Consider the following 123,574-nt stretch of genomic DNA (forward strand, 5'->3'; position numbering starts at 1 on the left):
CATCAACCTGCTTAGTGTGGTCGTTTAATGTGCTCTCGCTGTTCCTCAGCATTTTCCTGGTCATCAGAGTGTAAAAGATTGCGGTCCAAGCCAGCGGCATGCAGAAGTAGAAGCCAAAAAGCCACCAGTCCTTCACAGACTTGTAAAACTGTTGATGAGATGTGACAGAAGTCCACTGTCAGTCCTTTTTGGAGCAGAATATCAAATCCAGCCGACCAAAACCACAAGTTTACATTAAATAAAGTTATACAGGTCGTTCAAGGACACAGATTTGAGTCAATATTACAGGGACAGACCTAACATATTCATTCAAAAGTCTTTTTCCACCACATATTGATGAATTAAATCACCACAAATATTCCTTTCAGATATATTTTTGTTTATTTTTTAAGTACCATTTTTATTAAATAAAATAATGAGTCAGAGTTTATAAATGTTATGTATTTTAATAATTGTATAATAACTATATCTCCCCAAATAACATCTTTCTTCATATTTTTTGAGCAAACCACTGAGAAAATTGATTTTATTAGTTGTTTTTTTTGTTTTGTTTTTTAACACACCTTGAAAAACACACAAATGTTTTGTTTTATCAGGTTTAGCTAGCAATGCTAAATATAGCAGAAATGCTATTTGCTCATCCATCAAAGATTTAATGCTAAAAGTTCTGGCTCTTACAATGACACTGTCTCTATAAACGGCATCACCAAGTGACATCAATCAAACTCTTACTGGAGCCAAGGTCTCAAGCAGATAGTGATTCATTTATCTTATGTGGTACATGTTGGATAGAAAGTGTTACAACATTTTTTTTATTGTAATGTAATTTATATTGAATGCTATACTTCAATCAGTGCTTGTTGCGATGAGTTGATTTTGACCAGGTAATACTTTGTATGAAACATTTTAACTGTGTAAAAATACCATAAAGTAACTAAATATAATTTCTACTATCACATTTTTATGACAGAACAAATATGTATTTTAGTTCATTTACAAATTATGCTCATCGTATCTGTTGCAGGGTTGTAAAAATGAAAAACAACACCTGCCCACAACAAGATAACGTGATAAAAAATGAGTTGGCGACATATGTGTTTACCCAATGAAACGTTTTCTAAACAGCTTGTCAGAGAAAAGTTTCAATTTACGGCAAACTGAAAATGAATCTTTTTGTGACCCGTGTACAAATGTTTTCCGGATATTTGCGGCTCACCTGCATGAAATCCGTCTGCTGATTCGGGTGGAGGAGACATATTCTCAAATCCTTGTCTTTATACCTCAGACTTATCAAATCAAAGCCAACAATTTCAGGCACAGCAAGCAGGATGGAAATAACCCAGATGAGAGTGATTTCAATCGCCGTCCACATGGAAACGCCGATGCCTTTGATTTGTCTCCAAGATACGATCGCACGGTACCTGAGAAATCAATGAGAGGATGTAGCAACTTAAGAGGACTTTTGCTTGCAGAATATCCACTTTAAGAACATCTCCAGGGCTCGTGTTCAACACATCCTGCTTCTTAATGAAACGATGAATCCATCTTTAAACCGTTAATTCAGACCAGCCTTGAACATAAAGCGGTTTTAGAAAAGCGACAATGAAAGTTATTTCAGAGGAAACTCAGTTGTTTGTATCAGAAACATAATTACAAGTAAATTCTTAAATGGAGTATGTTTAGTAGTAACTAATCAAAAGTACATAGTGTTAAAAGTACAGTTTAGCGGTAGCACAACTGTACTTAGTTATAAAGTACTCTGTACAAGCAGTAGTTGTATTGTTATTTATAGCAACAGTGTAGGAAGTCGTAGAACTACTCATAGTAATGGTTGTTGTATCATTGTTTGTCGGTTAATAGTAAATTGATTATCAACGAAAGTATAAGCCGTATCAAAAGTAATTATCATTCAAGTAGTACAAACAGTAGAAACATTTGCTTCAGCTGTACATGAGTTATCAAAGTAGTTGTAGTGTATGTCAAAGTTCCAGTGGTAAATGTGGAAGTACTATGAACGGCTGTAGTTGGAATAACCATAGTAACAGTTGTAACAGTAGTTTTACATAAAATAACTTGAAGATAACTTTAATAGCATTTGCTGTAGAAGTACCAGCAGTATAATGGAAAATCACACAAAGGAAGTTTCTTTAATTGTATCAAATACTTTAGTCGGAGTAAAAGTGGCTGTAGTAATAGATGTAAATATAGCTGCAGCAGTATTAGTTGTAGTTAGTAGTATCTATAGTAGCATTTATAATCATAGCCATGGTTGTAATTTTAGAGCTAGATGTCAAAATAATACTGCATGATTTGTAAAAGTAATGTGACAAGCAAACATTAAAGTAGTTGTGTAGCTGTACATTGTAATTGCTCATCATTTCTAACCTTTAAAAAAATATATAATTGGTCATAAAAACGAACTGAAAAACTCTTCTTGAGCGGATTTAACTGTAATTTATTAGTTTAAAAAATCCAAAGTATAAATCATTGATTGATGAGTACAAAATTGTCTGAGGACAAAGTACACACAGATAGTGTAGCAGGTAGTTATGCAACAGCGAAGATTTATGCTCTTGACATACCTGTCAACACTCAGCGCGCACAAGCTCAACACTGTAATTCCGACTGAGGTCTTCTGAATAAACGGGACAAGTTTGCACAGCACCAGCCCGAAAGGCCAATCTTCTGCGATGAGCTGCGGAAAAAACATCCTCGACATCAATGAAGTTCCGTGTCAATTTTATAACAGAATGTGTATCCCTCTTCACTTTTGATAGAGAACTCCTGCATAGTAAAAAAAAAAATCCTTGTATAGGGCATTATTTGAAAAACACAAGGCACGGGGGCTTAATCCGTCCCCTGAATAATATGACGCGACCAGCAAGACCTGTTAATACATATAGTAGATCAACATTTAATTTAAAGTGCATTAGACTAGGATCCCCTCTAATGCATGTTGCTATATGACCCACAAAGATCTCCTCACACAAGTAGTCTCAAATGTCAACAGTTAATGGACGAAAGTGAAACAGATGGAGGGAAAATCATGTCCTTACCATCCAGCCATAAGTCGTTTAATACAACAAAATCTTGACCTGTGTTTAAATTTTTCACCCATACGATGATAGGACTTGATTTAAACTAGGATTAGCATCTGGTCCAATACTGAAACTTTTTCAGATATCTGGGAAAACAGATTTCTGATAAAGCTCTAGTTTTAAATTCAGTTCAAGATCAAAATGGCCAAACAAATCAAGTAAAGGGCGTAGATATATTCAAGTTGTACTGAAGCCATGAAATCAGTATTTGACATGGAAAAGTGGAATTTAGCAAGAATCTGTATTAGCCTCCACAAGGTATTCATACAGAATTTGGAATACAAACTGGAGCACTGGTTCATGAGATTCTTCTCACCCTGTAAGTGTTGATCGGGAGGTCTATCACAATGTGGATCAGGTCCCCCAAAGCCAGACTTGCGATCAGGATGTTTGGCCCACTTCTCATGCATTTGTTAGCGTAGATTATCCTCAGCAGGACCGAGTTCCCCACGATCCCGACTACAAAAACAACAACTGAAACGAAGGTATTGACATATTTGAAGGCAGCTCTGATCCCGGCCGGCTCGGAGCACATCGGTGGTGGGGGCGGCGGCGCCGCTGGATTGGGTCCTGCTGCTCCGGGAGGAGAAATTGAGCTGTTGGATTTCTGTTTTGCCAGAATTAAGAAAGCGGGGGCCTCCGTTTCTCTGCGTTCAATTACAGAGGATGGCGATGAATGCTGATCGCCGGCCTCTCCGCCGACGAGAACGAACCCCGAGCACAGAAGGAGAACCTTGGTCCACATTGTCGACGGCTTCTTCAAAAACACGCTTGATGCTTTGTTTTTGGATTGGAAGGGAGAGTGGAAAATAATTAGCGCGACACCTTAGCCTTGAGATTTAAAGCATTCAGGTGAGGTGCAGGATTAACCCAGTTTGGTGATCAAAAGGCAGCGAACAAATGGCATGAATTATTCCGGCTTACCTTCAGATGTCGGCATACAGTCTGAAATTCAATATGGGCTCAGTGTGTAACGCAGCATCTGTAATCCTTCTGAGAGAGATCTGGCTTTTATAGACACAGGTATTGTCAGCGTTACTCATCAATCTGTCACTAGTGACTGTAATTACCTCCCCTGATGTATCACCTCGATGAAAGGACAGATCGGAACACTGCTGTCTGCTGTCAAACTGTGAGGTCATTTCATTGGCATTGGAAAAAGAAAATGTCTTTGTTTTTTCCTAAATCCTGTTGCTAATCTGAAGAGCAAAGGATTCTAGATATTTAGCAGTCGTCGTTGGTGTTGTCAGCGAGGAAGAAAAAACTGTCTTCTATAATTGCTCGACTTTTCTTGGATGTGCTCGGCGCACAGCACTGTCAGGGAGCTGCACTTTAACAATACTGAGAGGTACTGATAGAACCGTGTAACACGCCGTGAATACCCTCCAGAGATTTTGCCTCATTTGACGTCTACTTTTTTAAAAAAAACTAGTCAGTCTAGGAGAGAGGGAGAAAGAAAGAGAGAGTCGCGGAATCTCCAGAGAGTCCCAAAGAAGGTGACTTACTACCACAGATTCATGACAACCTGAAGAGCCTGGAGGAACACACGTCGACCAGAAGCCTCACGCTGTTCACCGCTCTCCTTTGAACACTTGAAAATGTGCGCTCCGCTCGCAACGGCTGACCTTGGCAAAGAACATGCCAGCGTGTTTCCACAAGAGCAACCGATTAAGCGTAAGCTAGTTGTGTTGGCTATAAAAGGAGAGAAAATAACTCAGTCAGGCTGTCCTGAAAACTATTGCCTCTCTTCTTTCCTCTCCATATAGGTCACAAGAGAAGATGCTTCAGCACATGGCCTAAAAAAAGAAGCTGTAAGCAACATTTATAATTAACAGGAGCCTGTTTGAAGGAGATATAAACATTTGGATTCCTACAAAAAAGGCCTTAAGGTATTCTTTTCAGACTTCTATAAGGAGCTGTGGTACATGATTGACCTGTGTCCTGGCCTTTATTCCTGCTCCTTTCAATATCTGTGGTTCACTTTAAAGTATAAACTGTTCAGTAACAAGCCATTAGTTTCAAGGCCAGAAAGAAACTTGAAATGTGCAGGCGACACAATATAAAGTCTAGATTTTATATAATAGAAGAACGCTGCTCGTTGAAAACAAAGACATCTCTGCCTTTTTCATAATATCAAAAAGTACTTCACATTCCAACAAATATCATTCGATCTATTTGTGAACAAATGAATCAGTTAGGTTCATGAGGTTTTGTTTTTGACTGAGATAAGGTAAAAGATTGACAGAAGTGCCTTAGAGGATTCCATAATGGTCTGTCATGTTAAAGAAAGAGCTGAGCAAAAATACAGACGTCTCAATTTAGCGGTCGACATTCTATTCTCACCAGTGCTCTGGGGATTTGGTAGTAACGCAGCGGACAAGATTGCAGATACAAGACTTTTCTCTACAGGGTGTCTGGACGCTCTCTTCCCCCTTGATTTTCGACAAAAACCTGCCATTCGATTTTTTTTTTTTTACTGCTTGGAAACTTCTACAAATTACAGTAGAGCGGGTCGTTTAGACAGGAAGTCAGTGATCCAAAAGCAAAGTGAATCATCAATATAAGGTAATTGCCATCGGCAAAACTTTAAACCTTTTCGGTGCAACTTTAACAGTTTTTACTCCACATGTGAGAGAATGGTAGAATCCAGCTGTGGCAGGATCACTGCTATAGTAGGACAGGGTGCGAGATGGTACACTGAAGAAGCTACAATGCTTTGGGGATAAGATGCAAACAATTTGGTGGAAAACTAGGTCAGAAGATGATCCTTTAAAGAACCACTGATCCTCCAGAGAATCCAGTTGGGGTGGACCTTTTCAGCTGAACTATTGAAGTAAGATGCGGACGTTACAAGATGGTTTGACTTTTGGGGTGGCTTTTTCACCTATAAGGATGATTATTTGTACATATAATTTGGCGTGTCCAAGTAGAACACAGTTTGTATTTACAGTTCTCAGTGTATATCCCAAGAAAAGTGAGGTCAGGGGAAGAAGATTTGGGGTTTTCCCCACTAAAAGAGAAGTGGAAATGCCGAATACTTCCATCAAAACTCTCACATGTATTTCTGTGTCTCAGTGCTAAATTTCACTGCGCTCAAATCTCTGAGCGCTCTCTGGGTGAGTTCTCGTGCGTAGCGACGCAGCATGCTGCTGGCGTGAGCGCTGGTGCGTCCATGTGCTTAGATTGTACAGTTGTCATGTTTGAATTCATTCGTGACAAAAATTTGCTTTGATTTGTCCATGTTTTTCTCACTCAAAATGGTTCGTCCAATTTTCTGTGCTGAAGTAAGTCGCTCTTTCATCTCTCCAACGGACGCTTAACGCACTCACTGGGCAGGTACTGAAGTCGCTATTTGGGTCATTTATAATACCATGTATAGAGAACTCCAGCGTCACTTAGATATATCTGGGACATGTTAGCAACACAGAACAATAAATTATCAACGATATTCCATTCCATTCCATTATGTTCTGATCTGTTATGGACACTGATGCTCCGGCTGTGCATTGAATCATGACACAGTTACACAATGTACCTGCTAGAAATCCCACCACGAGGATCTCCAGAGTCCAACACAATAGGGAAAGTCCCTTGAAAGCACAAAGCTTCTTCCATAGCTCCTGACCCAGTTTCCATTGTCCAGCCTGCAGGTGGTCTATTTACCAGCGCCCCCTGGCTGCTTACAGACTGTAACAAAGCACTTTCAGTACATAGATTGTACAACCATTGAGTCACTAGTTCATTGTTCGCTTTTAATGAGTGATAATGGTTTCCATGGCTAAATACGAGAGGGGTTCAACTCGGCCTACAGAAGAGCGAGACTTTATCAAGTCCGAAGACCAAGACCAAGACCAAAACCAACACCAAGCCGGTCCAGATTAAAACATCATGCTTTAAGACCAGACGAGAAGAATAGAACCGGAGAAAGAGACTGAGACAAAAACAGAGACAAGACCAAAACCCAGTCCAAGACCAAGACCAACTTGGTCCACAACTTAGATTGCAAAGGGATTTTAGCCCCTTCGTGATTAAGTTTGACACCCCCACCAGAGACCATCGAGACCTAGACAAGCCAGAGACCTTTTCAAACACAGTCAAGATGGTTACTAGCTGCTAAGGATACAATGTGGCAGCAGTCATAGACGGAGGGACATCAAATAGTGTTGAAAAAACTCTGTCTATGAGTTTCAGAGCCTATACTGAGAAAGAAAGTTAGTCTGATAGTGTTTAGTTCGTAAGCGTTATCGTTAGTAGTTCAGTGTTGTTCCACATGTTACCGATCTAAAGCACAAGAATGAAAAGGATTACAATTTAAATGTTCTTGCTCAAACCCTCATAAAGATCATTATATATATTCAGATGTCTTTGATTATATAATCAGTATATTTTTAAATAAATATCTGTATTAATATAAAACAATATAATTCATTTTTGACCACTGGTTCGTATAACACTCCCAGGGTTAGGGAAAGTTATTTGCTCTTTTTAAAACTTTTTGTGTGTTTCAAGATGATATTTTTGTTCAAAAACATAGCTAAACATCAAAAGATGAATCTTTTTTCTCAGCAGTTTTTCAGGCAATTTATACTCCCTTTATCCGATGCCAGCTGTGAAAGAGCTTTTTATCAGTGGTGTTACCACAGAGGTGAAGTCTTGAATATCCCAGAATGATGCATGTCCTTGAAGTGTTCTATATTTTTGACATTTTAATCTAAGCTCCTTTTGTGCGCAATCCAAACTCTATTAAAGCCTGAAATTGAAGGTATGTCAGTCTGATCTGTGTATTTTGTTATTTTTTTCTATACTGACATTTTGACTCTAACCTGTTCGACCCCGAGCCTTAATTTAGCAATCAAAGTGTATTTTTTAATCTAATTATTTGTTTTAAAATCCAATATACTTGTCCTGAGGTTATTTAGTTTGGTTAAATGTTTCTTTATCACTCTTTTTAAAACTAATTTTTTCATGCCTCCCTTCAAAGTGTACGAAGAATATTTTTTCTTCTCCAGGGCCGTCAACATGATTAGCAGACAGAAAGAAGGAAAAGAGCATTAACATAATAACAAAAGGAATCGTAGAAGTAGTAAAAACGATAAAGTAAATGTTATTTAATTCAATATTTTTTTATGTTTTATACATTTTAATCAGAAATTTCTACATGTAAAGGATATATAAAAAACTATGGTCAAACGATTAAATTAATAATGGTGGTAACACTTTAGAATGCGCATGCATTTTAACCATTAAGTAGCTAATTATTCATATGTGTAATGTGTAAAATGTTTAAAGCATGATATAAAGGAATTTACTCTGAACAACACCTCAATAACTGACTAAAAATAAAGAAGAAATTAGAGATACATTTTTGATGGTGATTGTTGGTGTATCATGAGAAAAGTCATAAAAGTATTAACAGCATCCTAGTTATTGTAAATATTATTTATGAGGATGCAATCAATTCTGGTATATGTTTTGCTTTTTTACTTAAAAATAGTAAGTAAGTAAGTAAGTAATATTTATTTATATAGCGCTTTTCGAGACCAGGGTCACAAAGCGCTTAGACAATCAAAACAATACTCAAAAAAGTACATACTTTAAAGTGTGGATTACTTCTCTTATGGTATACTTAGGCATAATAAAGAGTAAATAGCTGATCTTTAATTATTTTTTCATGTAAATAAACTATATATATATATACTATATAATGGTGAATAAGTGGATATTTTGCTAAAATGATTAATACACACATGAATAAGTAGCTGATTGAAAGTTTATAGATGTTTCCCATAGTTTAGTCCTACTAAAAAAGTATTTTAATGTGTAATTATCATATTATAATAACATCTAAAATATAGTAATTTTATACACTTTTGGAGGCGTGTAGAATTTTTCATCAAAAGTCAAAAATAGAATGAAAATAGTATTATCTAAAACAACTTATCTTTAAACTAACTTCACATTAGATATGACTGTTAATAGAAAAAATAAGTTATAAGCCAAAAGGTTATAAGCCTTAACCTTTTTCACACACTCTGAACCCTGTGGCTCAGACTTTTTTAAGGGTTAATGGCTTCCAGGAATTGAATATCAGAAGGTCAAAGGCAAAACAGAAGTAAGGAAGAGATAATGCACAGAGAAAGATGATAGTTTTCCAAAAATATGGTGAAAAGGATGCTCCAAATGCTGGGGTAACCACCATTAAAGAAGAAGAAAAAAACTACAGAGTGATGAGGATTCCAACAGTCAGACTTGGAAAACACACTGATAAATGCATTTCATGTAGCTTTTGAAGTTGAAGGTTGAAGGAAATAGAAACGCTGCAAATAAATTCATCTTGTCAACAATGAGTCGATGGTGAGAAATTGGAGACGGCAGCGTAAAGCACTGACTAGATGCAAAAAAGGCAACAACAATTTTCTGAGAGACGTGTACATTTTTATCCAGACGTTTTACTGCCGTGTTACAACCACTGTTCTGAAAACTGATTCCTTTAATAAAATACTTAGTAAATTGACTTACTTTGTTTATAATTCTTACAATAGAGAGCTAGAATAAAAATAAAGAATGGCTTTTCTTTTCCACTTTGAAGTTTACTTTTTGGAACTGCCGATTTTCAAATATAAAAGAAATCGACAGCTTTCTCTTCTGTCTCAGCTCAGCATCTTCAGTCACAGTTCCCATGACAGAAATCTTCCATCCTTCTCTCAATCACCAGCAAGACCCTGTGAACTTGAACTCCTTAAGGTAGAGCAGGATCTACTCTCAAGTATGGACAGAATGTTCTATTCTTCCCTTGAAAATAATTTATAGGAGCTAAGTCTGATATATCCAGAGAGTACACAGAGCTTATAGCCTGTCATCATCTGGAAAACTCGGAGCGAGTCAAATAAAAATAATGTCGCATTGCAACAGCTCAAGGTTGTTCAACCTCAGGAAAAGCATTGTTTTCTTGTCGTGTTTGCATTAGCTGTCCGTCAATATTCAGAGTTGGTTATTGCTGCTGCATGCTGATGCAGGTAAATCCTGAGCCAGTCACACTCCAGCCTCCCCCGGTCTGCGGTTTTAAACCCTCAGATATTACCAGCAATGTCAATATTTTCCTAACAGTTTCCTTGTGTCGTTGCGTCTTGTAAGTAAACGCAGGTCGGCGGTCATACAATAGCCAGCCGATGATTAAATCGATGGAGAGCAAAGCAGAATGAAAACAACGGTATTGAATTACTATAATGAAGGTCTCTGTCATTACTTTTGTTTAGCCGGTAACACATGACTGACTTGAAGCTCATCAGCTGTGTGCACAATTGATTTGTCCCCCGCTTGTATAAACAATGTGCACAAACATTTAAGGTTAAACGTGATTTATTGAGATTGTGTTGGGAAGGTGAGGCGACTGTAATGGATGGAGCTCCCAATCAGCCGCGAGTGCTGAGCGGAGCACACACTTGCTCATTGAATGGGGCGGATTTGTTTCTAGAGTGACTGATTGGATGTTTATAGCAAATTAGGAGGAAACCTCTTTCACATCACACCTCCTCTGTTCGGCCTCTTCTGGGTCGTTAGAGCCACGATAACATCCCGCCGCTGATTTAAAGTCTCACATGCGTCAGGAACAAACATGTCGGTTCATTTCGACGGTCTTCCGTGTTACTCGAGGTCACCATAGGCAACAGAAAATTGCATTTCAACAGCAAACACTAAAGTTAATGGTCATTAAGCCTCCGCGGCAACCTAATTAAAATGGATTAGTTAATTAAAAAAAACTGTAAGCACACTGTCAATTTAACCATTAGAGTCCAGCAGGCAGATCCAAAGTCATAAAGTTCATCAAAGACCTTTGATGAGAAAATTAGGCTTTAAATACGCTTAAAAAAAAGTTTTCTGACTGTAAAAGGATCATGGTGTGATAAAGAAAATGTGTATTGTTATAAGGAGATACTTGTGCACATGTAAGAATTATATTGTATAAAATAAAATTATTATAATCAAAGGAAAAACATTCATAACATATGTTCGGAATTAATTACATATATTTAATATTTTACCTTCAGATTTTTTTTCTCTATTTTTGTAATTTCTTTGTTTTAATCCATATGTCTTTCTTTTTTTTCATTAAACTGTGGATTATAGGACTTTTTTTCAATTGTGGAGTAGAAAAGAGTTGAAGTGGATGATAAATGTATCTGTAGGAATGAAATCTGTCTAAATATGAATGGACTAGAAGTTTGGTGTAAATATGTATGGCATTAAAAGAGCTGAATTATTCAAACTACTATCATCATACACTCATTCGCTAATGTAGAAATCCTGTTTCTGATGCAAGTCATAACATAGTTGAATCATATTGTATTTATTATTAATTGAAAACCAATTTAATATTGACACATATTGAGTTTATTTTAATGTATTAATGGTGTTTTTCTGCAGAGTAAATGAACTGAAAGGTGATACTAAGTTTAACAACAATGATGCAACAATCTCAGATTAGATCATGAGCAAGGAAGGGATCCGCCATGAGGAACGGAGGAAGGATGGATGGGTGGATGGATAAATACAAAGATGTATGTGTAGACTGATAAAGGGATGGATGGATGGATGAATCGATGGATGGATGGATGGATGGATGGATGGATGGATGGATGGATGGATGGATGGATGGATGGATGGATGGATGGATGGATGGATGGATGGATGGATGGATGGATGGATGGATGGATGGATGGATGGATGGATGGATGATGGATAGATGGATGGATGGATGGATGGATGGATGGATGGATGGATGGATGGATGGATGGATGGATGGATGGATGGATGGATGGATGGATGGATGGATGGATGGATGGATGGATGGATGGATGGATGGATGGATGGATGGATGGATGGATGGATGGATGGATGGATGGATGGATGGATGGATGGACAGATAGATGGAAGACACATGGTGACACTAACTTAATAAAGTTTAATTCTATCATATATATGATGTGACTTAATCATAAATATACTATAATATTATATCATAGACAATTGATGGCCGTGGTAACATAGCAACAGGTCATATTGATCCATGATCGAGTGGATTTTTGTAGCTCTTATGAAACACTAAACCAGGCAGGTTGAGGTAGAGAAGTGGGGTTCACCGGCCCCTAGTACTTGTGTTCTGTAGAGTGGAGCTGCTTCAGGGTTCATGGGAGATTTATGACTTTGGTGTTCGCTCAGACTCAGACAGATTGGGAGTGGGTGGAGCAGAGCCTCTCTGTCAGCTGTCACGCATTGCTCTGTCATCACTTTGCGTATGGTGGGGTCACTCGCTCCTGCCCCCTTCTGCCTCCTATGACTTCGACATCTGTCAAACTCTTAATTATTACTCTGGTGCGGAGGACATGCAAGATGTAGCGCTCGGAGGTGGGAGCGGTGGGAGCGGTGGGGCCCGATCCCCTGCCAGAAGGACGCTGTTGAACACAGTCAGGTTGGACGGGAATAGAAAACACGTCTGAGCTCAAGTTATAAAGAAGAACGTTCTGTTCTTCTCCAGATATGCACAAGTCTCAGAGATATGTACATTAATAACAAGGATTGTTCTTCAAGAAAAACCTTCAAAAACACATGAATTAAGTTCTGGTGTTCCTCAGGGCTCATTTATTGGGACACTTTGTTTTACATTACATATTAAAGTGGAGACAAACATTATCACATCGTTATTATTGTCTTAAAATGGGTTTGACTCTTCGCACATATTTTCTTAAACAATTATTACGGCTATGAAAGTAAACACTTATATAAACTTTAGGTCATAATAGGGTGAAATTTAAAGTGATGATCAAACTTTTCAGCTTCCTACCCGTTAAATAATATTTTTCTTCTTTTTAAAGTGTTTATTTTGTTATCAAACTACCCAGACTGTTTCTTTAATCTTTGCTTAAGTGCATTTCTCTTTGAATTCCTAATTGTTGTTTTATTGTAATGCTTAATCTTGCTTTGTTTGGATTGACACATTGACATTTATTTAAAATGATTGAAATTAATTCACTTACAAAAAATATATTCAACTTGATATAATCATTTATCTTGAGTAGCTTTATGTTCTGATAACATGTTCCAACTGTCGATGCAATTTTTTTATGTTTTTTTAAATGGCTCAAACTGCCTACAAGATCATAAAAAAAGATGAATTGATGGAGTGATTGAACTAGAAGTGCATAATAAGCTTCAGTGCTTTGAGACGAAATTAGCAGGAAACGAACAGAAACCTGTCTTTACCTTGAAGGGGGTGTATTATTAATTAATGTACTGAAATGCAGTTCATTCATTCATATCATATTAAAGCTGTGGAGACAACTAATGAATCTGACCCTGTCAGCGCGCCTGTGAAAATTAACAAGGATGTGAACATTGCTTTGCTTAATTATTATTTCACGAGATGCACACAAGTTTAGTTAGTCGCTCAGAATAGAGGGAAGTTCAAAAGGTGCGACGCGAACATGCTGTCATGTGGTCAGGTGAGTTAGAGAAGAGCTGTGATGGAAACATGTGAATTTATGAAGCAGCTGAGGACGAAGCAGCTGAAATCAACTTTAACAATTGAGTCTGGTTTGAAGAAAAAAAGGAAAGAAAAACAGATATCACTTAAAACATTGTTTAAATCCAAACACTGGCTAATACAGCTAATTATTTAACTTCCAAATATTGATGAGAGAGTTAACCTTCTTCATCGCTTAATCTATATCCTTTTTTTTTTTTGTATTTTGTGTTTTGTGTTGAGTTGCCTCGGGCGAAATATTACACCCCTACTGCACATCTGCCAGTGAAGTCTGGGACAAAATCCAACTCTCTACACCAGCACCAGTCCGTAAGGCATTTGTTACCAGGCCGCACTGAAAGAATAACAATTTGTATTATTGATTGTTACTGTATTACATCTTTTCTTTTGACAAAAAGATTGTATTTTCTTCAAAGTAAAATGAGCTTGTGGCTCTTGTCGCGTAAAGATGCTTATTTAAGTTAAGTTTATTTTAAAAATAAACCTGTAAACCAATGAAAATGAGAGAAACACAAATTCTTTACAATTTACTTTTAATGTTTTATATGAAGGTTGGCATATTAGTGGTCCGTGGTGCAAAAAACATTAGGGACCACTGCTCTACAAGATTTCTGTGTAAACAGCTCAAAACTTAAGCAAAACTAACTTTGACCATTTACACAAACTTATTCCTCTTCACCAACTACTCTAGTAGTGTGGCCTGGGGGCCATATGGGGCCCTCTGACTCAACTTATGTGGGTGGAGTAAGGACAAAAATAATAATATAAAACTGACCATGTTGAGAAGTTTTTAAACATTTTAAAATGTGTTCAACTCTACACATAACTAATTTATGAAGATATTTGTTTGAAGATTTTTTTGCTAGTATTTTATCTTTCTTTACTTTCTTCTTTTAGAAGGGCTTTCATATCACAAAAAAAATGAATGGTAAATCAAATATTACACATTTGTTCTTCGTAAAAAAAAAACAACCTAATAGCACTCGTGTGTAACAATACTTGATTTATTTTATTTTCTATACAAAACATATTTTATGAGATATAAAATAAATTGAAGAAATTAAATGATATACAATCAAGTCAATTTTTGAAAGTTATTTTATTTATCAAAGCTTTTTATCCCTTTCATTTAGTTTGACGGCCCCTTAAATTGATCACGGTATATATGTGGCCCCTAAAGAAATTTAACTGGCATCCCTAAACTACTCAGTGTTTTTATTTCAGTACAAATGTTTTTCAAACATATTCGGTTGCTTTTATCCCTTATAGAGTTTCTCCACAATAGCAGGGCTGTGACCTCGACAGTCATGGATGAGGTCGAGGTTTCTAAAGCAGCGCTAGATTCATGTGATACAGCCCGGAAAAAGTATTTAGAGTCTGAATCCTGATTCATACATTTCGCCTTTTTAACGAAGCAAACAAACTCCCAGAGTTGAATTACACCTTTGACTTTGTCCACTATCTCCATATTGCCTGCAGTAGACGGAAATGACAGATGTGGCCTTTTCATTTTCCCTCTCCACCATCAGTGTGTGTGCGGACTTTAATATCGGGAGCAAAGAGGTGATTGCGAATCTCCTTCTGCAGCTCTATAGGCTCCGGAGGTTGTATCTAAACAAGATGTGCATCTTGCTGTGTGTGATTACCGCCGGCAGCCCTGTCAGCTCGTCCTGCTCACACATCTGCAGCAGGATGAAACCATGATCCTGTTTACCTGCAGCAGGTAGATTGAAAAATAATACATTAAACAGTGCCGTGCAGATATGCAGACCTTTGGCAAAAAGGTGCTCCACACATTTCATGAGAAATAGATGAAGATGTCCATTTCTGTACCCTGATTTTAATGCATTCCTTCTCAGCTTCCCCTTCACCCAAGTCTCATGAAAATCAGCCGGCTACTTTTTATTTATTTATTTATTATTTTCGTCACCTTCGCTCCCCTGGACTGAGCGAGTAATGACGGTGTGCACAACATTCCCCACAATATTTTTTTTTCTCCAGTTAAAATGAAGTACACCTGCTACGAAGCTGTTTTTTCCCCTCGATCGTCGTCTCGGTTGTGTGCAAACCGCAAAACAATAAATCCTTTTGGAGGAGCGCAAATTGGCACAGGAGGAGTCTGATAGACAGATTGATGTGAACCGCCGTGCACCTGTCGAGAGTGAGCGCGGCAGCTAAAGAGCGGGAGGGGAGGATGAGGAGGGAGGGTGGAGAGGAAGAGCATTTTCTCCCTCTAGGAAAGATTTGAAAGATGTCTCTACATTTTTAAAAAATGTATTGTGAGGGAGCCACTTATGTTGCACTTGACTAATTATACTTCATTATAAATTTGCTATGCCAAGGAGGCCCTTTAATGTACGTCTAAAGAATCACAACTTAAATGCAGCGACATCTAGTGGTACACCAAATTAAATCCATTTCTGTAACAAATATGCAGAAATTATACACATCTTAACTCAAATAAAACCTCACTTCATCTCTAAATGTCTTAAAAACCTATTGCCCCTCCAATAGTGTAGCTACAACCAGATTTCCCATCATGCACCATGTTCCACCAGGAAGGTTCTCTGCATGACAGTCTAATAGATTTGGTTTCTTGAGTTCAAGTAAAAAATCCTAGTTGGTTTTCGAGTGAGCTTTCTCCCTGTTTCCATGACCTTGACTTTTACACGGTGATTCTGTTGCCAGCTGTCGAGCCTCTGACCTTTTCTTCTTTGAACTTGCACGGCTTGCATTTGGATTCCACTGCTTGTTGTTTGGACTTCACAAGCTGTGGAGCAGACACGTTCTGATCAGTGCTGAAGATGTTGACTGCCTCCCTCGAGGAGATTATGTGATTGTCACATCTGTCTGTGTGCTCGAATCCTGACTGAAGGGAAAGAAAAAATCAAAATATTGACAGAGAAACAGATAATTCACTTTTGGTGCAGCTCCATCTGGATCTGGAAAGATTTTAAAGGAATCGTCCTTCAAAGGATGGAGACTCAAGAGTAGCAGTTTTATTTCTATTTAAGTGACTTAAATGTGTTAAAAATGCATGATAGTTGTCCACTTCTGTCAGGTTATATAAGGAAAAACAGTTTTTTTAATTACTCACTTCTATACTTCTGTACTGTGTTGCACTTGTTATAAGGTTGGTTGTTGTATTTTGCAATTCATTGATAAACATGTAGTGAGGTTTATTATAATTATTCAGTTTTTTATTATTATTTTGTAATTAATCCTTTTTATGCCCAGCGTTTGTGTATTTATGTCTTTTCCTATTTCCTACGTCTCAAATTTCATCAATGTGGGAAAAAACAAGTAGAATCTTTTCTTTTATCTTATTCGCTTCTTACTCCCTCCTATCCAAGCTCTGCCCAGAGAAAGTAATAATTTTTAAAAACTGGTAAAAGATGACTTCATAAAAACATAGCGTGCAATAAAATCAATAATATAAATCATCATCAAGGTGACTGACGGGATGTAGGTATTTTTATAGACTGCAAGTTTAAGGGTTACTGAGTAAGATGCGTTTGCTACTCAAAGATAATTTGTGGTCTAGCAGTTAAATGACACATTTTTCCGAACGAAGAATCAAGTGGTTAAGGAATAATTGACTGTCATCTTAGCCATCTAGACTGGAAATTCAGAATTGTTGGTTTACTGATTACATTGTGTGCTCTGTATTCATCCAGTCATGCTTCTTGACAGAAGTATGCTCTGCCTCAGTGCTTTCATAGTGTTCCCACTGTGAGGCAAAGACAAAAAATGGTTGTGTTGTTGAATCAGAAAAACCTTTATTGCCAGTGATGTCAAAACAAAACAGTTAAGTAATATAAAAATGGGAATTTATAGTCGTAAAGTGAAAAAAGCAAGATAATCACAGAGGCAGCCAATTTTGGCACAAAATGTCAGGTGATGTGTGTACAAAGGCTAATGGTTAAGAGTTATTTCTACCGCTATCAATGTTAAAGAGTACATTTTTCCATCCATCCATCCATCCATCCATCCATCCATCCATCCATCCATCCATCCATCCATCCATCCATCCATCCATCCATCCATCCATCCATCCATCCATCCATCCATCCATCCATCCATCCATCCATCCATCTTCTTAAATAATAAAGACACACATGAGAAAATGGTGGTTCACTTTAATAACTTGGTGTTCTATGATGACTATGACATGATTTAGTTTATAGTGATGGGTTTATGAGGCCTTGCAACACATCGTCAGTAGGATCATGATACAGTGTCTTCTTTTTGAAAGCTCTTTGCTTCATAACATTTTGCTCTCATCATAATCAACTGAAACTTGTAGTTATTTTCACTGAGAGTGCCATCTAGTGGCCTTTCAAACTGTATCATGATACAGCATCATCTGCCTCATGACGCCTCATCCACCCATCACTATTATTGTATGTTTTTATTTGTTTGGTAATAAATGTATTAACGTCAGGACACCCGGCGTGGAACAGCAACTGAGCAACTTCAGCATACGCAACGTTTATTAAGACTCTTGTGACTCCTCTTAACGCAACACGTATAAAGAACGTCCGGCTGAATTTTGGACAAACAATGAAGCTAATAAACATGCAGCCTTGGCTTCTGCTCGCTGTCAAAACATCAATGGAATATTCAGCTTTTGTCTGCACAGAAAGATGAGATCAAACATAAGATCTCCTGCAGTCTGTGGAGAGAGATTTCCCACCTCCCGGATGAGAGCAACACTCTGCGATGTGAAAAATACCTCGGAAACGTTTTCAAGACGAGGCAGATGGTGAACAGAGGTGACTTCTAAAGCGAGTGATGTATCACTTCTGTAATTACCACAAAATCTAATGAATAACTTGACTCCCATGTGTCCCACTTCAAGAACACAATTAACAAGTCCGGCAGACGCAGATGATGTTCCCTTTTAAAACGTCAGGGAAAAATAGCTCATGTTTCTTCTCCTTTTAAAGAAAAGGCAGAGGACGAGGTGAAGGTGTGCTGGTTTGATGAGAGGGTAAATGTTGGCGGGCTTTGATAAAAGCTTTGTGGGATGTTAGCGATTCTTAATAGACAGTCGTCCTCCCGGAAAATAGCCATTAGCGCGCCCTTGCCTCGGCAGCGACTTCCAAATCTTGGAGGACATCAAAGCTTTCCCTCTAATAAGATGAAATGAGTCACCGTCCCACCAAAAGATGCCTATTGTGGCATTGTTGAAAAAAAAAAGAAAAACATGTTTGATTTATAAAGCATTTAGGAGACATTCATATTTAAAAGTATATCGGCCTACTTCACAGCGGCCTCACCTCAAGACACAATCTCATCTTCTTTACTCCGACTGCATTCAGGGCTTCACTGGTTTGATGTAGGGATGGTACCCACATTACTTCATAATTGCACCGGTTATGATTGTGGTAACCAGACCAAGAGACAACACAGATTTCAGTGCCTTATTTTTGGTTTCTATTTCCAGGATAAAATGTTGAAATGCAAACATTTAACATGAATTTGAAAATAGATTAATGGCAGCGATTTGAAGCACTTTCCTACTCTAAGTATTTTCAGGCACCATTTAAGGCACTGATTGAAATGTAGCCGTTTGACACCGGTAACAGACAAACCCATACTGATATTTATCCTTCATTTCAAGATCACTTTGGTTAATAAAGTACAGGTACAGGTATAGTATAGTGCAGGCCAAAGGTTTGGACTCACTCATTCAATGTGTTTTCTTTATTTTCATGAATATTTAGATTTTAAATGATCACTAAACACCTCAAAACTATTAATGAATACACATGGAATTATTTACACAAATAACACATTTGAAACAACATAAATAAAACAAAAAATGTATTATAGTCTAGTTGGTTCAAAGTAGCCACTTTCTTTGTAATTACTTATTTTTTCTTGATCAATTCAAGAGGTCATCATTTTAACTTCTTTACTTTTTAAAGGATTTGGACCATCGTTGTGCAGAAGTAGATTGAAACACTTATTGTCAACTGTTAGAATTTATATTATGACAAGAACCAGTCAGCTTAATAAAGAGAAAGACAGACCGGAAAAAAAAAAAGACTAACACAATAAAACATAGATTTCTCAATAAACTTCTGTATGTTTTTAGACTTTTTGAGCTTTTGAAACTGGAGTACCAGGAGTAGGACACGCCGCTAACTTGCGACCTTTCTGTGTGGAGTTTGTATGTTCTTCTTGTGTTGGTTGGGTTTACTCCGGGCACTCTTGTTTCCTCCCACAGTCCAAAAACATACAGATGTTGATTGAAAACCTGGGCAAATTGAGTGTGTCTGTGTAAAGTTGTGTGTCTTTGTGTGTCCTGCAACAGACTAGCGTCTTCTTCAGGGTGTCCTCCACCTCTCTCCCAAAGTACCAGGGAAAGCAGGGTTGCTTCTAGTTGAACACAAACTAGCTAACCACTGTAACACTAAGATAATTTTATTAAAATGCATCAAATTTCTTTGAATCAGATTGAAAAGTAATAAATGTTTTTTTGAAGTAACTTATCCAACAATGTTTCATGGCAGAGTTGAGATTAAACCTCACTCACAGGTACTTCAACACTTAGAAAATCCTTATTTTAAGATTATAATAGCATGAAGTCAAGCTGGGTTTTGGGTAATTTTTTCTTTAAGTGTGTGTGATTGCTGCCTCTGACTGTGATAATGGCGGAAAGTAGAAAATGTGAGGTTGCGGATAATCAGAAAAAAAAAGGCTTTTGAAAATTGTCTCCACTTGGAAAAAAAACTCAAGATTATCTTAAGAGGGCTGTTGGGTTGTTGTTTTTTAGGTTGAAACTTTGCCCCTCCCGCAGCAGGATGCTCGGCAGAGAAACAAAAGCAACACATGGAAGAAGGATCAACGCTCGGTCTTTCGAAGTTAAAAGTTAAATCCCCCTCTGGCTTCGTCAGTGACTTCTTGACCAGATATGTTGGCTGTAACTGTAGCTTTGCCTCTCCAGGCCACTATGTGTGTGTGTGTGTGTGTGTGTGTGTGTGTGTGTGTGTGTGTGTGTGTGTGTGTGTGTGTGTGTGTGTGTGTGTGTGTGTGTGTGTGTGTGTGTGTGTATGTATGTATGTGTGTGTGTGTGTGTGCTGCTAATCTCAGTTGTGTGTCTGCAGGCTGTGCGTGACCTTTGTCAGCATTGACCCAAACGTCATCGACCCTTCTCTGTAAGCTCCTCGCTTTTGACCTGATCACACGGAGGCCAACAGAATCACAGCGATGCACACGTGCCACACTTTTTCTCTCCAATAAGCGGGACTGGTTCTGAGTCTGGAAACAAGGATTGAAAAGTATCAGCTACTCACGAACACGACTGAGGCAAAGTATAGATTGATTGTAATTCACAGGTGAACATAGAAGTTCAATTTCTAAAAGAGAAAGATGGCAAAGGTATAGGGTTCAATGTATTTCCAGCATTTGTGAGGGTCAGTTGGGGTTCTTTTGACTTTCCACTAACTTTGAACTAGTGATGGTCTGATGAAGCTTCATGAAGCAGTGTCATTATTTTTAGAGTCCACTAGATGGCAGTCTCTGCACTATTTTCTTTGTTTTGAACAACTGTTCTAATGAAACATCACATCATTTTTAAACTGATGGCGCCACCTACTGACCTCTTTATGACATGATACTGTTTCATGAAGCTTCATCAGACCAACACTACTTTAGACCTTCTCCAAAGAGCTTAACCTATTTTTGTCTTTTTGGTTTTTGTATCTTTTTAGTTTTTCTTTTATTAAAAAAAAAAATGTATAAACAGTCTATTGTTTAAGAATTTTATAACCAATTTTTTAACCGTGTGTAACTCATTCCATTCTTTACTGGCTATTATTATGTCTGGAGTTTTTCCCAATAGGGGCCGCTACGCCTGGGACACAATCTTGGACCAGGAGAGTGTGCATTCTAAAGGTGCTCTACCCGCACAATACAACCCAAATCTGGCTCTGTACACAGTAAATATCATAAAAGGGTTCCTTATTTCAAATATGTTGGGTATGGATGTGAGGCTTGTTCTGTGTGACCTGTTGCAACTGCTTCCTGCATGACTGTAGGAAAAGTGTTGTATAAAGTTTATTCACTCGATGTCTTTCCAACATATCGATCAATTTTCTTTTTCTTGCATCCTGGTTATATTGTTACCCTCAAACTTCATTTAACGCTCCACACGTCTGAATCCTGAAGGCCTTCTTTTTCAGGCTAGAAGTTGTTTTTTATAAGCACACAATTAAAGAAGAAGCAGGATAGAAGAAATCCGTGTGTTCACCTCACACCTGCTGCCTCACACAGTTCTTACTGTAGATCAATCAGAAAAATCTTTAGTGACCCTGGGGTCAGTGTTTCTGAATTGAAACCAGCAGCACCAGACAAGAAGGCCACACAAAAACAACCCTCCCTTAATAAGGCCAGAAAAATAGTCAGAGAAAAAGAATCAAACAAATGTATTTTACCACATTTAATAGAAGTAAAAACTGAACTGCACTTTGATAAAGTTGTTACACTTCATTGCCAATTACTTGTTGAATGGCATCTTCTTCTTTGTCGTGTTCTTTTTTTTGTGTTCTTTGTCTTGTTCTCTCTACGTCGTCTTTGTCACTAGTTGTCTCTTCGTTGTTATATCTTTGTCATTTTCTTCTGCTTCTTGCCTGTTCTAGTTATTTGTCATTTTACCTTCTTCTTCTTTCCCAACCCAGTTGTGCTCTTTTTCATTGCTGTCTATTCCTTCACCTCTTTCATCTTCATTGTCTCATGTGTCTCCATCATCTTCTTCTTTGGAAGCGTTTTTCTCTTTTTATTTGTCGACCTAACTTTTCGGCTTCTTCTTTGTCAGTGTCTTTTTTGTTTGCATTGCTCATCATCTTCTGCGCCTTGTGTGACTTCGCTTTGCCTAAGAGTCTAAACCCACAACCTAACCCTCCTACTTAAATCAACTATTGTGTTGATTTAAGTGTGTCTTAAATAGATCTTGGACTCATTTGTATCATCAGTTTGTTTCTGTTTGTACAAAACTCTCTTTCATTTACATTATAAAATGATCTCAAGCCCCGCCCACTGCACACTTCCATTTCTGAAGATCAAATCTAGTTTATCATTACCACACCCACTTTGTTTTGATTGGTCAAACGTCAAGGTTTGTCACCACACGTCATCGATCACAGAGGTTAACACCTCCAAGGGCTCGTTGTGCAAACAAAGCGGGCGTGATTACAGCAGGCTGGAGGAGGAGTGAAGACCATTATAACGTCATAATCGACTCCACTCTCGTAACCTCTTGTTCGCCAAGATTTACGACGGGGGAGAACTTTATAAAGTAATAAGTTCAAAACATGGTCATGATGAGAGACTTACTGCATCTTGGAGAGGAAGACATCAACATTTGAAACATGTGAGTTAGTCAGGAGATTTGTGTTTTCACATTAGTTGCCCTTTAAACAGCATTGTTGCTATTTAGTCAGCAACAATGTCAGCTTACTTACTCAGTGCTCCCCACACCTCCTCCAGGAGCCCATGGAGAGAATTTACCAAATCCCTAACCCAGTCCTGAACCGCTCCCTGAGGCTCCAAGAACAGCGGAAAATTAAAATAGCAAGTTATAAGTATATAAGTGTTGACAGAGTAGAGAGCAACTTTTTTTTATAATGAAATGGCTTGTCGAGGATATTTTAATTTTGTAAATTATTCAAGTTATCTGCATATGAAGCTGTTTTAAAGCAAAGAGAGCAGATGTGGCTTTATTTAACCATTAATACACTAGTTTGTTTGTTTTTTACTTAAAAAACTAATTAGACAAGCTTGATGCCAGAGATTTGAAGCGAGTACACTTGCCCTTGCTAGAATATATATTGCTAGGGCGTGTGCCTTTTGGGGGGCTCATGCGTCTGTGTTTCAATATGTGAGAACAAGGTGAAATATATATAGTTTAACAAGAGCAGAATCTTAAATTGTAGCTGCTGCAGCTGCAGTTGGAAGTAATAACCATTCAATCAATGTCTCTCACAATGTACAGGCCCATTTTTCCTGCTGAAATAGTTTTTGCAAGTGTAACAATAGAGCAGAGACTCATTTAGACAAACTGATATAGTTATGAAGGCGAGAACAACTCAAGGTACATTTTAAAGACCTTCGAGCAGCTCCACTCTCTTTGTCCAACTGTTTTTGTGAAGGCATGCAATTACATGGTTGCTATGGCGTTTTATGGTAGATTCTAGTTCTTGACTTTGTCAATGTATTAACGTTTAAGTGTGTTATTGTTTCGCAGGCAAGATTGTGTGATGATCAAGAGTGAGTTGACGGTTCAAAGCTGCTCTTGTTGTAGCAGTCAAATGAATGTTGTTTTCAATGCACTACCATGACCTAGTCACTGGTTCCCAAACCAACACGAAGGAGTGATAGGAAGCCCTAAAGACGTTATGAGAATAAAGCAAGGCATTATAGTAGACACTGGTCTGTAAAAGACAGAATTGTTTTTTTCGTTAATGTGATTCCTGAGGTGTCCTTGAATGCAGCATGGTTGTTTTTCTCTGTGCACAAAAGCAACTCCTACTCAGTTGTTCAAGGAAATAAGTGAGTGGTTCTTTATACATTGTGTTCGTAAAAAGGTTTGTTAGTAATTACCTCGCTTCAGTGTTGAGTATGACGAAGTCAACGTATTGAAGAAATAAATGATGGTCTCATTGATTTTTGGTTTCTCCTTCTTAGAAAAAACATGTACAATAGGGCAGACTTTCTTAAGTATGGATGATGATTTAATGAATTTGACTTGGTACTGCTCCTGGTGAGGTGTCCAGAACCTTAAAGCTTAACAAGCTACATCTGGCAAACCACCCGAGCACCAGTGGATCCCGTGGTCTGTCGCACACACAGAGATCTTGTGGCGCCAGTTTGACAAAGTTGTGGATGCATCCGCGAAGACAGTTAGGATATTACAGCTCCTGCTTGGCAGATTGAATCTCCTCTAGACATGGGCATGGTGCAGCATGGATGATTCAAGATAAGAACAAGAGGACAATGAAGGCAAGAAGCAAAAGGAAAAAGAAGAGACACGAGCAGCCGGGATGATTTGGGAATCGAAAAGCTAATATGCCACCGATTCCAACACTTTTCCTGGCAAATGTCCACACTATAAACAACCAGGTGGATTTAATTTGTGTAAGGCACAGGGTCTATCCTGAGATGTGGGACTGTGCAGTACTGTGTCTCAGGAAAACTTCACCACACAGCAACATACCAGAATCAGCCTATTTTGGATAATCTACAGTTGTTATTTGCGGACTGAAGTCTTTCATGGCTTTTTTTTAAGAGTTCAGGCTCCAGTGGGAGGGTTTTTCAAAGGCGTGGTGAGGCTGAGAAGGCTTTGTCTCCCAATAAAGGTTGGAGTGCTAACTGTAAACCGAGCATCCATTGCTCTTAGGCTACGGAAGTAATGTTGCCTTGCCTTGTCAGTCTACGGAAGTGACTGTCATTGTTAATATACGTCCGGTGGTCCTCGCAACGATTGTCACCATGATAGAATCCGATCCTCATCACTATGCATATCGACAGAAAAGCTCCACTAATGACTCCTACGTCTGTCTACTCTTTATAGGCTTAAAATCTGTGTTCAACGCCAATATCTGAGCCCCCTCCTGTTTACCCTGCCACATATATCTGCTTCCAAAGTGATGGTGGCATCCATCAACAGTGATGGGTAACTACGATAATTCCTTTGTTCAAAACTGTACCACGCTTTGAGACCCGCATTGGTTGATATTTTATTTGCTTTAAGACGATATTGATATTAATACACGATGAAAAATAGACGGAATTTAAGTTATTACTATTTTTCAATAAAATAACAATGAATGCATGGTAAAGACTGGAAGAAAAACAACGTCTGTCAACTTCCTTTTCATCTCTTTGACATCAATGATGCATTCAATCACAATGGGTTGGCTTTGGTGCATTCAAGAACAAATTATATTTTTTAAATTAAACGTTAAACATTATAAATCAACACTGTAACAGTTCAACGAAAGTAGTAATACACATAAACAAATACTTTTTTTCTCTCAGCCGATGAGACAGAAATTCTTATTTTTGTGAACTTACAAAAAAAACTCTCCACAATTAGGAAAAAGTAACTTTTTTAGTGTAAGTTTCTAGGGAGGAAATAAATTCAGTTGTATCAGCCAAAAATACTACAATCGGTGCTTTTAAAGCAACTTTGTAATTTAACTATTTTTGATCATTTTAAAGTAACTTGCCCTACACTTTGCATCACTAACAACGATGAATCTTAATACAAACAGGTGACACAACTGCTTCATGAAGCTTCATCCAGTGATGGTCTGATGAAGCTTCATGAAGCAGTTTCATTATTTTCAGAGTCCACTAGATGTCGGTCTCTGCACCTTTTTTCCTTTCTTTTGAACATCACATCATATTTAAACTGATGGCGCCACCTACTGACCTATAAACAACATGACACTGTGTCACGAAGCTTCATCAGCCCATTACAAATATTGTCCCCTTCGCCACTTCACCACAAAGGAGCAGCACCAGACAATTGTTATTCAAACATATCATCATTAGTGACTAACCTGGTCAGGAACAGCTCACCAGTGGCCGTTCTTACTCAGGAGACTAATTTAATTTTAACAGCTCACTTCTACCAGGCTCCAACAGTGTCAGCTCCTGCATAACTGTGTGGCAGTGCAGCGGTCCTGCAGCAGAGAAGAAAGGTTGAAGGCTGCACAGAGGGTTATCTTGGTCATCTACAACTCAAAAGTTCATCCATTGCAATTATGAAAAACTCCACTTACCCTGCACATGTACATGTTTCTTCTTGAAAGGGGCTTCAGAGAATCAGGAATAGGGCCAGTGAGCACACATTATGATCAACATTAATTGTATTTTTACTTTATTATTATTTATTTCATTATTCGTATTGGTGGTAATTTAGTGATGAGTTCATGAGGCTTCATGAGGTAGCTGATGCTGTATCATGATACACTTTGAAAGACCACTAGATGTCACTCTCTGTGAAAATGAAGTTTCATTGAATTTATATATCTGAGACATATATCATAAAGCAGAGAGTGCCATCTAGTGTCCTTCAAAATTAAGACACTGTATCATGAAACATGATCAACCCATCACATGATTATTATTACTGCTATGTTTTATGGCTATTATTATGAATTATAATCTTGTATCTTTCCCTTAAGTTGTTGTGTCGCTGTCTCACTCGGTCTCAGTATCTAATTTTGTTCCATTCCTACAGTCAATGGATTTACAATAAAAATCCTTGAATGAAAATCAAGACAAAAGGGAGATAGAAAGACCTGCTCTTATCTGAGCTCAGCACATTCTTTAGAGAAGTCTGAAAAAAAGACCCGAAACACCCAGTGACCCTGAGTTCATCACTGAGGACGTTCCAAGCTGAAACAATGAAGGTGTTTAATACAACTGAAAGAACCTCTTTAAACCGCTTTAATTACATTTATCTTTTTTTAAATTGACTCCAGAAATTGAGGTCTAAGGCCGATCATTCTTCTTGATATATACTCACAAATAAACTCTGGGTTTGACTGATAGGATACATCATCACAAATAGTTCCTTTCTGTCAAATATGCTGTTTGTTCACTAAGTATTTGATCAGTGTCTTTGCATTCTCCTTCAAAATATTCCAGGTACCACTATTTTAAAAGCAACTTTTGTGGTTGCCTGGTGTTATGGGGGTTTTCTAAATACAAAGAAATTTTAATTCAATCACTTTACAGTTTAAGTAAGACTATATTGGAGAAAAGAAAAACAGATCCCAGCGAATCAACAATGAGTTCATCAGAGTGGAGAGGAAAAAGCTTCTTTTAGAAAGCAGAAACCTTGAGCAGAGCCAGACTGAGTGTTGACGGCCTCCTGCTGAAGAAAAGAGTGAGGCAAAAGGAGGAGATAATGGAGTGAAGCAACTCTCTGCCATCTGTAATTCACTCAATTAACTTCTTTCATTTCCTTAAGTGAATGGAATCTCGACTGTCTCAACGACATATACACACAAAGAGATAGCCAGCTGTGTTTTGGTAAAATCAACTCTGTGTTATAAATTTATTATTGGAAAATGTTGGCCATTTGTTTACGGAGAAGTAGTTTGACAAGACTGCTCTTAGGAATTCCATCCATTTAGACAGGTGATGGTCTGATGAAGCTTCATGAATCAGTGTTGTTTAGTGGTCAGTAGGTGGCACCATCAGTTTAAAATGATGGAATGTTTTATTAGAACAGTTGTTTGAAACAAAGGGAAATAATCCAGAGACCGCCATCTGGTGGACTCTGAAAATAATGACACTGCTTCATGAAGCTTCATCAGACCATCACTAAATTAGACCCAGTGGTCCCCAACAGTTGGTCTGAGGTGCGGTACGTGTCCGTGAGGCATTTTTTTTACTGTCTAAAATGCGTTATGTTTTCACCAAATATGGTATTTACTCCAAGGTCAAATTAGCTTGAGACTCTTGACACGTCAAGACGCCAGTTAAAGTAAACTTTATTAAAAAATAAACCTGTATACCAGTGAAAATGAGTAAAACACACACTCTATACAATTGATTTAGACTGTTTATTATCTGAAGTTTGATCCATGACAATAATGCTGACAAAATACCGGTCCGTGGTGCAAAAAACATTGACCCCAAGGAGGTCAATCTGCTCGTGGATATAAGTCAAATGGTGAACTGGAGGGTCAGAAACGTAACTTCCTCGAATATGAATAAAAGAAGAAGAAAAAAAGGTTTGAGTGAAAGATCCGTCAAAGGATAGAACCTTCAGATGATCAGCTCATGCTGAGTTTAATTCTTATTTTTCTTTGGGTACGTCACTGTAAAATGAGGGCTCTTTTCTGTTACCAACTTGTCATCAAATCCAGATTTTTTAACATTTGAGTTTGGTGTGAACGCACCTGTAGAACAAACAATTATACGAAGAGGAACTCTTGTGTTGCCGTCTGCACACCTTCATTTCCTTCTGCTGTTAATCACAATTTTGTCTTAATTCATCGATAAGTCCAGACTGAACAGGACAGCAAACTCATTTTCATGAACCGCGGTACGAGTCCTGACAAGTGATGTGAAGATGCTATAATCGCGAAAGTCTTTGTGTTTGATATGTTTCATCTCGGCTGCATATTAAATGCAACTTTTCATAATCTTTTCTCTCCTTGTCAGATGATGTGACATGATATTCCGAGTTTCTTCTGCTTTTGATTTATTCATGAAGTGCGAGCTAAAGAGCTCAAAGAATTTAATAAGTTCTGAAGTGTCTTTGTTTGTCTCCTTGGAGCATTCCTAAAAACACGATGTGTTGAGTGGGAGCTTTATCCCCGGATAATGAAGTGTTGAATTCACTCAGCATGGAGGCTCCAGCAGCCGCAGAGAAGAGAAAGTGAGGCGTCTTTAACTCATCTGGACAAGGAATAAGGAAGGAATTTCACTTTCTAATCTCCTCCTTTCATCGATATGAATATATTTCCCGACCGTACAATGAGCCGGAGCTTGTCTGCTGTCCAAACTGTCAGTGCTGCCGCATCGTAAAAAACCATCGCTTAGACTGTTTTTTTGCAGCTTCCAGAAATCATACTACCCTATATTCCCGCTTGTGTTTATACTTACTAAACATTCAAGTGAAATCCTCGTGCCACTTCAGGGACCATCCTCAATCTCCGAGGTCGATCCTGTAAGATCCGTCTCATCACGGGGGCACGAGAGTGAAACCTCAAGTGACCGGAGATCATAACCGCCCGCAGGAGCTTCAGGGGAGGAAGAGAGGCAGCCCGAGGTGTCGTCATCTATCGTCATCGTGGCAGGCTTCTCAAATATAAATGAGTTTGTACTCCAGGTGCAAAGACGAGCTCGTTGAGGGAAACAAACTACTTTAAACGATTATGTCAAACTCATACAAACTCTACACAAAAGAGCTCCAGGCGGACTCCAAACACAAAACTCAAACCTTAAACCTTTCTTACTCTCTTCAGTTAAGAAAGAAATTACAACACCAACTTCTATTTATCCATAAAGTTATAATGAATATTAAATATATTTGTGATATTTTCTGGTGGGTTTTTCTTTCATTCATAGTATTTTTTTTGTTTCTATTCTGTAATGCCAGAGCAAAAAAAAACCTCTGTTGTGTTTACAACACTGGCGATAAAAGTGTCTGATTCTGATTCTGACACACGAATGTAGCTTATATAGTGTTGAGGTTACGTTGTGTAAACCCCCGCAGTAAACTAAATCCACAAAAACAATGACCACATCGTTTTACACTGTTATAATACAAGTTGAGGCTCCATAACTTAAACCTTTCCCAAACGTCGTTTGACAGTTGACACGTACTTAAACACTATGAACATTTAAAAACCTACATCATCTTTACAAAATAAAATTCTTATTGATTACACTCCACGTGAAATATATAACTCTTCTGCCCCTTTGCTGTAACATCGTTTTCGGCCTTTTTTTATGTACCAAACCAATGATTCATTTCATTGGTTCTGGTTAAAAGAGCAACTAATGTGTAAATGTAAGTGTCTCTTAAATAGATCTTGGACTCTATTGTACTCATCAGTATGTGTCTGTTTGTACAAAACTCTCCTTTCATTGAAATATTTACATTAGAAAATGTGCTTAAGCCCCGCACACTGAGAACCTACAAATTCTTATTTACCATAACCACGGCCACTTGGCTGCTATTGGTCAAGCTTTGAGGTTTGTCACCGCAAATCGTTAATTCTAGAAGTCTCCACCTCCAAGGGAGTCATTGTATAAAGAAAGACGGGCGTGATTACAGCTGGCTGGAGGAGGAGTGAAGTCCATTATTACGTTACAATGGGTTTCGCACTCGTAACCTCTTGTTCGCTGAGATATCAGACAGAGAAGAACTTTATTATCGTCATGATGAGAGACATTAGTTGTCCTTTAAAATCAGAGTTTTACAGAGGTCAGTGAAGGTGTCATGAGACTGAGCGACTGACTGATTTGATGAGTTGGAGGAAGAAATATATATAAATATTCAGTACTATGTGCAAAAAAATGAAAAAAATCTGCAAAACCGCCAAACTGCAAAAGAAGGACCCCTGTATACGCCTTCTTAGGAAATAATTTAGTAATGCCAAACGTTTTAATAAATTCCAATATTTAGCTAAATGATTTTAATTTAGCTTTAGAATATTGCATTTTAATATTTGCCTTGCACAGTATTGATTGAACTAGTATCATCATTGTGTTTTCATACATATATAATCATGTCAAAATATAAAACATCTAAAATCAAGAGTTTCATTTTCACTCGACAGGCCAAAAAGGCTCCTGGCTTAAGAATTAATCAAGATGATCACCAAAAAAAAATGGTTCTAGAGATTTAAATAAAAATAAAAAATCACTGACTGGTCCATGGACATTCCGTTGACGCCTCTGGCTCAACACAGTGCTGGAGACGTCCCTCCTCACTCCATTCTCAGTGGCGGATTTCAGGAAAAAGTAAAATCTGATGCCGAAAACTTGAGGGGGGGGGGGATCCTTCCGAAGCTCCAGTTTCCAGCAGTGAGCACGCCGACTTGTAGAATAGCTCACAGAAGTGGATGTGGGCTGCCAGACAAACTCCCGCCTGCATGCAGCGAGGACTGTTAGTAGGTGGAAATAAAACTGATGTGAAAAGAAGTTGTTGTGTAAACTTTAGTTTTCCCAATTGAGCTGGAGGCATGTAACGAACACACAAAGTATCCAACCATACACTCTATTGCTAGCTGATGGATAAGTCGGGGAAGAATGTGTCTCCCTAGCTCCGTGCACTTTATACAATCCACAGCGGGAGTAATGAGATTCATGTATGCAGATTAAATTCTGCCTGTACATAAAAACATATATGCCAACATGCGACGATTGTCCCAGCCTCCCCCTCAATCTTACTTCCTCTGACCTTTTTCAAATTTAAACGCAGCGCCAGTATGTCTCTGTCACGGCAACAAGCGTCGTGAAAACCATGACTTCAGAATTCCCAAAGGTTTCATTCACCTTCCACATACATATTTATGCTGATGATTGAAGCCGCAAAGGCGAGACCCATCTTTGAATGTCAAGACATCATTTCAGCGTTGGACCCGTTTTTTGTTTTTTTATATCCAGAACAATCTTTTGTTGTTTTCTTGGTTCTCAGTTTTACTGTTATCTTCATTTTATTTTCTCAAAACTACTAATATGTTGCTTTAAGATTCATTCTCTACGAAAGGTTCTGGCTTTCTTCTAGTTTTACACACAGATACCAAAAGTGCAAGTTGTTTTCACATCCATTTATCGACAATGTCCTACAGGAAGGAACCCTTACAGTCTCCTTGTCTTTAGAAAATGCCTGGCATTTTAAAATAAATATCAGAAAATTGCTAACTCATTTGTTCATAGTATATTTAATACTTTTTTCTTAACTGCAACCTGAAGGACTGTCAACTGTCATGAATGCAAAGTCAAAGCCATGTATTTTAGATTTGAGAGAGAGGGGAATTAGACCAATAACCCTATGTAGGCGGAGCCAAAAACAGAGTCCACAACCTTTCTGAAGTCTGACCAACATCACCTCAGAGTGATTAGAGGGGAAGATTTAAATGGCAGCGGACATGGGTGATGCTGTTGACATCTTGTTGGCATTGTCTTTTCACGTTGGCCTTTCGCTTACAAACAAGAAATAACAAAAGCGAAGACCAAACCCAGAATTATTGTTTCGAGAAAAAGGTAAAAGAACTGGACAGGTTTTTCAAAACAGAACATTTTGGTCACAATTCAGTCTGTAAGGCAACTATCTAAACTGCTGTAGATCTTTGCTTTGACAAAACATCCACCTGGGTCAGTAGTGGATTTGACAGCTTTACAAGTCTTTCAAAGTCAACCTACTGATATTAGGATTCTTTAGCCGCAAGCGATGATCGGAGAGTATATTTTCTCAACTTCAAATAGGTAGCCTTGATCTCCAGTTTTCAAAAGTTAATAGTTATGTTTCTTGAGACTAGAGATATAGAGTATGTTTCTTGACCTTAGTTTTTGGCGGTGATGGCTGAGAAAGTTTCAGTAACGCGTAGTTTGTATGTTCTAACCAGGCTTGTGTTGGTTTCCTCCTGCTACTCGCCGTTATTTATTTTTTCTAGAGGTGCAAGTGTTGTCGTCCAACTTCCGCTTCTTGCCCCAAGTAACTTGGAAAGGCTTCAGCCTTCAACCTGATCAGGGATTAAGCCTAGAGCTAGATGGATGTATCAACATTTGGTACCCGCTGCTTAATTCTTAATAGTTAAGTGGTGGGCCTGTAGCCTAGACTGATGTAGGGAAGAATCCCAAAGTGAAATTTGAAAAAGGCAGTGTTTTGTCTTCTGGGTACAGGGAAGTTCTCATTCGGCAACAACTTGATAACATAAAGACATCATATTTGACTCGTTTTTCTTGATAATGATCAGCAAACATTGCATAACATTCACCAGTTGACAAGTTTGACAGAAGGACCACCTGAGAACCTCTGTGGTAGAGTTGTGACACACAGGCACAGTGAGGACGCTCAAGTCTGCAGTAAGTCCCTCATTATGACGATGTTTTGAATTTCTTCCCTCAAAATCTCGGTGAACGAGAGGTTACGAGAGTGAAACTCGTTGGACTATACACCTCCAGCAATAACTCCTCCTGCAATAACGCCCTGCTTTGTTTATACAAAAAGTCCCCTGAAGGTGGAGACTTCTGGAGTTAATGAAGTGTGGTGACAAACGTCAATGTTTGACCAATCACAGCAGACTGGCCGTGGTTATGGTAAGAGATTTTATCTCCAGAAAAAGTAAGCATTCCAGTGGGCGGGGCTAAAGTACATTTTCTAATGTAAATATTACAAGGGAGTTTGGTACAAACGGACATATGCTGATGATACAATAGAGGTCCAAGATAAGTTTAAGACATACTTAAATCATCACATTAGTTGACCTTTAACCCTGAACATTCAATCTTAGAACAATCAGTGGCATAAGGAGGTTGTCCCAGAACAGAACACGTATATCTGGCGCTATAAAGCAGAACGTTGATGATTACAGGCTGAATGAATCTCACAGGTAATAAAAACCCCATCAGAACCATTTCACTTTTATGGCTGTTGAATCTCCTAAACGTTGCTCCGGACCAGGCATGGTTGCACATTCAGTCGGTCGAGGGTCCTGGAAATCTGCTGGAGATTTAATATGGCAGTCAAATTGAAAGTAGGGGATTTTTTGCTTTCAGAAGCTGAATATGATCTGTCGGGGGGAGGGGGGTTTGAAAGTGGACATCAGTGTCCTGTGCCCCCGTCGTGAGCAGGAGAGAGAAAGTCTGTGAAGTATGACCGTTTATGATAACTGCAGCCATGGCTGACTGATAAGAGTTTCCATCTATTGAGCGAGCGACTCTCCTAAACCAAATTCCTGCAGGCTGATGGAGCGCACTGTCCAACTGACTGTATCAAAAGCTTTCTCTGTGTCCAGCAGTGCAGTGATGAAGTTGGGCCCGTAACTTTGAAATATGTTCATTAGCTGGAACAAGGAGCCGGGAATCGTTAGTGAAGAAACATGGGTCGGTGTGAGCGGCTGACGCTGACAGGAGCCCTCAAATCACATTAAAATATAATATCGGCTGCAGCAGGAGACACTATTCTGTCTCTCATAGAGTCTGTTTGGTGGATTAGGAGCTTCATAATTGATTTCATTCTTCTGGCTAATGCTTTGATAATTATTTTTAGTCCAGAATTAATTAAGCGTTTGCCTTCTGCCAGGAGTGCGGGATTGAGGCTAAACTAAACTGTACGTCTTGATGAATGTAAGTCACTTACATTCTGATACAAAAAAAAAATGGACAGGAATTTGTGGCCGCAAGCGTTTATCTAACCCCGCATGGTCTGTGGCGGTAGTTTATCACCGAGAAACCGGTTTTCTGGTGTCATCTTCGTCATCTCCGGGGACGGAAAGTTTAGTTCTGCGGATTGAGGATTTGATTATTGCAGTGAAACATCATCCGTTTCCCATCTAATCTAAAATAAATCTCTTCTGAGCTTTTGTTTCGCTGTTACACCGAGACATGAAAGGTTCGCTCGTTTATCTACGATTGTTTGCTCCAGGTTGATTTGGGTCCGGCCAGACGCATCAGGGCTCATGTCTCGGGGCCACGTCGGCAGAATCAGACAATGTTCCAAATGTACGGTGGATGACTTGAAACGATGTTTTCGACCAATTACCTTCCCTTTTATTAACCAAATCATTCAATATAAATATTTTATCTCAGTGTCACCAATTGTTTTAAACTATTATTATTTGTATACTTAATAATATTAAATTGAAAATATTCACTAAAGGAGGTATTTGATTAGGTTTTTGGAATCATTTTAAGCCTTTGCAGTCACAGAGTCGGCAGCAGTAATAGTACGTATTGTAAGAAGTCGAAGAAGAGAGTGCAGCAGAGGTGGAATGAAATGTCAAAGTTGATAGAGTGAAGAGTTTTTCACTGAGGGAGGACAGATGTTTCTTATATCTAAGAGAAAGACAACAATGAGGTTCACCTTTGACAAGGAGTTATTTTACATGATCCAATAATATAAAAAAAGAACTACCATTAAATATTAAGCATTTACAATATTGCAGTTACACTATTCTGACGGTAGGGGAGCCAAGGGAATTATTTTCAAAACTACATGAAGGGTCTTTAAGATAATAATGTACAGAGAAATAAAAAATAATGTTCATGACTAAACAAGAAGACAATTTATCACCAAAGTCACTTGAAAAAAAATTAAGTGACTTTATTCTGTCTACAAATTTATAAACTTAAGTTTTCCATTAGGTTTTTTGCTAGCTTGATTCCTTGTGGATGTTAATGTATGTTTCAACTAAAGGTACATTTGTTTGGACTAATATAATGATAAGAAGAACAAAACTAAGAGTTTCATATTAGGGACATATCACTTGTCGTTTGATAATAACCAATAGCGACAACATTGTAATGACAAGAAAAGTGTTTTTACGTATTGATGGGTTGAAGAGGCTTCATGGTGCAGCTGATGCTGTTTTGTGATAAAGTTTGAAAGACCACTAGATGGCACCCAGTGAAAATGATGCAAGGCTTCATTGAATTAACTGACCAGAGCCAAATAATATAAAGCAGACAGTGCCATCTAGTGGATTTTAATAATTAAGATACTGTCTCATGATACACTGATGCTGAAACACGAGGCCTCGTAGACTTATCATTACTTTTAGGCATTCCATGTTTTCTTTATTGGTAAACATTTTCATGAAAACAAAAGTGGTCATAATTTTTTTAAATAACTGTATGTTACAATAAAAGATTTTTGTATCTAAAAATTAATTTTTATATTAAATTCCTGGTTATTGTCAAAAAAATATCCAGTCTAAGTGTAATTATAATTATTTTTAAAGGACATTTCTTCAAAGAGAAGGAGAATTAAAGGGGGAAAGAGTCCCAACAATGAAGAATTATGTGGAAGCTTGTCTATTACTAGCACGCGTCATTAAATGTAGCTCAAATTAAATGTTATGCTATTTAACCTGCATCATTTTCTCGCCACGCTGGAGCTCGACGTGTCTTTTTTTTCCCTCCCTCCCATCATCAGCAAACACAGAGCCGTCTGAATTTTTATTAACCTTTACATCAAACATCCTCAACATATTAAAGTAACTTGTCTTTCCTCCTTCCTCATCCTTGTCATGACACTTTCATCTGCGTCTCAGGCCATAAAGAACAAACAGCTGCCACCGCTCACTATCACCCCGCCGCAGCCCACTGCTAAAAACAAAATGTCATTCCCTCAAGGAGAAATGGTGGATTCTCGAAGCAATATTTCTCTCCGAGATGCTGCATAAAAAGTTATTGTCAGGAGGTAAAATGACAGTGACCATTTATTATTTTAACATTCAAAGCAGTAAGCGGCGACGTCCCGAAAGACCGAAAGTGTTTGACTTAGCGGAGGACAACATAAGTCAAATAAATGCCAGGTAAGTTTTAACACCAAATATGTTTTCAAAATGATTGAACTATCATTCATCTGCTTCTTTTGTCAGCATGTTTTTCGGGACTTTGGTGTTTCCTTCGCTGCCATAAATATATGAGTAACATTCTTGACTCGGAGTGGAAATAAAAGAATAAGTCATATTTATGCTATGATTTGAGATTCTTTCACTTCTTTCTTTTCTTCCACTTCAACAATGTCAAAGTAAAGAAATAAAAATATATATATATTTTCTACAGACTAGAATCACCTTGATCTAGACCCCATTGTTGACAAAAACAGTTACAAGGAAGAGGATCTACATATGTGAACGAGAAGGTCACTCAAAGTCACACAAGCACGAGATCTCATTCGAGTTATTTCCACCTGTTGCCACTTTCTCCAACTTTAATTGACGGAATCATCAGGCAGTATCTTCAGCTCTACTCCGAGTCCCTAGCAGTTGAATTAACGCCATAGCCATCGTCATGAATTAAACAAATGTAGTTTGCATCAGAGACCTTGTTTCTTCCACCTTTGTTTCATTGATTTATTGATTAAAAACTGAAGTGCAGCTCTACTCTGAGTCTCTAGATGACTGCGCTTCTAATTCACTCAGGCAACAACTTATCTACATGTTTGTATCCCAGGCCATCTTCTTTTAACTTCATAGGTTTAAGAATTAATTCTGAATGAATCTTCAGCTCAATCCGAGTCTCTAGATGACTGAGCATCATCTACAGCTCTACTCCAAGTCTCTACCAGCTGTGTGAGCTTCACAAGATCACAGCATCTGAGACATTGTCCTTTCAACTTTAGATCATGTAACCACTGTCTCTTCAGCATGGTGAGCCAACAGCTAAAATTAATTTAAATACTTGTACTTTATATATCTTCATTTCCACATTCAACTTCACTGATGAATATAGATTTAACTCAGGATGTTATATTTTTTAATCTAGAAATCAGACTTCAAATGAAAAAAAGCTTAATGTGCAAAATTCTTTTCCACAATTGTGATGATTCATCGGAGGAAGAATGAAATCAAATATAGAAAAAAATCATTAAACTATGGGTTGGATGAGGAACGTGTCTTGAAATTCACAAACCAAAATTAGCTTTATTAGAATGTCTGTGCTGCTGCAGCGAAAAAGCGAGACATGCTTGTGCCGCAATAAGCGTGCCGAGATAAATATCCTCCTCCGGAACATCCAGTCCTGCGATCCCTGGATCAAAAGCCTGCCGGTCCACAGGGGGTCAAGCCCCAGCGAAGCCTGGTGTCACAGAAGGAACGAAGGAGGAAGCCATAGAGGCAGAATGTTCTGGCATCCTCGCGCCATCATTACCTGCTTTGATCAACGCCAAATTAAACTCACCAGTCATTACCATTTTTTTTAATCAGGGTTCATAAATATCACAACTGTACAGATTATTTTACATGAAGCACAAGAAGAGTTGTTAGAAGTAACACTTCCAAGTATAAAAGAAAATATTCAACAGATACTTAAACTCATCACCGAGACCTCACAAAGCAGTTGAAAGAGAAACGCGTTGCATGATTGGAGCTGTTAGAGACCAAAAGTAACCCAAATATATTCTCTTGTGAACGGAGACCCCTCCTTGACTGGCCATTAGCTACCTGAGTGATGAACAGCTCTTCAGTTGGTGTGTTTGCTCAGCCAAAGTGTCTGAACAAGTTTTTTCCGCCGTGGTTAGCTCTTCATTCACGAAGTTGCGTCGACTCAGACGCAATTGTATTCGCGAACCCACTTAAGATGTGCAGATTCCTCCGTAGAAACGGAAGCACTTCTCCGTTATTCAGAGTTTGAGGCTTCGCGGCGCAGACGCCGACTTGGCCGCCCCGAGTCTTTACAATCTTTGGTCTTCTTCAAGAATTTCGATTACCTTGGCAGCCTCCAAATATTCCCGGTTAACTTCAGATTGAGCCAATTTGCAGTTATTTATTCACCGACAGCAGCAGATTAATCTGAAAAAAAAAGAGCCGGAGTTGATGTATAATTTATCACTGATGTTTCTCTGAAGTGGCTTTGATTAAATCTTCCTAATTTACCTGCTCCATCGACGGACAGGCGATGATCTGAAGGTCTTCGCCGCTGAACTCCTCCTGCAGTAACGTGTGTAGCCTTTGAAAGACTTGCTGGATGTTGTTCTGCGGGAGATAATTCTGTTCAGGCTGGGAATGTGAAAATTAATCTCCAATAATATCTCAATCCTGACAGACCACAAACACCCGACAGGCGTGCGGTCGAACAAAATGATGGTGCCGAGTGTGTGTGGAGAGAAATGCATCTCATTGTTTCGGGTTGTTCCATCTCTCCAGATACATAATTCAACAAGTTCTTCTGCCTTCCAATCAATTGACTTTTTTTTTCATGCGATACATACATGCATTTATTAGGCGTCTCACCGAAATAATTACATACAATACTGCAAAGACTGCTAAAATATATTATTTTATGACATCTTCAAATATATTTATCTTTAAGAATAAGGTTTTGTTAAGAAACAACAAAAAGCAACTGCTCAGAATGAACACAAACGTTTTTGACACTTGCATTTTCCTTTTGCAACAATTAAACATGATTGTTTCTTTCTTATCCTTTCAGCTGAAACAGTCAGTGTTCTTTGAGTAAGTCGGGGAAAAGTTTGCCATGGCTTAAAAACAAGAAGGACAAACATGGATAAAGGATTTGATTTAAAATAATGATTTGAAAATAAAGTCTCAAAAACAGTAACAATTGCAGGAAGGAGCTGAAATGATGGAAATAAACTTAGTTAAATCTGAATTAGATGGTTTAAATTTACATGAAATTGGAAATGTCTGCCTCGTCATAAATATGGTTAAAAAGTCTTGAGAATATAATATATATTTAATTAGACCTCAATTGTCTTTATGTGACGAGATTTGTCTATACGTCTATAAGACATTAAGTCCAGGGATAAAAACATAATTCTATTCATTTTCAACACAAATATTTTTCTGTGCTTTTCATCATTTATTTAAAACATTTTCCAAGAAGTAATTATACGGCCTCATTTTTGGTTTCCACTGAATTAAAAGCATCGCTCACCTTCATCTTTGAGAAAGCCGCGGCGGTAAGTAATGTTTGTTAGACCTTCAATTAAATCAATAAAGAGGGCTCCTCCAAAAAGACGGCTTCTGGAACTGCACGTACTTTGTAAGTTAATTGGACTCACATGCTCCGGCTAAAGTTTTTCCATTACCGCGGCGGCTAATCTCAGGGGCTCTTATGACGACGTGATTGGACGCTACACTGCATTCACATGCTAGCCTTGCCCTGTAAAATTCTAAATTAAAGAATTCCGAGTCCCTGACAAGGACTTTGAAAACAGAAATTGACTCATGCTGTGACATCCGAGTGTTGAGACCACCCACCCGAACAGGCTTGAAAAGGATGAACTCCGTGTCTCTATTGGCCAAGTACAAGGACATGCTCTGTAAAGTGCTTGGCAGCTTGCTCTTCATCACACGGTAGGTTGCCATCACTATATCGTTGATCTTTACTGAGGAGAGGAAGAGAAAAGAAGGGGGGGGGAGAAAAACATTGACAAGCCCTCTGGTCAGCTCAGAGCCTCGGTTTGATGAATTGCTGGGCGATGCCAGGACTGAACCTACTTGGTTGTGCCCACGGCTGCTGAGACAGAGAATAAGTCGGACCCCCTTGGACAGCCATAGATTTCAAAGCCGCAACCTGAGCGAGAGAGAGGAGAGTTTTAGGAACCGGAGAATAAACTTGGAGCATTAGCAGCAGCATCAAGAGGCATAAAGACCGTTTAAAAAAGACAATAGCGTCACAAATCAGGCCGGAGACCTCGGACTCACACCTCCAGTAATCACTGAACAAGCAAATTGTTGTTTTCTTTTCCAAGTGGTTCTCATTGTAAAGGCTGAATAACTGAAGGTCAGTATATTCCGTCGATGCCTGGGGCTAAAGTCTGCATCCACTTCAACTGTTACCTTGGTGAGAAACTCTTCAAGGTTTCCTACGAAGATCTGAGTCTGCTGCTGAATGAACTGCTCACAGCTGAACTTCAGGTGCCGGTCCACATCCTTCTTAGAGTCAATGTAGTGCTCCTTTATCTCCGGTGTTCCCTGTGAGCCAAGAGGGGGGAGGAGAAAGGGGGGGGTGAGTGCAATCAGGATGTGGTTCCGTTGGCAGGCGAAAGTTAAGAATTTTTAATGAGAATGCAAAAAAATACCTCCAACAAGAATTCAAGAATAGCATTGTGACTGTTCAGTCGGAAGAATTTGGGGACAGCCTTAGGGTTGAGGATTTTGAAGGCGGCGTCTTAACAAAGAGACAGAGATTAAATGAGGATTGGGATGAAGGATTGCAGTGCCCTCTAGTGCTTCACACGGAGCATGGCCTCGCAGCAGACGGGAGCGGAGGGAGGAGCAGCCTTTTTACCCTGTGAGCCATCGGTTAATGTACATTATGGTGTCGGATTTCACTGTAATTTCCACATTAGTTGCTGCCACTGGTGCATGTGATGGGCACAAGTTGCTTAATGAGCATGAGAATGTAATGAGTGGCTTTATGGAGCCGAACGCCAATGTTCCCTCTACCTTTAATTATCTTACCTCGAGTCCTCTTCAGGTCCAGTGAGATTTCCTTGATGGCAAAATCAGTGTGAAATGGAGCAATCTGTTCTCGCATTATCAGCAGGTGCTTAATCAGGAAGAGTTGCCCGTCTACTTGCGTCTATAGGAAAATGATAACACAGTTAGTCCCGGCGCACAACAACAACACAAGCAGGAGCGCGGAGACGATAGAGAAATATGTCTTATTAATAGCTGATGATTAACCCTAATGGGGAGAATGACATATGACTGTGACAAAGGACGACAGCTGGAAGCATTTATCGCTCAGATAGGGACTCAAACGTGGGAAAGAAAGACATCATCAGCGAGCGAGAGGAGACACGCTCGCACGCTAATGCGTTTGCATTAATTCTAAACGTTTGGGTTGAAATGGGCCAGTTACCGACGATATTAGCGACAAACATAAAATTCAGAAACAACCATAAATAAAAGATGGTCGGCTGAACATTCAGTAGAGCACAATAAAGCTCCCATTAAAATCTACTTTTAATGACAATATCCAGCTGCTTTCGCAAAGTATCCTGCTGCCAGAACAGTTTAATGAAACGCAGCATATTTTAATTAAATATGAACTGATCGCATTTATTATGCTGAAAGAAAAGCACAATTAAAGTCACTTATACGGTCTTATGAGGAAAAGAAGTGTGTGAAGTATCGAGGGCCTCAATTAAAAAGCATTGGCGACCACCTATTAACAGCATATATTAGCGTGCATCTCCAGTAAACGCACGGACAAATCACAATGTGGTCAAGCTCCAGGGCTACAAATTAGCTTCTCTTCTTGTAAAATGATGGCAGTCAGCCGCACACAGCATTACGATCCTATTGCTATTATGCTGTTAAATGGCAGCTTTTATGGGGTGATCAAAGTGTGCCGTGGTTCATATCTGTCACAAGCAGCACAGTGAAAGGATAATCAGCCGGGGCAACAATGTACGTAAAGGATTGCTCGTCTTTGAGAATTCAACAGGTGAGTGAAATTGTTGAAAAAGGTCATTTTAAGGTCACAACACCGAAAAAACAATCACACTTTGTACCGAGTCTACTTTCTTTAGCGACTCCTTTCGACGCGTCTTTCCAGTCGCCACGTTCAAGGATCGTTTTGATCAGAATTGAAGACACTACATACGATGGTGTCTGGATTCAAGTCACGTATTTTGCTGTGTGAATTGAATGCACCTCGCCTAATTATCTTCACAGGAAGTCGTGCTGATGCTGAGAAGCAGCAAAAAAACAAACAAAAAACACTCACTTTAATAAATATATAGTGTGTATAGGATAAGAGTCAATCATATGGGAATTTTGATTATTTTGTATTAATCAGTTAAGGTGTCTGTTGAGGAGAGACTGAACTATGTTTGACATTTAATTAGTTTTGCCATTCACCAAACCTTGTGTGCTACAATAGTGTGATATATTAGCCATCAATGAACATCTGACACACCTACACCTAATTTCCAACAACAATTTACGGTTTTAATTCTGATCTATTGTCTGATAATGTTCAATGTTATTTATATAAAATGGAAACACTGATATCAACACAAGAAGGACTGTAATGTTTCAGCGAGAAATTGTTATTCCAGAAGTAAAAAAAACAGTTATTACTGCCAACCTTGTTCTTTAGGATGATGTCGGAGGCTTTAAGCAAGGACTGAATGCACGCAGATAAGGCTTCTTGTGATAAACCTTGGAAGACGGCTCTCTGGAATATAAATAAAAATCACAAGATAAGGACGGGCAACATTAAAAACTACCCCCAAACTGCTTCCACAAGACCATTAAGAAGAAAATTGAGACTTACATCTATACATCTGTAAAGTTTGGAGAGACAAACAAGCGTTCGTCTAACTGTGGGGTACCACATGCCGTGCAGATCAGCGGGAGATATAGACGTCTGGAGGCGAGACGCTTCAACATTCCCTGTGTTCATTTTAAAAGGGGGCAAGAGCCATCAGGCAAATGACAATAACATCAAACGTAGTAAGGAAGACGCAAGAAAAAAAAAGTTCAAAAAAATGTGCAAACACCAACCAGCGTTACTGTTTCTTCTAGCGCCTGTATCCTCCAGCTGAACATCAGAAAACACGGATTCTTGTGATGTTTGTTTCATCTGCTCTTCCTTCAAGCTCTGAGCAATTCTCTGTTGATGTCAAGAGAAGGAGAGTGTTAGCAGGCAGGCAGTGATAGGTGGTGGAAACACTTTATTGGGAGGTCTCTGGGTTTTTTGGAGGCTAAATTAGGATGAAAACAAAATTTGTGAAGAAAGGCGGGAATATCAGAGTGACTACAAATATTAGGAGAGAAAACATCAGATATTTACTGGCCTGCAGACAAAACTGGTAAGCGTGGGTTTTCATGAATAATAAAAACGCTTAAGGACTTAATACTTGCTTTGCTAAAGCATTAAACCTTGGAAAACAGTTGTACAGGAATGATCATTAATATTTTTCTACATGAGGTTGGTCAGAGCATAGGGGTTCTGATCTTCTTTATTCCCTTTCATGACCATTTCAAGGAAGAAATCGCTGTCAGCTCAAAACACAGCCCCTCACCTCCATCATCTCCAGTTTTTCTGGATACGCCAGATCGCCTGGAGCTGGGTTATAGCCTGTGATGTCGGTCTGGATGTAAATGTGAGTCCTGTAGACCAGCCTCTCCTGGACATCCTCCAGCATCTGCTTCACAACTGCATCAAAGGCTCCCAGCTGACAAGCTACATCCCAGCACACAGTCAGACACACAGTTGTAAAATTATTAACATGAATTACTGCTTCAAACGAACACACGCCACTTCAGACGGGGAATGAAAAAGGGATCTGCACCAATTACAAATGAGGACCTTACAAGGATGGTAGGGCGAACAACTGTTATCCTTTACATCAGTGCTCTCCACCTGGAGGCCCACGGGCCAAGAGTCCAAATGGGGACAGAAGATCTGACTAGAGCTGTTAAAACTCATTAATTGTAAAATTCACACTGACAATGTCTAAATTGCATGGAGATATAACAATAAGATAAAAATGATGCTGTAAAAACCCACATTTTAAACAAATAAGGATACATGACCAAATGTATGATCAGATCATGTTCTGTCAGTGTGGAGAGGAAATGTCTCTTTCAAATCAGTCCTTAATAAACGTTTTTATTCAATTTTTTATATCCATTTTTAATATTAATTATTAGGAGGAGAAAATTCCAAGAAAAACTGTAATGAATCACTAAAACCTGTTCCGCTTTTCTATCTGGTCAAAAATGTCAACTTTAAGGTCTGACAACATATTCCCTATTCATTTAAATTAACCCTTGTGTTATCTCAGGGTCAAGGTGAGCCAAGGGTTTGTTTATCGTGACCCAGAGAAAACACAAGGGATACCAGAAACACATTTGTTTTGGGGCCTTTGGGTCACTTTGACTTGGAGAGAACACAAGGGTTAAAACAATATGCTCACACAACATCAATTATGAGTTTCATTTACTTATTTTGACAAAATAGTTTCTATATTTAACTTCCAATTTACAAATAGATAGAGAAATGCAAACAAACAAGGAACTCTCTGCTTCTTGGATGATCAATGACTCCACATATCAACACAATGTGAACAAAATCCATTTCAATTAATGTGACGAGCACGAATAATCCAAGCTGACTTTAACTTGGTTGTTTAAAAAGCGGCTAAAACTCACCATTGTTATAAACGTGATCCTCTAACATCTCAGTCTTGAGAATGCCACACAGTTCAGAGAGTGTTTCCAAGTGAATGATGTGGATGATCAGAGGTCGAAGGACGTCGTACAAGGACAAACACAACTTCTCTAACAGCTCGCTGCGACACAAAAGGTCAAAGAAAGATTTAGAGCATTTTTTTTTACTACAAATGAAATCATTTTAAATTCCAAGCGTCCCTGTAAAGCTCAAAGTCACTCACTCTAATTTAGCTGTGGGTTTGGTGAAGAATTCATGGAAGAGTTGGTGCTCATCCTGACACACATGAACCATGAAGGCACAGCCGCTGCGGACCTGCGTTGAACACAAATAATCAACACTCGTGCATTTGCTTTGGCGGCGCATTATAAAAATAAACACGTCCTCAATCCGTCGATGACGCGGGCACCCGTTGAAGCCATTCTTAACGAGATGCATAACCTTTCAAGTTTCACAAGGGAAAAAACAGTTTGACAGGTTGCAGCCATTATATCGTTTCATCACATAAAATTCTGACCTTTAATTACAGAATGCCTGTCAAGAAATTAGCGTGTTGGCTTCAAACATAAAACTGCATCAAAATAAATAGCCTGTCCTGGCCCCATAAAATATCTCAAGTATCACGTTAGAGTGAAAATACTTGACTATTAATTAGGCCATTTATAAACTCCCATCGGCACAATAAGTCAGAGATTTATAGATGAAATATGCCTCCGGGTATAAACAGCAGGAAACCAAATGTCTGCCGTACATAATCTCAGGTTACAGCAATTTATCTAGAGATAGGCTTAGTGGCTCTATCAAACGCTGAAGCAAATCTCCCAGAGACTATCTTGGACCTTCTCTGGGAGCCCAAATGTCACCTGATGAGATTTAAAGGGCAGTTGTGCTTTGAAGTCGCCGGGACTCACCAGAGCACAGTGGTCTTTGCTGTTTTGGGTGGTGAGCTCAGTAATGGTGGAGGTGATGCTGGGACTGAGGAGCTGCTCTCGCTGGTCCAGGTAACACTGGTGGATTTCATCGAGGAGCTGATGGTATCTGTTCATGTTTCATCAAGTTAATGACAGTTCATTTTTTTTTCATTTTCAAGCAGATGCAGTATTTATATATTATTATTATTAATATCCAAGATATTACTCACTCTGGTATTTTCTCAGACCGTTGTTCTATCTGTTCGATTAAAGACTGCAATGATAAAAGAAAGTGTTTTAGTGAGGTGTGGCTGGACAAAATCAGAAAGGACACTAATAAACATGTAATTAATGAGACCATGGCAGCCATATTTTAATAATCTCAAGCCATTGTAAAGAGCATAAAAACATGCTTGTCAAAATAAAAGCTTTGCCAATGCTCATTAAACGAGTAGAGACATTTTTTAGTTGTATTTAAAAACACCAAGAATACAAGTACTTCACATGTATTATACATTTTACTGCAGAAAAGGTGTTTCCATTGCACTTCTCTATTAAGGGTCAACTAATGTGAAAACCTAACTCTCCTGACTCACTAACATGTTTCATATGTTGAGGTCTTTCTCTCCAAGATGCAACAGGTCTCTCATCATGACCATGTTTTGAACTTATTACTTTATAATTTTCTCCACCGTCTCAAGTCTCAGCAAACGAGAGGTTACGAGAGCGGAGTCAATTATGACGTATCAACGGCTTCAATCCTCCTCCATCCAACTGTAATTATGCCCCGCCTTGTTAATTGATCACGCACGGTGAAAAACCTTGATAATTGACCAATCACAGCAGAGAGGGTTCGGTTGGAGTAAATGAGATTCATCTCCAAAAAAAGTGTTTTCAGTGGGCGGGGCTTAAACACATTTTCTGATGTAAATATTTTAATTTAAAGAGAGTTTTGTACAAACAGACACATACAGACGAGTACAATAGAGTCCAACATCTATTTAAGACACACTTAAATCAACACATTAGTTGCCTTTAAAGTTAAACATAATTTATCAAACATTGTGAGGTCTTAAGAAATTCAACTGTTTTCATTCACAGTTTTTTTATAAGCAACTCACATTTTGCACATTTCTGACAACTTGGTTAAGACTTAGAATCTGACCACTATGTAATTAAAAGCCTTCAAGCTGAATTTAGAAGAAGTTTTTTAAGGACCAGTAATCAGGGTGAGAAAACATATTTTTCTTGACACAATGAAAAGCAAAAAATTAATCTCAGTTTTAATTGACTCTGATCAGAACAACAGTAATTTATTTGATTGAAATGTTTTTTTTATAAAGCTAAAAAGCCAAGGTTTAAATGATCAACTATAAAAGCCCATTCATGCTTTTGTTGCATCTCTTTGCACAAAATCCTCGATTAAGCAGCAAAGTGTGTCAGAAAAGCTTTCAAATTCCCTGTCAGTTAATTAGGAATTGCTTCAGTGTTTATAAATGATAAATGGAACAATAGCCATTTTACTTTTATATATACATGAGATTGGGGTGAATGTTTATCTACTAGAGTCCACTTCCCGCATCCACAGGTTCTGTTTATGACGGACCTGCAAACGCCGCTTTGATTTCCAAAAGGTTTAATAAAACTTCAATAGTCACATTTATGGATTCAGTATGTAGCAACAAGATGTGGTGAATAAAAGAAAAGGTAGCGTTGCTTAAAGAATGGACAGAAGCCGTCTCGAGTGCATAGCTTCACACGGATCTTGAGGCGGCTCTTAGTTCTTTCATATTTTGATGAGATCACACTCAAGGGTTTAGTACAAAGGGATATTCCACTCACCCATAAAAGTATATCTATTATGTATTCAGTTTCATGAATTGATTCATGAGGTTGAGTAACAAGGGAAGAGAATAGAGGGTGGAATACTCTACATCACATGTGTCAAACTCAAGCCCGGGGGGCTAATTCCGGCCAGCTAGCCATTTTATGTGGCCCGCAGGAGCTTTAAATAAATCAAATTCAGCACCTTTTTAAAGTGGACTGGAATGTCCATAGCATGGCTTGTGAAGATCAGTGTCTAAGCTTTAGCATTATACTGGCTGTTTTGTAGTGAGCAGACTATAAATGTCAATCAACAACATATCTAGATATTTATAAAGATGTAAACTATTTGGTGAATGATGAGAGAACGGATGCTTTTATGTGCCTAAAGGAGAACCGTGTCTGTTATACAGTAGATGCTTAATGGAGAACCACAAAAAATGGAGTCAAATTCTGTTTAGACTTCTAATTTCCCAAAGGTTTTTTTTCCAAGGGATCAATAAAGTCTGTCCATCCATCCATCTTGCGTTTTATAACAATCTCTATAATAATTAGCTTCTGAGTCAAACTCTATAAACAGAGGTCAACAGAAGAACCCATTGTAACCAGACATCAGCGCAATCCCCGCAAAAATCAGCTCAATTCTAAATGATATACAAAATGTACTCACTCTAACTTTAGGTGCTGCTGCCCTGAACTTAACGTAGTATAACGTGAAGGCGTTGTCTGCGTTGGCCAAACCCATCGGATCCTGTGAAGAGGAACAACAAAATGAGCCATTGGTCCATTATGCGAGGCATGTTTAATGTACGATTTTTTTAACTTCTTACCCTTTTTGTTAAATGGCTGGTGAGATTCTGCAACGTGTTGACAATGTGAATCTTCATGAAGTGCATCGCTTTAGAGAGACATTGCTTAAACTTGGACAGATACACTGGATAGTCCTTGAAATTGGGCTGAAACAGAACAAACATTTGATAGATAAATAAATAAAGTCATAAATTTGGTTGAAATAATAATCTTTTCGGTTTTATTAAATGAAATCCAGTTTCTTCTTAGTCAAGTGGACAGCACAGGTTGTATTCATCCTCTTTTAGAAAATACATCTGAAGTTTCTACATTTTATGCTTAATACCCACTGAAGTTTTTTTTTAATTAGTCAAACCATATTTTAATTAAAAAGGTTATCTCAACATATTCCCAAGAACTACTGCTTTCTCTATGGCTTCTTCAGTCTCTTGAAATTCTGGTGATATCCTGCCCTGGTTCCACGATTTGAACCGTGACAGCGATAGTGTCTCTAACAGAAATAGTTTCACTGCAGAAAGAACTGAACAAAGAGTTTGTTTTAACACATTTTGGATGTTTTGGGTAACAACAATCAGAGCGGATACCAACTGATGATGGCTATACAGTATATTGACTCATGCATTTTTATCCATAAAACAGGTATTATAATGTAACAGTATAATTCCATAATCTTTTTTTGAAGAAAAAGGGGATGACTTGAAAAATAGTGTGAAGAAAGATATTTGTTGCAATTTTACAATATTTATGCTTTAATTTTCAAGTGCTTTTATTCTTATCTACCACTGATGGATTTAGAAGCTTCAAAGTTGCATTTTAATTTGTCTAAAATAAAATCTTAATTAAACCTGCCTCCCTCATTCCAATAAAAAGTCAAACTATTCATAAATATTTCAGATTAAATTAGCTTAAGACCATTTTTCTTTCGTTTCATAGGGACCATTTCTTTGAAATTGCCAAAGTGCACTCGTCATGTTTTCCAGGAAATACCTCTTTATTATAGTAAGCGAAGATTAAAACTACCTGGAAGATTTAATTTCAACACGCTACAAACTACGAAAAAATTACAAATAAACAAATGGAAAATCAACATGAATAAAGTAATGCTAAAGACATTGGAAATAATGTACCTGTTCTTTACAATTGTAAAAGCACAAAAATATACTGGGAAAAATATTTACAGAAAGTATTATGTCTGGTTTTGTAATCCTGGATTTCAAATGATGTTTAATGAAAAAAATAAACATGAGAAATAATAATCTTGACAAAAGCTTGCACTCGTAACTCTTTTTATACAAAACTCTACAACCATAAAATACAATAATAGCAGTCATAAAAGTCAGTTGGATGTTATGAATATATTTCCAACAAGGCTCTAAATACACTGTACGTGGTAAACAGGAGCTCCACCTTGTTTTTATTAAAAATGTTTGGGCAGTTTGGTAAACTTTATGTGTCTGCCTTGTTCCGAGGCTAAGAAGCATGCCACGTTGAAGAACATAAATGAGAAGCGTCCTTAGTCACATCACAGAATTGTGTTTTGCAGTTTATCATAAATGTGGCAGCTCCAGATAACAATTCAATTAATTGATAAGAGTCGCGTAGATGTCTTGTACCGCGATAAACACCAGGTTTAATGGTAATTAATTTCTGATCTGTGCCGTTGATCACCTAGCTCGACTCCATTTAAGACTCGCTGGAGAAAATATTGTGCATACGTTTGTCAGGAAAAACCTGATGGACAAGATAAGGGGCATTACATGGTGCCAAAATGAAACATAAATGACAGATCAGTGTTGTGACGAGAACTCATTATGGAAAGGTCAAACTTACATGAGAAGAAACGTATTCAATGCAGTCATCCAGTTTGGAAAGCATGGGTATGAAACCTTCACTATTTACGGACAAGGTAGGCGAGTTAAGTTTCTGTGGAGAGACAAAGAGAACACTGAGCACCGGGTATTTCCTTATATTAAAAAATGCATTATAATCCTTGTGCGGTTGCCATTCATAATAAACTAGGCTTTATACATTTAACAAAGATAGTGCCTGAAGAAATTCTGTGTTTTTCCTTTGAAGATTTTTGCCATAGCTCAAAGGTATCCAACTCAGGTGAGAGAAGGTCTCATGTTCTTTTCAGTTTAATAAGGATATGACTGGAGTGAAAAAAGATTCAAGTTCAACAATTTATGCTACAGTGAGAAACATTGGCATTTATCATTCAGCAATATCCTAGAAAACGGACTTGAAAAGAAAACATTGAACTTCAGAGCTTGGTTAGTTTAAATTATCTATTAAACCCAGGACGGCTGCAGCCCTTCAAATAGGACTCTTCTTTAATTCCAATTGGCATGTTTATCAGAACTTGTTTTTAACAAAGCCTACCGTGTTAATTCTCTCCAACTCATTAAAGTAGGACAGTTTCTGCTGGATGCTCTCTGCCAGGTCAACAAGCTCAGCCTGCAAGGAGAAGAAAAACAGGTTTTCTTACCAAGTTTGACAATTAATTCTAATGAACATAGATCATTTATATCCGTCACTTAATGACATATAAATCATAATTATCATCTAATCTCACAGATACTTATTGCTTGGTAAGTTTGTAATAGTAATTAGTAGCTTCATGAAGCAGTGTTATGTTGTTTAGAGGTCAGTAGGTGGCGCCATCAGTTTGAAAATGATGTGATGTTTCATTAGAACAGCTGTTCAAAATAAAGAATAATAGTGCAGAGACCGCCATCTAGTGGGCTCTGAAAATTATAAAACTGCTTCATGAAGCTTCATCAGACCATCGTTAATAATTAGTATTAATAACTTGTACAAGTTTAATCTCTTCTTGAACACACTGCTATACTCTCGATATCACATTCTTTTTTTTTTGTTATGCATTCAAAATGCGTAGTCGCGAGAAAATAAATCTGGGAATGTGAGAAATTATTGTTGAAGGGAAAAAAAATGTTTGCTCAAAATACAATCAAGTTGAGCAAGCACGTCCAAGCAAAAGTCAATACAATAATTCAGGTGCGTATGTTCAGAGTGAAATGAAAATATTCTTGGGGTAAACAAGAAGCAACCAAAACAAAGAAATATTATGAGTCGGGTTTTGTTTCTTTTTAGCTTATTTATTTGCACCTGACAAAGTAATACTTTTTTTTTCCCATTTACCTTATGACCTCATGCATCAACATTAATGACTGAAAGTTTCAAACCTGACACAGCAAACTATTCCTTTAAATCTTGATACATCAACATGAGATGCATATCATAAATTGCTCAATCCACAGAAATATAACACCATTTTGTGCATCATGTTGCTCTTCTCCTAGCAGACAAATACGGGATCTGATTAATTGTAATGCATCTTCTACAATTGAAAATGTAAAATGCTATTATAAAAAGGCGGATTAATTAAATCCCAATGGGTCAAAGGTATTGAAACAAAATTGTGTGGATAATTAATGAAGACGCAATTTGGTTCTCTATAATTAATTTTTCTAAAATGTATCAATCTTCTTCGAATACAAAAATGAGTGCAGTATGCTCCTAGTGGACAAACTGACGTCTCATTAGTATGGGCAGGAAATTTTTAATTGAAAGGGAAAAGTAGAGAACAGAAAAAAAGGTGTTTATGAAGAGAAAGTTATTTTATTTTTGTAACCAGCTCTGTAGCTTTGGAGATATTTGAAGGGTTCAAGTCAATTTAAAAAAAATTAACATTTATCTTACACACATGCTGTAAAATATACGTTTAATATCATAGGTTTATTTTGAATACAGTAATATCTTCCCAAAAATAACTGTATTATACTGTGCTAAAATTGTAAAATGAAATCATGAGACAGGGATTTCTACCCTTTTAGTGCAAAAACATGTAATCCTTTGGTTATTTACCATTTATTTTGATTTAGATACGATTGTAATCATAACGTATTTTGGAGAGTGACAGACCTTTCTTTTTTTATTGAACCAAATACTGTATACTCCATGGAAACTGTTTTACCTTGTACATGTGTAGTTTGTGTTAGTCCCTGGTTAATAAAATGTGTTATGATGTGCAAAAAACATCAATTAATAAGTAGATCGTCCGCAGAAAGCCTTGACATCCTCTCTGTTCACAAGCGTAGTTTACAAATGCATTTCATTAACTCTGGAAGAACATGGTCACATTCAGACCACTAAACAGAATCATGTGGAATTTTATTCATTTATGGAAAGGGTTTCTTATAAATTAGTGATGATTAAGGAGGATAATTCTCAAGGTAAATATCACATCAATAAATGTAGCATTGCATATATGTGTGTGTATACAGTATACTGCATGCATATTGGGAAAAAAAAGTTGTAAAACAATCTTTTCATTTTAATTGGCTTTACAAGTTTCTACAGTTATTGTTTGGATTTTCTTTTGTGCATAATGTGCTGCTCCTTCTCTCCTAGCTGCCACTAAACTATGTTCTCCCATTACGCCTTATGTCTTCTCAACATCATACTTAGTTGCTGTTGCAACTTAATGTGTTTATTTTTCTTAAATAGCAATTTGAGCCACTGCTGCCTCTCTGTTGAGTCTCGGAAGACGACAACATCGTAAAAACACTAGCGTCTCCCGCCTGCTGCAGCTGCTGTCATTTACGCAATTATTCCTCGAAGATGAGCAGAGAGTATATACTAGAACGTGAAATGAGTTCGACGGTATTGCTTTTTTGCCATGACTGAAATAACAATAATCCAGGATGAAGTTATGGTGTGATGATACCAAGTGTTAAGAGTTAAATCACATCCAGTGATCGACAGCTCAATGTGACTCATGGGAGACAGTAGGGAGAAGCAAACTGAGAGTCACTGGTAAACACCTTTTTTTAACATTGTCAAGGAAGCCTGCTTTTTCACAAAAACACTTCTGCTTTGAAAAGATTATTTATAAGCAGCCTGAAAAAAGATGTTTAAATCGCACCTCTAATAAGGAAAAGGACACAGGTAGAGGACATTACGTAGCAGTAAAAGGGCAGGATATTAAAAAGGCCACCATGAAAGTATCCCTCCATAAACCTTTTACACAGTAAAAAGTTATACTTAACACCTTGGCTCAATGATATATATATTGCAAATAATAAATCATTGTTCTAGCTATTACATTTTTTTGCAAACATAAAAGAATGCCTCAGTGTTATTGTATAACCTTTGTCGCTAAATTGAATCAGTGTTTCCCATGCATTAAAAACACCATGGAAGCCAGAGTCTAATTTCCCCCGCCATGGGCTCCCCTCCCACGCTGGTTCTCAATGGAGATGATGACAAAATAGTTTCAATCAACAAGCCATTATTAGTTGAGATGAAATTGGACGAGGCGCAACGTAAATATGGCGATGAGGAATCAACGGTATTTCAACAAATGTATTGTGAAAATAGCGTAGAACAATAGAAAATCTACTGAATAAAAGATAACAACAACAAAAAAGAACTGGAAAACAGTGTCTGTTCTCGCTGGCAAGAATTGAAACAATCTTCTCTGGAGGAAGGAAGGCTTGTTGTGAGGGGCCAACAATGCAAACTTAAGAAGAAAAAGCATAATACGATCGGAAAATTTAGACACTTAAAACAAAGCTAATTAGGTAAACTAGAAATATAATGTACTAACAATAAAAGGTCAACCAGTTGTCAGAAAAACGTGTTTTATAGCTTTAATCTGACCTCATGAGGGACATGAAAACAGTTAAAGGATCATATGTGGGCCACATGTGATTACTGGAATAAAATAATTATACTGTATTTTTAGTATTTCAAATGGGTTAAAATGAAAAGCATTTCAAACCAAAAATGCCAAGCTTCAGCTTAATCATCATTCACATCCCAGTAACCCTTTTCTAAATTGTCCTACAAAGCACAACACATTAGTTTATACCAGCATAATTATTTTTTCTGATTGAATATTGTAAATCACAAATAAGAATTTAAATTGACAAAACAGAAAAACAGTGTTTTCTGTTTAATAAAGCCCAATACTTCCCTTGATTTAAGGCTTCATTTTTTAACAATTTTTTTTGGAGGCATGTTTTGGAATTTGTTAAATACAAAAATATTCATAATGCTGACTTCCATTTGACCAATTAATGCTTATAAAGGTTAGAATTAGAGATGGGGTAGGTGTTAGTCAAAATGTTGTGACCAGACAACATTTTTCATTTGAAAGTGTTTAAGCACTCAATTTCAGCAATGGAGATATAAAAAATAATTCAACCAATAAAGTAAAAACCAAAAAAAAAACAAAGCTTGCTTCACGTTCTTTGGCATATTAACTTTTTCAGCACTTAAAGTAAAAACAAAGGCCTAAAACATCTCAATGCATCTCAACTTTGGTTATATTCCACATTTACATTGTGCAGGTGTAACAAGAGTTTTTAATTATTAAATTGTTCATCATAAATCCAGATTGGTTATACCATGATAAGACAAAACTGGCGTTTTAATCTACAGATATATTAATTAGTCCGGAACACTTAATTACTTGTGGAGGCTTTTTCGTGTCTTTTAATACTGATCTGTAAAAGTCATCATACCTGTTTTTTCAGCAGTTGTTCACAGGCTTCATGTAATGTTCCCGTCTTGTTTGAAACAAATAAGTATTGTTTTTGAAGCGAATCCAGCTGGTCCAAAGCAGCACAGACGTCTTTTAAAATGGCATCACACTGCTCCTGGTAGCAGTTCAGCTCATCTCTAGTTTGCCTGAAATCAAAACAAACCTGTCACCAGTAGCATCACTTTAATCAACAACACTGACACGTTTTATTTTTTCGTTTTACTTTTAGTCACGTAAAGAGCATGTTGGATTGCAGACTTACACAGAACAACAGAGTAAGATTGGTGTTAAAATGGTGACAAACAGAAATTTAAGCTCTGGTTGGGTGATGTTTTGGTCCATACGAAATCAAAAGCAAGAATATAAAATTGTTCATACCTTTTTACTTTTTCCATTTCATTTTTTGCATATAATATATGATATATTTCTGATTGTGAACACTGAAAATACATTTCTATAAAAGAGTTATAATAATAATTGTCGATTTTATTTGTATTGCACTTAACATATGTTAAGCTTCAACTTGCAGTGGTAGTAAAAGATAATAATCTGCTAAAAACCTGATACAAAGGAAAGCATCGGTTGATGGAGTAGCATGAAAAATGTCATACTATAATTTTTAACAATTCTACATTTACATTTTTTTTTCTTAAATGCCTTCTGTATGGAATAGATCAAAGTGGAAAAATATACCCATAAAACACAATTTTGAAGTCTTTTTTCCATTTGTTTTAGAACCTTCACTTGTATATAACATAACTCAATAAGGTACAGTGAGGATTTTCATAAAATGTAATAATTGATGAGAAGTTAAGTCATTTAAAAGTGACTCAATATTGCTGGTGTTTATCTTTCAACATTATAGCTTGTGTGGCCATTCACACACAAAACCAGAAAAAAAAAAACATATTTCATGTGACTGAAGCGACAAAAAGTGTTGGGTTTGACCTTGTTTTAAGAAAGATTGAATGACTCTGGTTCACTGCAGATGTATTATTGATTACAGCCCGGTTTCGAAGTGTTATTGTTTTGGATTATTGATTTGAGTGAATGCTGATTCATTGTGTTTTATAGTACCATGAATTATGCTTTCTCAGGGCTTTTCTTGTTGAAATGTACAAATGCATTTGTATTGAAACGCCTTCAATGCATTTATTTGTAGAACTATCTAAGAACTGCAAACTTTGATCATCTCTACAATAAAACAACAAGAAATGTAAGACTACCGTCAAATCCACACGCCATCTAACTTTTCTCACCACGAAAAGAGCCAAATAATTAAACTAAACACACATTGGCTTTTGAAAAGCTTTCAAAATATGTTATTATGTTTATTTCAGAACTTCAACTATCAAAACAAAAAGATGACACTCCATTACCTGTATTTTGCATTCTCATCCTGCTCCATATCTGTTTGTAGTCTTGCAAACCAGGTGAAAAACTGCAACAAATGAAGTCATAAAAGTTAGTTCATATATGGTCTGAGCAAAAATACAATCTTAAATCAAAACAATGCAAGTAATTTATATTTATATAGCGCTTTTCCAGACCAGGGTCACAAAGCGCTGAAACAATATTCAATAAAGTATATATTTTAATGTTTTTCCTTTAATAAAGTAGGTATGTGTGTGGTTAATCAGCGCATTTCAAGTTTTATCAACCATTATGAATAGATGCCAAACTGCCGTATAACCCCTTCAACTGTATTCACGTTGTTTTCGTCACCACCACACAACAAAACTGACGACAGAGAACACGTCAGTGTCTATTCTTTTGATAAAATAGACATTTCGTTATGGACCAAGGACCTACGCCACATATCTTTGCCAACAATTTCAAGGTTTTCACTAGACAAAACTCCCTTGAAAACATCCAAGGCAAGTCAAATATTCATTGTAATGGCTATTTCAATATATGTTATACATGATTTATCTGCTGAATATCTCTTAAATGGATCGATTCACATGTTGTTTTTTGGGACCAGGAATTCACTTCCAATGCTAACTTCATGAATTTGATCAATTAAAAATACGCCATAACTGTGCTATATGTTTCCATTACTGTTATTTGTAATTTTATAAAAATTAAAAAAACTTATGGTTTGTTTTTTTTGTAATCTAGACATTTCACGTAGCTCAAGTAGAAGAACTCACATTTTTCCGAGCCTTAAAACTCTTCACTGGCTTCCAGTTTCTTTCAGGATCAACTTTAAAATTCTGGTTCTTACTTTCAGATCTATTCATGGTCAGGCTCCTCCTTACATCAGTGATCTGATCCAGCCTTACAACCCAGCTCGGGCTCTGGGGTCTGTGGATCAGAATCTACTGATGGTTCCTGAACACGGTTCAGGACCAGAGGAGAGAAATCCTTCCAGGCTGTTGCTCCTAAGCTTTGGAACGATCTTCCTCTTTCTTTGCGCTTGATGGAGTCTACTGATCCCTTAAAGAAACATCTTAAGACGTTTTTATTTGTTCAGGCTTTTCCTTGATTTTCTGGAACTCCTGTTGTGTTATCAGTTTTATCTTGACATTTAAAGTATATACTTTATTGAATATTGTTTTGATTGTTTAAGCGCTTTGTGACCCTGGTCTGGAAAAGCGTTATACAAATAAAAATTACTTACTTACTTACTTGTTTTGAAGAGTGCGTCTGTTTTGACTTACTTGTTGTGCTGTTTCGATCCTCTCGTTCTCCATCTCCAGCGATCTGAAGCCCTGAAGCAGGACATCCTCGGTGGAAGCAGGGACGGTGGCTGTGAAGGGAGACTGCAGGGACCGAGAGGACAGGCTGCACAGGTCCTCGATGGGTAACTGTAGTGGGACAGTCCACACTGTGACTTAACAGGACGAGCAAGTCTGGCTTCACTGCAGGACTTTGACGTGGCAGAGCTAAAGCTAACCACTTGTACAACAACAACAACTCCACGCTAAACTAAAATAAATCCTCTAAATGTTATGCTGTTGCAACATAAAACCATGTTAAGTGAACTTGTCACTAAAAGTAAGTTAGCTATCTTCTTAGCTTGCTAGCTTCAGCTCACCTCTGGAGGGATGGATATGTTTTCAGCCGCCGCTCGAATCTCCAGCACCGAGTCCGTTTGTTTCTCCGTGAGAGGCGCCGCCGGGTCGGGCGGACGGTCCCACAGTGACAGCTTCTCCCGGGTCTCTTTATCTGTCAATTCTGGTAGGGACTGATCCGTGGAAGCCATCGTCACTTCGGAGCAGCAACAACGTCACCAGCCGGGACTTCCTGTTTCCGGGATGGTGGGCGTGGTTTGTGACGCAGTACGTTATGATCTCCATTTGTTATTATTAGTAGTAATAGTCGTAGTATAGTTAGAATTACTGTTGAACGTTCATGAAAAAAAATTTTTTTGTCAATTTGAGGGAAAAAAGAGTAGAATATCGGAAAACACAAAAAAACTATTTGAAAATTATTTTAATTATTATTATTATTATTATTATTATTTATTTTTTTTTTGATGATCATTATTGGTATAATTTAAAGCAGGGCTGGGCAATTATAATTCTTAAAGGGCCACATTAAATTCTGTGAATGTTGTTAGGGGCCGTCAAGCAAAAAGAAAGACAAAAAAAGGACATAATTCAGTCACTTTTATTAAACTAAAAAATATGCAAATTGTATTCGTTTATGTATGAGTTTTTTCTAAACATTTCTTCAACTAACTTATTAAAACATGTTTTGAGGGATTAGTTTATACTTGAAAAATTACACATGAATACAAAATACATTTGTTAATGCATTAGAACCATTTATACATGATCATACTTTGACATTACGAGGGCCAAATAAATAGAGTCAAATGAACATGTGGCCCCCGGGCCGCACTTTGCCCAGGTCTGATTTAAAGGGATTTTTCTAAGGTTAAAATCATAATGGTTCTTAAAAAAAATGAAAATATACTACTATATATATATTTTTTTTAATGATAATTAATGAATATAACTATAATTACTATCATTTAATGAGCCAAACGCTAATGAGCCAATATATTATCTTAAAAATAAACATTAAAGCATTGTTTTTGTTTGTGCAGGCTTTTCCTTGATTTTACTTTTAAAGTATATATTTTAACTGTGTACCTTGGTCAAGAAAGGCGCTTTACAAAATACCTTTACTTACTTACTTACTTACTTACTTATTAATGTTACATTAGTAATGATAGCTTAAATATACACAATTGAAAATAAAAACAATAACAGTTGTATGTGAAATATTCATTCATTCATTTTTTTTTTTCTACCGCTTGATCCCTTATGAGAGTCGCAGGGTGGTGGGAGCCTGTCTCAGTTTTATTGAGCAGAGGTGGGGGACACCCTGAAAAGGACGCAAGTCTGTCGTAGGGCACACCAAGACATACAACCATTCACACATACTCATACCTACGGACAATTACCCAAAGGTCCCATTCATCCTCTGTATGTTTTTTGACTGTGGGAGGAAAATGGAGTGAGTAAACCCACGCAAGAAAAGAAAAGACAGTTTTGTACAAACAGACACATACTGATGAGTACAATAGAGGTCCAAGATCATTTTAAGAGACACTCAAATCAACACATTAGTTGCCCTATAAAAGGAAGAAGCTCCATACTTCTCTCTTAAAATTTACATAAAAACCACTTGAGGTTCCATTAATCTTGAGTAACTTGTCCATTCAATGCCATTGTGGATGCCTTTGACAGACACTTAGATTGATTCACCTGCACGGAAACTGAACAAGGTGATTTTTTTTTTGGTGTTAATATTTATATGCAAAACAAAGTCGGATGCTATTATGTTCTCAGAGCAGGAGGGAGCTCCAAAGCTGCACCTTGCTAAAGGGCACCTGTCAAAGCAGCTCAGTGAAAGTGAGTCCATGGAATTAAATCTTAGTTGTCGAGCTGTCTATAAACCCTCATCATACTATCATTATACGGTCAAACAATGGTACTGAAGATGTTGCTTCATCAATTGTAAATTCAATTGTTTGGTCTGAAACTCTCTAAAAGTTAATTCAAAAAATGAAATTATAATATAGTAGTTCAAACCCTGGGGACCCCCCTGACTGAAAAACCCCACTCAGACAGGAGACTGAGATCAATTTCCTTTTATTCATCTATTTTATTTCCTTTTTATTATTACAGTCTTCTGTAATGTAACCATGAAAAAAATCCTGTCTTGTGTTTACGACACTGGCAATAAAACTTTCTGATTCCGATGATGAAACTCCATCCATATATTTTACTTTCTTCCATCAATCCAAGGTCAGGTCTAAAGTAAATAAGATCCAAACTCTCCACTTCACAGAGAGCTCCCTCAGCGCTTCCAGGGGAATCCACAGGTCATCCAAGATATATAATCCCTCTGGTGTGTCCAGGGTCCGCCCCGGGACCTCCTCACATTTGCCCGGGAACTCTCACCAGGGAGGCGACCGGGTCTCTTCCACATGGCGGGGATTTCATCCCTTTCTCTGAGAGAGAGTTCAGACACCTTGCAGAGAAAAACTCATTTCATTCTCTCCAGGAACTTTCAGTCGCTAACACAAAGCACAGGTGAGGGTAGGAACATATATCAACCGGGACATTGAGAGGTTTGCTCTTTGGTTTAGATTTAAATCAAAGGATGTCATTGATGTCAGTTAAAAACACGCAGCCAAACACAACAAGCGTTTATCCATTCATCATAATTTATTAAATCCCATTCCGTAGTTGGAAATTTACAAAAATACAGATTTATTTGGTGGCTGTCCTGTCTGCAGGGCGACTCAAACAGAGGTCACACAGAGTTCTCTTGATTAATGTTTTTCCTCTTGTCGACGAGGAGTCACTGCAGGATTCAAGCCACGTTACATCCGAACAAAAAGACTTGTCAGAGCAAATCTCATCTCCGGTTATATATTGGCTCAGTGAGGGTCGGTGTGTGTCCCGCGGAGCACAGCACACACTTAAAAAAATTGATTTTTAAAGTCGGCGTCGGTCTTTTACAAGTGCGACTCAAAAAGTGTAATCAAAATGTTAAACAACGTGGAGCTCAAAGAATAGTGGAATAAAGGATGAGAGACCGGAGATGGTGAGCCGACGGTGACAGCCTCGTATCAGGAGATCTTTTGAGTGTTGACAGACATGCAGGGCGGACGGTTGTAAAGTCGGTGTGTTGATAGTGTCGACACGATGTGTTGTTTGAGAGGTAAAGCTCGGGTCATGTGTGAGGTCAACTCGAGGAGATGTGGGTCAATTATTGACTTACAAGGCGGAGTCGGGAATGGAATGGTAAGATCCTGTTAACAGACATTACTGGATGAGCTGGATTGTTTAAGTTGTGTAAGTAAGGAATTACTAACTAGAACTAGGTGTGAGCGACAGCAAGTAAAGTAAAAGGTTAACCAAACACTAATAGATATTATTAATGGAAAAGGAAATTCAGAGTGAATATTGACCGACTATCACATTAAACTGCACCTACTACAGTGCTTACACTTAAACTAGTGTAAAAAATCTGAGAAATGAAGTTTTTGCATGTCAAAGCATGTCCAGGAGGAATTTCTTTGAGTAACACTGTATCCGGGTCCATATCATGGTCACCAGACACTTCCCAGTGTGTGTTCCAAAGCTTTCTCTCTGTCCTTAATCAGTCCTTTGTTTCTTTTGACTCATGATAGACCATCACTAGAATGGTCCGCATCAACCTGTTTAAAAATATTTAAAACCGGGATTCACAAATCATCAGGGAATCTGGAGGAGGATATATTAGTCAGATATTACTATATTGACCCCTTGGGACACGTGTGTAGGTTTGTAAGAGTTTCTTGAAGTCCCTGGTAAATTAAAATGGACTGACTTATTTTCATACTTTAATGTCCTGTAATACATATTTCAATAAATAATATAGAAATAATTTGCCCCTGCAGGCGTGGCCTATGTCAACTATGATTGAGTTTGACAGCACTGCCTTCGGGCCACATGTGCCACTTTTGATTGGGTCTTAGACAGTGATAAGGACAACTACAACTTTAAGCCTTCACCAGCTTAAATGCATTGAGTACAGGTTTATTTTTTCTAGAATGTTTTCAATATATCCCTAAAGTCCCCTTGAAAACTTGATTGTCGTTGATTTATGAAATGCTCCAACATAAACATTAAAAACATTTGAAACAGTAAAAACATCGTCCAATAAGTGGCCTGGACACTTTTAGAGAAGACTCGGAACTGTACTGGAAGAAATTGTGAGGAATACCTACCCTTCCTTATTTGGAGACACTTGGATAGCCGTAAGGTGCAAATGTGTCCCTCTCTGTTTACCCTGTGATCACCAGGTAGATTACCTGCCTAGGCTAAAATGTACATTTTGTTGTGACATCATCTGTGCTTCCAAAGTGCTATTTTTAACATGAACAAAAGGGAAACAGGTACTGCACGTAAAACACACAGGAAACAGGAAATGCATGGCAAAACTTAAAATGACTAAAATATTTTCACTTTACGTTTGTCCACTGAGGGCTGGTGTTTAGAGAAAGAATATGATACACACAATTCAAAATATATTCACAACTTTACGTCAATGCTGGCATTAGTCGGAATGTTCACCTGAGCCATAATTGCATATTTTATCCTCTTTTTCCGGTCGGAATGATCACGAAGGTCCTCAGTTGTAATCCGGCAGCTCTAGGTGATCCGGGATGGGGAGCCCGCTGAGAATGGTGACGCATCTGTTCCAGACGTTGAACACGGGACACACGGGGTGAACAAAAGTTATGTCGAAAGTGTGCAAGTGCTGAGAGCCGACGGCGTCGTAGAAGGACAGGAACCCGGCGTCGTAGTCCAACAGGATTCCCAGCCGGCGCAGGTGCGGGGACGGCTCGATGGGCATCTCTTTGCTGTTGTGTCTCACCACCCATGAGTTGTTGCAGCGAGACAAAACCCACGAGGCCGAGTTTTTGCCGACCCATTCGTGCTTTGGCGCGGATTTGTAGGCGATTCCCACTGCGAACCTGAACCAATGGAAATGTCATAGATGTGTCAAAACCAATGTCTAATGTAAATTCAACGTACCATGTGCTGCCTCCGATCAGAGCCTCCCAGTAATGGCGTCCACTGTCGATATAGACGTTTCCTGTCACACCGTAGCTGCTGTGGCTCGTGAAGCGGTCCTGGCTGTGGCTCTTCTTAGATGACGTCTCATCCCTCTCCACTGTTAGGTTGTCGTGGGAGAGTCTCAACTTTCTGTGAGCCGACTTTGGATCCAATTTGAATGGCTGGCCTGAAATAAATTAAAAAATATTCTGTAAATTGTTGTCTAAGACAAGAACAATCAGAACATACTGTTGGTCTTGAGCTTCCCGGGTTCGCTACTTCGAGCTCCAGCCTGGTTGATGGCCTTCACGATGAAAACGTATTTCGTGCCACACTGGAGGCCGTGAACTGTGTAGTGGTTCTGCTTGATATTTGGAACGATCATCCAGCTGTCAGCAGAGTTACACAAACCTGCGTCACACACAAAAAATGTATCACCATACAACATTTAAAATTAAAATAAAACACATTATCACATTCAATCCAAAGAGAACTTCCTTTATTATTCACTTGTTGACAAGTCAGTGTTCAGGTGTTTTTAGCTGCTATGGTAGGATTTAAAAATATCCTAAAACTGGGCCGCACACTGAATAAAACACGCTTTATTTTATGTTGTATTGATCGTTACTGCCCTAAAGGTAGTGATGAAGCTTCATGAAGCAGTGTAATGATTTTCAGAGTCCACTAGATGGTGGTCTCTGCCCTTTTTCCCCCTGTTTTGAACAAATGTTCTAATGAATCATCACATCATTTTTAGACCAATGGCGCCACCTACTGACCTCTAAATAACATGAAACTGCTTCATGAAGCTTCATCAGCCCATCAATACCAAAAAGGTGTATTATTATTGTCTTTAAAGACTAGATTTCCTCTACATTTAAGTCAGCCTGTGACTGAAGGCACTTGTTTGGATCAAGTGCACTTAAAAGAAAAAGGCTGTAAACTAGAGAAAATTTGTAAAACATATGGAGTCCCTACAAACAAACCATGAAGGACTCATAGTTATTTAAGATGACAACTCAGATTGTAAATAAATGGTTAAACTATTTCCATAAATGATTCAATCATACATGCAAAGTTAGTCCTATATATTTTTATTTAGATGTGCACTCAGGGGAGCGTGTGGTAATTTATTTACTCCCATAATAGCTTTTAAATTACCAGAGGACGCCCCAGTGCAGCCATTATTTCAGAGTTAACACATTAAAAGTAAATGGAAACGAGCATTAAATGACCCCTCTGGGTTAATAAAGACATAAAAGATATATTATTCAAAGATACTGAATAGTTGCACAGTTCATTCAAGTTCGTGATTTCACACGGGTTAGTTTCAGACTTTTTGTTTTGATACAGGATCACTCGTCTTCCCGTTTCTACCAGCAGAAACACGACAAATCCATTCATCTCAGACTCACTGACGACGTTGGACTGGTTGGTGAAGATGGCGTATTGAAGCTCATACGAGACGACAGAGAATTCATCATCCGTAGTCCAGTGAACTGTGATGGTGTCATATGAAGCGGTACATAATTCCTCTCGGATTACCGGCGGATCTGGTGCTGCAATCGGTAAACAGAGGACAAATGTTCACAGAGGACGACAGGATTTTGTTACAATCAGCTCTAGATGAACAATGAAGCCACATTGTGGAGCAGATTTACCGTGTGTACAAAACAACAATCTTGTAATCTCCTGACAAAGTCTGTTGTTTGTAATCTGTCAATTGTACGTGAAGGGAAATGTTTTACAAGAATCTATGGACCGTTGTGCTCACTGTAACTTTAGCTGTAAAATCTAGGACAAATCCAGAGGAATGATGTGAAATTGTCGCTTTGATTGAGCAGCAGCTGAAAAAAATGGGAGGAAGACCCGTTTTAGGATGCCCCAGTTGAGGCGGTTACAGTAGTGAATCCAATCAGGTGACACATTTTCTGACTGTGGAATAAAGAGTGACTAGAGAGGAATCACAGCTATAAATGCTTTTATTCTCTGCACATTTACCATCGCATTCTATTCATCTTTTTATCTACGTTGCTCAAGTTGCTCTCACAGCTTCAGTTGTGGATTGAGAATAGTAATAAACTGTGAGGATTTGTCTAATTACCGGCTAACAAAGCTTAAATATGAAAAGTCAAGAAGAGGCCACACAAGAATTGGAAGAACAGATGGCTCTCACTGATATGAAAAACTCTTACCGCTGGCAGAAAATTAAACTAAACGCACTCTTAGACCAACAAAGGCACAATGCTGCTCTGCTGATATACTTTTCTCACAGATGTTTTTATTGTTTAAAAATATTATAATCTGAAATTGCCTAGTACAGACAAACAATTCACTTTAGTTGTTTGTTGGCTTAAAGACAAAGAAACCACTTGAACAGAAAAACTGCAAACAAAGATGTTTTTTATCATTTTTATGACAACATATAATAAAAGACATTCTGGAGTTACCTTTAAATATGTCTGCGAATATAGCCAACACAATTCTTATAACGTGGACTTTGTTTGTTGGGTTGATTGTATCCTGCGTTTCATAAAGTCATATGAAATGACTTGATAAAGGCTCAACTAATTAATTCATGTTTAGTTTCAGAAGATTAGGTTGACTTTAACAGCCTTAAAGTTAAGTCTTAACAATGTATAATGGTTACATAAATAACACTTAACATGGTCGGTTTGAACATCTTTTGAAGACTTAATGAATTAAGCATTAAGTCATATAAAGCCTCATAAAGTAAGTTAATAATTGAGGCTCTACCAGACCATTGTGAACTTTGAGAATAACTGTGATACTGTTTGTTTATTTGACCAAATAAACATATTATAAATAATAATAATAATAAGTTTGAAACATGGCCAATTTAAATTTTTTATTTATTAAACGAGAAGTGCATTAAATTAAATGTATTTTTAAAATACAATATTTTGTGTTCGAATCTCACCTGTAAGATAATCAAGACTCTCCAGCATCTTCTTTTCTCTCGAAAAGTCCAGAGCAAACGTATCAAAGTTGTCATTCAGGTTTATTTCAGGTAACAGTATTTGAGAAGTAGCAGTTGCCATAGAGACCCTGTGAAACAAAATAAAAGAGTTATAATTCCCATTAAGGCTCGGTGATGCCGTTGACTCCTCACCTCTCACATACACTTTTGGCCGACTGAAGGAAGCGGGTCGGGTCTGTCTCCTTCAGGGTTAGGTCGGCCTGAGTGATGAGAGAGGAGGATCTCTCGATGCACTGTTTGCAGCTGGCGATCTGCTGTGCCAGTTTCCTCAGCCTCATGGACTGGACGGAGAAAAGGACACGGTGATAAATATGCTATAAACAGAGCTGGAAGGCACCGACCTACCGGCTGCCGGATTAGATTATCTCTATTTAAAATGCAATTACTAAATCCTTCTGGAGAGAATAAAAGCAAATTTACACCTTTAACAATTAGATTATGTGCTGCTGTAATTCTCACAACACCCTGTGCCGCAACCTGTGTAATAAGCTGGCATTAGAGGTTTTGGGAACTCCAGCAGCTATTCCTCGCGGTTTCCAATGCAATTGGCAACCCTCAGAGCACCATAGGGGGGTGGACAAGTAGGAAATGAAGGTGCTTTGTTCTCTTTACAACTCGCCTTTCATAAATATGATATACTGTGACTCAATTTTATAGAGGTCCATGTTATATGTACCACAAGTTTTATGAGACATTGAAACAACTTAATTGTGACATTTACAATGAAAGAAATGCGTTCATGAAATAATTAAGTTTTATAAAAATTTAAACATATGTATTTAAGCAACATTATTTCAATTTCACATTATTATTATATTTCCATACTTTCTGCAATTAAAGCTTTAATTTAACACTCATGACTCTAGGTGGTAATTATCATAAGGGTCTCATGTATATATTAAATTAGGATCATGCAGAAGACATTATAATTAATTCATATATCTATATAAGATGTAATTACCCTTTATAATCATTTATGACAACTTCTAAAAAGTGTTATAACATATTATAGGTGGTGGATGTTAAGAGCTTTAATGTAATTTTGAATCATATAATATAATATGTGGAAAATATGTTCAAATTGTACACTATAACATGATATTATTTCTAATCTGATGTATTACTTCTCAGAGCATTTCTTTGACTCAAAATATTAAGATAATTATAATTTTACTTTAACTTTAGAAAAAACCTTCATGCACAGATGTCTATCAAACATTATAACAGCTTGATATATTATGCTGTAAGTTAAACACCTGCTATAGGTTGTCATACAAGATTATAAAATGTTATAAACTCCTCTATAAAGGATTATAATTGCATTTTAATGTATTATAGATGTGCTTAATATGTAATATATATGGGACCTTCATAGAAAGTGCAACCAAAATCTCTAGCTTTTACTTTAACAATGAGGTACGTAACCTTGGCAAAAGTATTTTTTAAGGTTACCAGTAAGAAATAGACGCAAGAAGAGACTTTAAAACAGAGAATTACTGATGCATCACTCACAATACTGTAACACAAGGGGAAGCCAAAACATTATTTGAACTACTGATAGGTAACATAGATTATTGTACTTTACAAAATAGATTATTTGAAACTGTTTGACGTTACACTTAAATCCATGACAAGGTAGATACTGTTCCATTCAAAAGCACCGTGGCAGAAGTTACCTTCCCTTCCTTTATCTTGGTGGCCACGATTTGTCTCCGTTGCTGTATGATGTTAACCAAAACGTCGCACTCTTCAAGCAGCTTGTTCTCTTGCCTGGATGCATTTATCTAGTTATGACACAAATAGAAAAAGCATTAATTTGCATGTCTTTTTTTTTTTCAACAAACTGCATGTTTATAAAACCAAATTCGAATGCGTTTGTCTGTCCAGTGTTTGTTTGTTTTACTGTGACATCTAGTTAATTGTCGAGTCACACAACTCTGCATGATGGATATGTGCTTAGCATGTGTCCTTGGTCCGTCAGGGTATCTCCAGCCTCTTGCCGAGAAAGTCTCTATGATCCATTAGTAACGTATGGAAGAAAATTAATGAATGACTAATCGATCCGGACGTTGAAGACAATGGACTCATTATCCAAATGATTAATTCATTGATCATAATTGTAGTCAGTGCATTTAATTGTTCTTCTTTGTCTTTGATCCAAACATTGTTAGGTAAGTGTAAGTATGCTTAGTGGGTTTGTTATCGGAGGGATAAATAAAGTCTATCTAATCTACAATAATATAAACATAGAGAAACTTAGTCCAAAAAACTGCTGCTTGTTTTGAACAAAGTAGAATAGTGCCTTTAACATGTTTTTAAATATGTTTTTAATATATATGAACATTTTCAACAGGAGAAAAGAAACAAAAATTGCATCTTCAGTGTTAATAATAGACAACTGCGTAGTGATATTGGAGGTATTAAGAGCTGGATTAAGTGGGTTTAGTCCCAGAGAGAGCCCACCGATGGCCAGCTCAGCACAACCTGCCACTGGCTTATTCGAGAATATCTCATCTTATTTCGCATTATTCGCTCTTTCTCCCGGTGTGTTTTGCATACTATATGTTTTCCAAACGTACATTTGCAAATTACATTCATTATTGATTCACTGCCTAACGAGAAGTTGATGTTGTTGACATGATGTAAAGTTCCCCTCACGCTCAGGAATCCATCACAGTGTTAATAATCTAATGAGTTATTGCCCGTGAAATGCCACAGAGGAAAAGCCCTCCCCCCCTACATAAACAACCTCACCTCCACATGCTGGCAGGTTTGGATTAGTTTGCCCATCAGCGTTTCCAATTCACTGGTCCTCTTGATTAGATTGCTGAGGTTGGAGTCCAAAGCTTGCTGCAAAATAAAAGTATTTTTTACGACACAGTGCTTTCAGATTTCACTTGCAGCAGCTAAATGAACTTGTTTGGAATAATTAGAAAAGTGTAAAAACAAAGCATAAATCATGAACAAGATACTTCATTTTGGTGTTTTGGTATGATTTTTGGGCGTCTGTGATAAAACAGATGCATCACAGGACAAGCAAGAGGTCCCACAGCTCTGCAGAGCATCTGCTCATAATATGGACAACAACTCTGGCTGTCTTGAGCACTCAGATAAAAACTGAAAATACTTATTTGTATTCATTTTACAAATTAACATGTCACTTTCTTCCTTGCCTTATATTGTTACTCTGCTTTCTGGTCGTGTATCGGGTAGCGATCTTCAATGAACAGTTTTGACTACCGTCAATTCCGGACTACAGAGCGCACCCGATTAAAAGCTGCGTGTTCAAATTTTAGAAAGAAAATCAATTTTGTAATTATACAAGCCGCACCGGATTTTAAGCCGCAGGTTCAAACAGCCAAAAAAATGAACTACCGGTAATTCACGTCCATTTCTTACACTTAAATAAATAAAGCACTGTGTTATTCTTCTTAAGCATTGTTCAGATATTTACAGTCCGAGGAACCAGCGACAAAAGCACGAGGCAGGTGGACAAACTGTCCGTGTCCTTCAACCGGGGAATTATTTCTTCATCACGCCGGCAACACGGATGAGTAGTTTGCTTTTTTCCACCTGATCGTAACGCAGTGATTGCGCAGATAAACGCGACTTCACGGCGGGCCGTCCTGCGTCTCTGCGCCTCACCTAGGATTCACTTAACGCAGCCTTTTTTCTGGACAATAATGGACTTGAACATTGGACACTGATCGCGGGGATTTGACTGTGGGGTGTCGTGGGTGTTCGTTGTTTTGTTCATGTTTGATTGATCCTCCTTTAAGGAGCGCTTTTTGTTAAATGTTATTAAGTAAACATATTTTGATTAACTTCTATAACGGCTTCATGTGTGGTCAGTGTTGTTATAATTAATGCTGTCACTCTGGAGCGTCACCAAGTCCGCACCAGAGCTCCGCCCCATGAAGAATGTGTGTGTGACGATCTCTCGAGGAGTTTTGTCCGTTACAAAACGTCAGAGGTACTTCATCCATATTTATGATTTCATCTGGCCTGATGGAATTCTCCGCTATCTTTGTTTGAGTGAATGTGCGGAATGAAGTAAGTTTCTCCTCGTAGTCGGGAGGGAGCTGCTGACACAAAGTTACTCATTCATTCTATTGGTCTACTGTTGCTGAGCAAAATGTTTTTCCCGCCACGAAAAAAAAATGAATAAGCCGCACCGTAGTATAAACCGCAGTGTTTAAAGTGTAGGAAAAAAGTAGCGGCTTGTAGTCCGGAATTTACGGTATATATGATCAAGCACAACTTATTTTTATAAAGTTATTTTGTGTTGCTCTTATGACAACCGGAGCCATTAAAGAAACCAGTATTGACTTTTACAGCTAGCTGGTTAGTTTTTGTTAAACAAGGCAAGATAGGTAAGGTGTCTTGACTCTTGACTGAGGTCACTATGGCAGCGGAACAGAGCGGAATTCAAACCACCAACCCTTTAATTATTAGACAGGCCTCACATGAGCCAACCCAATGCTGCCCCACAAAAATCACTGTCCCACCTCAGCAACCAGTTAATGAAAGGCTGTCACTAGAGTGACCATTTATTTTGAATCTCGAACATTTACAGTTTTTTTGGTGATGGGTCGAGTGTACTTTGTGCATTATACCTCTTGGAAAACAAAGCTTGTTCTATAAAAAAATATTACTTTATCTTATCAATGAATTTCACAAGAAAATATTTGAAACAAATACAATGTTATATCTGTACATCTAATTGCCTATAATAACCTTGTAAAGTTACAATGCCAAGTGTGGGGTTCCAACTACAGTCCTCAAGATCAAGAATGTTGTGATCCACTAATTAAACTGCCTGGGCTAGTGAGGTAAGTAGATTTTAAGGGATGAAATAAAGAAAGATAGGTGAGAATGGATTATTTAATTAAGCGTAAAATCAATGGTCTGTGATACGATGATAAAGTTCACGCTACACAAACCCTGGACATTTAAGGATTTCATATATTTCCCACAGACGGAAAAAAACAACACGTAACACTAAAAGATGAGAAATGGCCAACCTACGATAACACAATAATGAAACATTTTAGTAGACGGTGGAACATACAATACTATAAAAAATAACTGTCCAATCATTATCATCTAACCATCAAAGTACTAACATGATGCCAACCCTACCCTTATGCCAAACCACAGATTCATAAAAATAATACATAATAAATACATTAACAAAAAAACATTTTTCCACTTGTTAACAGGTTAATTTCTTGAGTAAACTTGACCAAAACGAGCGTCTTGGAGTGTGCAGCCCAGTAACAAATGCCTCACGGACCAGTAATGGCAGATAGACCTTTAATATCTGTTCACTAATGGACCTTCTGGTATCCAAGACTATCCCTGTACATTTGTATTATATAAGGGTTTTGGATCAAATTTTGCTTCTGCTTGTTCACATGTAACAAAACTTAAAAAATTGTGTTTGTATCGTATAAAAATCTGAATTTATTGGACTTAATTTGTGTGTGTGTGATTTGTCCAGATGTGTGACTGAGTAAGTGGTATCCATGTGCCCTGTCATGAGAACCAGTGAAAGAATGATTATTAGTATTATTTATGCTTTTATAAAACAATCCAGTTCAATGATATACTTTACCAGAGGCAACATTTCATGTTTAAAGTGTGGGCAACATGAGAAGGAAGTAATTCCATGGTTATTATCAAAAATGAGAGTATTTTGAAGGCTTTCATTTTTTCTTTCTTTGAAATAAGGTCACAGCAAAGATCACAGTTAACAACTGCTGTTTGTCTGCTGCAGGATGTCTTCAGAGACAACATCAGCAGCCCTTTCATGTTCCCTGGGATTGAAGAAAAGCAGCAGCAGCTTTAAATTTAAAGGAATTATGAAGCGAACATTTGGTATGGCTGTCATGTCAATTTATGAGAAGTTGTACCTTCTCCTGACGGGATTTCTGTGGAGGTTGATCTTCCTTTTTAATCGCTATTTCCGAGAAAAAATGCAATCATTTTAGTGAAGGCGGTTTTGAAATCGCTCGCTTTGAAATTCAAAACACATTCATTTATAGTCAAGGCTGTTTCCCTTTAAGAGATTTCAAATAAATTATGTTTATTAAAAAAACATAAAAATGGTCATTGTCAACTCAATGTGATGCAACCATATTCCTTAGGTCATATAGTTGCTAGACAAGATGTCCAAAGGAAGCCAAAGCAGATAACCACATAAATAGAAGGCCCGTCGCATCCTGTCTCTGGTCTTATTCACCTTCCTGGGCTTACCATAAGATGTACCCCTATACTTCACACATGGTAACAAACGGTGTCGTAAGTGGGATGATTACGTACAATAATGGAAAGTACAGTATAATTAAGGTGGTGGAAAAACAGAAGTATAGAATCCTTGAGTGAGGGAGGCAAAGATATGACAGAATTTTGATTGACAGAAGCACATTGTGCTCATCCAGGGTAGACACCGTACGCTGCCATTTAACTATTTTGAAAATGGGGATCATCTCGTCTTCTTTTCCACTGCTTATTAGCAAGGAAGCCCAGACTTTCCTCTCATAAACAACTTCATCCAGCTCTTCCTGGGGAACCTAGTGCATACCCAGGTGAGCTTAGAGAGTTAGGCTCTCCAGCTTTTACTGGCTTTTCTCTGAGGTCTCCTCCCAGTTGGATATATCCCTATCAACCCACTAGCAAGACATCAAGGAGACATCGTGATCAGATCAATGCACAATGTTTCAGGCCAGTACCCACAGACCGTGGCCATATGTGAGGCTAGCAATATAGAATTATAGGTACACTGAGAGTTTTACCTTTTGGCTCAGCTCCCCTTTTAATATGTATTGCTTTGGTCTAGAAAATGTACTCACTCAACAGTGACCTACATTGTTGACTTCTTGGAGATGGACGTTAAAGAGAAATGTTTAGATTTTAATTTGGTGTATTCCAAAATGCCATAAAATCAAACATCAGTATATGGCACAACTTATTTTCTTCTAAATCACATCTTCATCTGTGTCCAAAAACATTGTTGTACAGTTTGATCTTCACGAAATCTTGCTCAATGGCAGCGTGGCGTGTTGACTCTCTTCCGTAGCCTGGGATGAGTTTCACGGTTTAACAGCCTCTGTCTTTTTCAGTCCCAGAAGGTTTGGGGGAATGGACAGTAGGTCACTGGCTAAGTGTTTCTATTTCCAGTTTCCTCCCTGGTCACAGTCTCAATTTTTAAAAAATACTTTGGATATTTATATTTACAGAGAAGGAGGTCCACTATATGAAAAAGCTGCGTAATCGGCGAAAAAATCCTAATAATGTTTGACATATTTAACTGTCTTTTCTGTAGTTTTGACAGCAAGCTTTAAAGATCCGAAGCTCACATTTGGATTTCATAAGGTGTAGTCAAGTGCCTGTGCCCTAAAATAGCAAAGCCTTTGTTTCATCCACTCAGCGATATTTTATTTATGTAGAAGAGTGGGTGATAAAAGCCATTTGTGATGGTGCACTGCAGGCAAAGGTGAGCCGTGCCCAGAATGGATGCAGGGAAGATGATAAATTGATGAAGTTACTGTTTTGTACAGCTAATGTATCCACTCTTTGTTGTTTGGCAAAGAAAACACAAAAACAGACAGAGTGGCAGACAGCAAAAATATAGAATAAAAGAGAGAACAGCGGGTGTCTTTTCTTCTGCTTTGTTTGATTCCTCAATGTGCCTGAAATATTTCATCCCTCTGAAACTTTAATCCGCTTTTTGTGTTTAGACAGCCGCCTCTATCTTAGCGCTTTTCTTCCCAAAAATCATTAAAAAGCTGATGAGAGGAAAGAATTTTGGCTTCCTTTTGAATGTGAATGCTTCTGGTACCGCACCTTTTGGCTCTGGCTGGACTCTCTTCCTTCCTCTCTGAGCCCTGACAGGTCAGTGGCAGGACCTGGAATTTAATCCTGAGTCCACATGTGAAAACGGCTTCCTTTGTCAAGTCTATCACTTCGGCGCAGATCCTGTTACACAATTGAGAATTTGAAATCCTCGAGGGAAGTTTAACATTCTTTTTAAATAGCAATTGAGCTGCTCCAGTGTGCAAATATCCAGAGTGAATGATAGATAATTGAATTAACGTAATGACTCTCCGAACTAATACACAGAAATATGAAACAAATTCCGTTTTAAATGACATTGAATTAATGATGTCGCTCTGAGAAAAGGCCACGAGACAGACTGCCTGTATGTCTTATGTTCAGATGAATGACCTGGATCCCTGGAGCTTTACGCAACTAAACACTAGTTATGCAATTCCTGAATAGAATAAATCTATTTTGAATATCTCAGTTGGGAGAACCACACATGTAGCTGTGAATCCTGCTTTTGTTCTGAAACCGTTTAGCAATTCCCGGAAGAAACCCGCATCACAAATGAAAAACGAAATAAAGGATTACCGAACTAGATAGTGTTGAAGACAATTTATCAACTTATCTTATCTTAAATGACATAATAACATATTACGAAGTAATACAATAATAATAGTGCCATAATATTGATAAAATACACTGCAGACAAAATAATACAATTTGTAAGTTTAACATGTTTACAAATGCAACAGTACACTCTTGATGAACTTTTACAGTTGACCTCCACTTTGCCTTCTAGCTGCCACTACAAAGTCAATGAAGTTAACCACGCCCCTTATTACGTAAAATTCAGGAAATCAATAGAGGAGACAAATTCTACCCTCGTATAAATCTGTGTCAATAGTTAAATTACTTTGAAAGAACCAAGCTGTTCTTTCAATATACTTTTCACAGCGTAAAAGTATTTTCTTTTTTCCTTGGTTTGTATGCGACTTCACACTACCTCAAGTGGACACTTTAAGAACTGCCGCTTTTTGTGCCTTGTGTCAAACAAGACAACTTTGAAACTTGTGAGATGTTGTTTGTCATTTCAGTTGTTTAGACAACGATGAAGCCTGAAGGTGTAATTCAAGAAAATCACCTGGTCAGCCTCCTGGAGTGAGTGATCACGGCCCACACCGCGGCCCGAAGACCTCTAGACAATGACAGCATCACCACACAAAAAAACAGAATGAGTTAGGGATTTTTGCTGCTACTGCTCACTTGTGAGAAAGAGTTGAGGGAGGCAGCGAGCTGGAAGATCTTCTAGGGAATCTTTCAACAAATGCTTACAACGGACCATGATTTTTTAATTTCATGCAGGATATTTCACACAGCTGTCACAATGCTGGGGATACTCCAAGGACTGTGATGTGCAGGAAGTGTTTTAATATGAAAGATTCTGCTGCTTATAAACATAATAAAATGTTTTGATGGGAGACTTTCTACTAAATACGCTGTATCAAGGGCGGTCTGGTCCTTTCAATAGTCAAGACTTAAGTCTTTACTGTCATTACTCAGCACGTAAAATTGCATGGTAATGAAATTAACATTAGACATTAGAACATCAAAAAAGTGCACAAAACACAAATAAATTAGTCATATAAAGTGCCTTTGTAGTTTGAAAATACTGCCGAGGACATTTTATCTATTAAACAGAACTGTTTTCTTTACATGACTGATGTTCTAAACAATAGACCTTTAGAGTAAAATTGTTTATTGAGAATTAAGCTTCTTATAACCACAACTATATAAGTTTTACTTTATAACATATAATACATTAAATCCTCAAAAGGCAGATACATTTGAACTTTTATTAACATATTATGATATTTGCTATGCACAACTTTCACTTCTGGAGTTTTATTATTTATTTAAAAATTTGAACCAACTAGTCTTCTAACTCAAAATCACTTTCACACTCGCTTTCTAACTCAATAAACTCCATGACTCGCTTTGCAATTGTGTTCCAACACTCTCTTCATCTCACTACCTCTCAGTGAACACAGCAGATTTTTTCCATCATGCAGGTGAACCTGGTTCGTGTTGAGTTGGTCCAAATGACAGGCATACAGGCATCTTACGTCTAATAAAAATCTAACAACCATATAATTCTACTTTCTAAAAGATAACATCCCATATTCCAATTTACATTTGAATGCAGAAATTCCAAAAATCCATCTAAAATCAGTCGTCCCTTAATACTAAATAAAATACTTATTGCTATAATTTAATCACATTTTTGCACAGCAACATGCCAAAAGAAACAAGAACACTGACTTGCTACCATCACTGTTTTATCGATACCATGGCAACTTCCAAGGTGCTACACATGTCAGCAGTCTGAGAAGATAATTATTTCAACTAATGAAATCTGCTCCCTGCTGTCATTTTGTCCTTCACTTCATATTCAGTTATCCTGAGTGAGAAGTTTTAATGATGGCAAAGGACAATTAAAATGTTCAGAATTATAAGGGACTATATATTTCTGAATATATATATCGGGTTTATGAAGTACAATTACATTTAGGAATGATTAAGCATTAAATCTAAAATTCTAACTAAAACATATTTCTCCCATACCTTTAATGTAACCTTTATCAGAAAGATCTTATCCTTTTTTAATTGAATCACTGTGATCACAGAAATATAATCAAAATGATGTATACAAGAGGCCAAGGTATATTTCCCAAAGCAGTTTTTAAACTTAAACTTGAGCTCAAAATATTCGGTACCTTCTTGAAGTTAGTGTGAAACAAGAACAGAGATCTGGTTCCTAATTTATTAAGATAAAAGTTAACTTAAACCAGAAGTTATGTAACTCGACTTTCTGTGGCTGATGCCTTATTTAAAATGGTTTGAAGTTGGAGGTAAGATAAAACTTCCACATTTGCCCTGCAGGAGCAGCCACATTAAAATCTTACACCGACAACAGAAGGTGTGCAGAGGCGTCTGTTAGTGGAGAGCATCTTCTCATTGCTAATTCATGTGAAACCATCTGCTAACATCGAGTAGAAATTTCCTTGAAATCAGCAGAACTGGTTCACGTAATACTATAATTATTGCAATGAGTGAACGTCTGTGTATTTCTGAGAACACGTATTTACAAGCAGAGCAACAGCAAAACAAAAAGTGTGATTATGGAGGCATGAGAATTTCCTGTATGCTAGAACACTGGAGGTTCAACTTGGACAGTGGACAGTGATAAGGAAATAAAAAAAATATTCTTTCCTTTTATTTCCTTTGTGTGGTTGCATGGGTCTGGAGATTTTTCCCAGCTACTAAGGGCAAGAAGTAGGACAGTTTTTGAGTCCGGAATCAATATTCTAGGACTGTGTGAGAAGAATGGAGTGCCCAGAGTAAATCCATGCAAGCAGAGCGAGAAGTTTTTTAAAAAACGACACGTAGAATAGAACAAGCAAGTCACCCCACCAAGAACCACAAATTAGTGCACCACTTAATTTGTATAAAATACATTTAAAAATATATATTCTTTAGGGGTTCTTTCTTTTTTTTTACGTTCAAGGACATTTTAAACGAGAGGAAAAGAAAATGATTACAAGTAAATTCATTTTGGTAATACATTTTTTTCTTAGTGCTCGTGTTATCTTCAGGGTCAAAGTTACCAAAGTCTCGGAAAACAAATGTGTTTCAGGTATCCCTTGTGTGGTCTCCAGGTCGAGGTGAACAACCTCAACCACTGCATATGTATTTATGGAAGCCAGGGAGGTTGTTCATCTTGATCCATCAAAACACAAGGGATACCATATTTGTTTTTTGGCTTCTGGGTCACTTTGACAGTGAGATAACACAAAGGTTAAAAACTAAATCTTGAATTCATTCTTTAATTTTTCTAACGCTAGCCTACTACTTCTACTTGATAACCCAATCCATGAACTATCCAAAAAATATATTTTTCATAATTAAGTTTGGTGTTTATTTATAATCAATAATAACAAGTATAACTATAATTAGATTTAATTTTCATTTCAGTTTCTGTATGACAATTATTATTACTGTTTTTATTATAATTGTATTTTAACTGTTCATTTTTGAGATTCTGGTTGTCATTCACATGGATGAATTGAAGAAGCTTAAAAAAAAACTCTAAAGTCTGAGGAAACTAATATAAGTCCAGGTCATGGATGATTCACAAAACGAACACTTCAACCATTTTTCTTTACAAGGCCATAGGCTGCAAACACAATAAACATGGCTGAGTAAGAGCTTAACAGGAAATGTATGAAATAACAGGCAAATACAATTTTGTTTGAAATTATTTTAGCAGCGGTTTGAAGGTTTGTTTTGGATGTCTTTAATCTTCTATTTCAGACCTGACAATGGCTTACCTTCAGCTTGTCGTAACGGTCACTGAGGGCTGCCACTTGGTGGTCCCGGTGTCGACCCACCAGCTTACACAAAGAGCAGATCAACTGCTCGTCCGTCACACAGTACAAGTTGACCTTCTCCTCCTCGTGCTCCAGACACATGTAGCCGCGCAGATGAGAGTCCAACAGCGGCTCGATCAAACGGTGGCCTGTGAAAGGCTTCTTGTTGGGATGAGTGGCTTTCAGACACTCGTCACAGTAGGACACCTCGCAGGTGACGCACGTCTTCACCGCCTCCTGCGGCGGGTCCTGCTCGCAGAACTGACACTGCACCCTGGTGCTGGGCGACGACATGGCTCTGCTCTCGGGCGCGACTCGCTCTCGCCGGGTCTCGCTGGGAGAGTTGGGTCCACTTAAAGAAGCCTGCTGGTAGCGGTCGATGATGTTCTGAAGAGTAACGTTGCGTTTAAGTCCCTCCAGGCCTCGCTGGTTCAAAGTGATGACATAGCGACACGTCGGACACTGGAAGGCGTTTATGGAGTGGATGGTTTCGCTCGGGGTGCACTGAGAAACCAGGATGCGGTGGGCACAGTTGAAACAAAGGCTGTGAGCACAAGGCAAGAGCAGCGGGTCCTCGAAGAGCTCCAGACAAATAGGACAAGTCAGCTCCGACTCCAGTGTTTCCATCTTCAGGCGAAACTAAATGAGCTTGTCAGCGAAATCCAGGGAAGCTGATCAGCTTTCTGCAAGGATGAGACACACATTAAAAGAATTACTGGAGTGACAAAAATGACACTTCTGTTGACTAAAATCAAACATAACAAGACGTGCACATCCATTGGTCAATCCTTCATCCTGTTATGAACTAGATTATTTTAGTTGAAGTGACAAATAATGCATATATTTTAACAAATAAACCCAATCACTTGTTAGCCAGCTAGCTCTGTGGTTCACTACAGGCATAGTTATCCAACAAATTATTTTGTTAAACACGATCTAACACACATACCATTTAAAAATACAATCTCGGTTTTACCTTTGTTCAATAACAAATACAATTTGGATTTTTTTTTTTTCCCTTAGATAACCTTTTTCTTTTGGCATTATTACAATGAAAAATAAGGACAACTTGTTAGCTAGCTAGCTCTGTATCTTTCAAACAACATCAGCATTGATTAATAATAAAAAAAAAACATTAAACCATAAAAAAAACATTTGATTATTTATTGTTATATATTTTTTTTTTACTTAAGTAGCAATATAGGTTTGTTTCAATGTAATACAAAAGCGAAACAAGATAAACCCATTAATGAAACAAGCACAAATTATTAATTAGTTGTTGAATTTTCAAAGTTAAAGTTTATTTTTATATAGCATTCTTTTGTATGGCATAGATGGACACTATTGTTGGCTGGATCCTGCAAAATGTACACCTGTGTTGCATAATGTGGTTGTACAATTAATAATTCTGATATAAATATATATGTATAAATAGATATATATATATATATATATATTTAATGATAATTAAGAATAAATAAATAGATAACTGAAAAGAAAACACAAGGAAAAGAAAAGTCTAAAGATTATAAATTAAAATGTTAGCAGACCACAACATTAGCATGATGCTAATGAGGTCAAGTTTGCATTTTTGAGTCTTATTTCCTTAATTTAAGATCTGAATCTGCATTTTCAAGCCTAAAAGAATTCCAAATATTCACGTGAATTTAGGCTAAAATAAGTACATAATTGTTTGCACATGTGTGTGTTGATGCTTTAAAAGCAGCATGAGTGTTTCATAAGAACTGTAAGCTATGTATTCATCACATTTACTAAACCTTCCATCGTTCAATACATTCCAAACACAGCATTGACTCTGTTGACCTGCCAAAAAAAAGAGAAGCCGGTCCCATCTCCAGTGGAGTTTTGGGTCGGCCGACACCGGCGAGGACTGACAGCTCAGCCAAGCAGAAGTGTATTGGCCTGCTTGCTGAGGGCTTGGGCTCCACACTATCACACACACTAAGCCTTTGTTCCTGCCCAGACAGACACCCCAGCTGCGAGAGGACACACTGTGTTCACAGCGTCTTCCTATGTGAACTTTCTACCTCCACTCATTACTCGTGAAAGAAGGCAGGAGCTTGTTATGAGAGCTGCTCCTCGCATTTGTGAAGTACAGCAGTTACGCCTGAAACCCACAAACCTGTGGGCTCAGAGCAAACATCCCAGCATCCATCTGTGTCGCGGCAGACAAGAGACAACAGTTTGCACATTCGCTGGTTCAGGTGTCGCCTGAACAATCATCTTGAACAGATCCAACGATGAATCACTGGCATGCGAGTGAATTCAAGCTTTGTCAAGAGAACGATGATGTCACTGCTCAAAATCCCCTCAAGTTACAATGAGCTTGTAAATTAAAACCGTGGCACCGACTTGTCCTCAATCTGAACTTGGAAAAACTGTTTACCCACCGATGGATTTCGCCCCACTTTGCCCTGGCGACACATCTCTGCGGCGGAAAAAGTTTGTACTGGAGTCATGATCATATATTCAGAGAAACAAATGCATCATCCATAGATCCAGATGGCACGTCTGTCCCCGAAGCAGCGGTCCTGCAGTCGAGCTGTCATCGAGCGAGAGTTTGCGAGCACAACAGGAAAAGTTGCCCGACAATTCCAGGAAAGCCAGCTCCACCTACAGTCAGCACCGGCCAGTACTGGAAGAGAACTGGTGTGTGTGTGTGTGTGTCAGGGAGAGTGAGAGTGTGTGTGTGGGAAAGAGAGTGAGACATACTGAAGTAAGTAGTCCAATCCCTTGTCCCGTCCAGATCCTTTCAGCCCGGTCTGTTTAAATATTCAGAACAGGATAGCTATCATCTTTTACAGCGCAATGGATTAGAACTCCTGGGATTTGCTGTCAAGGATTAAAAGTGTGTGTAGGACTACACAAACAGGGTCATCTGGAAGAAGGAAAATACAGCCAGCTGTCCAGGTCCAGTGGGGTCCTTATGTTGGTCTGCACAACAACGCTCAAAATGAGGATTATGTTCTGTTAAATCATCATGAGTCACAGGTCGACCCAGGACATGCCGGACACGTCACATGTCTATTTAACCTCCAGTTGTCAACGGGTTGCACATATGTTGCTGATCCAGAGGAATACCTCTAATTAATATTTGTGTTTTTAAACCTGCGGCTCTGATCCGTCTCTGCGGCGATTTGTTGCAGTGGATACTCAATGATGATATTTTTAGTCAGACCACATATGTATTCATTCAGCGTAGCTTAAGCAAGGGACGTAGTAAAACAAAGTAGCAAATACATGATGAAAAAGTATTTGATTTGCAAACAGTACTTCATATTTAAATGTATTGTATTAAGCCTCAGTCAGGAACGGCAAAGCTACTTGTCTATGTTATAATTTCACTTTGCTAAAACTTTTTCAGAATATTTAAACTGTGTGAGAATGTGGAGAATGTTAATAACATTATAGGAGGGGTTTATAAAAAGTGCAAGGAGGCCCAATCATAGAGATTTGAACTGGCAAGAATCTGGCGATACGTATTACGATACAAGGATATTTTTGTAGTATTGTCGAATACTTGACTCAGGCTTGTAGAATTTACAAAATCGTAACTCGCTTGAAAAATAGTTTTGAAACCAAAATATGTCCAAACATTAGCTTAAAAGCTATTGGAGGCAATTGTATCGCAGGATTTTATTGTTCCTTTCGGGCGGAGGAAGTAATGTTCACTTGTTCACTTGCAAAAGAAGAATGTTTACATGTTAATTGTATGATGTTCTATATATATATATATGTATATATATATATACATATATATATATACATTTGAAATTGAATTAATTTAACTCCCTTTATTCAATTATAAACCATAAAATAACAAATTGTATTTGAAGGGCGAAAAAAAAATGAAGAGGTATTTTCTGACACTGCTACTTTAATGTATTTATATGTTAAAAAATTAAATGGTCACTACTTCATGGGTTTTATTGAATGCAGGAATTTCCAGAGCATAACCCCTGCAACAAACAAGGGACTTCTGTAATAACAACATATTTTGCCACTTGACCACACGAAAAACGGCTTTTGCATCAACAAAAACAAAGCAAACACAACACATAAGTTGTTTGTAAGTAGATGGAAGTTTGGGCTTCTTCTGCTGCCCCCACGACCAGTCCTCAAACCTCAAACCGAGTATCGGCCTCTCTGTTTTGGTGGTTTGTTCGCTCTTGTCTATTTAAATAATTGATCAGCTTTTATTTGTTTTTGTCGAGTGGACGAAATTTTGAAACTTTTCAAGAGTTTATTTTAACTTATGTGACCTGAACGCAAAAGAAAAAAGAGCCAAAGAAGGAAAAATAGACTCTTTTGCACCGTCTTTAATTAACATTGATTTCATCTAATTAATTTTAAACGCCTAACAAAACGCTCCCAGCATCTCATGTGGCCACTTTACTTTATGAAAACCATTTCCTCCAACAATTTGGTATCACCAATTAAACCGCACATTTTAGGACTGAGGGGACACCGTGACAAGAAATAAAAGAAGATGCAAACCACCCAGATAAAGTTTCGAGGACTCTCTTGCCTTCAGGCAGCAGCTACGAGTTGACTTGCTGCGCAGAAATAATGACCACGATTCTTTTTTTAGCCTTTACCTTCAGGTGTCGCCACAGAGGGACATCTGTCCACACACATGCTCTCATCGTGCCCACTGCAACTCCTGCCAAGTGTCCTGTTACCTTTTCTTTCCCATACTGCATCATACTTTATTATTCTCTAAATTCCTCCATGAAGGACAGTGCTACACAATTCTCTCCTCACTGGCCAATGACCGGCTCTAGCCCCCTGCATTGGTTTCTCAAAGGTGTAGACTCGAGAGTGTTACAGAAACTTTATCACATCTTTTTCACACAAAGGTGTGGCTCGACAGATACCAGCTGCATTCATATCCCAGGATCCTCTTTACAGTGGTGTTTTATTACACCGCGGCCCTTTACAAGAGATCGCCCATCCTGGGAATTCTGTTTGGAGTGTGTAAGCTCTTTTTGTGACCCAAACAGTTCCCACACCAACTGATGACTCTCATTTCAATTCAAGAAATATATATATTAATAGTATATTTTTTATTTCACTCTAGTAAATGGACATTTCTGTTCAAAAAAAGTATTTTATTTAAAGAAAACTGTATAACAGTAGTATTAAAAAATTATTTAAATGATCACATGATGCAGGGATAAGCTCAAAATGAGCCTTATTCTGTCGTTTACAGTCATTTTTAATTCGCCAGCAGGTGGTGACAACATACAAAGAACCAAGTCCAAAGACTCGTGACTTGTTGGCTCCTCCCACTTAGTAACCTCGCCCACATATAGGGATACTTGAGACAATAACAGAGGTCAACATTTTTTGGATGTCAGCAAACTGAATGGGGCCCTTTGAATGCATTAACATGGCCCTCATGAGGCCAGAGTAATAAACTGATCATGCAGAAATGCTTGTTAACACTAAACAACTAACTCTCAATACTAAATAAAAATGGTTTTCCGCTCTTTGATTTAGGATATAATTTGTGTGTCCCTAATAAAAACCGTCAAAATATAACTAACCTTAAATACATTTACATCTATGTTCATAAGTTCATTCAAATAAAATGTACCTGAAATGAAAATTCACAAAGATAACTTTATCCCTCTATTTGTATTTCTTGTTACTTAAGTTAACAATATCCTTAATATGATGGGAACACTTTAAAGAAAGTTTCAAGATGTCTTTTTCTCTGTCTGTTCTTTCTTTTGGTGACAGTCACAGTATAAAATGTGGCCCTTTAGGGAGTTTAATTGCCCACTTCTGCCTTTAGAGTGTCACTGGTTAGCTCTCAGTACACAGTCGAGCTAAACATGTCAGGATTTCTCGTCAAAACTCAAATCTGGAACCGTAAGGTCTTCGCCCGGAGTCATTATCAGCTCCTAAAACTGCTCTGATGTAACAGCGCTTGCCTCACAGATTCTAACAAGACATCAGAATCTAATTAAAGCAAAGGTGGAAATCACTGGCTCATTCTACTCCCACCATCCTCTGAAAATTAAAAAAAAAGGAATCTTCGGAGTCAAACGAGACAGAAAATGAAGATGGTAGTTTCACAACATCAGCTCCCAGTTGGCCCTCGTGTGGAAATCACCGAGGTACCATCTGCTTACCATGTGCCTCCATATCCACCCCCCTACCAAGCTTCACTTGAATCCTCCTGTCATTCAGAGGCGTCCCCAGAGTGAGCGTTCTGTCTGAGGATCAGATACACACAGCAATTAAAGTGGCGCTCAAGTTCAGACAAAACGGTGGGTGTGTGCTACATCACTGGGAGACGCATTTGGGAATGCAGCCGCCGAAATTCTTTCCCCCTTCGCTGCAACTCAGAGGGAATTCAGCAGCGACATCTCGACACGGAGAGGTTGGTATATGAGATATTTGAAAGCGGTTAACGTCTCAGCGTTCCTCTGATCATTTCACAGTGGGTCCAAAACAAAGTTTGAAGTTGTGTACATGAATGACTTGTGAGACTTTGTCCTATTTAAATCTCGACAGGAGCAGTTTTGTTTGTGTGTTTATCTGGAGGAACCATGCAGAATCAGTCAGTGCTCGCATGGCAAATTGAAACTCCCAGTCCAGGCTGCAGAGAGCATGTGTCAATCGGGATGAAAAATGACTCAATTTCATTCTCAGGTTCATTCTTCCCTCCTCCAAGCTTCTTTTAGCTTAAACAACCCCTGCCCACTTTCTCAAAACATTAAGCCCACAGACAGAAAACTACAGGTTTTTTCTTTTTGAGTCATCCTTGACTAAGTTTTCTATTTGTCAACTCTAAAGATTTATTAAGAATCACACCAAACAGTCACATTCCTGCCTGGACCACCCCATTACACATGAATACATAGACGTTTTTCCCTACTATTATAGCAACCATTTACATTTGAATGGTTTTCTTTCCTCAATTTCATATTAATTTTTTTATTTTACTTCACTGCAGCTAGCACTGTTATCCACACGCTAAGCTAGCAACTATAGCATTAAGATGCTAAATGCTCCCATTTTTTTGTTTTTTTTGTTTTCAAGAGCATCATTAAAGGGCAACTAATGTGAAGACCAACTCTCCTAACTTACTCAAATATTTCAAATGTTGTGTCTTCCTCTCCAAGATGCAGTAATTCCCTTATCATGACCATGTTTTTGAAGTTATTACTGTATTGTTACTGTGTTCTCCCCTTTCTGAAACTTTGGTGAAATGAGGTTACAAGAACAAGATCCATTATGACGTATTTTTATAGAATGAGTCCCAGTTGTTTGACCAATTACAGCAGAGTGGGTGTGGTTAGTGTAAAAAACATTTAAACTCCAGAAAAGGTGAGCATTTCAGTGGGCGGGGCTTAAGCTCATTTTCTGATGTAAATATTTAAATGAAAAGAGAGTTTTGTACGAACAGACACATACTGATGAGTACAATAGAGTCCAAGATCTATTTAATAGACACTTAAATCAACACATTAGTTGCCCTATAAATAAATGAAATGAATATGTTTTTGGTAAAGAGAATGACAAATGCAACATTTAATTTACATTTGTGAAATATGCTTTTACCTGACATGAAAAGCAGGTGTCGTAGAATGATATTTAATTTTAGTGATCCCAGCAATGACATTCACCAGCTAAGCTGGAAGGTATTCCATTAAGATAGAGCTAAGCAGAACCTGGATTTTCTTTTTGCATACACTTAAACCCAGAAATGGTGCACAAAAATATTTAGATGTATGAATCTGTGCATTAGCATAAATCCAAGCACCTTTCCTTTGTACATCCAACAACGTGGAGTTCAGTTCAGTTGTGTTTATCCCTTCCCATGCCTCCATTTAAATAATTTAATTACATTTAAACAAACCAGAACATGGCTTCTGTGAACAGAAAAATACAAGATGAATTGTTACAAAATTGTTGATCAATGTTGACCGTTAAAGTGTGACAAGTGAGTGCAGACATGGATCTGAGCAGAAACTATGTATACTGAACGTTTTCACGCTCTTTTAATGCTTAATTCATATACAACTGTGTGTGAACCTATTTTGTGTGCTTGCACAAAATAGTCAATGTCTTTGCTAGGATACATTAATGATCGTACTTTTAAAAATGACTCACTTATACAGCTTCTCACCAACTCTTGCACTCTGCATTGTTAGAACAAGAAAAAAACAGAAAACTTGACTCAAGGGCAAAATAACAACTCTGGAGTAAATATGCACACTATATTTTTTATAACCCAAAGTCACAACAGTTACAACCCCAAAACAAAAGTCAGTCTTGCATTATTCATGTCATTATTTAGACATCATAATTTAAGTTTATTCTTTCCTTAAAAATACGGAATTCATATGTTCATGTAGTGAACTCCTTCATGACTAATCTAAATAATTAAACTCCAAATTGTGAGTGTAGCTCCTTGAATAAGCGGCTCCAAACATCATCGACCATAAACTGAGAAATAAAAATGTTTTTTCTTCCCAAACTGCTCCTCGCTAATGCAATATAGTGCTATGGTGTGTTTAAAATGTTCAAACATACATCAAAGTTGTCAGATCAAGGAAAGCGTTGTTCTTCCGTGGGTATTGAACAAGCTGTTAACGATTCTTGGTGAGACATCACGCTGCTGTGAAATACCACTGAAATACAACAGTTTTTTTGAAAGTAATAACAGTTTTTGAAAGTCATCTGTTGACTTTAGTCGCACTAGGGGCGTTGAAACTTTATCAAAGAGGTGAACACATGGAGGCCGACGTTTCTACCTGATGTTCTTTCTTTCTGCTGGATTAATGAACAAATGGCTTTTCATGACTTCAAATGTAGCAAAACTTAAAAGACAAAATACCTGTTGGTCTTATAGCATGATGAAAAGGTTATTGTAGAAAAAACAACTTTAAACTGCTTGTTGAAGCCTTTCATATTTTGTTATGAAAATACAATAGAAAAACTTTTTGTGATCACACATGAGCTCTACAAGCAAGTTAGTAAGTAAGTAAGTAAGTAAGTAAGTAAGTAGGTAAGTAAGTAAGTAAGTAAGTAAGTAAGTAAGTAAGTAAGTAAGTAAGTAAGTAAGTAAGTAAGTAAGTAAGTAAGTAAGTAAGTAAGTAAGTAAGTAAGTAAGTAGGAAAGTAAGTAAGTAAGTAAGTAAGTAAGTAAGTAAGTAAGTAAGTAAGTAAGTAGGTAAGTAAGTAAGTAAGTAAGTAAGTAAGTAAGTAAGTAAGTAGGTAAGTAAGTAAGTAAGTAAGTAAGTAAGTAAGTAAGTAAGTAGGTAAGTAAGTAAGTGAGTAAGTAAGTAAGTAAGTAAGTAAGTAAGTTAGTAAGTAAGTAAGTAAGTAAGTAATAGTTATTCCTAAAGCACTTTAACAATCAAAAACAATACACAGTTAAAATATATACTCTAAAAGGCCAAGACACATAAGACAAACACAGGAGTCCCAGAAAATCAGGGAAAATCCTGCAAAAATAAGAATGTCTTAAGTTGTTTCCTGAGTCAGTAGACTCCATCAAACACAGAGGGAGAGGAAGATCGTTCAAAGCGATTTCTCTCCTCTGGTACAATACAATTTTCCTACAAAATAAAACCATAACATAGAAAGTATATTACAGTTTTAAAAAGCCCAATTTGAGGATCTTTTTTTAAGATTTTTTGTTGCATTTTATTAAGCGAAAAACAGCATCGAACTACCTTTCAGTAGTTGTAAGTTTCTGTCATGTGTTACTATAACTACGTGAACATTTATTTTATTGTTAAATAGATTCCATTTTTTCAGTTGTCGTTATTCGGGTCGTTATAATTTGCAAGAATTCTCTATTTATATGCATATATACTGTATACAGTATTACTAGAAATAAATTAAAAACAAAGCAAGGAAATAAAGTAGAATTGAAGGTACCTAACAACATTAATTCTGCAACCACTTCAAAAATGTAGTGTTTGTTTAAATTAATAGTCAGGACACAAGAAAAAAATGTTGTCTTTGGATAAAATTCAGGGGTGTGAGGAGACGAGGCAGTGATTCTGGTAGAGATGGAGTTAAATCTCAACGCCGATGGCGAGCGGATGTGACAGGTGTAGAAATGCACTTGTTGTAATGATACCTTTGATTGAAACAAAACTGTTCATCCGAGCGTCGTTTAATGGGTCATTCACAGGAGAAACAATTAGAAGGGAGAAGAAAGGAAGACAATTTCTGGTTCAAGCACCTCCTAATCTCTATGGTCGAGGACTTTTATTGTCCTCAATGTCGGCTGTGAACCGTGTACTCTGTGGCAGAGACAGTGTGATTGCTCTGTGTCATCCTTCCTGGAGAAGACACCTAACGTAATTATCTGTAATCCTGTCTTCACTGCAGATCTGTGACCGAGGCGCCCTGAAGCAGTGATGCTGAGCGGCATCCCACTCAGGACTAATGTGATTTAGCAGAAGACAGCTGATTAGACTCCACCTCATCTGCTGCTGCACGCCTTCCTGCGCCCCCCACACCCCTCCATTTATTATTACACTCACATGAGTTTCCAGGCAAGTTCATTATAGATTCAAATATTGGGGTGAATGTGGTTAATACAATTATGTATTCATTTTTTCCATACAATGTACTAATCCCTACGAGGGGAGAATAAATCCAAGTGTTGGTAATTGTTGTCGTTCTGAAAAACCACTATCAAGTCAACACTATCAAGTGTTGTGAAAGGCATCTTTAGAATCATCTATCAATGTCCAGAAAAGTCGGTAAGTAGCTTAATCAAATATTGCTCAAATTCTAAATATTTGGTTTAATGATGCCTTTGATACTGTACTATGTTGTTAAAAAATATAATGTATATTCTTTTGTCTGGCTATCATTTCAACTACTTTCAATAATAATAATAAAGTAAAATAATTATTAATAAGGAATGATTTACAAGGACAATGCTCTAAACCAGTGGTTCCAAACCCCTGGACCAGTACCAGCCGCACATAAAGAAAAAAAAAAGTTATATTTAATATTATTGCCAAGCGTGTGACTCGTGAATAGTGACAAAAAGGAAAACACTTTTGTTTAAAAGTCCTCAATCCATCCAAATAATGTATAAAAATGTTTAAAAGTCTAAAAGCTAAGAGACACACACATACAGAACACCATTGTTGGCATACAATCAAATATACGTAGATGCAAATACACAAACATCTGTTGTTTTCTCAGTGTTGTAACCAGTCCAGAGCTCTTGCTGATTCAACGTTATGGTGAGATTTTTATTCTTTATGAACTTAATTGGGTTTTGTTTTCAGGTCATGTAATTGAATTTTTACTTTTATCATCTGAATGTCGGTCCATGAAAATTACCCTGACATTTAACAAGTCTGTAGTACAAAAAAGGTTGGGGACCCCTGCTCTGAACCATAAAATAACTTAATCAATAAATATGTTTTTATCTTTGATGGTTTATAATCCTTTATATTTGAAAGTGTTTATAAAATAGAGTAGTTTTTTGTTTTCAAATGGCAAAAGTAATTACACCCAACACCGCTAAAGTAAAAATTGAGATCCCAGTTATAACTGTGGACAAGAGGATACAGTTCGGCTTTTAAGGCAGAATTATGGACACATTTTGGTTGTAAAACAAATGAAAGCAGTTGGGAGGTCGCCAAGACGCAGTCTGTAAATTCTGCAACACCAGTCAAGAGACAAGTACTCGGACAATACTACAAATATCTTCTTGAATGGAAATATATCGCACTAAATTGTATTGTTGCATCTGTATCCTGATATGTATTGTATCACACGATTCTTGCCAACACAAACCCCTACTATATATACAGTATCATTTGTTTTTTCTCGAGTTATGTTGGAAAAATTCAATTTTAAATAAATGTATCTCTTGCTAGCTAAGCTAGAGGCTAACATTGTTAGCTGCAGAGAGGTACAATTATCGTATGACTGTGTAGCTAACTTTGTAGCGTTGTATAAATAGAAGATTATAGAATGAAAATGAAATGAAAAATAAATAATATTTCTAGTATTACATGTAGGCATATTTAGGACAGAAAAAAACACTTTAAACAAATCTATTTTTATTCTCAGAGGGAGGAGGTTTTGTCATTGGGTTGATGAAATCATCTTAAACAACACCTGAAGTCGAGTTATGAATTATTCAAGTTTAAACTTAAATGGAAGAACATAGAAACCTTTCTCAAAGTTAGTTTTGACAAATAAGCCACCCTGAACTCACGTGAACCGGCTGAATAGGGAGCTTCTCTTTGTGTGAGAACGTTTTGAAAGTTATTTTTGCAGCAGTCTTACTGTCTGTTTTGTTCCGCTGGTCATTTTCCCTCTCCGTGGCTTGGCAGGTGCACTCACTGTTCTGTCCTCCACCACAGAAACTTTACAGACTTTCCACACGAGCATCCTGGCGGAGCAGGGACGTGTCCATGAGCCGAGAAGTGAAGTTGAACAACTCTCTACTCGTGTGTCACAGTGACTAAACAATAAACACTTGCTGACGTCACACAGCGAGCAGCTCACCTTAGTGGAAAACAGGCGACGGCTGCCATCTTGTGGCCGACATTCTTACTGTAGTCCTCTTTTCACATTAGAGTGCAGCTTGTTGTTGTTGTTGTTTTGGCTGAAGCCCAGTGATGCAACCCATCAGATTTGTGTAGAATATGTTGTAATGTACTTATTAAATGACAGACTGGCGTCCTGTCCAGGGTGTCCCTTGCCTCTCGCCCTATAAAAATGGGATAGGCTCCAGTCTCCCCACGACCCCCACAAGAGATAAAGTGGTAGAAAATGAATGAAAGAATGAATGAATGAATGAATGAATGAATGAATGCTCTCAGATTTAACTCGTTAAGCACTTAACCAATACATTTTTAATCAAGAACCTTGATTCATCCATAAGAAAAAAATATATTTACATAAAACATTCCATGAACAACTCTTAAATATATTCATGGTCTTTTCATTTGGCTAAAATGAACATTATTTAGACAGTTGGGCACTGTAGTATAACAAAAGTAAATACTGTACATTAATTCATCAAAACCTACATGATTCATACAGTATAATTCGTATGTGTTGTTTTGCAAAAACAATTAAATACATCAGTGTTGTTAATGCGAAAATAAACAGAAATGATATCCAGGCAGAAAGGGACAACTAAAGTAAGATTGATGTACTAGCAAAACAGTGAGAGAGCGCAGACCTCAACCAAGCAGCTTGGATTATTGTGATTTGGTTTGGGATTTATATTATAATTTTAATTTATTTTTTAAATACATTTAAATTCCGTTGACAGTCTGTTTGGCCGCCAGGTTGATGAGGTTATGGATATAGCAAATAATTTTTTGCAAATGCTCCTGTTCAGCCTCAGTGGCCACAATGTTGGCATTTAAGATAAATCTAAAATATAAACACTTTTTTCCACATTTTTTCTTCTTTTTCACTGGCAATTAAAAAAATCACAAAAATGGAGGAAAAACTCTCGAAAACTATTTATATTTGGAGACAAGTAATGAATTAAAGAAATACATACAAAACCAAATTGTAGTATCTACATGACCTTGAACCTTATTCGGGCCACACAATCACAGCCAAAAGGCTGTATTTGGCCCCCGGGCCGCACTTTGCCCAGATCTAGTGTAAACTGTGCGACAACTAATGCTGAGCAACAATGGTCACTGGTGAAATAACTATATTACAACAGAGAGGCTTGTCTTCAATGTCTTGTTTACGGAACACAATACACACAGTGTGTGAATTGATGGTGGTGTTGAAACACATAATGGAGTAAAAACACAACTGCAATGCAACAAGTGTAAACAAGTCTTTCCCTTTCTCGAAAAACAAAGCCATCTGGAGAAGGATCTCATCACTGACCATAAAACCCTCCAACCACACAGGATGGACAAAAAGATGTTAAGGTCAACAAGGTAAATAGAAGCAAAAGTGTTGAGTGACGACTACATTTTAACCCTCTGACCTGTTGCATCTTTTTAAGAAAAAAGTAAAAAAAAAACTGTTATTTTTTTCAAATCACCTGCGGGCCAGTTACCAGTCGAGCAACATTCGATTCTCACACAGAGTCACTGTGCTCTGACACGTTTCCATCAGTACAACATTGACAATGTGGCGACAGTTGAGCGCTCAGATATATTATTATATTCTATTAGCAGCGTCACACCCCAGTTTAGGAGATGAGCCTCCATTTTCATTTTTAAAAACCCTATGAATTATTATGGCTGCAATCCATTACAGTACTGGATTAACAGGTAAACATTACAAATCTGCAGAACGACACGGCAACCGGCCGCGTTCATTCCTCAAACCCCGGAACAAGATGAACTTCCTTTAAAGAAAAATAGAGAAGAGTTAATAATCTGTTGGGAAAACCTGACAGTGCTGCCCCACTTCTCCCCTTTATTATGTGTAATGGCTCCTGGAGAATCTATTCATCTCTGCTTGTCTCACACTGTGTTCATGATGTATTGCCCGGCCACGTGTGTGCTTTGCAGGAGAGAAATGTCTGAATCCTTATCAGCTGTGCATTGTGGGTCATGAGGTGAGCAGATTAGAGATGAAAGGCGCCTCTATCTCTCGCCGCTGCCGGATAAGAACAAGGCAATAAAACATTTTTTTTTTTTAAAGACAGGATGACGAGTTGAGGAGTAATGCTCTGTAGTATCCGTAATAATGATGCAAGTGTGAAATCTAAAAAACGAGGGACACAAGAGGTGTTTCGCCTCTAGTCAGTCTGAAAACTGGAATGACTAAAAAGCCCCCAGACTTCCTGCTTAGTCAGCCCATCCCAGGAGAATCAGCTGGATCAAAACACGAAGGAATCTGTTAACACGCCAGAGCCCGACTCCCCCCCCCTCCACCCCGACTCCTTGGAGGCGTCGGAAGCAGTGATGAGTCAGGGTTTTGTCAGTTGAAAAACATCAGCTCAACAGGGCATAAGAAAGAAATTGAAACTTTTAAAAGTGACCTTCTGACTTACCCGCCACATGATGACATCGATACTGAAGCAACTTTGAGGTGGGTCGGTGTTTGGGGTCTGATCCACTGTCTCCTATGCTTCCTAATTTTAGTCTCTGACCTTCCAGACTCTCAGCCCGCTGACAGCCAGCATGAGGATCGAAACTTTCCACCCTGCTTCTTCTCTCTCTGACAACTGTATCTGCCCCATTTTTCGAAAACGCTCAGGCCTGCAAACATTTTCCAGCCAATCACATGATAGGGGCAGGGCAGTTTTTATTTCGCTCAGTCGATTCATCACTCAGGGATATCAGATCATGGAGTGCAGCCATGGCTCCCCAGGAGGCTTTTTGTCATCTTGAAATAAACACATTCCATTGAAAGTTGTATATCGGCAGAAGGGCCTTTCTACGAAAGTGGTTCCAAATCCTCTTCCACTTCCACTCCAGGACTAGCTTTTTAAAGACACAAATGAGCTTCAAATTTCCACACTTCTTGTAGATTTTCAAATGTATTTAACATAAATAATATAAACATATAAAGATTCTGAGTGTTACGGGCTGGGTGATTGGATGTAGCTACCACTGTCAGCCACTAGCTAGTATATTATTCAGTTTACACTGTTTATGGAAAGTTTCTTTCTATCATTTATTTTGAGGTAACGTAAACTACTAAATATCTAGCGAGAAGAGCTCATGTGTGAGGGATTATATTTCACCTTAGAATGACTGCCGATACCACTGTTAGCCATTAGCAAAGCTTATTACTAGCATCCAGTTTAAAATATGGTTAACAAAAGTTTATAGCTATCATGTGGTGAGTTACAATAACTTCTATCTAAATATAAAAAAGAGAAAATGTGTTACAGGGTTATACATTCCGCTTTAGAATAACTGCAGTTACCACTGTTATCAGGTTGCTAAGCATGCTAGTATAGCATTCTGTTTGAAGTGTTTATTAATACATTTTATACAGGGTGATAAGTTTAATTAACCACTATTTAATTACCAAAAAGTGTTACATTTCAATTCAGAATGACTGCAGAGACCACTGATAGCTATGAGCAAAGCTTGAGCAAGCTTTTTGTCATCTTGAAATAAACACATTCCATTGAAAGTTTCTATATCGGCAGAAGGGCCTTTCTACGAAAGTGGTTCCAAATCCTCTTCCACTTTATACTTTAAAATCACCCAGGACTAGCTTTTTAAAGACACATATGAGCTTCAAATTTCCACACTTCTTGTAGGTTTTCAAATGTATTTAACATAAATAATATAAACATATAAAGATTCTGAGTGTTACGGGCTGGGAGATTGGATGCAGCTACTGTAACTAACCACTAGCAAAGCTAGCTAGTATATCATTCAGTTTACACTGTTTATGTAAAGTTTCTTTCTATCATTTATTTTGTGGTAACGTAAACTACTAAATATCTACCGAGAAGAGCTAATGTGTGAAGGAGTATATTTCACCTCAGAATGACTGCCGATAAAACTGTTTGCCATTAGCAAAGCTTATTACTAGCACCCAGTTTAAAATGTTGATAACAAATGTTTATAGCTATCATGTGGTGAGTTACATTAACTATTATCTAAATATAAAAAAGAGAAAATGTGTTACAGGAATATACATTCCGCTTAAGAATAACTGCAGTTACCACTGTTATCAAGTAGCTAAGCATGCTAGCATAACATTCCGTTTGGAGTGTTTATTAATACAATTTATACAGGGTGGTAAGTTAAATGAACCACTATTTAATTGCCAAAAAATGGCAAATTGTTACAGGATGGTACATTTCACTGCGGAATGACTGCAGATACAACTTATAGCTATGAGCAAAGCTAGCTAGTACGCATTTAATTTAAACAATTTATTACAAAAGCTTTAAGCTATCATTTGTTACAAGGTGTCAAGTTACATTGACCACTATCAAAGTACAAGATAAAAGAGCAAAAGTTTTACGGGGGTGGTTCATTTTCACTTCAGTATGACTTCAGATACCATTGTTAGCTGTTGAACTAACATCATGCAATTTTCTTCTAATTTGTCCATTTTGGTGCTGCGGGGGCTGGAGTCCATCTCATCTACTCGGGGCAAGAGACAGGGGACACCCTGGATACGCTGCTGGCCAAGTTCAGTAAACTCACATAGAAGCTTTCAGATTCTTATCTATTGACGATTGACAATTGAGAATTTTCAATAAACCCATGTATATTAGAGTTCCTATCATGTGGAGATTTTATTTAATCATCTTTTGTTTCAGACTGTAAGATAATGATTTGCAAATCCAAATTAACTACCAATAATGTTATCTGATGTCACATAAATAAACAGTGACACAGGCTGCTATGTAAAATTGCAGGAGAAATGATGGAGCAATTGTTAATGTTGTTGTGTAAATTAATAAAATATGTATTTAAAGTTATCACTAAAACATCATTAATAGCACTTTTGACTTTTAAAAAATATAAATAAAGAATGACCCAGAATCTTTATTAGAACGAGAGTTACCGAGCGCAGCAATCGAAGCACATCCATCGGTCATTATTATGGATGTGCTGAAAGCTTCCAGGCAGTTTAAAGAATGCATGAACAAACAGTGAAATCGATAAGAATGAGGCGTTCCCGAAAGAACAAAGCTGAAGTTAAGTGCCAAGATCAGAAAGTGATTATAAGGAATCCAGCGAGAGACAGACTTTGTAACCTGGTTAAAACTTGAACACACCCTGATGTGAACCAGAGGAATTCATCGGAACAAAAACTCTCCTGCATCCCACATTGTTCTGTTGGCCGCATTCTGACTCCAGATTCAAGCTTCACTTCCAAAGCCGCTGATCACATGGAGTTCCACAGTTCTGGCCCGGAGCCGGCGGTCTGTGTTGAACCGGGAAGTTTCAAGAATGCAGTGTTGGACCTTGACAGTGATATCCAGTCTCAACTCAACGGCTGTGTGTGCTTATGTGGTGAAACCGCAGCATATTTCTCAGTCAGGCTGGCACATCCACGCAACGTAATGAAAATAGATGTGAGTACAATAAAAACAGCTGATTTTCTGAGCCACGTTTGGGAACGCAATGAGGTATGGCGTCCAATCATACCAGACATTTTGGTTTCGCCTCAAAAACGTCTCTCAATAGCAGAATCAGAATGCAAAGTATTTTCTTCTCCTAGCTCGGTGTTTTTATTGGGGGTTCCTCAGGAGACGATTTTAGGCCCGTTAATGTTGTGATTAATGATGTTGTGATTGTGTAATGATTCAATAGTACTTGGCAGCGTCAAATGATAAAGTTAACTTTCCATTATCACGCTCGGAGAAAAGTGAAAGCCAAAGATCTAGGACAGACGTAAACCAATCCTTTTAATATACTTGTGTGACTGTCATAAGTTTGGAGTAAATACTCACATAGTAAACATCTATCCTGCTGTTTATAAATCTATTTGTACTTTTTAAAAACAATCTATTGCCAATAAGATTGTGATATTTTTTAATTCATTTGTATTTAATTATAATTTATTCATTATAAAGTCCCTAAAACATGGTAGAAAACGTAATTAGCCACAAAATCTGATTTGTGAGGTTGTCATTTTAAACCAATACAAACCAATCCTTAAAGTTTTCAACACGCTTTATTTACTATTTAAGTTGACTCCTTTCAACAAAGCATTTAAAGGGCAACTTATATCAAAACTCAACTCTCTTGACTCACTCACATGTTTCAAATGTTGAAGTCTTCTTCTCCAAGATGAAGTGAGTCCCTCATCCTCACCAAGTTATAACTTTATAAAGTCCCCCCCGAAACCACTCCTCCTCAAGCCAGCTGTAATCATGCACCACTTTGTTTGTACAACATGGAGGTGGAGACAGATTGATTTGATGACCCGCAGTGACAAACCACTTTAGTCTACTTAACTCACAGCACAGTGGGTGTGGTTATGGTAAATGAGATTTAATCTCTGGAAAAAAACAACATTTAAATGAAGAGAGTTTAGTACAAACAGACACATACTGATGAGTAAATTAGAGTCCAAGATCAATTTAAGAAACACTTAAATCAACACATAAGTTTCCCTTTAAGATGAGTCCAAGAGATCATTCCAGTATATAATAATAAGTGTTCAACTGTATAAAAACATACAAATAAAAAGTTACAAATGACAAGATAAGATTGAAATAAATTTAAATGAAAACATCTAATAAAATACTTTACATACAGTACACACAGCTGGTACATACTGAGAAGTGGCTGTTCTTCAGGTTCTAAAGTGAAAGCAACGCCTTCATCATCTCACATACACCTCTTACTTTGAAACTGTTCAATGACATATTCAAAGTTGGTGTCCTTGTGTGTTTGAAAGGTGCCTTAGAAATAAAATGAAATATTACTACTATTAAAACCTTTAAACCAAAAACCTCTGTAGGAATAACCATGTTATTGAAATTGAATCTGCAATACATGAATTTAATGTAAACTTTCCTTTGACTTTTTACCACTTGCTCGTTGCTGTATATGTACTCAATGTAACCTTCCCAAATTACAACAATTCTAATGTTACTTACTGAGTAAGTAAGTAGTGAGTGAGTAAGTGAGTGTTACTGAGTACTGGTCTCAGTAACAATCACTCTCTTTCCTTCACTTTATGTTGCATTTTAATGCAAATTAATATCAATCTTAACATTTAATTTTTTTCCTGTGTATTTTCTGTGTACACTCCCTGACAGGTCAACAGAAATGCTGTGTGGTACCTCTAAGCACACGCCCCCTGGTGGCCAGGTGAGTGTCGAGTAGAAAACACATATATTCGCTCATTATAAATATATTTAAGCAGTGTTATTCAGCGTTATATTATTATACATACGCTAGTATTTTTACAACCATGTTACAAGACTTAAACATCAACTCACTACACATTCTTAAATGTTCATTTTAAACCAATAAAGTGTCCAAAGTCATTATTCTTTACATAAAATGTTGATGTAACTTTTTTGCCCTCCTGTAAAGTCAAAAATATAAAAAAAAACACTAAACCTTACCTCTCATGCTAATCCGGCTTGAGTGACAGATGAAAGAACAAATAAATTCATAGAAATATTATTCCTCCAAAAGAGCACCTGCATGCCTTAGAAGCCTCCCTCTCTCTTCCCCCCTCTGGCCCACGTCTGCCTGCAATCTCCTCACGCAGCCTCTTCTTCTGAGAGTGCTGCTAACCCGAGCGCCGACTTCTCAGGCTTCTGCTGCTTTGTATTTTTTGTTGGCAGGGATCATTAGCTGGGTCCCACGAGAGCATAAGAGGTAAATAACTCCCCTTCCTTCCTGTGGGAGACTGTCAATCACAGCTGATGATGAGGAGGCGGGGAGGGGGTCTCCGCTACCAAGGAGGCTCCTCTGATTGGTCACCAGGGAGACGGAGGTGTCCTGAATGACAAATTGGAGTGCTGGGATGGATGGGCCTGTCAAGCTGCACAGCTGAGGCTCCGCACATGTGCGTGTTTAGGAAAAACATGGCCTACACAATCTTGTCAAATGAAAGGGATTCAAGTTTAATTCCGACCAGTGTGAGCGATGACACCATCCTTCTTGATGAGTTGGGAGTCGCAGCAGGGTGAAGCGCTCGAGGCTCATGGTTGCCATGGCGGTGCGGCCGGGCCAGCGATGCATCTTGGCGCCGACGGCCAGTGCCACTCTAATCTTTTTCATTGTCAATCCTTCACTTCTCTGGCTTGTTCCGCAGCTGATCCCACCGCCGCTCGTCGCTCCACACTTCCGGCCAACATCCCGTGTGAATGAGACAACGTTTAGCGCTGACTTTTTACCGGGTCACTCTGTTCCCAGTGGGTCAGACTTCAGGTCTATTGGATGAATGAACACTCAGGGGGATTTCGACGGACAAAACACGATTATGGTGCACAAACAACACAAACTCCTTCCTTACTCTCTCAGTTTACTTCCTCCCTCCTCTTCAGCCAATTACTGCACAGACATCCTGGTCCCACACTTGCATTTATTCTTACGACTCCACTGCTGCAGCAGATTTTTTACGATCAGCTCCACAGCAATCAAAAGTCTTATGACGTTAAAAAAAGCTTTGACTAAACAGAGAAAGTTCAGCACTATCACAACTTTAAATCCTTATTAGAAATCGTTCCGACCACAGTTATTATTGGAGGCCATGGTTTTTTTTTCAAGTTGTGGGTTTAGTCGCCACAGCCAGGAGAAATCTATTCCTGACTCCGAGCTAGTCCAAGAAACACACGCGAGGCATTTATTTGTGCATTCCTGTATTGAATGAAAACAAGAATAATGTGAACCAACTATACTGTCAGCAACTCGACATTCAAACAATCTAAATCAAGCGATTGCTTTGTATCAGAGCTGAAGATACACAACAAAAATGGCGCGTTTGTTGTGCAACTAATAGTTTTTTATGCGATTAATTAACTTCCATCCGTCTCTAAAGTTGATCTAAATAGTAGGTAAATCTAAAAAAAGACTTAAAAGTTAAGTTAACTTTGGGTTCTCTATCTCTGCACCTGGTTGTGACTATTAAAACCTTAAACCTAATTGTGGGCAAGCAGGTTTTTAAAAAAAAATGGTGAAAAACTTTTTCTTAAAAAAGACATGAACAAAAAAACAACTGTCACGTTTTAAAAATTCTAGACACACAAAGTTTACCTTACAATTGCGAGATATATTTTCTCGAATGGAGAGAAAAAAATATAATAAATTATTTTTAGAATATCTTGAATATTTTTTTTTCTGTTGTCTAGTTTGTGGATTTCTGTCAGTTCTTGTTGTTTTTTGCTTTCATTCAGTTTGTTTCATATGCATCATTCTTTCAGTTTTCTTTTCAGATGAATTCTTTTTATATATATGTACTGTATATATATAGAGAGATATCTTTTAAAAAAAAAAAATTAAATCTATGAAATAAAAGCATCAACCTTATTTGGAGTCATTTTTTTGCCTGTAAGTCTTTTGAATTAACTTGGATATACAGATTTAATACTCCACTGGGCCACATAAAAATGACTTGGGTGGCTGCATTTGGCCTCTGGGCCTTTTTTCCTTGACATTTTGGGTTTGGATTCTTTGACCAAAAATAGAATTAAATACTTGATATAAAACGTCATTTGAAGTTCTCCATATTGTTTACAGGTGCCAGAATCCTGAAAGGTTATGTATAACTGACTTTAGTTCGTACCATGAATGTAGAGTGTTTGAGAAGTCTCTGGAAAACGTTGATGCTCCTTGGAAAATATTTTCTTGTAAATGTTGCGCCTGATAGAAAGATGTTTTATGTGTTTTCGGATTACTTCACTCAGAGAAACCTCATCTTTGGCACTGTCGTAGGACAGCAGACGCAGCAGCTGTAAAATGAAAAAGAGCCCTTCCTCTAAGACACTGGGAAGCTTGAGCAGAACCACATTTTCAATGGTTGGCTATTTATCCAAGATGAAAAAATGCTAGAAGAAAACAGGAAATGAATAATGGTTGACATTCAAGGGATAAGCCAGAATACAATAGGAAGTACATTTTATACACAAACCTCTGCTCTAGGGTTTTATATAGAATACAAATACAGTATCAAGTTTGACCAAATATCTTAATTTATTGCACTGTATACTGCAGCCATTATTTTTTCGAGGTCCTCCAATACAGAAGAATGTTCCTCACCTTTCTACTCCAAAGTCAGGCTAAAATGATCTCGAAATGATGAGCCAGGAAACGACTGATCCGTCTTCCAGCAAAAGAATGTCTCAAACTAGATACTTTCAGTGTCATCCGAGTCGCCGGTTCACACACTGTAAAATCTGAGCTTGTTACCTAACAACAAGTTCTTCATGACTAATAAGATTGCTGCAAAGACTAAAGGACAATATGTCTCTTTCGACCCAGAAAGCATCACAAGTTTTTGTTCAAGCTTTGGTCCAAGCTTGTCATCTCATGCCTCAAAGATTGCAGAATACAGCCGCTTGTCTGTATTAAAGCTTAACCAGGTTATCTGACAAAACACTTCACTGGCATCTGATACCTGCCAGAATCTGCTCTGGTTCTTGCCTATTGGGCCATAAAAGCATCAGGACCGGTGTCTGGCTTTCCCGTCCACTGTGCTCAGCATCATCAAACCGGCTTGTTGTTCCGTCACTGAGAGGATTGTCTCGCTCCAGAAACTCAAGGCTGTTTGCTGTCTCTGCCCTAACATGATGGTACAAGCTACCCTTCAAACTCCTTTAATTTGAACTACTCTTCAAAGAGTTTACAGGCAGGGTTGAGCTTGACACACAACTCGGGGTCAGTGAGCCAAATCGGACCCACAGCAAGGTATATATTCCACTTCAAAAGCCTATTTCTAACATAAAACAAGCTCCTCTACATAGCATGTTGATATCAACACCCATGATATAGCAATAGAGATAAGAACAATCATAAATATATTTTAGAAAATGCTGATAGTAAGAACATTGTTTGCAGGACGTTTGCGCCTCAAGTGGAAAAATAAGATGTGTATCACAGTAAAAATGTAATTTGTAACTTTTTTTCTAGAATTGTCCATTAGACAGTATCATTTTTGTATTAATTCACTCTGTGTCACTGTTAAAGTAACTAATGTGTTGATTTGATTTTTGTTTGTGTTGATCGTGGCCCTTTTTGTACTCATCAGTATGTGTCTGTTTGTACAAAACTCTCTTTTAATTGATATATTTACATTAAAAAATGTGCTTAAGCCCCGCCCACTGAAAACAATTAGTTTTTCTGAAGATGAAATCTTGTTTACTTGGTCCAAAATTGAGGTTTGTCAATCCTGGAAGTGTCCACCTCCAAAGGCCTTTTTGTATAAACAAAGCGAGGCGTGATTACAGCTGGCTGGAGGATGAGCGCACAGATGTGACAGATTAATCATCATTAAATAACTATCCTAACAGATGATAAATATATAAATGATCCAATTAGATACTCACAGAAAAAACGTTGTAGCTAAACAGCCTCTTGGAAATACAACTAGTCGAGTTAGTTGATATAACTTCAAGCATGTATCGGACGAAGACTTGGTTCCATTCAACCTTGTGTCTCTGACAGGCAGGAATCAAAAAAGTACCCACATGCTAACATGGATTTTAAAGTGTTGAGAAAAATTAAAATAAATGGTGTATTAATTAAATCATTCTACAGCATGAGCCTTGTTCAGTGAGTCACATGTTTTCTTATCAATAACCAACAGCTCTCTGTAATAATTATTCCACATAGATGAATATTCATTTGCTTTAAATAAGGGCAGTTGGTGCCCGAGGCCGCCTTCTTGATGCCAGATGCCACATTAGACTTTATTTACACACACAAAAAACCACCCATAACAAGCAGAGAAGTACTCCTAGAAAACTGCCTGCAACAGCCAGCGTGGGTGGACCGACGCAGGTCATCACACAGTTTGTTGTCAAGTGATGCTCATTAGCTAGCTCTTCCTTTGCATGGTGGAGAGACTTCCAATCAGAGCCAAATGAAAAGTGTACTCACGGCTGTTATCAAAGCTCTTAGATCCAAAAGGGCTGAGGTCTGGCTGTCTTCTTCACGAGCACATGGGTGAGACTAAACAAAACAGTAGCATGCTTGCTGCTTCTCCCTTCCACCGCCTCACCCACAGAGCTCCCACCCTGCCCCAGCTGTATGCTCATGCAAGCGTAAAACATGCCCAGGAAGCGTTGCCTCCACCGGGGTCATTTCATGGACACAGTCCACATTAGTGAGGGGGCCCATCAACCCCCCCCCTCCTCCTCCTAGTCTTCCTTTCCCGGTCCCCCCACCCCATCGGTAATCGGACAAAGAGGGAGAAAAATGAAAGACAAAGGAGTGTGGGTGAACCTTAGGGACCTTGTTTTGATGAGTCTGTGCACTGCTGAGGCCTCAGCAGATGGTATCAGTCTCCAGGGCACCAACGCAATGCTCCTGCGCAGCCCCGCCACTGATGCTGCCCCTCATCAGATCATGAAACACCACATCCAGGACGTAATTAAGTTAGCACGTGGTGTGCCAAGCAGATCACCCGACACCCGGTTTCATCTGTTCGACTCCAAAGAAAACCGCAATCCTTGTTTTGGCTGGAAATACTAAGCAGGATACAATCTGCCTTAATGATGGCCTTGGTTCAAGATTTTAATTGCTCACTTCCCCTCAAGGCAGAGCACTCACAGAAAAGCAAGACATAACCTAAACATGAATGTTAAACCTGAACCTCCGAGCACTGATTCATCCTCCTCAACTAGAATTTAAAAACATTAAAATGTGAATTATATTAGTCCTTACGACGTCGCTATACGACCCAGTCATTTTCTCAATGACATTAACTTAGAGGGACATATGTGGCCGAATGGGTCGTTGACCTGGAAGTGATGATCCCTATTCCTTATCGATGTCACGAATGGAATTTTAAACACAGATGGAAATATCGTTAGCTTCAATGCATTGAAATGGTCGTTTAAATTGTGGAGCAACAGACGGTGTCCTCAGTGTCCAACATCATGAAATCGTTAAACCGTTGGCACGTAAAATTACTTTGCCCCCACCACCACCAATATATATTTTGAACATTTATTGTATGTCTTATGTGATAAGTCATAATGTTTTATAGAGATTAATATACCAAGAACTGCAAATAGGTTGAAATTGCAGACTGTAAAAGATGAATTACTGGATGCTTTCAGGAAATCACAATGCATTCAAAAGCTTCTGTAATTGTATTTATCTTCTTATATTCTTTATTTTGGCAACAGACTTCTTGCTTCAGTGTCCCTTCGAGGTAAGATAATGACCCTGACCGATGATACGAGTCGTAAAATCTCCTTATGTTTTGAATTATTGTTTATTTGTCCTCAAATGAAGAATTACAGAGTAGAAAATTAAACAAAATGCTGACTCAGGTCACTGTACACAACTTTGACAGAAGTACTCATTTTCCATGAAAAATGAAACCGTGGAATTTCACAAAAGCTTACTGAAGAGGCCAGACGACTAAGACTGAATAATTGAGTGAGATTTTAAAAAGCCTTCGAGCAAGCTTTACATGACCATAACAAAAAATTGGTCTTGGGTAGTGAGTCTTGTAATGAAAAATAAAAACGTTTCACTATGAAAATATGTATTTATCCATAATATTATTCACAATGTCAAGTTCAATCTGCTTGTTTTGGTGGTTCAGTTACTTGTAATTGCATTTTTGCTGGATGTTAATAGAATTTCTGATGCGCGTGTAGCTTTAGTTGGCTGTTTTTCTGAGATAGATTGTGGCAAATGAATGGAATAATAAATCGAATCACTAACAATTACTATTCGTATCCCTGATATACCACACCAGTACGAGAGAATAGCAGGATCTTGTTTATAGTAATGCAGGGAGGGACGCCTTGAGAGAAGGTCTGACTTTTCTTTTTTTTTAAACATGGTAAATGTTTACCTCTTTATTTTTAAATCAGCTTTCTACAGAGAAGCTTACCGTCTTTTATTGTAGGGAACAATTTTGATCGGATAATGGGATATTTCTACGTGTCTCTTGATCAGGACTCCACCCATGGTGGAAAAAAAGTATTTTTGGTTAGAGAAGGAGGGGAAAATTCACCAATCTAAGTTGGGTTTAATGTGGTAGGGGCCAAAAATGACAAAGCCTGAAGTCTGACCAACGTCATCTCAGCAGAGTGGTTAGAGGGGGAGATTTAAATGGCAGTGGATAATAGTGATGTTGTTGCTAACTCTGTGACATCGCCTTTTTTTTTTTAAGAAAATACAGATAATTCAGCCGACCAACTTCAAAATTAGAGTTAGAATACAATTTTTAAATAGTTGAGAGGCCTTTCAAGGAAGAACATAATTATTGCTATCTGTGTATGACTTCCTGTAAAAACACACCACAATGATGCGACAGACATTGTTAGTTTTATTAGCAATAGAGTAAGAAACTACTGCGGGGGTTGATTCAATATTCATTACTCAGCAAGATTTTCATTAAGTGAATTTTCAACTGCATTACAGCCACAACAAATACTCATATCTACTCGATTTGTCCTCCAATTTATGATCTAATCATCGTCTAATTACATCGACTGAGCAATTGTATTGTGATTCCTTACCTCACCAGCAGACATGTGCCGCAACCATTTTACACTGTTTCTATTGCAGTGACAATAAATAAGCCACCCGGGTGTTCGCTGCAAAATTGAGTTTTAGATCTTACAGATTGTTTCACATCAACATATCCAAAATATACTTTATCGATTAAAAAATGGATTATTTTTTATATCTTTTATATATTCCACTTACTGTTATTGTTTATTTAGTGATTTTACTTCCTGTTTCCTGATTTCTGTTACTTTTAGTTTTCTCTCACACCCTTTTTCTTGCCTCTCACACACCCTTTAACTGCCTCTCTAGGTAGTTTTGTTTTTCCTTTCTGGTTTGTGTATAATTTTACCTAGAGTAAATTACATGCTTCATTTCTTGATGTTGGCCCCTTTTCAGGGAGGTAGTCTTAGTGAATGGATTAGTTGTGGTTGTTTGTTTTGGCAGTGGCTTGTTAATTAATCAACTTTTGCCTTTTTATTTCTTAATTTTTCACTTATTAAATCGTAGCAACATAAATAATTGTATTACTTATAATTTGCATCAAAACTAATTTTAGGATCAAACAAAAAGAATGTAACAGTTAACCAAAAATGACTTCTTCTTCTGATGGTTCCAAAGAAACGATCAAAAAAAGAGGGTACAAAGGTTTTATCTTGTTTTCTGTTTTAGCCGTGTCGGCTTAACACACTCTAATCCACACTACCAAATGATTTGTGAGGGGAAAGAACAGCACATCTGTTGCGGTGCGTTCATGTGTCAGTGGAGACATTCGGAGCCAAAGGCAGAAGCTCCAGCTGTCGTCAAACTCTTGGCTTCATGCGTCCGAAGGGATATAGAAAAAATGCTTGTTTAAAAAAAAAAAAAAAAACAGTTTTATGGCTGATTAAAATTACAGTTGTCGCCACCAGCGATCAGAGAGAAAGGTAAAGGTCCATCTCTGTTGTGTTACACTTTCCTCTAGGCAAGGATGACAAAGAAGTTATTCTGTGTAGCTGTAGACCAGAAACTAACCTTCCAACTTCCATCACCATGGCAACAAAACATCCCTCGCCTTCCTTCGCCTCAAGACATAATGGAGCATATTGCCTAATGTTTCTCAGTGGGATTGTGCAGGTATAATGGGCTCGACCAAAAGACAAGAAAGAAACATGAAATGTGAAATGTGAAATTAGTTTTCTTTGGTGCTCATTCATCCATCAGAAACCTGGAGAAGAGCCTCTTGAACATGAGTCTCATGCTTGTAGCCTGTGAGCCACAGAGATAAACATAAAAACTCAAGTTATTATGAGTGCAGGAAAAACAAGGGACTTGATATCTTTTCCACGTCAAATGCTTATAAATAACAAATTTCACACCAAATGTTACCTTTTATAGAGCTTTGATCATACAGTTAAAATTGCCATAATCGTCACAAAAAATATTAACCAAGTTTAGATCAAACATATTCAGAAGAAAACTGCATAAGACCCCCCAGCCCATGACCCTGTCTCCATAGGAATTAAAATCTGGTGGCATCCCGGCCCGTTGAGTTTGAGACCCCCGATCTAGAAAGAAGTTATATATGGAATTTGGGTAATTCTTATTTCCCAAAAATCCTCTGTATTATGCCGTGACCCCTTTGGACTACTTTGTCGATCACTGTGTATAACAACAAGTGTTTTTTTGTATTTATAAAAACACACTTTATAACAATAGTCACATGAAAGATGTTTGATTTAAGTGATTTTTTTATTTTTTTATTGAAGCTAACAATGTGAGAAACAGCGCACAAAAGCCATACTAGAGAATAATGAAATCTTGAAATAGCTTCAGATAGAAATACAGAACACAAAAAAATATATAAATCTAAGGGGCCAATATTAGACAATTTTAATCCTCCATGTTATCTTAGGGTCAATGTGACCCAAAAGCCTGACAAGAAATTTGTTTGAGCTATCGCTTGTGTTGAGAAGCAGTTTGTATTTCTATTGTAATTTACTACGTACTTGGAAGTTAACCCTTGTGTAATCTTAGGGTCATGGTGACCCGAAGGCCCGAAACAAAATGCATTTGCGACATCCCTTTTGTTATCTCAGGGTCAAGGTGACCCGAAGGCCGGAAACCAAATGTATTTGTGTTATCCCTTTTGTTATCTTAGGGTCAATGTGACCCAAAAGCCCGACAATAAATTAGTTTGAGGTATCTCTTGTGTTGTCTCTGGGTCAACGACCTACACCACTGTATGTATTTCTGGAAGCCAAGGAAGTCATTCACCTTGACCCAGAGACAACACTAGGGATAAAATTGTAATTGAAATAAGTTTGGTTCATAGTTGTTCAATGCCACTCCTTGGAAAAGTTCATGAAGCTATGATTTTATGTACACACAGTAATGTTTGTTGGTAAGAAAAGGCTCATGCATCTAGTTCGATTGTTTTTTTTCTGTGCAGTTTAAAGCGGTCCAGACGTGCAGTGGGTTGAAGGATAGATGCCCTGCAGAGGTCTGAGGGGGAAAGTGATGTGGATCACGGAAAGTGAGTCAATGCTGGAGGACTTTAACAAATTACCTATGTCGAAAAACAAAGAGGAAAAAAAAGTCCCTATTGAGACACTAATAAATGGTTTGCTTACTTCCTTTCAAATTCACATTCTCCACCCACTTCCAAGTCTGAACTCGACCCAAATCATCCGGAAACTCCTTCTCTTTTCAAGCTCACAAAACAGAAGAGTCATACGACCCTTTATTAATAAATGAATATATGATGGCATTCTGCTGTAGTCTGATTCCAGTTTCACCATAACTTACTGGGTGAAAAGTGCTGAATAAACCCAAACAGACATTGAGGTTTTAAGATGACAGTTTTGAGCATTTTCTGGCTCAGAACTCTGCCACAACCGTCAACCTGGACATCAAAACAGGCTTTACGGGCCTGTTAAACACCAGACAGTTTCAGTCCAGAGAAGTTTAGCCTCTTGGAAACAAAAGATTCAGACACACAGCAGAAACAGATGTTGAGTAAAAGTTCTGGAATGGTTGGGTTTGGCACTGAGATCAGTGTGGTCTTATTTACAGCAGGAACAATGCAGTGTATTGACAAATGCAAAAAAAAACAACCACCCGGGATCCGCTTCTCTTCCCTGACGAGATGGAGTTAACGTCAAATTTGAGTTCTCAGAAGTGTCAGCAGATTTGTGCTCGCCACAACACGGTTTATTGAGAATCAAATTCAGCTCTTGAAGAGAGACTTGAAAACAAGCTCTGAGGCAAACATGAGCTCCATTAGAGTTGATGTTTGGAGAGTTAGTCGTCCACTCCGTCAACTAAAATCACATCAATGTTGATCCTCAAACGCCTCTTCTTCTGGTCTTACCTGCTCCCCCATGACGCTGCTGGCAAACATCTCTCCCTGGAGAACACCGACGCTGGAGATGAATGCAGCTGGCACGTTCCCTGAGGTAAAACAGACCCGACACAGGAGGTGGAAGATGTTACTCCTCTTTATAGGGGTGTGTACATGCACAAGCTGAAACACACTGGCTGTCATCTGCTCTACAGGTTCTTACAAGAGCATAGAAAAATGCAGCAGGAATCCTTAACCCTTTGTTGGACCTAGTGATCATGAAAGATGACGACGGGGTTTTACCGAACTTCAACTGTTTGCCATCATTGTTTTAAACCAGTTCACTGGTCTTCTGTTTTCTATCCAGAGCAAAGTGGATCCTTCTGGAAGGAAGCAAAGGCCTGTTAGATCAGGTAGAATAAGGTCAAACAATGGGGGCAAATGGTCAGGAGAAGAAAGTATGATCACGGAAAGAAGATAAAGTCTAAATATTAATAACACAATGGAAATTTCTGAAGATTTAAATTTTAATCCATTGATTTATTTTCCATGGCGCTTATTCCCTTATAGGGATTGCAGGGGGGCTGGAGTCTATCCCAGTTTCATCAGGCGAGAGGCGGGGGACCCCCAGGAACCGACGGCAGTCTGTCGCAGGGCACACAAAGACATACAATAATTCACACACACACTCACACCTATGTAAGTAAGTAAGTAAGTAAGTTATTTTAATATTTTTTTTGTACAGCGCTTTTCCAGACCAGGGTCACAAAGCACTTAAACAATCAAAACAATATTCAATGAAGTATATACTTTAAAGGTCAATATAAAACTGATAACACAACAGGAGTTCCAGAAAATCAAGGAAAAGCCTCAACAAATAGAAACTTCTTAAGATGTTTCTTAAAGGAGTCAGTACCTGAGTGAAGTCAGAAGGTATAATTTAAACTGTAATCTCGTTTGGCGAGATTTCAGACGAGGGAGAACTTTATTAAGTAATACCTTCAAAACGGAGCAAGGTCTGAATGGTTTACTGCATTTTGAAGAGGACGACTTCAACATTTAGTCATAAGTCACTTAAATATGAGTGTTAATCAGATCAGATCCTAATTTATTATTATGTATTACTAGATGTACTTTCTTTTGGAAAGTTATTTTGTCTGGGGTGATTGCCCTGAGAAGGTTTGGCAACACTTTGTAATCAAATTGATGGAATAAACCTTGAAGAAGTGACAGTGGTTGTCAATCAAAGGCCCGCCATCAAGTAATGATGACACAAATAGAAGTGTATAGAAGACACAAAGTGCACTAATGCTCCTCCCCAGATGCAACACTAATAGACTCAGGGAATCATTTCTCATGCTATGGGATGGTATAATTATGCGTTTGGGGGCAGGAGTGGAGTACAAAGGTTAATCTTTGTATCCTTTTCTTTATGTTGTTTTTCTTTCATCTATCTTCTTTATATCTAGATTTTGTCATCTTGCGCTTTGTTCTTTGCGTTCCATCCATCCAATCTACCCATGACAAAATAATAAATGTGTTAATGTATAATGTAAGTAAGTAAGTAAGTAATTTGTATTATGTACTAGAACGCAGGATGATAAAAAAAGCAAAGGTAGCCAAAAAAAAAAAAACTATTTTCTCCTCCACACTAGAAAGTCCCAAAGACAACCTGTCAAGATGCCAGAGCCACCACAGCACTGGTTCTGCTTTGAGTATTTCACGCATGGTCAAGCTTCGATCTCTGTGAGAGAGTCCAGACACCCACAGGAGGAAACTCATTTGGGCTGCTGTGATCTTATTCTATGGGTCGGTGCAAAGATGGCGACCGCTGGTAAATCATGAGCTCATGGCTCAGCTCTTTCTTCTTTTCCCTCTCATGATCCAAATTCTTAAAGTCCTCATATTACTGTCGGAACTTAAAAGGCGCCGACTGTGAAATAAAAGTTAACAACTCAAATCGCCGTAGAGCTAAAAGCCTAAAGGTTGTAAAGTTGGACTTTAAATTTAATCACTTCCTAAATCATACAGACTGCAGGGACGTTAACTCTGTCTGAGACCCTGAGCCTCAACATTTTACCCTGATTAGGTTTGTATTTAAGACCTGGATGTGAGACAGGTTGGTTGAATAAGCTTGACCTCGCATGAAACCACTAATCATGAATATTAAATGACTAATAAGGGGAAATCAAAGAGGTAAATTGATCAAGCCGACACGTAATGATCGCGGGCAGCCCCCCTCGGACACGTCCATGTCCAAGCCGTGTTTCAATCATAGACGTAATTAGAAGGCGACTAATGCGCGATCAAATGTCACAGAGGTATTCCGAACGCCACTGGCAGTGATGTGTTGCGAGTCGCTGAAGATAATTGGGATAAAAGACATTTTCTCGTCACCATGGGAAACCGGAGGAAGAATCTGACGGCTCTCACAGTCCTCCGCTGAGATTATTAAGAGACGGAGAATTGGGTTCGTTCAAACGTAATGAGGGTTCATCCTGTGAGATGGATGAGTCAGTCTGGAAACACAATCCCACACTTGTAATAAGGAGATCATATTTAAGGAATCCTCTTTTAGTCCCCGCAGAATAAAGTCAAACCTCCAAGAAACTCAGTCTGACCTTTTGAAACTCTTAATATTCTTTGTAATGCAGGTGAAATAAGTTCTTGGAATCTGGAAACTTGTAAGAGAGACACACTAGAGTATATACGTTCTTACTCATAGAAAGGTAAGTTAATAACCAGTTTCAGGCAAATATTTAACTTTTCTTTTCTATACTAAAACAGGCAGAGGTTAATTAACGGGTTTATATTTTACGATGCATTAGGTTGTGGACCGAGTTAGCTGTCCAGTGTATCCCTAGCCTTCCACCCCTAGTAGCTGGGACAGGCTCCAAAGCATGGATGAATGAATGGACTATTAAAGTAATTTTGAAGTAAAGAAAATAGACCAATATAAGGATTAAACAAGGAATTGTGTTGACAAGGAAGAGTTCACAAACTCCTGGCACTTGGTCCACGGTTTGTGACTCAACATTGTTTTTCATGAAGGGTGAGAAAAGTCTGACATAAATGGGATGCGAGTCAAATTCTGATGCGTACTCGATTCAACGATTATTTCAACATGTAATGTCACTATCGAAGATTATCAGAGCCATCAGAATATAGACCTGTTAACTTTAACATTTCAAACATTATAAAATTGAATTAGTTTTTTTTATAAATTGAGTTGATTCATTCTCAAGTTCAAATATTAAAAATGATCTTTATTGAATAATTGAATTTCGTTTTTGCTCTTGAATAAAATGGATTTTTTTTTACATTATTAATCTTTTTTCTTCACACATATCGTTTGATATTGTTATTTCATTTATTCAAATATAAATGTTCTAGATTCAATATTTTTTGTAGTTTTTCAAATTCAATAAAAAATGTTGGTCTAACAATGCCAGACAAAACCAAAAGAGTACAGAGCTATGTGATCATACTTTCAGCCAATCATGTGACAAGCAGACGATCATGTGACAACATCGAAGCACTTGACCATGTTTCTATAAGCTTGCACATCGTTTGTCCCTCTTCAGAGTTCAGAGTCTTCACCATCATGGTGGATTAATTTGTAGGATTACATTCTTAAACATCCAGAAAATTTGAACATGAAGTCAAATCAAACAAACGTCAAATGTGTTTCTCCCTGAAACTCTGTCTCCCAGAAGTTTTACACATTTCACCAGAGACTGAAGTGCATATGTTTAAAACGTAAACCCAAATCCATGCCATGAATTGAAAAGCAGATTTTTGAGTTCTCTTGAAGACCTTTCAACACAAATTGCTTTTCAATCTTGTTCATCAGACAATAGAAGCATTGAGAGAAGCTGAAGAGTTGATTTCAGACCTTTAAGACCTTGTAGGAGGAAACTGAGCCGGGAGGAGGCGTGAGTCACGGAATCGATCCTCTTAATCTGATTTCCTTTCTCCATATTGAACCTGTCTAATGCCACCTTTGTTAGTTAGGTTAGTTTTTGGTAGCATTACTCAGACACAAGGGTATATTTTTTGGGAAAGGATTGAAGGAGGCGCTGGTGGGAAACAGAAACAGGTGCAATTATTACAATCATTATGTTTGTCATCACCATGAAAGAACCTGATGAGTCAGCAAATTGACGGAAGTACTCGGATCCCTGCAGGTAATGAAGAGTCAACACCACATGCAATCGAGCACATTGAGAAAATGAATGACAAACTAGAAGAAGCTACAAGTGTTTGATTCAAACACCTCCTGAAAGAAAGAAAATGGTGGAAAAAAAAGAAGTTTAAATAAGTTTTTCTGTCGGGCGTACATTTTTCTGTCTAGGGTGTCCAGAGAGAGTGGGAGGAGGCCCTAAAGCAGACCCGGGATTTATTAAAACTGGGAACGGCTTGGAGAAAAAAAACAGAAAGTTGCGACATTGATGCTGCAGTAATAGTGGAAAGAAATAGGTACAAGGTAAAACCATAATGTACATTTATTTTTAGCCGAACTCTGACAAGGAAAACTGCTGATTCGGACACAGGAGAAGATAAGTGTATTGATAGTCTTTCTAATAACAGACATTCCTGTGATTTGTTAGGTTGTTCTCAACATACCACTGACATACCACTGACGTGACGGATTGATCTCCTCACTATCCGACAAACACACCATGGGAGCTCAACCCCTGACTTGTTGTGACAACAGTTGTTTTAAATGTTCAAGTCAGTTTTTCAGATCGTAAATAAATCACAAGCATCCAATTCCGAGTGTGTTCAGGGAATTAAGCTGAAGAGAAGAGATGAGCTGGAGGGGTGAAGTCAGTTTGAAAACAAAAACCCTACAAACCGAAGCTGTGATCGTGGTCATGCAGGCAGAAGTAAAGAGAAGAAACATCAGTAGCTGTGATCAGAACAAAGTCAAAACACTGTCACTCAAGCCCTGATTATTATTCATTCAATTTTATCTGCTGTGAACTTCCTGTTTAAAATATGGCTCTCATACCCATCATAGATACATTCATGTGACTGGGCCACAGACTGGGGTGGACTTTCAGCTGTTTTTTTGGCAAGTCTTTGATTTATATTTGTTAACGTGTGGTTAAATTGTAAATATGAACCTTTTTATACAATTTTATGATTTTCAATTTTTCAAGAAATTTCCTCCATTATAACATTGGATGTGATGATCGATATTCTTTAAACATTTTACACAGACTTATAGACAGACTTATATATTATCATTGTTTGGCCCGTTGTCCAAAAAATATAGACATTAATTGGTGGGCCGCATAATAAAATCACATGAGCTGCAAATGGCCTGCGGGCCACAAGCCCTGTTTTTAGTTTTAGTGAACTACTTTATCAAGTGTATTTTGGGTGTTTTGACACAATGTCCAATTCAGATTCCAGTCAACCTAAGATTGTTTCTGACTGCAAATAACAAGGTCACTCCATGTATATTTGTATCTTTAAGAACTGTATACCCAATTTATTTTGGACTTAAACCCTAGTCATTACAAAACTAAATTTCTCACCTTCCAGTTAACCAGTCTAAATAATTTAAAGGGCGACTAATGTGAAAACCAAACTAACATGTTTCAAATGTTGTGTCTTCCTCACCAAGATGCAGTAAGTCCCTCATCATGACCATGTTATTAGTTTATAAAGTCCTCCCCCGTCTGTAATCTCGGCAAAGGAGAGGTTACGAGAGTGGAGTCCATTATGACGTATTATTGGGATTCACTCCTCCTCCAGCCAGCTGTAACCATGCACCGCTTTGTTTCTACAACAAGTCCCTTGGAGGTGGAGACTTCCAGGATTTATCAGCACCGTGACAAAACCTCAATGCTTGACCAATCAAAAGTGGGCGGGGTTTAAGCACATTTTTTGATGTAAATATTTCAACTAAAAGAAAGTTTTGTACAACAGATGCATACTGATGATACAATAGAATCCAAGATCTATTTAAGCAACTTACTTTAAATATCTGTTACAGACTCTCAGATTTTTATCTTCATTGTTTAGTTCAATTGTGTTTATTTAAAAGGGGACAGTGCAGTGTTTATCACAGCTTCAGACTTGTTCCCTTTTCCCCCCTTCTTATTTAGAGTTGGTCTTTTTTTGACTTCAAATAACAGGTTCTATTTCAGACCTTCAAGTATACAAAGGTGGTTCTGGACTTTCAACCAAATCTATATCAGACTTGTTAACTTACAAACCTATCTATTTACAAGCCTATCTTTAACTTCTATTTAGGATCTAACCATGTTTACAAACTCTATAATGTTCATCATATTTAACAAAGTGTACCTACAATCTTCTCATGTCCATGTTTTACTCTGGTTTATCAAGTCCTTTAGGACTTCAAAGACTAAGATGGAAAGAGCTGTGAATTTGAAGCAGCATGTATTTAACAATCTGCCGAGAAACTCAAACATTGTAAAACATTACTCAGCATATGTGAGGGAAGGAATGTGTCACTTTGGTGGAACTGGCCTTATATAAATCAAAACTTCTTAATGCAACGTTAGAGTGAATTGATAAATTAATCCCTGGCACTTCCTCGCGAGTGTTGGGGCATAAACTCTTGAATCGAGAGCATTGTCTTCTGTCCTGGTGCAGCATCTGCTTCTCATAGAGTGTTCTCCGAGGAGGACGAGGGAATTTCAACAAATCCTGCTGATGTTTCACTGCAGGAATGCAACGTGGACTACTAAAAAGATAAAGCTGGAACCTAATCCATCTGTATATCTCCGTATATTAGACAACCATAACGATAAAAGTTTTGAGTCGAGAGTTAAACGTCTTATAAAATGAAAACAAGCTTCATCACCTCAGACTTTAATTTCCTGACTGTAATCCAAACTGAGGCTCGGTTAACCAAACTGCTTCAATTTAAACTTTAACACGTCAAGATGTTCCTCCCGAAGCAGCTCTTGTGAGATAAATGTACGTCGACGAGCAGAATATTCAGACGACAACATGTTTTCCAATCGTCCTCTAATTGAAATCGAAGCACTAATGTGAGATCATTTATTAGGATTTAGCAGAGAACATCTGGGAGCAGCACTTCCAGATGTTGTGTGGGAGGCAGGAACTCTCCCAATGGTAACAAGGCTGCGCAGAAATCCAATAACAGACTCAGTTTCTCCATCTTGAGATATTCTAAATATCTTATGAATCATCAGATCTGGCCAGTGTGACCAAGGTTTTGCATTAACATTGACTATATTGTTATACTGGAGGAGAAGAAGAAAACCTAGACAACACTAGTTAGGCTGTATTGTAAAGGTTAGTTTGAAAACTTTAAAAAGGTATTCAAAATTAAATGATTTAAAAAAGAAGAGATAAATGGAAAATAAATTGTCCTGTATTTAAAATGTCAAAAATATATGAATACGTTTAAGAGAAAGGGGTTAGGTGGTAGAATACGTATCTAATGCTAATTTAATAGTCCAGAAGTACATTATAGATTATACATCAAAAACTACTGATGCGTTTAATTTGACAATTATCACAGAGTATTAAATATATCATGCAAAAACTAAATTTTTTCGTTTTTGAAATCTTGCCCTTTAAAGTATATACTTTATTGAATATTGTTTTGATTGTTTAAGCGCTTTGTGACCCTGGTCTGGAAAAGCGCTATACAAATAAAAATAACTTACTTACTTACATTTTTTCGTTTGTGATAATGTATTTTATTTCTTTGATAAAATCAATGTGTGTATGTGTTAGAAACTTTAATAAGTTTTGCAACTTTGATTTTCTGTGTTTCAGCTCCAATGACAACATCCTGTGAGCTAACTTTTTGGACAAAGAACAAAAAGAAAACAGATCGATTTCTCACCTTTCAGTCAGAGACACTACGAGACAAGACTTTCAGCTATTATGTTAAGGCAGAGATTAAACTATTTTTTTTTTAACGGGTTAAGGCTAAGACCACATTTCTAAGGCGAGGATTCTCAAGAATGAGCGACTATTGGTAGGATAGATCGACATCAGAGACAAAAGACTTTCTATTGAAAGTAATAAGAGAAAAGCGTGAAGTCTTGAAGGCACTAAAGGTTTAAGAAGTAAAAAGACTGGAAGATTGAGATGTTACTGAGACTTTGTTGAGGTTAAAATACATACGAATAGACCAAACCTCTCAGCACAGACGAACAATTCAAGACAAAACTTTTAGGACTGTGGGCTAAAAACAAGGCAGTAATTACAGACGACAACGACAGATAATGGATTTAGAGTTAAATACTTGTCAAAGCCTTTCAATCTGTCCATCATTGAGAAGACGAGTCAACGTCTATTCGGATATTCCGATAAATTACACTGTAGCTCATTTTTTAATATTCTCTCAGATGTATAAAGGGAGAGAAAGAGGAAGAAAATGCAATTTCTTCTCCACAATCTTCACACCGACATACATTTGAAGCAGTTTATCAAAAACTTCAAAGATTTCCCTGCAAATCCGAGTCGACAAGGCGCCAAATGAACTTATTATCAGCCAAAGATTGAGAATCAGAATCTCGACATTGTGCTCTGAGACTCGGCAGCAGAGAGTCGCATTAGCACCGCTGCTAATCCTCTAATCTTGATTCTCTTTTTTTCTCTTCCCAAAGTAAAGTTCAGCTGCAGCTCATCTAAGCCACTCTGCTGACATTTGGGTTCTGCACAGAGGTGACGAAGTACGTTTGTGCCTCGGCTACTTAAGAGTTTGTCCAGTGGCACTTAGTTTGGAGAGGAAAGATCGCGACTCGACTCACGGCCTCGCTGATTATAATCATTTTCATGACAGTTTATAAGTTTCACTAAGAACTTCATTATATTTCCTTTCCTTCACTCAGTTCAACTCTGGGTTTTGAAGTTTTAATGTTCTTCGTCTACTTCCTGTGGGTAGTATGGTTGCCACCCTCAGTCTACAGTTCATATATCCGGTAAATCTGTGAGCTTGCTTTAATGCATTGTAGTTTAGAAAGTACAATCATTTCAATTCCAAACTGCACAGACTGGTTTTTGGCCTTAATAGCTAAAATAAGTTTCACTTTTGTTGTAACTCATCAACAACTTAAACGTTCGGACAGATCTTTTTAAGACAAAAGCATCAATCTCAACCAAATCCTGCCACTCTATTATTTTTGTGTAGCCCCTGTCGATGACTTTTCGGATTCTAAAATGCACTGAATTATAAACTGCATTATGTTCTACTGTGTAGCTGTGAGTTTGAAATCTGCTCCGTAAGCATTTCTCTTGCAACCCTTGTGTTATCTCAGGGTCAAGGTGACCCGGAAGCCTTGAAAATAAATGTGTTTGCGGTATGCCTTGTGTTGTCTCTGGGTCAAGGGGTAACAGACATAGGTTAGACTTAGTCTTATTTTTGTATCATTCAAGTATCTACAAGTGCATACAGAACAAAATGTTGTTACACTTTGCTCAAGTCAAAGTAGGAAAATAGGAAGATTTAACAATATATGTGCAAATGTGCATTGGAATAAATAAGGTACCGAAAACAGTTTAAAAACATTCATGCTAGAAATAACACAGACCATATATTATTAAATAGGTGCCATTTCTTTGACACAAACCATAGTTTTATGTTAGAGCTCAGTACTTAGTAAATCAATACTTAGTAGCCATGTGGTGTGACTTCATAGGTTTTCGAAATGGTACAAAACTTTTTGACCTTGTAAGAGATTACAACCAGATTTTTGAGCACTACATAAAATCGGTTCAAGGTCAGTAAGCACCACCTTTTTAAATAAGGTTTTTAAGGGCAACTAATGTGAAAACCCAACTCTTCTGACTTGCATACATATTTAAAGGTTGAAGTCTTTCTCTCCAAGATGCAGTAAGTCTCTCATCATGAGGATATTTTAACTTATTACCTACAAAGGACTACCACCAGAAGTATTCAAACCAAGACGTAACATGTTGAGAGGCAATCTCACGTTGTATATGGTTTTACTCGTCCAGATTGAGACATCACACCGGCGTCTGCACATCTTAATGTATCTAATGAATCTAATATAACACATGGTTAGAGACTTTTGATTCCAGCATCTGGTGTCAAACAAAAGCAGCTGCTGGGCATTCATTTCGCAGCCTCATTAAATATCCATTTATTCCCTCTCAACTTTCATAATTGTGTTGTGGAGCGTTGAGAGGAGATTTGGAGCTTTGCTCTTCCTTTCTCATTCACGTTAAAATAGACCGTACAGACGCGACACTTGTACGGAACGCTGAGTCAAATCGCACCTTTGAGAGCTGATGTTTCCCTCGAGAGGGAGATTTAATTAATATCTGGTTAGTTCTGCATCACATCATGTTCAGAGTGATGTCTTACTTTGGTCCGGCGAGCCCTCGTGTCCTGTGGGGGGGGGGACTGAAAGAGAAAAATGAGAGAAACAACAACTTCAGTGTTCACAATCAATGTTGCTCCAGAGCTGTGACGCTTTTCTTCTGACTCACTGGATCTTTTCTTTCAACCACCAGCAGACACAATTGGCTTGAGGCCACACCAGATGAGCAGTTAGCCGTGCGGAGGATGACCACCCTGGTCGACACTTTAAGGGGAGGGTGTGTGTGAGTGTGTGTGTGCGTGTCAACTGGTTGACCACTGAAACTGGAATCTATTCATACTGTTTCTGAAGCTAGTTCATGTTTTGTCATGCGATTTAAATTAGTGACGGTCTGATGAAGCTTCATGAAGCAGCGTCATTATTTTCCCCCTTTCTTTGAAAACTTACGTTTACTTTTGACTCCAAAAAAAAATGTTAGCATAACATGGATGGGTTTTTTGCTGAATGAGGCATCATGAAACAGCTGATGTTGTTTCATGATACATGGTCTTCATTTTGAAAGACCACTAGATGGCACTCTCTGAGTTATAATCTTTGGCTCCGATCTATTAATTTAATGAAACCTGTCATCATTTTCACTTAGAGTGACATCTAGTGGCCTTTTGAAATTGTATTATGATACAGCCTCAGCTGGCCTCATCAACCAATTACTATTATATATATAGAAATTGGCTGATGAGGCTTCATGAAACAGTAACTTGATTTTGAAAACCACTAGATGGCACTCTCTGCGTTATAATCTTTAGCTATTAATCCAATGAGGAGTGGCATCATCTTTACTGAGAGTGCCATCTAGTGGCCTTTTAAACTGTATCATGATACCTCATCAGCTGTTTTATGAGGCCTCATAAACTCATCACTAGTGTAGGACAGTGATGGTCTTATGAAGCTTCATGAAGCAGTGTCATTATTTTCAGAGTCCACTAGATGGCGTTCTCTGCACTATTTTCCTTTGTTTTGACCAACTGTTCTTATGAAACATCATGCCATTTTTAAACTGATGGCGCCACCTACTGACCTCTAAACAACATGACACTGCTTCAGCAATTTTCCATCAGCGATGGCACCCATGTTTAATATGTTTCGCTTTTATCTAAAAGAAATATACAACTACTAGATTGACAGGAAATTTTTCAGTTAAGTTACGTAAGTTAAGTACATTAAAAACACTAATAAAAAGTTATAAAGTTTTCTGCTGTTCATTTGGGGTTTTTTCATCTACTCATGCATTTTCTGCTGCTTAATCATATTACTGAAGCGTATCCCAGCCTCCTAGGGCAAGTGGCAGGAGACACCCTAGACCAGGGGTAGGGAACCTGGTCCAGAAAGAGCCGCAGTGGGTGCAGGTTTTTGTTCCAACCGATCAAGCATGTACAGTTTAACCAATGAGGTTTCAGCTGAACAAGCAACACCAGACTGACAATCAACTGATTACACTCCTAAGACACCTGATTGCATAAAATGTGTCCTCTTGAATTGTTGGAACGAAAACCTGCACCCACTGCGGCTCTTTCTGGACCAGGTTCCCTACCCCTGCCCTAGACTAATCACAGAATACATACAGTCAGACAACGACACATACTGTTCAAGTCATCAATTAACCCCTGTACCTTTGGGTTGTGGGAGGAAACAAGAGTTTTTTTTACGGTAAAGCTTACAATTGGCGTGCTGGACGCGGCCCACAAGCCTTGGATTTGAAACACATCTCTGAGTGGAATCACAAAAAGTTTCTCCTCCAGTGTGTCCGGATTCATTTTTTCACTTAAGCGCTAAACTTGTACTTAAATACAATTAATTGACTTCCCTTTTGTCCAATTAGCCATGAATTCCTAGTATTTGGGAGTAAATATGCGAGTAATGTTCCACTGCAGTGCGATTAGAAGCTGCTCCAGAGATGCAGACCAGGGACATGTTAGTGCTCCTCAGCCAGCCGCATATTAAGTGTCTATAAATGAGCAAAAATGGACTGAGGCTGAGGATCATGTGATTGGTGAGAGCTCCGAATTGCACCTTAATGAGCTCCACTGAGCTCCAGCTCTTGCTCTGCAGGGATTTGTGTATCAATCTCAACCTTGAAGCCTCCACGTCGAGGACTCTCTTGTTACTGGACATCCAGCCTCATTCTGCCGGTGACCTTGGTCTCTCCTCCCTGCAGCTGCTCCTGATGCCGGTGAGTCAGACACCGACGGCCTCCTGCTGGGACCAGTCGCACATCCCTGCCAGAGGATCCTCTTACATCCATCAGTGCTGCAGCGATAGGATGAGAAATTAAAAACTCCATCACGGTCATTTTTTGCCGTCTGGAGAAATGGAGGAATAATAAGATAGCGGTCGAGGATTAATCACGGCCAGGACTTCAGATCACTCTCCACGTTGAAGAAATGGAATTGTGTGTCCAGATTTCTTATCATTTTCTCTAAATGTTTTTGTTAAGTGTGTTGAAAGAAAAGCAGGTTGACAAGCCTGTAAGTTTTAAATATTAAACATGTTAAATACAGCCACTGTGCAAATGTTAATGGTGTTTCGAGCAGCTATCCAATAAATGATGAATAATTTAGCAATGTACTGGTAATGGATCCAATTTTTTAATCAGTCCAGTGGGCGGACATAAACCGGGCTTATGCTCCCACCATGCGGCGAGTTGAGGTATAACATTTCTTGAACATTTATCTGCAGTAAATATCCTGGTGTTCCTTTAATAACTAGAAGTGTCACTCCTCCCAAAAAGTCATATATTATATGCTCACATCTTGACGACATGTTTACAAGAAATTATCATTTAAAACTGTTTTCTCCTACAAATATCAAATAAATATTCTGCTTTTAGATAAAATTCCCACCCAAAAAAGCATGCCATTCGTCAGTGATTCAATTCCTGTTCTTAGGCAAATTATGATTCTTTAGGACATCATTTAGATCGATATTACTTTATTGATCCCTCAGGAAATTGCGGAATATTTTACTTTATGTTTGACAGCGAAGGGTGACGCAACATGCTGATGGTTTCATGCAGTTGACCAGAGTTCGATTTGTGTTGGTTGGACGTCTCTTTCTGCATTTTATCAGTGTGCGTTGAGCTCCATGCAAAGTCAATGGAGGCGCTCTATTACAAACTGTTGCACTACAATATGGTTATTTGTGCAGAGAAAATAAATCAAGAAAAGGAAAAAAAATACCTGAGCGATCTGATAGATCTGATGGACCAGGAGATTTTTCATTCATTAAAAAAAAGTGAATCTCTTATCCACCATTTTGACCTTCCACTAACTTTCAACCCCCCTGAGGATTGACCCATGTTCATAGATAATCTTGACATGGTTATTTTAAATCATTTTGTGGCTGGAAGGAATTCAAAGATCACTTGTTGCCAAATAGTATTTTGTTGAATAACATTTTGTCTAAAAAAGGACTCATTATCAGGTCTGTTATGATAAAAGAGCTGAGCCATAAGGCACATGTTTTAATATAGTGGTCCATGTCCAGAATCTCACCTGTGGAGTTTTTAAAGTCTCCACAGGTTTCTTGATTCTCTATAACAAATTGACGCTTACTCATCCATGAGATTCTCAGAGTAGAACATCAGCTTCTCCAAGATTGTAAGTCGAACTTGCAGGAGACCCCCAAGGTTGACCCAGGACACCCACCAGAAAGATTACATCTCACAGTTGGCCTTGTACGCCCGGATATTCCCCCAGCTAGTGTAGTGTTTCTGCAGAGTAGAAGGTCAGGATTTGTCGCAATGATGTCCAGGAGACAATAGACACCATTGAATGTTGGTGCTCGACCCTAAGATAAGTCTCTTCAAACCTCTTCTGATGCAGATAAGGATCACAGACACATTGTTGGCAGGGTGTTCATAATGTTATTATAGTTTTTAACTTCAGAGAAAAGGTGAATAAAGATTCCTACCAAACTCTCCCGACCTTTAAATACACTTTCACCACCAAGAGAAGTTCCATCTCTCCAGAGTTCAGCAGCAATTAAGAGAGAAATTGAGGAGAATTATTATTTATAACATTTATGTAATGCTGCCCTTAGGAACTGGAATAAAAGTAAGACCACCTACCTGCTCCAGTCGCCCACGAGGACTCAAAGAGAAACCTCTTTTTTTTTTCGCCCTCTGCGATTAATTAATGAGTCTTTTTCAGCTCCGCTAATGAGAAAACTATATATGTAGTTTTTCTTCCAGGTCTTTTGATGAAAACACACACCAGCGGGAGTCGAGCCGCGCCATTGGTTCCACTTCAGTCGGACGTAGAGATCTAGAAACATTGTTTTCAAAATAAACAAACTGAGAAGGTTTAACATGTGGGTGTCGTCAAATCACACAAGGGGGACGGGAGGGAGCAGA

At 38.0% G+C, this 123,574-nt stretch overlaps 3 protein-coding genes across 3 annotated transcripts in view; all 3 read right to left on the bottom strand.

Annotated features, from left to right (window-relative positions):
* The window catches only part of ednrbb (endothelin receptor type Bb), a 4,502-nt gene extending 657 nt beyond the window's left edge, over window positions 1-3,845 (bottom strand). Inside the window, exons 1-4 of the mRNA XM_087803674.1 lie at window positions 3,415-3,845; window positions 2,583-2,695; window positions 1,217-1,421; window positions 8-148 (exon numbers count right to left, since the gene is read on the bottom strand). Coding sequence (XP_087659800.1) covers window positions 8-148; window positions 1,217-1,421; window positions 2,583-2,695; window positions 3,415-3,843 — 888 coding nt within the window. The 5' untranslated portion in view covers window positions 3,844-3,845. The remainder of the gene's footprint in view (window positions 1-7; window positions 149-1,216; window positions 1,422-2,582; window positions 2,696-3,414) is intronic.
* A 34,186-nt stretch (window positions 3,846-38,031) lies between these two features.
* Window positions 38,032-58,338, bottom strand: cog3 (component of oligomeric golgi complex 3). Its single transcript, XM_087803938.1, has 23 exons — window positions 58,160-58,338; window positions 57,783-57,929; window positions 56,499-56,560; window positions 55,100-55,265; window positions 50,931-51,005; window positions 50,379-50,471; window positions 48,569-48,694; window positions 48,409-48,489; window positions 46,145-46,188; window positions 45,915-46,041; window positions 45,227-45,318; window positions 44,985-45,124; window positions 43,853-44,013; window positions 43,332-43,440; window positions 43,102-43,220; window positions 42,913-43,002; window positions 41,277-41,397; window positions 40,895-40,983; window positions 40,653-40,787; window positions 40,311-40,386; window positions 40,071-40,198; window positions 38,724-38,822; window positions 38,032-38,639 (listed from the first exon to the last, which is right to left on the bottom strand). The coding sequence occupies exons 1-23, from the start codon at window positions 58,325-58,327 to the stop codon at window positions 38,610-38,612; spliced, it is 2,478 nt and encodes an 825-aa protein (XP_087660064.1). The 5' UTR covers window positions 58,328-58,338; the 3' UTR covers window positions 38,032-38,609.
* Window positions 58,339-60,786: 2,448 nt separating this feature from the next.
* mid1 (midline 1) lies at window positions 60,787-93,642 on the bottom strand. Its single transcript, XM_087803697.1, has 10 exons — window positions 93,453-93,642; window positions 78,405-79,126; window positions 68,944-69,039; window positions 67,866-67,973; window positions 66,322-66,470; window positions 66,130-66,257; window positions 64,604-64,747; window positions 63,438-63,599; window positions 63,168-63,375; window positions 60,787-63,106 (listed from the first exon to the last, which is right to left on the bottom strand). Exons 2-10 carry the CDS (start codon window positions 79,068-79,070, stop codon window positions 62,761-62,763), a joined length of 2,007 nt encoding a protein of 668 aa, XP_087659823.1. The 5' UTR covers window positions 79,071-79,126; window positions 93,453-93,642; the 3' UTR covers window positions 60,787-62,760.
* Between the last annotated feature and the right edge of the window lie 29,932 nt (window positions 93,643-123,574).

The sequence above is a fragment of the Callionymus lyra genome, chromosome 12 (genome assembly GCF_982586985.1).
Source record: "Callionymus lyra chromosome 12, fCalLyr1.hap1.1, whole genome shotgun sequence".
In the NCBI taxonomy this organism is placed as follows: Eukaryota; Metazoa; Chordata; class Actinopteri; order Syngnathiformes; family Callionymidae; genus Callionymus; species Callionymus lyra.

What these genes read in the sequence shown, in the direction of transcription:
- cog3 (XM_087803938.1), bottom strand. Translation starts at nt 58,327, where the DNA reads ATGGCTTCCACGGATCAGTCCCTACCAGAATTGACAGATAAAGAGACC. An exon ending in CCAGCCATTTAACAAAAAGG is followed by an intron (nt 48,490 to 48,568) that starts GTAAGAAGTTAA and finishes TCCTCTTCACAG; the next exon opens with GATCCGATGGGTTTGGCCAA. An exon ending in AAACCCACAGCTAAATTAGA is followed by an intron (nt 45,125 to 45,226) that starts GTGAGTGACTTT and finishes TTTGTGTCGCAG; the next exon opens with CGAGCTGTTAGAGAAGTTGT.
- mid1 (XM_087803697.1), bottom strand. Translation starts at nt 79,070, where the DNA reads ATGGAAACACTGGAGTCGGAGCTGACTTGTCCTATTTGTCTGGAGCTC. An exon ending in ACCGTTACGACAAGCTGAAG is followed by an intron (nt 69,040 to 78,404) that starts GTAAGCCATTGT and finishes TTTATTTTGCAG; the next exon opens with CAAGCTTTGGACTCCAACCT. An exon ending in CCAAGATAAAGGAAGGGAAG is followed by an intron (nt 66,471 to 67,865) that starts GTAACTTCTGCC and finishes TTCTCCGTCCAG; the next exon opens with TCCATGAGGCTGAGGAAACT.